The sequence below is a fragment of the Hesperophylax consimilis genome, chromosome 13, assembly GCF_061612785.1.
Source record: "Hesperophylax consimilis isolate HC1 chromosome 13, BYU_Hcon_1.0, whole genome shotgun sequence".
In the NCBI taxonomy this organism is placed as follows: Eukaryota; Metazoa; Arthropoda; class Insecta; order Trichoptera; family Limnephilidae; genus Hesperophylax; species Hesperophylax consimilis.
Window position 1 is genome coordinate 19,207,474 of NC_142848.1, and position 121,896 is coordinate 19,329,369.

Here is a 121,896-nt window from a genome sequence, read left to right on the forward strand (position 1 = left end):
ATACCTATCGAAAATAGGACGTTCATATAGCGCATAACGTAAAAGTGTAAAAATTAACTTTTTTTTAAATATAGCGTTTATTTAAAAAAAATGTGTGATTTTGAATGTTGAAAATAGTTTAGAATATTTGGATAGCTCTGATATTCCCTTTCATGTTACTACCATTAGATCAAGGTTCCCTAGTATATGTAGTATATGTTTGTTTCTTCTTTGCTCGCAGGCCATATCATTTTTGTAGCCTATGGTTTTGGGGTCTTAATGTTCTCGATCGCTAAGTAACTGTAGTAATTTAATAAAAATGTGATAATTAATGTATTTAGTACAAATAAACCCCAAAAACCGTTATTATTTGTGTGGGAATTAGAAGTAGTATCATCCCAGTGAAAGATATTCTTATAAATATGTTAGTCTCTTTGGAATTCTGCTTTTTCTAACTTCTTTAAGACTTAAAGATTTCTCTTATTTGTTTATCATCTCTATAAATCTTCTATGTATATTATTATCCGTTTTTATTATGACTAAAATAGCGCAGACGTAAAGATAACAATAATAATTAAATCCAGATTAAGGGATAATTCTAATATATAAGACATTCGTGCTTCAGCAAAAAATATTATATTGCGAATTTTAACTGAATCCACCATTTATTGCAAATATTTCACTATTTATAACCTATTCAATGGTAATCTAACGTATTTATTACTCCCTGATAAGATTATAGGACCATGTCTGCATAATGTTACAAAAAATAAAGATTATCGAAAATGCATGCACTTGATTCCATTTTTTTAATCATTCGACCTTCCCTAAATGCTAAATTATGTAAATTTATTTGTCAGCAATTGAAATGATAATCTAGATATTTTCTTTATACCTACAGGTGCTTTGTTTTGATAAATGGACTTTTATTTTAAAAAAAGATTTTTGGGTTTAGTTTAAAAAATGAATGATCGGTATAAATAAGAATGTAAATATTTGCAATGATATCGAAATCGGTTAATCTGAACCCTAGTCACGCCTCCACCTCCACTTCAACACTTAGTAACATATTATGTTATTGATTTGGAATGTTAAGTTAGTTAGTATATAAAAAAATATGGTAGTTCAAACAAAGTAACATGGTTTCATTTAATTAATTTTTAAATTAGCACAAATATCAATTGCAACAGCAGTATCAAATCTCACGTTATAGAATCATGTTGATAGAATTATTGTTTTATCCCATCGGCTCATCATTATTTTAAACAATGCCAATTTCTTTGAGGGTCACTTTTATATTAAATTTTCAGTTTAATATGCAAGCCGACCGACCTTCAGTCTATGATATAATTTGGTTTTTGAATGTTTCTGGCTTTCACCCTTCGATATATTGAAATCTTCAATCTCTTATTCTATCACTCGGGTAACAAATTCCATGTGGATAATAGTTTATATATTCCTCTTTTTTCCATGTTATTTTACCATAATTATTTTTAATTAACTTTAACTTATTAACGATAATATTTTCAATTTTCGATACGTCGAACTACGGTTGCGCCATCTCTTGGGCCGGCTAGAAGCCAATTTCAAAGGTTATTTTTGTTGGTTTGACCGAGGATTGAACCTCCCTCCCCAGGGACCGGTTCTTAGACTGCTGTGATCTTGATGTCTTTTAATGTCTTTAAATATCTTATAATTTTTTTTTGGTTACTGAGGATTGAAACTTCCTCCGCAGGGACTGGAGTCACCCGATTTAACAACTGCGCCAAATCCAGATTGGGTAGGACAGACATTCATTTCGTATATTAACTGCTGTAATGTCATCCAATTTCAGAACAACGCGTACATGTCCGCATTTGTGTGTGATTGTCACCAAAAGTAGATAGAATGCATTGTCATCGACAATGAGTTTATCTACCGAGTTTCAGATTGATCGGATGCCGGGAAGTGGGTTAATTTCCACTTCCAAGCTTTGCATTCATTCATTTACGAAAGCAAAATAAAAATTCAAATAGATCTATGTAAACCAAACCAACCTCTTCTTTATTTATATAGATTTAAGACAATTTACCAGCGTTTAGTGTAAAAGAGAAAAATACAGTTCATACTTGAATCCTATAATTTCTATACCCGCTATATCCGATTTTTTGACAAAATGATCTGAGTATGACATCTTGTTCACATTTTTGCGAGCAACAAGAGGAGCCTAAAATTGAGTTTCAAAACCCTCCTTATCACGACCAAAAACCATGTTAAAACTGCGAGTGAGAAACCAAATCCGCTATATCATACAGAAAGTTACTATCAAAACCCGCTATATCGGATTCAACCAATCACAAGCAGTTATTTTGCCAAAATACAATATGGCCGCCGCTCTGACGCCACGCTCGTGAGTCAAAATGATCTACGCGTGTGTTTCTAAACCCGCCATGTCGGCTCAGTTGACTTTCAAAATCACGAAGTGAGTATCAAAATCCGCTTTATCCATTTTATTTATCGAAATTACTTTATTATTGCTAGACATATACCTATACAAAAATAAATACTTTTCGAAATTTTATTACTACAATTCATTACGTATATATAAAAAATTGTAATGCAATTACTTATGTACGCTAGAGATGTGACAGTTTTTTGCGGTTTTCTTCAAATCAATGAAAGTTGATATAGCGGGTATAGAAATTACACGACTCACTTATCTAGTGTCATTTCTTTTTTCATTTATCCTCCTTCAGGTAATCTTCAGAGATGAAGTTGCAATGAAACTTCGTATTGTGCATTCTTAATGCACACTGAAGACAATTTAAAATCAAAGTTTATCTGATAGCCTGCCAAAAAAAATATATATATATTTTAGCTTTGCATTTGTTTTTATATGCATTTTTTATGATTTTATTGCGTATTATTAATAAAATCATAAAAAATATGTATATCAATACTCATCAGGTGAATTTAAATTAACCGTAATAAATTTTATCAGCTCATTCTCAGGTATAAAGTTTTCGATATAAAACCATTTTATACATTCAGTATTGGAATCCAACGAGAAATACTGACTTATTGGTAAGTTTTTTTTAAGCCACCGCAATCCGAATGTCTACCAATTTGTAACTTATTTATCTTGAATACTTAGTTTCTAAAAAAATATGTGTTTTTTTTAACACATTTTTTTCTGTAATTTTACTAGTTATAGTTATGAAAAATTTACAGTGTATCTTTAAATGGAACTTAGGCATTTGTCGAGAGATATTTTCTCTATTTCATACGAGTCGTGTTTTATTCAATAGTTTCGCAACTTTCGGCTAATTATTATATTATTTTTAATATTAGCGCGCTACCTCTAAAATTCGTGTTTACATATATGTCTCCCTTTCAAACGATCTTTTTCTTGTTGAACGTTTACTACGGCACCTTAAGTATTAACTTGATGGCCCTATTCATTACTTATTTTACATTATTAGATTATCAAGTAATGTGTTTTTTGTTTCCACAGAATTCAAAATGAGGGCATTCCTGTTGACTTTTGTCCTTGTGGCATCAGCTTATGCTGCCCCAAATTCCTTGCTGAGACCAGTTGAGGAAACACCGATAATCAACAGTCACGGACCAAACATTGACCTAAGTGGCCTGACAAGACCAGTAGTCGACCAACCATTCATCAACAGTCATGGACCAAACGTTGACCTCAGTGATTTGACCAAGCCAGTAGTTGACCAACCATTCGTCAACAGCCACGGGCCAAATATTGACCTGAGTGGTTTGACTAAGCCAGTAGTTGACCAGCCTTTTATCAATAGTCATGGGCCTAACTTCCAAAACTCCATCATCAGCCCAGCAATTGAAGAACAGAAAGCCTCCCCTCTTGTGCAGATCATTGTGAACATCGTCAGTGATAAGCACGAGGATGTTCAACATGTCATTGATTTGCCAGTAACGATCCCTCATCTGCCAGTGATAACATTGCCTGCTCCAGTGCCAGAGAACCCCATTGCATCATGGCCCGCACCGATTCCAGAAGAAATTGTGGCCCTTCCAGAAACGCCAATTGCATCATGGCCCGCACCAATTCCAGAAGAAATTCCAGCAGTTCCACAAAATCCAATTGTGGCTTGGCCCGCATTTTTGCCAAATTGGGAATAACTTGAAATAAAGTCAATCTTTCCACAAACCTACAATGTACCCGCATATTCGAACATCGACATGTCTTTGTAGGAGAAAACGTGCCAATCATTCAAAGGAACATACTATATTTATTTAATATCAGCTTCTGACATACAATACCGTTTTATATTGGATTTTTTGTTGTTGTTAAAAATGTGTAACTTCTTTTTTTTTAAATTGTGTTTACCTGCAATTTGTTGTGAGATAATGAAAATTATAGTTTTATAGAAATACACCTAATAAAATTAACAAATTGTTTTTATTCTTAATACACAATTTTATCATAATATCTCGACATGGATGGAAAAATAAGTAAGGAAAATACAGAAATACACCTAGTCAATTAACAAATTATTTTTATTCACACAAATAATCTTATACACTTACGAATGCATCAAAAATATTTATAAATTAACATAAATCGATCTAAGATTTCTAAATAACCAAAAATATATTATTGATGATAAATACATTTGAGAGATGGTTATTTAAAAAAAAACTATTTGGTAATTACATAATAATATATAATCGACTATTAACACTTTTTTTATTTATAAATTTTTTTTAATTATCCAATTGTAAAACCAATATATTTGTAAGTAAATTTTGTAACCCTTTATTTATATCAAAAGAATGATTTATTTTCAAAATGTAATTATTCAAACACGTTCGGTGCTTCTTAACTCTAATATTAAAATTTCTAGAAGTATTACTTACATACAAATTAATTTATCGACCCGATTTGTTTAAAATACCATCCTTATCCTTGTTAATTAATACATTTATTAGTTTAACAAGCTGGATGGATAGTCTTTGGAATGTTTTTAATTCAATAATTCAATAATTTGAAGTAAGTATGATTATTTAAAAATACAAACATTCTCCACGTCTTTGTAATCGTTATTGGTTGCAATTTGTTTAACGATATTTAATTATATGTTAAAGTCATTTAAAGGTAAAGGAACATTAACTAATCTATTATGCATTGTATGAAAAGCTGATAATTTTTGAGCAAATGGGTGGTTTGATGTTTTATGAATGTAATTTATTTTTGACAAAGAAATACTCAAATCCGTAAAATTTATTAAAGTAATTTTTTTGTGTTTTTATTAATTAAGTTTAGGAAAATTTTAAGTTGAATGAAAAAAGTTAAATTTATATTTTATATAAATTTACATCAAAGTTAATTAATAAATAAATAAAGTAGGATATAACCTCTCTGTTGCAATAATGCAACAATAAGAGAGTGTAAAAAGCAAGTTTGTGGGATTCCATCCCTTTAAACATTCCTGCAGAGATAATATGTTGTATAAATTTTTTTTGAAAAAATATGAAATTGCGATCTGATCCCATAAATATTTTAGAATTTTTAAAAGCATTTTTTTAATACAATTTAATTTAAAAAAGAAAAAATATGAGAATTCCACTAAGGAATATTTTGCATTTTTCACAATTCGGGTATTTTTGTTATTCGCACACAAAGATTTCTAATTTGTTTTAATATTTTTTCTTTTGCTATTGTATGACTTGAGCTAAGAAATTGGTTGATACCTAATCTGTATGTCTACGAAAAAACATTGACTACTGCTTTAGTCAAACAAACTAAGCAATTAAAATTTGGCTAAAACCCATATCTCGATGTCACCAACGCGGATGTGCGTAATTTTTACCAAATTTCAAATTGTTGAAGAACCGCGTAGTTTTAGCATCCACCATCCGAGAGTTTTTGTTGCTCCAGAAGATAGATTTTTATCTGATAATAGATAAGATAAGATTTGGGGAACGTCACGTAGTCTGTTGTAGTTTATTATCCAGACACTTATCATCCACGCTTTATGGTCAGCAATAATTTAGCAAAACAATTATGTTTATTGCTTTATAATGGTCTTAGCTGATGGTTTGTAAAATTAATTTAAAATGTTGGAAAATACCCCATATTTTAGCCAAAAGTAGCTGCGTAATGCTTATCAGTATTTTTTAACTCACATTGACCTATTTTAAAGGAAATTAATGAATCATCGAAGTGTGATCATGCTAAGAAAAACTAACAAAAAACACTTCTCATATGAGGATAGATTGATTCCCCCAAGGGTAGCCCTGTCTGTACACGCAAGTTCAGAACCAAAATCCATGATCTACAATGAAAGATTGAATTGCACTGTCTGGACACGCAAGTTCGCAAGAATAATGTCCCTATTATGAAACATTATATCACACAGTTTGGATACGCAAGTTCAGAAACATAATACCATGATATATTATGAAGCATAATATCACACAGTCTGTATACGCAAGTTCAGAACCATAATGCCATGATATATTATGAAATAATAGGTGGCAAGGCCTGGACACGCAAGTTTTGTGAATATACTATGTGTCTTTAATAGTCATCAATTAAAAACTTTGTGTTCTTCTTACAGGTTTAGAAATAAGACGATAATTAATTTTGTAAATTTTAGAACATTTATAAAAATGGTAACCGGACGGTAACAGTGACAAAAAAGAATACCTTTAAAAAGCTATATAAACTGTTAAGTTGGAAAAAAGGTAGGTTAGGTTAAAACAGTTTTGTGGCTTGTTTTTTCATCTCTTTTTTACTTTACTTATATCACTTTTCAAAGAGTTCTGTTTAGTCATAGAACCATAAAAACTTCTATATCAAAGGAAGTCTGCACGATATAAATGAAAATGTTGACTTTGAAACAAGGAGTTCATTGAAAGATAAAACATTGTTTTTTTTTGCTTAATTCACAGTCGTTAAAAAGTACCTATATAGTATTACTGAAGCAATTTTAGGGATTTGTTATACTGTTGAACTACACGCTACTTGCATTGCGTCTGCATCACTGATGTGCATAAGATACCATATTATCATTATATTGGGGACATAAAATACGTACCATTTGTAGTACTATTTATCTTTGGGATAGTTAGTATAATACAAAATTATTTCCTTCCATCTTCACAGTTGCTTTTTGCAGTTTCATGGATTTAACTTGCTTCCAAAATATCAAGTGGCATAGTGGCAAAATATCAACAAACATGCAACAATTTTAACTCTTTAAAAACAAAACAATACATTTTTTATGAAAATACACAAAACGCACGGAGCACGCGGCGTGTAACCATCGAATTCTTACAAATATAACATTTCGACAAATAAACTTAAAATACATTGCGACTAAAATATATAATATCCTACCTAACAAAACGAGACAATTAAAAATATAAACAAATTTCCAATCTTGACTAAATCTTGAATCATCAACAAAAGTCGTGCAATAACCTAAAAAAAGTTCTCTAATACCATTATTGTTACCAATAATTTAATTCTTAACCTGATTTAATTCTGTCAAATATTTATCGAAGTATAGAAATTAAACTATTGATACAATATTTTTTTGTCTCGACAACTGTCTCGACAAAACAAAATAGATGTAAATTTTACCAATATAGATATACTTAATAAAAAAATAAATTCTTCAATAATCGCAAATTCAATCTGTGGCTTCGTTTTAATTCAATGTGCTAACATAAAAATGACATAATATTATGTCAATAAGTTTCAAACTTAGTACAGTATTTACGATTACGAATTAAACTTTACAAATTCGAAAGTCATATAATGAGTATACATTTGCATGTACAGTTACTTTTAAAAATAAAATATACTTCCGATTTTATGTCCGGGTTAAATCTTCCCCATAGGAAAAACTAAACCCTTCCACTCACTTTTCCACAAATGATCATCTAGTCAATCAACACTATGCAAGTGCATTATAAATACAAAACAATACAAGAACAACACGTCAAATCACCAGAGATCAAATGGGAAAATAATTCACCGATTCCAGATATTTTCATATCAGAGGGTTCGGCTTGGTAGAACTCCTAGCAGGGCCTATAAATTGTACTGATCCCTCAACATAAATATTTAAAAAATCTTTCGTTATCCTACATGTATTCAAAATGACCGACTTTTGCATCTTTATATATAATTTTTTTGATAGATCTAATACACCTAAATTTTTAATGAGAGAGCTAGGTATAATCGTAATTTATTTATTTAACGCCCAGAGGGCTTTTACATGGTTGGTAGTATAATTTTAATTTGACAAATACTTTGAAACATAAAAAATAAGAATAAAATTACATTTGATAAAAGCTATGCAACAAGTCATACAAACACGAGAAACAAAAACAGAAAACTACAGCTATTTGTAGGTTTACATGATGTGTTTAGGAGTATTGTTGAAATAAATGTTTTAAATGATCCACAAAACTTGCCAAGTTGGTATTGAATATGTCAACATCACCCAAGTAATGATTTCCCATGGTGTGAAGTCGTTGTATCGGAGAGTGGGCAATGTAGTTATGCTTATGTGTGCTGCTGTAGAATATTGTATTTTGTCGTGTTGTTACTGTGGGTGTATGTATGTTTATAAATTGCAGGAGTTCACAACAGTCGAATTTAGAGTTAAGTATTTTGAATAAGAACGTTAGATCGTTTATTTTACGTCTATCTTCTAATGAATGTATTTTTAGAGTATTTAATAAGAAATTGTATTTTAAGTCTTCGACAGGGATATTTAATTAAAAATTTATAAAACGTAGAAATTTTTTTTGTATTCGCTCAATGTTGTTGATGTGAATTTTGTAAGATGGAGACCAAACTACTGAGTTATATTCAATTAGACTTCTTACTAGAGATACGTATAATAGTTTAATGGCTTGTAAAGAATTAAAGTTTTTAGTTTTAATTTTGTCATGTAAAACTATATCGGGTCTATTATGACTAATCGTTCGGTCTGTTAGTATAGTTTTATCATCATTTATTTTATAAAATCCGTTTTCTAATAATGAACTTGGTTCGTATTCATAATATGGTACTATATTACGGCAGTCAATCAAATTATGTTTAATTACCAAACTTTGGTGAATTATTTTTAAAACTTGATTGTGCCTAAATGTATACTCGGACGGTGCTTATATAGAACATCCCGATATAATATGTTCTATAGTTTCCGGAAAAGCCAAACATTTTCTACACAAATCATCAATTTGATTTGTATCTTTGATTATATGCTTCCTATAATTTTTAGTAATGACTCTATCCTGAATGGCAAGCATAAATCCTTCTATTTCTGCGCTGAACTCTCCAATACTCAACCATTTGTTTGACGAAAATTTGTCAACATACGTTTGGTTGAGATAATTGAAGTGTTTTGCGTGTAAAATTTATTTGAATAGGAATCTAATAATTCCTGGTTGGGATTTATAAAAATGTTGGCATTCTCATCGTATAAATTTAAAGGTGTAATATTTCTATCTGCCTTGCAAATTATTTTGTGCATTTCTGAGCTATGAGCTTTCCTATGGAAAAAAGTTCGTAGCATTTCTACCTGATTATGTTTCAAAGAAGTTATTTTGACTATACTTCTACCTCCTAAATTTCTAGTGATGAATTTGGATGATGGCAATTAAACTTTGTTAGCGCAGTTCTAATTAATCTTTCTAAGTTATCTAAATCTGTATTTGACCATTTAATTATGCCAAATGAGTACGTTAATAGAGGTATTGCCCAAGTATTTATTGCTTTTACTAAATTTTTAGCAGATAGATTGCATTTTAAAATTTTCCTGATCCTAGTTTGAAATTTAATCCTTATATCATTTTTGATACTAGTATGGTCTAATCTATCTATTATTATTTTTATAAGCAATAATTGTTCGCCTGAAACATCTATTATTATTTATATTTATATATTTTTTTCTATTTTCTTTAAAATGTCTTTTTTTATAATTCAGTTTAATTTTTATTATGTTTATATATTTTGTTTAATTTATATATTATTTTTCATAAATATTATTATTCTTGCTTAATTATGATGTAATCATCATAATTAAGTTATTAACCTTTGTACAACTACCATGAGCTTAGTACGGTAGTCGAGAGAATACAAATAAATTGTATACCTAATGTTAAATTTGTTTAAAAAAATATAATTATAATAATTTTTAATAATTAATTGAATTTATTTTTCTTCAAAGTCGCTTTTCATTGTGTAATAGACATGGGCAGATTTATATACAGTAGTGAATCGATTCAGTCTGATTCCACTGAACTTGTGAATTGATTCGTTTTATTCGTTCCTTTGTTTCACAAAAACACGTTATTTAGTGTAAATCGTACCTGCGGTGAACTTTCAAAAAGCCGTGCTATATAATTTAACTATTTTATTTTTTATTGATGACTGAAGATGAGGATGTATGCATCCATCCCTCTCACTGCAGTTTGAGGCGATGCCAGTCTGGAGAGGTCACGAGGCCTTCCTCAAACGGTCCCTCCCAATCCAACCCGCCATGCAGCTGTTGAGCAGACGCAACTGCACGACCAAAACCTGAACGAAATTAAATGAAATTAAATAAATTAAATTAAATTAAACCTGGGCACCCGCGATAAGTCATGAAACGTAGCAAATCACTTGAGTGACTTTGGCAGAGATGTTGGTTATCCAATGGATGTTTTCCCTAAATTGAGGTAAAATTAAAATGGCACCTTTCCGCACTTTGAGAAGCTATTCTTTCTTCACTAGGAATGATGTGACTTTAGAAATGAGATGTTTAAATTGCAGAGGCAGAGAACGACTGCTACCAACGCAAATTTTGACTTGAAATTAACAGTTTATTGAAAACAATTTTTTTGTTTATTTAATCTACAAAGGTAAAAAGTGTATATCTTTATAACCAAAACAATTTGAGGAATTTATTATGCTTTATACTTTATCCTGCTTGTAAAGCAAGTACATATTTTTATCATCACATGTGGATAATGATGGGCACATAATATACGTATCTAAAATGATGCGTAGTATTATTATCTTTTGAAGATTGTCTTACTATATATACCAAATTATTTCATTCCATTTTAACAGTTTCTTCTTAAAATTTGACGTATTCACTAGACTACCAACACGGTAAGTGACATCGATTAGTATTATTATTTTTAAATGTGTAAAAGTTTATAAAAACCTACAAAATAATTTTTAATTCAAACGCAAAGACTTTGTGGTACTAAGTCGCCGCCTGATACAGATTACCTTCCCAGAACTTCCTCAACTTCCTTTCCTTAAGAAATATCAATTATTTAGAAAGGTAAATTAACTATCCCCAGGGCCTCCTGTGTGGGGTTAATGTAAAAAAACCGTACCCAAAAATAAGATCATAAATTGTTAAAAAAAAACCCCATTGCAATTCCTTTTATTTTTCGATAAAAAACTCCTTGATTCTTGAATTCAAAACCAGTGTATTGAGTGAAAACGTTTTTATTTAAAATTTTCAGCTCAAGATGAAGTTCCTCTTCCTCGTATTCGCCCTGGTGGCCTCCAGCCAGGCTTTTGTGATTCCAAATGGACCAGCAGTTCTGCCCGCCGTGGTAGAGGGTTCCTTCGGAACGTTTGACCTGATTCCAGAAGAAGAACACTTCGCTGTGCCAATGCCAGCTCCATTGTTCCCAGACATTCCAAGCCTCACCAGACCTCTGCCACTCATCCAAGACGGACCCCAAACTTACCCAATGCCAATCCCAGAAGGTCCACAAACTTTCCCCATGCCAATTCCAGAAGAAACTCCAGTTGCTAAAGCACTCCCACTCGTTCAGATCATCCTGAACATCGTCAGCGACAAGTCTGCAGAGTCCCTCGTCGATACCCTAGGACCCATCAATATCGAATCTGGCATCTCCAAGCCCATCGCTGAAGTACCACATGGCATCACCAAGCCCATCCTTGAGCTGCCATTTGCCCCAGTCGACTTCACCAGGCCCGTCATTGGAGCCCCAATTGACATCACCAGGCCAGTGGTTGATGCCCCAGCCGGTATTACCAGACCCATCCTTGAGCTGCCAAGTGCCCCCATCGATCTGATCAGGCCCGCTGTGGCAGTAGGTTCCTTCGGGACCTTTGACCTTATTCCAGAAGAAGAACACTTCGCAGTACCAATTCCAGCTCCATTGTTCCCAGACATTTCAAGCCTCACCAGACCTCTGCCACTTATCCAAGACGGACCAATGACTTACCCAATGCCAATCCTAGAAGGACCCCAAACTTACCCAATCCCAGAAGGTCCACAAACTTTCCCCATGCCAATTCCAGAAGAAGCTCCAGTTGCTAAAGCACTCCCACTCGTTCAGATCATCCTAAACATCGTCAGCGACAAGTCTGCAGAGTCCCTCGTCGATACCGTAGGACCCATCAACATTGAATCTGGCATCTCCAAGCCCATCGCTGAGGTACCACATGGAATCACCAAGCCCATCGCTGAGGTACCACACGGCATCACCAAGCCCATCCTTGAGATGCCAGTTGCCCCAATCGACTTCACCAGGCCTGTTATTGGTACACCAATTGACATCACCAGGCCAGTGGTTGACGCTCCAGCCGGTATCACCAGACCCATCCTCGAGCTACCAAGTGCCCCCATCGATCTGACCAGGCCCGCCGTTGTTGCCCCAGCTGGCATCACCAGGCCCGCTGTTTTGATCCCAGGAGGATTCTACCCAGAGAGCGACAGGCCATCCCTCGACCTCATCCGTTAAGTTCCTTTTTAAGAAAAAAAAATCCTAGTTACTAAATACTTCACACTTGTTCGATGTTAAATTGTAAAGATTTTTTGCGTGAATAAACAGAATTGCCCATAGTATTTTGTTTGTTTCTGGCTACTATTATGATTTTATAATATAAAATAATGTACTGAAAGGCAATAATTTTATGTTGGACCTCAGACCAAATAATTGATAGGCCTGAAATAAAGACAATCATCTTAATATGTAAAAAAAAATCACGTGTCACTGTGTTCGTATATGTGATTTCAATTAAATTTTGTGAATGTGCGTGATTGGTTCCAGCTTGAAAAATAAGATAGTTTTGGACCCAAAAAAAATTAAAAAACAATATTTGTTCAATTAATTATAACTTTTTTTTCAGAACTCATCCAAAAATACATACAACCACCAAGTTTAACTTCCTTACACATAGCAGACGGTCTATATACGCCTAAAAAGGCTTTTACATAAAAGTGATACATGATGCAGTGTACATAGGAGAATATTTGTATTATACAGGAGATACTGACAGTAAATAGATGTAATCCATTGTAAAGTAGGTACAAAATACACAATAATTGTAAAATTGTGATTACAAGTAATATACTTAAAAATATTAAGAAATAATTAAAAAAAAAAAACTAAATATGAAGCAATATTAGTAAAACGTTAGAGTAACATAAAGTAAAAAAGAAATTACAACAACACTACATATAAGACAAAACATTAAAACTAATTTACCAACGCTACTCTAATTTGTAGGATTCGACAAAGTGTTGGTATAGATTATGCTTAGTTCTATGTATGGAGTCAATAAATAAATCAATTACACCCCCATACTTGATGCCCAGATCATGCATCCTATTGGTCAGTGAGTGTATCTGATAGTTGGTCGTGTATGTATTGCAGAAGAATGTTTTATTTTGTCTTGTATTCCTAGTCGGTACATGGAATTTAATGCAACGATGTGTGTGTTGCAATGATGGCAGGACTATCAATTAAGTTGTTAATGACTCTGAGTAACATAACCAGGTCTAAAGTAATTCTCCGGTCAAACAGTGTTATTAGATGCAATTGAGTCATCAAACTGACATAATTTATGTAATCAATAGGAATTCTGAGCTTAAAATTTACGTACTTAAGAAATTTGTGCTGAACTCTTTCTATATTATTGGAATGAACTTTATATAAAGGGGACCAAACAGGTGAATTATACTCCAATTGACTTTTGACTAATGAAACATAAAGGGTTCTCATACAATCTATAGACTTAAAATCAGTTAAAGTTCTGCAAAGGAAGCCAAGCATCTTTAAAGCCTTATTAGTTATATAGTTGATGTGTGCAATGAATGCCAAGTTTTCATCGAATAGTACACCCAAGTCACGAATTTGTGACACTGGTATTAATTTAGTATTATTTAATGTACGAGGCGTATCCAGAAAGTAAGTGTACTGAATTTTTGTAGGTTACAAATCTTTTTATTGAAACAAAAAAATTACATAGGTACCGTAGTACATATGTAAGCTATTTCTCGACATAGTCGCCATTCCTCTCAATGCAGGTGGTGAAGCGGGGATCAACTTTTTGATGCCTTCCTGGAAGTAGTTTCCCGCCAACACCTTCGTCCACTTTTCCACCTCCTCCTTTACCTCCTCGTCGGTTAAAAACCTTTTTCCACCCATGTACAGCTTCAGGGAGGTAAAGAGATAATAATCTGAAGGTGCTAGGTTAAGGGAATGCGCGGAGTGGTTCAGGATATACCATTTAAACGAAGCAAGCAGTTCCTTCGTGGCGTTGGCCGTGTGTGGTCTGGCATTGTCGTGCAGCAGGCTGACTCCCTTTGTCAGCATGCCTCTCCTCTTGTTATGAATCACCTTCCGCAATTTTTGTAGGGTCTCACAGTATCTTGCAGAGTTGATGGTTTCCACTTGAGGCAGATATTCAATCAATATTATGCCCTGACAGTCCCAAAACACGGATGCCACGATTTTCTTGGCTGAAATTGTGGTTTTGAACTTTTTGGTGGAGGGTGAAGACGTGAGAACCGTTTTTAAACTCACGATACCACTTGTACACACTCGTACAATTCATAGCTTTATCACCATATGCAGTTTTAATCTCATTATAAACCTCAAACGGAGGTTTTTCCTTCCAAACGAGATAACGGATGACTCCACGTATTTCGCATTTGGCGGGAGATTGGATTGACATTTTTCACGAAACGTGTTGTCGCGTTGACACTTCTCAACGTACTGACCTTGAACAGGTCTCGTTGCGGAGGGGAAGAGTCAGGCTACACGTAAGTGTAGCCAACATATCGAAAATAAAATTCATTCGGTCGTGAGAGCCTCAGTACACTTACTTTCTGGATATGCCTCGTATATTCATGTTAGATATTATATCGAGTTTTGGAAAACCGTATTACTTGACATTTATAAATGTTCAAAAATAAAGCATCTTGTTCACACTATTGATGAAGCTGTTCTAAGTTAGTCTGTAAAATTTGACAATCGTATACATTTCATATTCTTTTATATATTTTTAAGTCGTCAGCAAATAGCAAAACTTCTACATCATTAAATTGGTCAACAATGTAATTAATGAATAATAAGAAAAATATTGGGCCGAGGTGGGACTCTTGAAGAACCCCACTTGTGGCCTCGAATATTTAAGATTGTACAGAATTAATCTTTACACTAAGCAGTAAGCACCCTATGGCTAAGATAACTAACAATCCACTCAATAATTTACCTTTGATGCCCAACAATAGAAGTTCATATATAAGTATGTGATGTCGAACCTTATCAAAAGCTTCACTAAAGTCAGTGTATATACTGTCCACTTTTTGTTTGAGACCCAGAGATTCAGATATGTAATTTTCATAAATCATTAAATTACTTAAGGTAGAGCGACCTGTGATGAAGCCATGTTGATTAGGAACAATAATGTTGTTGATAGGTTTTACAATGGACTAATTTTTCAAAAAATTTCGGTAAAGCAGACATTATACAAATTGGTCTATATTTTGTAGAATAGGGGTTAAATAACTCTTTTTCCACTGAGCTGGAAAAGACCCAGAACATAAAGAATTGTTAAAGAGTTTATATAGAGGATATATCAGACTACTAACACAGGTTTTGAAAAATATTGGAGTAACACCACCCGGTCCAGCAAATTTATTGCCATCTAATTCTTCTATGAATTTTTCTATAGATTCTTTTTTGATGAAACTCTTCCACTGAAATATCGGGAATCGTATTGACAGTAATATCTGTGTCGTAAACACTTTTAAATGAATCAGCAAAGAGATTAACTATACCTTCGATACTGTCGGCACATTTTTCTTTTAATTACATGGGAAATCCACAATCATTTTTTTGTTGATTTGTAGAAAAACTCCATAATTTTTTAACATTTTGGTGTACCTCTTTCTCTATTAGGCTTACATAATCACTATAGCATTTTATTGATAATTCTTTACACTGCTTTCGTAATTTAGTAAAATTTATGTAATCATTAGGATTTCTGGTATGTTTATATATTCTGTGAATATGTTTTTTATAATAAATCTATTTTTTTTTAATTCCCTTGTAAACCATTTGGGATAGTTAGATGGTGTGAAGTTGATTCTAGGGTGGATGGTGTTTATCTAGAGGTAATAATAATTCGTCAGATTTCTAAACCACTATTTTTGAATCACTTGAAAACACTGAATCTAACATTCGATTATTAGAATTAAACACATAGTTTAGTACTAGGAATATGGATATATCACGAATTTCACCGGATTTAGCGCACTGCAATTCAATTTCGTTTGTGGCAGATCCGATGTCATCTTGGCTGGTCCAGTTCGGCAGATTATAATCACCAGCAATTATGAATTTTGCTTTTGGATATTTAAATTTCAGCATTTCTATGTCCTCATTGTGGTTTTTATATATTTGCAAATCCGATGCAGATTGGATATAGACACAACCGATAATAATTTTACTATAAGGTATGTTGAGCATTATAAAAAAATGTGTTCAACACTTGTGTGCTTGACCGGTAGTTTACAGGATGAGATATTTTTAGACACACATAACAACATGCCTCCTCCATTAGATTTTTTGCTCGAATTAGGACTTCGATCAAAGCGATAGATAGTATATTGATTTAGGTATAATTCTGACGAACCAATTCAGTTAATAATAAAATGTCATATGAGAAGGTGGGTGAATTCCTTTTAAGTTGTTGCAATTTTGTACGGATCCTCGAACATTTTGATAATATCCATCGATTCTTAAGAGTGTGTTATGTTTGTTTTTAGCGTGTCTTTTTATAATTTTAGGAATCCCATTAAAATGTTTGATTCGCAAATCAATTTCACCCTTTTCTTTTCTCTCCTCCATTTCCTTCCAGAGGTCAGTTAAATGTTCTCTTTGATGGAGGGTCCTATCCGGTTTTATTTTTATTCCATTAGGCAAAGTATTTTTATTAAAATGAATAAGTTTTGCCAGCTTATGGTCTTCAAATTCGACTTTAGTGGGCCTGATTTTGTTGGAAATTTTACTACCAAGCCTGTAAATTTTAACTTCTTCCGGTTTGAACTCGCTATTTATTTCACTAACGATAGTTAAAACTTTTTTTTATCTTCCAAGATATTTTCCATGCTTGAGTTGGAACTAGACTCGGGAACGTTAAGTAAAATCACGTTCTTGGTGCGGATCTTGCGTTCCTCTATCTCAGCGAGCAAGTCACAACTTGGTGTCGTTTTGTGGGGTAATACTTTTTTTTCTATGATCTTTTCAAATGTCATAACTTTCCCTTTCTCAAGGACTTTTACATTTACTCCTAGGTCCTGCATGGTTCCAGAGAGGTTAGAGATAGTTTGGTGAGTATTTTTGCCATTTGATCTTTAGTGATTTTTAAAGAGGGATCGGTAATGACACTATGGATGCCAGTAATATCTTCCTTGGCTTTATTTAAAAGAGAAAGTGCTTCATTCGTATTCATTTTGAAAGCGTTATTCGCCGGAATTTGGCACTATATTTAGTAAGAAAAAACAGATTCACTGCACACAGAAGTTTAAATGGTAGTTTTAAGAATGTTGGCTTGTTTGCAAACACTGTTTGCTTATATATATTTTTAATTTTTACTTATATTATAAAAATGCATTCCAAATGGTTGAGTTAAATTCTGACTGGTTTTAAATCTTAATATATAAAAATTCAGCATGCGAATGTTTGTTCTCGCAAAACGCGAAAAGTAGTAGACCGATATCGCTGAAAATTTAAAAATCTGTTGTTATTAGTGCCAGGAGTGTTTAGAGTTAGTAGATATAAATGATAGAAGTCGGGGACGCCCAATAAATACCTAACGCAATATCTCTGCACCGTGATAAGATACGAAGTCGAACTAAATTCGATGTAATGTAGTTTTTTAACGTCAACCTTGTTAGATACAGTAGTGAATGGTGGAAGTAGTCGGAGGCGCCCGAGAAAGACATTAGCAATAGCGAAGCATTGTGGGGGATCCACTAGTATATTATATAATTTGTCCTAACTACACAATCAATCGGAGTAGAACAAATATTGGTCGTTTCGAATTTCGACACAAATGCATTTGAGAATTTGGATTAAACAAGTAATTATCAAACACGCTAATTACTAATAACGGTTGGCTAATGGTTGCGTCCCCAGTAAAATCTGCTACAGTAAACCAGAACAAGAAATCTGATTTTTGATTGTTGTAGAAGGATGTGGGGCCCTCTGTTATTTTCAAAAAGAACCATTAAAGTTTGAAAATTTCAAAAAAAAACATATACAAAATTTTCCAATTCCCGAAAGATTTTTTTCAGAAAAATAATAATTTGCCATCATGGATAATTTCCGAACTATCAAAAAGATTTGTTATTATAAAAAATTTCCGACTAATGAGTCGGAAGTTTTTTATAATAGTCGGAAAATGTTCCGACAAAATTTTTTCAGATGTTGTTCAAACTTTCAGGAAGAAGTTTTTTTAGAGAAATAAAAATTTCCCAACAGTGAAAATTTCCAAACTTCACATAAAATCAAAAAGATATGTTTTATGAAAATTACAGGAACAATTTCCCCATACATTTGCACAAACGAATTTGGGACCAATTTATTTTCGAATATTTTTTAATTTTCCCCAAAGAATTTATTTCGGAAAATAAAAATTTTTCCAACATTGATTATCTCCAAACTACAAATATTTAAAAAATGTTTTTTTTTATAAAAATATCAGTACCCATTTCCCGACAAATTTTCTCAGAAGAATTATTTCGGAAAAATAAAAAAATTCCTAACTTTCAAAACTATAATTATAAAAATTTGATACTTAAAATTTTCTCAAACTTCATGTAATATATAAATGCACAATTTCGGTAAGCAATCGTCATAAACCTAATTCTGTAAGACACTGTCCAGAAAATATATACACTGAATTGCGTTTCAGACCGTTATGTTACCTAAGACGGACATGTATTAGAAACATTAGATCTCAACGTTAAAATCCAATCCAATCCAACAACGAAACTTTAGTTTTTTTATTTGTGAAATCGCGAGTTACAACTGCTACCAATCGTCTGAGACTATTACATTCCCAATGAGGTATGTTGTGAGGCTGGGGAGGGAAGAAGATGGGGCAGGGGAAGGTGGGGAAGTACATTGCTATTCAGATATGGTTACTAAACACGGCCACAGCCATTTCAAGCAACGTTTCAATTACACCAGGGCGATACTGAGAGTACCTTCCACTCTGGAACGTGCCGCAAATATACTATTTATTTTATTTAATAAGAAATTTGAGAAATAACAAAAAATTATAAAATGAAATTTGAACCCGTGACCTCTAACATGCTAGTCGAGAGGCTTACCATCGACCACGGAGGCCGTCAAACAATCTATTTATTAAATATTTTTTTAAGATTTCCTAATCCGTCGTCTGGGAAATATCCAACCTACAGAATAGTAATCGCGTGGTGGATTTATTTTATTACCAGTCTGGGTGAATCGTTCATCGCCTTTATTAATTATAAATGAACAAGCATTATTTACTACCAAATAATAATATTATGATTGCTTTATCTTTTTGCATATCAAATGTTCGATGACTATATAAGCTATGGCAAGGTATGATCATCACAACATTAGTTCTTTTTATTCTGAAAGCAACGGTGCGTCAATAGTAAGTGTTGTAACAATACCTACATTAAGTTTTTAGTCAAATTTGGTTTGTTTTTAAACCGGATTAACTGGTACAAAAAGAAAGAAAAATATTTTGAATAGAATTCAATTGAAAACAAAAATTTAGTTGCTGCAGGTCAAATATGTATTTTAAAATTCATTGAAATTATGTTTGCTAATGATTCCTAGTTTCAAGTGTAGAAAGCAAGTACCTAATGTGAAATTTTGTTTGTGGCTTTCTATTTGATCCGTAAATAGCATTTATCGTCCTTTCGACTTACATAACAACAAATGTGTGATCTGCTCCTTCTGGGATTAGAATCTTTTCCAAAATACACTTTAACAAGCTTATCATTCGCAGGCTCAACATGAAGTTCCTCATCCTCGCCCTCGCCTTCGTGGCCTCTGGAAGCAGTTCTCCCGTCGGAACCTTCGACATCCCCCTCATCAGCCACCGCCCTGCACCCATCGTCGAAGAGGAACACCTCGCTGTACCCATGCCAGCCCCAATCTACCCTGACGTGATGCCCCTGCCAGCTCCATTGTTCCCAGACATTCCAAGCCTCACCAAGCCTCTGCCACTTATCCCAGAAGGACCAATGACTTATCCAATGCCAATCCCAGAAGGACCAATGACTTACCCAATGCCAATCCCAGAAGGTCCACAGACTTTCCCCATGCCCATTCCAGAAGTTGACGATCTTCCCATTGAAGCTCCAGTCTCCAGTCGTCTTGTTCAGATTATTATCAACATCGTCAGCGATAAGTCTGCAGAGTCCCTCATCGATACCGTAGGACCCATCAACATTGAACATGGAATTACCAAGCCCATCCTTGAGCTGCCAGTTGCCCCAATAGACTTTACCAGGCCCGTCATTGGAGCTCCAATTGACATCACCAGGCCGGTGGTTGACGCCCCAGCCGGTATCACCAGACCCATCCTTGAGCTACCAAGTGCCCCCATCGATCTGACCAGGCCCGCCGTTGTTGCCCCAGCTGGCATCACCAGGCCCGCTGTCTTGATCCCAGGAGGCTTCTACCCAGAGAGCGAAAGGCCATCCCTCGACCTCATCCGTTAAGATCGTTTAAAGAAAATAAAAACCCATTTAGTAAAAACTTCACACGTAAAATTTTCTCATAATAAATAATAAAGAATTTCGGCCCGAAAAAAACAGAATTCGTATTTTATTTTATTTGAAATTTTTTTTTCTACCTTACTGACATAATACTTGGGTTACAGTCCCATTATATAAAACATGGTACAGAAAGGCAAAAATCTCATATTGGACCAGAGACTAAATAATTAACAGACCTGATATAGAGACAATTATACTGTCCTAACTACAGGAGCATTTTCTGGATGCATTTCAGCTTGCATTCAAGTGGTGTTAAAAAAATTGCTTTTTTTGAAATTCGACTTAAATTCAATTGCGAATTTTGGCTAAGTAAGTGAGAGGTACTAATGATAATACCTTCCTTATGAAGTCAGATCATCTCTAGAAGCGTGATCTGTACCGATTTGAAAGAAAACTTAGACCATTCCACTTTTTGACTATAAAAGGCTGATGAAATTGATTTTTCCGTCCAAAAAAGAATTTCGTCATTTGAAAATTTTTACAAATTTTACAATAAGGGAAAATTGAGCTAAGAGACGGTGTTAGCAATTTGTGTTAGGTGTTTGAGATTAGGTTGGAATAATTAGTTGTAGTACTTAAATAGGTCCTTGGGGGCCTTAGCACGAGTAAAGCACCCAGTGAAGCTCACATTATTAAATAATGTATTAAAATGTTAGTATTGTACAAAAATATAAAAAATAAAAATAAATTTTGGCTTTGCCAAAAAATATTACGATTCTCTTACATTGGTTTGCGATAGTCGAATTGGATTTGGGCATGGAGGAAAGAATGGATTTGAGTAATTAGGGCCCTTGTTCTATATCTAAAGACTTTTTTTTAACAATTTGCATGTGTTCTGTGATGGAAATATCCTCGTTCACAATAATTCGATATTGAGCACATTTGGGTATTAAGGGACGTACTTGTCTTACTTCAACCTGTGATTCCTGACATTATTTTAAGTAAAAAATGTGAACGAAATTTTGGTTTCCGGTGACATTTTTGACGCTTTTTAAAACATAGAAAATCAGTAGTAATTGGACAGCTAGGGTTAATGTGAGGAGTTGGGGGGTTGGGCGGTTCAGTGACCAGTTTCAGATGATAAGTGAAAGAATTTGTTATTAAATTGTTTTTGAAAAAATATATATACTTAAAAAAAAAAAACGTTAAAAAGTCACCGAAGACCAAAATATTATTTACATTGTTTACTCCAAATAAAGCCAGGAATCATTGGTTAAATAAAGTATGTCAAGTACGTCCCTAAACACCCTCTATATACATATCCATTATTATAACTCCCTTATATTATGTAATAATTTTTGAATTAATTTTAAATCATTAATTTAAAACGTTCCAAAATACAACAAACGCAGTAGTCAGTTTTGTAGATTATAAAAGTACACACATACAACCAAATAATTTTCATGACCACGAAAAAGGTGACATTTTTCGATGATTTTTTATTATTTATTTACAAAAAAATCTTTCACCGTCACTGGCCCTCTGTCGATGAACCGCCAGAACCCCGACCACGATCCTAACTATCCAATACTTGTATTTTACATAAAATGGATTTTGAATAAGAATCATGGTGCAAAACGTCATCAGTAACAAAATATGCATAACGTTGAAATTTGGAAAAGTCATCATTCTTATGGGCGCTAATTTCAGCTTGGGTTCGAACTTTAAAAGATATTTTTTCAGGCTTTTTGGTACGAAACGTGCTGAAATTTTGGAATTGAGATAAGAATCATGGTCCGAAATGAAATGAATAACAAAATTTGCAAAATGTAGAAATTTGGAAAAAAAAGCATTCTCATGGGCGCTATTATAAAACTAGGGTTTTAATAAGCCATTTTTTCAGACTCCAAGATACCAAACGTGCTGAAATTTTGGATTTGGGATAAGAATCATAGTCCGAAACGAAATCAGTCACAAAATCTGCATGAAGTTGAAATTCGTAAAAATCATTATTCTTATGGGCGCTAATTTCAGACTTGGGTTCTAACTTTAAAAGCAATTTTTTCAGGCTCTTTGGTACAAAACTTGCTGAAATTTTGGATTTGGGATAAGAATTATCGTCCGAAACGAAATCAGTCACAAAATCGGCATGAAGTTGAAATTTTGTAAAATTGTCATTCCTATGGGCACTGATTTCAAACTTGGGTTCGAAATTTTTAAAGCCATTTTTTCAGGCTCGGTTAGCCAAACCGTGCTGAAATTTTGGATTCAGGATAAGAATTATGGTCCAAAACGTAAAAAGTCACAAAATCTGCATAAAGTTGAATCTTTGGAAAAATCATCATTCTTATGTGCGCTTATTTCAGAATAGGGTTTGAACTTTAAAAGCCATTTTTTCAGGCTCTATTGTACCAAACGTGCTGAAATTTTGGATTTGGGATACGAATCATGGTCCGAAATGAAATCAATAACAAAATTTGCAGAATGTAGAAATTTGGAAAAAACATCATTCTCATGGTCGCTATTATAAGACTAGGGTTTTAATAAGCCATTTTTTCAGGCTCTATGGTACCAAACGTGCTGAAATTTTGGATTTGGGATAAGAATCATTGTCTAAAACGAAATCAGTCACAAAATCTGCATCAAGTTGAAATTCGGAAAAATCATTATTCTGATGGGCGCTAATATCAGACTTGGGTTCGAATTTTAAAAGCAATTTTTTCATGCTCTTTGGTACAAAACGTCCTGAAATTTTGGATTTGGGATAAGAATTATCGTCCGAAACGAAATCAGTCAGATAATCTGCAAAAATTGAAATTTGGTAAAATCATCATTCTTTTAAGCGCTAATTCCAGACTTAGGTTCGAACTTTAAAAACCATTTTTCAGGCTCTTTGGTAACATACGGGCTGAAATTTTGGAATCGTGATGAGAATCATGGTCCGAAACGAAATCAATCACAAAATCTGCATCAAGTTGAAATTCGGAAAAATCATTATTCTTATGGGCGCTTATTTCAGACTTGGGTTTGAACTTTAAAAGCCATTTTTTCAGGCTCTTTGGTTCAAAACTTGCAGAAATTTTGTATTTGGGATAAGAACCATAGTCCAAAACGAAATCATTCACAAAATCTGCATAAAGTTGAAATTATGAAAAGTTGTCATTCCTAAAAATAAAACCGATTTTCAGGCTATATTGAACAAAACGTGCTGAAATTTTGGACTTGGGATAAGAATCATGGTCTAAAACGTAAAAAGTCACAAAATCTGCAGAAATTAGAATCTTTGGAAAAATCATAATTCTTATGGGCACTAATTTCAGACTTGGATTCGAAATTTTTAAGCAATATTTTCAGGCTCTTTGGTTCAAAACGTGATGAAATTTTGGATTTGGGATAAGAATCATGGTCCGAAACGAAATCAATCAAAAAAATTTTATAAAATAGAAATTTCGAAAAATCATCATTCTCATGGGCGCTATTATAAGACTAGGGTTCGAACTTAATAAGCCATTTTTTAAGGCTTTTTGGTATCATACGGGCTGAAATTTTGGAATCGTGATGAGAATCATGGTCCGAAACGAAATAATTCACAAAATCTGCATCAAGTTGAAATTCGGAAAAATCATTTTTCTTATGGGCGCTAATTTCAGACTTGAGTTCGAAATTTTTAAAGCCATTTTTTCAGGCTCGGTTATCCAAACCGTGCTGAAATTTTGGATTTAGGATAAGAATCATGGTCCAAAACGTAAAAAGTCACAAAATCTGCAAAAAATTGAATCTTTGGAAAAATCATCATTCTTATGTGCGCTTATTTCAGAATTGGGTTTGAACTTTAAAAGCCATTTTTTCAGGCTCTTTGGTACCGTACGGGCTGAAATTTTGGAATCGTGGTGAGAATCATTTTCCGAAACGAAATAAGTCACAAAATCTGCATGAAGTTGAAATTTTCGAAAATTGTCATTCCTATGGGCACTGATTTCAGACTTTGGTTCGAAATTTAAAAGCAATTTTTTCAGGCTCTTTGGTACAAAACGTGATGAAATTTTGGATTTGGGATAAGCATCATGGTCCGAAACGAAATCAGTCACAAAATCTGCATGAAGTTGAAATTTTCGAAAATTGTCATTCCTATGGGCACTGATTTCAGACTTGGGTTCGAAATTTAAAAGCAATTTTTTCAGGCTCTTTGGTACAAAACGTGATGAAATTTTGGATTTGGGATAAGCATCATGGTCCGAAACGAAATCAATCAAAAAAATTGCATAAAGTTGAAATTCGGAAAAATCATTATTCTTATGGGCGCTAATTTCAGACTTGGGTTCGAACTTTAAAGGCTATTTTTTAGGCTCTATGGGTACCAAACGTGCTGAAATTTTGGATTTGGGATAAGAATTATCGTCCGAAACGAAATTAGTCACAAAATTTGCATCAAGTTGAAATTTGGAAAAATCATTATTCTTATGGGCGCTAATTTCAGACTTGGGTTCGAACTTTAAAAGCCATTTTTTCAGGCTCTATTGTACCAAACGTGCTGAAATTTCTGATTTGGGATAAAAATCATGGTCCGAAACGAAATTAGTCACAAAATCTGCATCAAGTTGAAATTCGGAAAAATCATTATTCTTATGGGCGCTCATTTCATACTTTGGTTCGAACTTTAAAGGCCATTTTTTCAGGCTCTATGGGTACCAAACGTGCTGAAATTTTGGATTTGGGATAAGAATTCTCGTTCGAAACTAAATTAGTCACAAAATCTGCATAATTTGGAATTTCGGAAAAATCATTATTCTTATGGGCCCTAATTTCAGACTTGGGTTTGAACTTTAAAAGCCATTTTTTCAGGCTCTATGGTTTCCAAACGTGGTGAAATTTCGTGCGGATTTGGGATAACAATCATCGTCCGAAACGTAATCAATCACAAAATTTGCATAAAGTAGAAATTTGGAAAAATCATCATTCTCATGGGCGCAATTATAAGACTAGGGTTCGAACTTACGAGCCAGCCTTCCGCGTAAAGAATTTAGATTTGAGTAACACCCACAAAAAAAACAATTTTTACTTTTAAAAGAATCCGACAGAGGTGTCACTGTCTGAATTCGTATTTGGAATAATTTTGGGGATTATTTATTTATTTAAATAACGGAATTAAATTACCGACATCTTTTGCAATTTTAGAAAAACATACCCATTTTTAGTTAGCACCGAGCAAATTAGAACGAAAGTCGAAATGAAGATGGTTCTCAAAATATGGGTTTTATTACGGATTTAATTAATTAAATTTTTTTTAAATTTTACAAAAAAACTTTACGAAAGTAATTGGTATAGGTACACAAATTACTTTCCTTTACTAAAATCCTTCATAGAATACTATTATCACTTTTATAAAAGTAATTTATAACTTCTATAAAATCAATAAATATTTTTTATATATCAATAAGGTTTTTCTTATATAGTTATCTTTATAGGGTGTCCGGGGGTCAAGTGCTCAAACTTCAGGAGGTTATTCTAAATGCCAGTAGAAGTAAACAAGAAATGGAAATTATTCGAATTTCCAAATTTTTTCCACAAAATTTTATTTTTCCTAGAAGAAATTGTTTTTTTTTCTATACAAAAAATTTAACTTTTTTACTCAAAAACTATCTTAAAACGTTGGAATTCCAAAAAAGTTTTTTTCTTTTTTTTGTACTATCAAGTAGAATCTCCTCCCGAAGTTTGTGCACTTTACCCCCGACATCTTGTATAATATGCGCAATATTATATGTATACACGTGTCATATCTACTTTTGTACATTTATATAAATAATATACACGTTTACATTTTTATGCTCATCAAATTTATTACATTATAAAGATAGATAGAAAGATCCTTAGTGCCTCCTGAGGACTTACAAATCAGAAGACTTTTTTGTAATTATTTATTTATTGATTTTAACAATTCAATATAAAGAGTAATAAAACATGCATGCAACATAATATTATATTGTAAAATTTAAAAGGGGCTTTATTTTTTTACATTTTTATGAAATTACTACGTTTAATAGTTTAAGCTTTCAGTGAACTTTCAATTTTATTTTTAACTCTCTAAATATTAGTTGTTTAAATTGTCAAATATAATTTAATCACAAACACAAGATTCACTCAAAATGAAAGATTGGTGGTTTAGAAATGTTCCAATAAATACGGTGAAAGAACCCTAAACTATAAACTTATTACCCTAAACATGCTTCGAGCGAAATGCAAATCTGGAAACCTTATCGTCAATCTGAGAAAAGAGTTTGCCTAACGTCAAAAATACTGTTGGAGTGTGATATGTGTCACGTCAAATTTACAGTCATGGCGACAAACGTGCATTTCTCTCACTCCCTTGACATCGGGGATATGTTAACAGTCGTCAAAAGCTCAGACAGTTCAGCAAGTCCAATTCCTGCAGGAGTCATCCCCGATACTGCTGCTACATTGACGTCCATGGTATGTTTAGGTTTTGGGTCGCATGTGTTGACTGTAAATTTGGCGGGACACATGTTACACTCAAACAGTATTTTGGACATAAGGCCAAATCTGTTCTCAGATATGACAAAAAGGTTTCCAAATCCGCATCCAAAAAGAGGATGGTCCGATATGTATTTCAATTGATCAGTAAAATAAATAATGTCGACGATACGTCTTTCTTGTCCTCCTTTGGCTGTATCATTTTTTAATCCAACCTGGAAAAGCAAAATCAGCCTTAAAAATGGACATCAATTTATGAAAAAAATATATTTATTTGGATGCCAATATAAAACTATTGTAAACTTTTGAATGTTTGTATGGATGAAGATAATTTTTTTCGTATGAAGCATATATTCTTTTTCCCATGAAGCAGATATTTTGTATATTAATAATTCATTTCTCCGGAACATATCTTTTATCAATATTAAAATAACAAACATTAGTAAAATTAATCACTATGACATACGTATTGTCAGTGCATTCCGAAAGACCATTTCGGTCTATAAGTTTCTTGTTTTTGGACTTGTTTTGGTTCTTGTTTATGTAGATACGTACATCAGATAAAGTTTAAAGAAAAATAATGTAATAAATATTTCGCAACACAATAATTTCATCGAAAATCTTAAATCCGTTTGTCCTTTCTACATTTTCTATATTCTCCTTAAGAGTATAATCGTTAGGTGCCTTTTCAGATTGTTTGTGGAAGCTCGAAACAAATAAAAACATTCATAATTACTGCACTTCGAGAAGTGACAGTTTAAATAACAGTAAAGGGCTCAAATGATTTTACTATTACCTCCGTGCTTTAACGTCTTTACAAGACTCAGGCAAAACATTCTGTAGCGGAGTATAGATTTCACATCTGAAACATAATTATAGAGTTTATTGAAAATAGAACACCTAGGTACGGTTAATCAACAAATGTACAGTAAAGTTTTTTTCAGAGCCTCCTTCCGACATGAAAAAATGACATCACTAAATTAAATTAAATTCCCCACAGTTTCAGAACTTTCAATAGCTGTTTTCGTTATAACGAAGCGAGAGCGAAAATCATAATTTTGGCCCAGTATTATTATTTGAAATAGATGGCCCATATATTATTATTACATATTATCGTTATTTATTCTGTCGCCCTTCAGCCAACATTTCAAACATCGTTGCAGTGTCCATCATTAGAGCAGTTGTGAAGTGACTTGTGTGTTTTCGTACGTAGACAGTTAATTCAAAAACTAATCACGATCATATAGGTATTCCTCAACAAGAAAAACTAAATAAATAAAATTGTAATTTCTAATCCATTGGAATTAGTTTTATTTCCCAGTATTCTGAAAAAATAAAATAATTACTTTGATTTTTACTACATAATACATAAATAACAATATTAGTTACTTATTTTTGTAATAAATTATCGTTTATAATAAATATAAGCATATAAATCAAATATTGAATTTTTTTCTTCTCACCTATTAGCTTGCATCATGCGTTGAACCTTTTGGAGATATAATATATTCTTTGAAATACGAGATGTATTTCATGTATTTCCCATCTTTGAAAAAACAATATTTATAAACGCGTAAAATTATCTTTATAGATTCAAATATTTGCACGTAATCGCACGTCTGTAGATCGTAGAACGTTGAACGACACGTCTGCTCACAAAGCCCTCGAGTTGGCGAATGAAGTTTTTCAAGGAAAAATAGGTAAATATTCAAGTGGGAGCGAGCGCGCTATTATTAATATGATTTAAAAGCAATTTTTAAGTTGTTTCACAGTTGTGAAAATATTTAATTAAACACGACTTATTAACAATAGAGCAAAAATTTCTTGACAAAAACCTTGAATAGCATTTAAAGAAGCAATGTCAATTTTTTCATACATATAACTTGAAATATATAAGAAACGAACGTGAAAATAGTAATATTTGAAGCATACTTCGCAAATTTTTTCTATCGAGAGAATTAAATATAATAAACGTTTTGGCGTTACAAATCTTCAGATATTATCTTGAAAAATAACACATATTTTTTCTAAAACTTAGAAACTTAAAATGTTCAAGGAAAATATGTTATAAATCGGTAGAAAATCGGAATTCCGGCCCTTAATAAGCCATTTTTTCAGGCTCTTTAAAACCATACGGGCTGAAATTTGGGAATCGTAATGAAAATCTTGGTCCGAAACGAAATCAGACAGAAAATCTGCAAAAATCAAAATTTGGAAAAATCATCATTCTTTTGGGCGCTAAATTACTTGGGTTCGAAGTTTTTAAAGCAATTTTTTCAGGCTCGGTTATCCAAACCGTGCTGAAATTTTGGATTTGGGATAAGAATCATGGTCCGAAATGTAAAAAGTCACAAAATCTGAATAAAGTTGAAACTTTAGAAAAATCATAATTCTTATGGGCGCTAATTTGAGACTTGGGTTCGAACTTTAAAAGCCATTTTTTCAGGCTTTATGGTACCAAACGTGCTGAAATTTAGGATTTGGGATAAGAATCATCGTCCGAAACGTAATCAGTCACAAAATCTGCAAAAATTGGAATTTGGAAAAATCACCATTCTCATGGGCGCTATTATAAGACTAGGGTTCGAACTTAAAAAGCCATTTTTTCAGGCTTTTTGGTACCATACGGGCTGAAATTTTGGAATCGTGATGAGAATCATGGTCTGAAACGAAATCAATCACAAAATCTACATCAAGTTGAAATTCGGAAAAATCATTATTCTTATCGGCGCTAATTTCAGACTTGGGTTCGAACTTTAAAAGCCATTTTTTCAAGCTCTATGGTACCAAACGTGCTGAAATTTTGGATTTGGGATAAGAATCGTTGTCCAAAAAGAAATTAATCACAAAATCTGCATTAAGTTGAAATTTTGAAAAATATCCCATCCTATGGGCACTGATTTCAGACGTGGGTTTGAAATTTAAAAGCTATTTTTATCAGGCTTTTTGGTTCAAAACGTGCTGATATTTTGGATTTGGGATAAGAATCATCGTCCAAAACGAAATCACTTGCATAAAGTTAAAATTTTTAAAAATCATCATTCCTATGGGCACTAATTTCAGACTTGGGTTCGAGGATAAAAAGCCATTTTTTCAGGCTCTATGGTAGCAAACGTGTTGAAATTTAGGATTTGGGATAAGAATCATGGTCCAAAATGAAATCAATATCAAAATTTGCATACTGTAGAAATTTGGAAAAGTCATCATTTTCATGGGCGCTATTATAAGACAACGGTTCGAACTTAATAAGCTATTTTTTCGGGCTTTTTGGTACCATACGAGCTGAAATTTTGGAATCGTGATGAGAATCATGGTCCTAAACGAAATAAGTCACAAAATCTGCATTAAGTTGAAATTCGGAAAATCATTAATATTTTCGGCGCTAATTTCAGACTTGGGTTCGAACTTAAAAGCCATTTTTTCAGGCTCTATGGTACCATACGGGCTGAAATTTTGGAATCGTGATGAGAATCAAGGTCCGAAACGAAATTAGTCACAAAATCTGCAATATGTTTAAATTCGGAAAAATCATTATTCTTAAGGGCGCTAATTTCAAACTTGGGTTCGAACTTAAAAGCCATTTTTCAGGCTCTATGGTACCAAATGTGCTGAATTTTTGGATTTGTGACAAGAATCATGGTCCGAAACGAAATCAGTCACAAAATCTTCATCAAGTTGAAATTTTGAAAAATTGTCATACCTATGGGCACGGATTTAAGACTTGTTTTCGAAATTTAAAAGCTATTTTTATCAGGCCCTTTGGTACAAAACGTGCTGAAATTTTGGATTTGGGATAAGAATCAACGTCCAAAACGAAATCAGTCTCAAAATCTGCATCAATTCGAAATTCAGTGTGAAAGGAGTGTAAGGAGAATATACGATGCAAATGTGAATGGTAGCAGAAGTCGGGGACGCCCGAGGAAGACATGGCATGACCAAGTGAATCAGATACTTGAATCGGGCTATGTCAAGAGTCAGAACAATAGAAGAGTATGTATGAGACGATGTATGAATGTGAATGAGGCAAGGAGTGTGTGCCAAGACCGAGTTGTTTGGCGGTCCGTCCTCTCTGCCTACCCCTGCGGGGAAACGGCGTGATGGTTAGTTAGTTAGTTAGTTAATTCGAAATTCGGAAGAATCATTATTCTTATAGGCGCTAATTTAAGACTTGTGTTCTAACTTTAAAAATGATTTTTCAGGATATTTTGAACAAAACTTTCTGAAATTTTGGATTCGGAATAAGAATAATCGTCTGAAACGAAATCAGTCACAAATTCTGCATAAATTTAAAATTTTTAAGAATCATCATTCCTATGGGCACTAATTTCAGACTTGGGTTCGAACTTAAAAAGCCATTTTTTCAGACTCTATGGTACCAAACGTTCTGAAATTTTGATTTTTTAATAAGAATCATGGTGAGTAAGAATTATTTTTAAATTAATTTAAAAGTCACCAGAGACCGACATGCCTTCTGCATTTTTGCAAATAAGCTCGGGAATTGCTTGTTAAATTAAGCCTTGGAGTTAGTTCCGTCTTCATGAGCCCAGGAAGCTCCCAAACAAACTTAGTGCATTGTCCCCAAACTCAGCGCAGGGCCGGTCCTGCTTATCTTTATTTACCGGCTTTATGTGTAAAATTATAAATTCGATTTTCGGCTCCATTTCAAGCTCGCAAGTACTTATTCAAAAAATCTCTGTAAATCATTTATGATTTATTCTTCCCAAAATGCTTCTCTTTCTAAAAAATATTTGTTCACTTTTATTCATAGATTGCACACTCTTTTTCATAGTAAAATAATTTCTTGCAGGTACATTTTTTCCCCTTAAACTTACCCTTTCTGTGCTAAAAAATCCACGCGTTCCGGTGCTGTGTAGTCAATACACATCTCAAAATAATGATTTAATATCGGAAAAATATAAATATTCATAGCTGATCGCTTATTTTTATTATATTTTGTAGCAAAAGTGATCATAATTGTAATTTAATTGCTGAAAACATGAAAAAACCCGTGCCAGTGGTTCTCATCTCACGACGGTCCCCATCTAATGCGTTTGTAGGTATCGATGGTCTAAATCAAAATACAACTGCGGACATGTGGATTTCTCATGTACCGGCATAGCGAACTAAAGCGGGACATCAATATCATGTTATTTCCTTAAACACTCTTCGCGCAATAGTGTCACACGCTTGATTGTATTGGTGTAATTTTTCCCGATTTTTAACAAAAATCTGTGATTTTTAATTGAATTTGAAATCAATGTTCAATACCATTTTTCATTTTACTGTATAAATGTATAACGGAGGAATACCTAAAATCTGAACCCAGAATTTAATATATTTATAGAGTTATTAAAGTTATTAGAAGCAAGGTGTAGTAAATACACACCACAGATAAGGAAAAACTAGTAAAAATGATGTATATTTTTTTATCATTTTGGAATAACTTAGTGGGTAAAACCTCAATTTTAAGTTTTAATTATTGAAGAAAATATTAACGATTCCTAAACGAAAATCTGAAACAGAAAAAGATACGGTCACATCTAGGACTCGAACCCAGGACCCTTGCATTGCCGGGGCACCGCTCTACCAACTGAGCTAATGGGACCCTATCTCCTTCGGTCTTATTTTACTGTATCATACTTCGAATAAGAACTACCAACATTGTCTTCATTTTTCTCACTGCTCATTTTTATTTGCAACTATCAAATCAAAAATCAAATCAAATCAAAAATTATTTATTGTAAAATTAAAATTACAAAAGGTATAGCTTATGGGTAGACCCCATTTCTTCCAGCTAACCACATTTATTTAATTACAATGTTTATACAGATAAAATAACAATATACCAATGAAAAAATAAAAAAATACAAATATATATACCAATAAAAATAGGTGTTTCATTTACGTGAGGTATTCACTCAACGTGTAGTGACATTTATTAACAAGGAAAGTGTTTAGTAACGATTTGAATTTGTGTGTATCTTGTATTTGTTTTATGTTATGTGGAAGGTTGTTATATACTTTAATGGCCATGTCTTTATGTATGATCGCAAGATTCAACCAAAACTAAATGCAATCTAGACAGTGTCATTAGGTAAACATGTCTTATTTTATTTTAATGTGCGACATCTATTTACTTGTCTGCAAGTCTAGGATGAATATTTATTTTTTTGGAATAACTTTTTTTTTCCTCTATTTTTTCCACAATTTTTACATTGATTACATACAATATACAATATTATATAAATCAATACGAATAATAGGAACCCACTAAGGCGCAGCCTGTGCGTACATAAGTTATTATATTATTGTACCTAGAAATAAACAAACATATATAAAACAAAAACAAGATTACATTTTGTCTAAGCGGTTTGTATAAAAAGTGTTTACAATAGTGTATAGTGAAGTTATAAGTGTTTAGTGTAATAATTGGTGATTATTTTATGAGAAACATAAATTGATATAAATTAAATAAAAGAAAGTTTCAACTGCTGTATCGAAAAGCAATAATTTTAACCCTTTTAAATATGGAGGAAGTTTAGTAATCACTTGATACGGTAAAAGATTGAAAGTACGAGGTCCAATGAAACTGCAGTGTGTTTGCATTTGTTTTGTGTTTGTTTGGGGAGTATAAAGTACATTATTATTTCTAATGTTGATTCTGTTTTCATTTATTTCGAATTTATTTTTGTTTTTGAAGATGTATTTCATAGTTTGTAAAATAAATAGTTTACGGAGACAGAATAGTTTGGATTCTTTGTATAACTCATCAGTTGAAAATATTCTTTTCCGATTATACATAACTTTGATGATATAATTTTGAGTTATTTGTAAAGATTTTATATGTACATGAAGCACACCGCCCCATCCTATTATTTCTGTAAAATGTGTATGTAAGATATCTTAATTTACAGACGGTATTATTAATTTATGAATTGCAATTTAATTTTGCATCAATAATTATAACTAAATATTTGATCTTTTCAACTATTCCGAGTTGAGCATTTTCAAGATGAGCATATTTCTTGATTACAGTTAGCATTATGTATTCTAATTTTAAGGTTATTGGGGGGTTTATTTTTACTATTTTTATAAAAGGTTAAGTAAAATGTTAGTTAGGTAAAATTATTGAAACCTCAATTTATAAGTTTTAATTATTGAAGACAATATTAGCGATTCCTAAATGAAAATCTGAAACAGAAAAATTAAAAAAAGGTACAAACACAAAATAAAATAATTTATAATAACAAAATAAGTTTCGACGAGATATTAGTAGGCAGTAGCGCCTCTAATTGTAGCTCTATGTACCCCGTTCGTTTCATGAAGTTTATATTTGTACAATTACGCCAGTTTTTTCAAGCATTCTTTATGCAAACCTTTCTTTAAAATTTTACCTTATTTTTTTTTTAGGTGTTTAGCGCCTTTTCCGCGCTATGGGATGTTTTTTTTTATTCCACTGTAATGGGACTTTACACTAAAGTGACCTTCTTTGTCCTTAGGTAATAACTCTTTAATAAATATTTCTTTATGTTTTCATAATCCGTCGTTCGGGAAATTTCCAACTGATAGAATAGTAATCGCGTGGTGGATTTATTTTATTACCGGTCTGGGTGAATCGTTCATAGCCATTATTAATTATAAATGAACAAGCATTATTTACTACCAAATAATAATATTATGATCGCTTTATCTTTTTGCATATCAAATGTTCGATTACTATTTGGTATATAAAGCATAGCAAGCTATGCTCATCACATCAGTTTCTTTTATTCTGTTTGAAGAAAGCAACGGTGCGTCAATAGTAAGTGTTGTAACAGTACCTACATAAAAATTTTAGTTAATTTTGTTTTTTTTTTTAAATTTTAAATTGATTACATTTCCCACTGCCGCGTGCAAAATTAAAGAAAATGATTGTTTATAGAATTCAAATAAAAAGTGGTGCTACAAGTCAAAACGTGTATTTTAAAGTTCAATGAAATAAATTATTTTAATGATTCCTATCTTTATGTATAGAAAAGCAAGTACCTAATGTGAAATTATATGTGCAATTTTTTAGTTAAATAATAGCATTTATCGTCCTCTTAATTTACAAAACAAAAATATGTGATATGCTCCTTCCTGGATTTATTTCAAATGAATACGTGCAATGAATGGTGCTGCAAGTGTAAATGTGTATTTAAAGTTCAGTGAAATCAAATCTACTACTGATTTCTAGCTCGATTTGAAGAAAAGCAAGTAGCTATCTAGTTTCAAATTATCTCCAGCATGTATCGTCCTTTCGTACAATCAAAGTATAATCTAACGCGTTCTTCATTCGCAGGCTCAACATGAAGTTCCTCATCCTCGCCCTCGCCCTCGTGGCCTCTGGAAGCAGTTCTCCCGTAGGAACCTTCGACATCCCCCTCATCAGCCACCGCCCTGCGCCCATCGTAGAAGAGGAACACCTCGCTGTACCCATGCCAGCCCCAATCTACCCTGACGTCATGCCCCTGCCAGCTCCATTGTTCCCAGACATTCCAAGCCTCACCAAGCCTCTGCCACTTATCCCCGATGGACCCATGACTTACCCAATGCCAATCCCAGAAGGACCACAAACTTTCCCCATGCCAATCCCAGAAGGTCCACAGACTTTCCCCATGCCCATTCCAGAAGTTGAAGAACTTCCCATTGAAGCTCCAGTCTCCAGCCCACTTGTTCAGATCATCCTGAACATCATCAGCGACAAGTCTCCAGAATCTTTGGTTGATATCTCCAAGCCCATCGCTGAAGTACCACATGGCATCACCAAGCCCATCGCTGAAGTACCACATGGAATCACAAAGCCCATCCTTGAGTTGCCAATTGCCCCAATCGACTTCACCAGGCCCGTCATTGGAGCTCCAATTGACATCACCAGGCCAGTGGTTGACGCCCCAGCCGGTATCACCAGACCCATCCTTGAGCTACCAAGTGCCCCCATCGACCTGACCAGGCCCGCCGTTGTTGCCCCAGCTGGCATCACCAGGCCCGCTGTCTTGATCCCAGGAGGCTTCTACCCAGAGAGCGATAGGCCATCCCTCGACCTCATCCGTTAAGATCGTTTGAAAAAAGAACCTATTTAGTAAACAAATCACACTAAACAATTTTACATACTAAAATACAAAAAAAATTGACCTTAATAAACAGATTTCGTAAAAATATATTTTTGTTTTTCTACCTACCATTATGATATTATAATAATTGTGTTACAGTCCTTTAAAACAAGTTACAAAACAATATAACCTTATGCTGGATATCTTATCTATTGTCCAAAAGCTATAAAAGCATTTACTGAATGCATAACAATGCATTTATGACCGGTCAGTGGTTGAGTGGGCATAGCGCTTGGGTCTCACCCGAGCGTCGCGTGTTCGATTCCTCGGCTGGCTAAGTCCTCCATCACAACACAAGCAACATTTTCGGCTTTCTGTGATGGTAGTAGGAGATTTTCAAACATTGTTGGGTTATTCGTAACCCGGGAATGTTTGTCTTTCTTTTTAAAATTTAAAAAAAATTTAAAAAATTTAAATTTAAAAAATTTAAATAATAGCTTGCATCTGAGTAGAATAAAAAAGATTTTTTTTTTTTTATTTTCACTTTAATAAGTAATATGATAGGTAACCACAAACAGGCCCATGATATTGAATTTAATATTTGGTAAAACTGAGAAAACTTCGGACCAATTTCTCCTGAAGTGAGGAAAAATTGATCTAACTTCGGACCTAGCAGATTATTGGTCTGAGGCAGTCAACTCTTAGATCAGCAACATCATCAGCTGTATCATCGCAAGCCAAGTACTAAGTTTGGTGATCGCGCTTTCGGAGCATCTGGGCCGAAGGCTTGGAATAAACTCCCTCCGGAACTAAGATCCATATCAAATCCTACAGAATTCAAGTCTTAACTTAAGACACACCATTCCTGAGAGAAAGTCCAATGATATACAATTTTCCAATTATGTCCTAAACCCTGTATCTAAATTTCGCGAATAAACAATTAGTTAATGTTAATTAAGTGTTAATCTCAAGTGACCTACCAGGTAAGTATTGTACTGTATATTATCTCCATATGTAGTTAGAAGATCATTGCAGAAGCGTATTATATATTTGTATAGCGCCCTTGAAGTGATTTTGCACAAAAACGGCGCTATATTAATCATCCAAATGTTATTATTATTATTATTCACTCAAAAATCACAAGATACTTCTATCGGTTGATCTCTTCAATGTCATTACGTTAAATTATATTCAACATAAATTTCTAAGACACGTTAATTAATTAAACAAACTCGATATTCCCATTTGAACCATAAACTGTAATTATTTGATGAAAGAATTAAATTTATTAAAACTCTGAGATCGAAGGTTTATATCCGACTTAATATTTATGTTCAAAATTATAAATGGTGACTTAGATGAATTGATTAAGGCTGGCCGCATACATACGTTTTCCGTATTCGATTTCCGAATTCGTTTTCCGTATTCGGACATCCGAATGCACGGAATCAGTAGAAAATACATTAACTGCCGCACACGTTCGTTTTAGTTCCGAACGGAACAAATTCCTTACGCACGTTCCGAATGCAACCGGCGCGTTCGGAGAAACCGAATGGAAAAAACCTAATGACGTCATGTGGAACGCAGCTATTGTTTGTGCCGACGCAAACGTACGGAAATTTCCATTCGTAATTCAGTGTTGCCAACGGATCTTGACCTAATATCGCCGTTTCTCATACATAAGGTAGCGTAAAGTAGCCGAATTTGCTGTTAGGTGGAACATGTTTAAAATTGATGTTTTTACGTGAAAATAAAAATTTCGTGGGGGGGGGGGTGGCTAGAGAATTTCAAGAAAATATAAAATTTGTCCCCAGAAAAATAAATTTCATGGGGGGGGGGTATGTATGCGGCCAGCCTATAACGTAAAGATAGGTTACAGAGACAACGCACGTGCTTTCACTGAACTAGGTCCAGTGTAAACACTGGACATGTCACATAAATTCGTTCGCCAGAAAAGCTGACACTAGCTGTCACGAACACGTCGCTCTTTTTTTGTGTAAAATTGTCTTCCCGTAATTTTTAGGGGTGCAAAACTTATTTACGAGCAAAAAAATGTATGTAAATGATAAGTTTTCGTGCATAGAGGTCCCAAAAACTTTATAAAAAAAATGTTTTTTTCGCTTCGAAAACATTTAATGGTACCAAGTGTTATTTTTGGACCACTTCAAAAATATTACAGGTATTATTATTTATTGGATAATTTGTATAGCGCCGCTTTTGTGAGATATCACCTCAGGGGCGCTTTACAGTTGATGCAGGTATTACAAAAAATATAAATATTACAAAAATAGAGTGAAGTTAAGTTAAGTAAAATGAAGTATAGGAACAGGTAACACGAAGATAGAAGATGGAGACTCTGCAGCAAGAATCCTAGGTGGTGAGGAAACTGGGCCAGCTGCTGCAGCGAAAGAGTCCACCGCGTCCACCAACAGTGCCAGCACGAGGTTCGTCATCCGTTCAGGTATGTGTCTGCTGCTAATAAAGAGCTGATACACTATCCTCTCACAGATACCAGACCTTGGCAGCACCGCTGTGACGTTCTACGAAGATAGAAGATGGAGACTCTGCAGCAAGAATCCTGGGTGGTGAAGGCATAACCCTACTCTGCCCGTTATACAGGGTGTTTGGGGGTTAAAGTAGACTAACTTCGGGAAGTGATTCTCAATGATGGTAGAAGTAAAATGATAAATTACATTTTTCGAAATTTGTACTTTTTTTTTCATACTAAAATATTTTTCTATGGAAGAATATTTATTTTACCATTAATAATTCAACTTTTTTACCTAAAAACTACCTTAAAACGATGGAATTTAGAAAAAATGTCATTCATCTTTTCATAAAACCATGTAGAATCCCACGAAATTAGTGCACTTTACCCCCGGACACCTTGTATAGACAGCAGTTTTATAGCAGTCGTATACAAACCGCTCTTCAGTATTTAAATTATATGTATATATGCAAAATATAACACCACACGAGAGGCCCTGAATGAAAAGGTTTCCATCTGGGCTTATGGCATATTATCATGGGAACGCAGTATGTATGTTTTTTTAAGGAAAGAAAGGTTTGAACTTGGGGTTCCATGGCAAATTAGGACAGTGGAAAATTAAACCCCTTTTGAAAAGTGATTCAAAAAGTGAAACAAATGGTCTTAAAACGTAACCTATTTCGTGGGTGAGAGGAATGATGTAACTAGCCACGGTGAGGGGACCAATGCCCGTGCGAGCTAAGGAAGAAATACTATAGATTGAATCCTTTAGTAATGAAAAGACCAACACAATTTATTCGGTATATTTTTCCGAATATAATATAATAGGCGGAATTTCTAATTGCTGGGGTAAATACATCAGTCAACTTCCAGTCATTTGATATTACTCTACCCAGTGCACCTATTATATACAATGGTTTGCTAAAATATGAACTATTTGTGTACTACTTAATCCTGGGAAATATAAATAATTTAACTTTCAATTATAATTTATAATTATTATCACGGAACTTTGAAGTGTTATTTGAGAGGTGTTTTCAATAAAATATTTATTGAAGAAATTAGTGTGTTACTTTCATTTATCTGTTTTTGGAAGTTTAGCGTTCTTGTGTCATCTACGTTTTATGAAAATTCACTGCATATGCAGTTTATCGGATTACAATACATTTAACTATATACTTAAAAGTATTTACTATTGGAGGTATTCACTCAAAATTCCTTCATAATGTATATTATAATCGGTATCAAAAACAAGTCTTATTTTCCGTACCGAATCTATATGGAAAGATCGGCTTGCATAGATATGCACAAAAAAAGTATCGTGTAAAACGCTCATTCGGAACCCGATTCCGGTGAAGGTGGATTATATAATATTTTACTCGCCGGTTTTATGTTTTCATGTTGCAAAAAATCAACTTGGCTATGCGATGATGGTTAAAAACGTAACTTCTTACCGTTACTACGACCTTTTTTCTGATCTGTCTTCATGTTTATGATATTTTATTGCAGCAAAAGGGAATAATCTCTCGACTTTCACTCATACACTGACTCATAAATAAACCACTCCCCACTGACTGCATATTATGCGGAAAGCTTTTTTTGTACTAAAATAATGTTTTTATTTATTTAAGGAATGTATAAGTGCCTTATAAAATAATTAAAATAATAGAAGGTTAGACATCGTTAATGTTGTAACAATGAACATTTTAACAATTCTCCTGTAAAACCAATATTTTTATAGAAGTTTTAAAAAGTTTTTTTACATACTTGTTTTATACATTGTAACACATGTTCATCCCCAAGGAATCGTGAAAAAAATAATATTGATTTAAAACTTTATTTTATTTTATGATATACAAAAAATAAATTGTCTAAACTTTGGATCTAAAACAGCTGTTTTGCGCTGCGCGCTGAATTTCTATCTTAAACTAGTTTTTTTTCGTCTCATTTTATAACTTTTCAAGGGTGTACTAAAGATATTTGAATTGCCACTTTTTCATCACTTTTCCATCACTTTTCAAAAGTTTTGAATTGCCCCTGTCCTGAGTTGCTACGAAACCTAAAAATGTTGGGCTTGCTTTTAAGGATATTTCCAATCGAAGGGATGAAAGCACACGGAGAAAATTCGATTTTTGCCCTAATGATAAATTGACAGGCCTCATCAATTTACGAATGTTTTATCGATTTCCGATATCATGATAATGCATAATATATGTAATTTACTAAAAGATTATCAGGAAACCTGTTAATTCATTCGTAATGCCTGCATACCGTTTTTAAACTGAATTATCAATAATTTGAGAGATTCTTTATAAATAAGTAATAGTCAGTTGTTTTCGTGCAGAGCCGGCCCTCAGCCAAAAGGCGCTTGGCGTTAGTCGTGGCGTCGACCCTGACGGTAGTTGTTCGGTACAAACAATTTTTAGCATTCCAAGAGGTATGGGCTGTCAATGTAATAGTTCATGATTTTAAAAGCAGTTACTTGAAGGGTCCCATTTCTCCTAGATTGGAGACTTTCGTAGTGCGTTTCGGAGAGCAAATCTATGTGATGCTAAAATCGTGGGTATTCACCATGCGTTCTCATATAAAGATATCTTAGATTTTTTTTAATTTGTTCTGATTATTCTATGTATTTTTGCTGGTATGGGGCCCAGACAACAGAAGCGTATTCTAATTTAGATCATATAAGGCAGTTGAACATCGATGTCATTGCTTCGGGCTTGGAGAATTGTTTGCTTATTCTTATCACAAATCCAAGAAGCTTATAACAAGATGATACTAATCCCAGTATATGATCTGAAAAAGTAAGTTTGGGATCAAATGTAACCCCGAGGTCCCTTATGGATTTTACTGATGACAATATTTCATCATTTATTTTATAATCAAATTTTATCGGGTATACTTCATAGTGACACATTTCAAAATCAAAACCAGTAGACGCCTAGGTATGATTTGCATTTTTGTGTACCACTGATTTAATAAAAAAAAAACTAGGGCGATGTATTATGACTGTTAGGTATTAGATATCTTGGCAATGCGGTAGAATAACGACGGCATTCCTACCTGACGTCTTGTTATAAGCCTTTCGTTTCAACTTTACCTTCTTTATTCATCACCTTTCTGCACTACGAGAAGTTAATTTTTCGATCCAACCTAACAGGGATGCCTCCATTTTAGTTACTATAACCTCGGGGAACATTTAATATGTGGGATGACCTTCATGATTACTTGTTTATTTAATTTCCATAATAAAGTTTTCTTAATCCATCGTCTGGCAAAATTTCCGATTGATAAGTTATAATCGCTTTGTGGGTTTATTTTATTAGCGAACTGGGTGAATATTTCGTCGTGTTTATTAATTATAAATGAACAAGCATTAATTGCAACGAAATAATAATATTTTGATAGCCTTATCTAATCGCATTTCAATTATGTTCAATGACTATATAAACCATGGCAAGCTTTGTTCATCACATCAGTTCTTTTTTTCCTTCGAAGAAAGCAACAGTGCGTCAAAAGTAAGTGTTGTAACAATACGTTATTTTTTTAGTAAATATATTTTTTTACAAATTTATTCCAAAACATCAATTATACTAAACAGAATTAATATCATAATTTATTTTGCCGTCTTGCGCTACCTCCTTCAGCTATATGAGGTAGCGCAACACGGCATAATAACCCAAAAATAAATCACAATAGTACTTGTGGCCGTGAAAATCTCAACTCATAAACGTGCTTCGTGGTAAACCATTTTAAAACTGCTAGAAAACATAGTTCTTTTTTCTCTACCGTGCTGGGCAAAATGAAAAAATTGAATTTATTTCAAATGAATACAGGTGCTGCAAGTTAAAATGTGTATTTAAAGTTCAATTAAATAAATTCTACTAATGATTTCTAGCCCAATTTACAGAAAAGCAAGTAGGTGCCTAGTTTGAAATCATCTCTGGCATTTAGCGTCCTTTCGACTTCCATAACAACAAAAGTGTGACATGCTCCTTCCTGGAATCTAAAGCATTTTTAAAATTCAATCTAACACGCTCTTCTTTCGTAGGCTCAACATGAAGTTCCTCATCCTCGCCCTCGCCCTCGTGGCCTCTGGAAGCAGTTCTCCCGTAGGAACCTTCGACATCCCCCTCATCAGCCACCGCCCTGCTCCCATCGTAGAAGAGGAACACCTCGCTGTACCCATGCCAGCCCCAATCTACCCTGACGTCATGCCCCTGCCAGCTCCATTGTTCCCAGACATTCCAAGCCTCACCAAGCCTCTGCCACTTATCCCAGAAGGACCAATGACTTGGACCAATGCCAATCCCAGAAGGTCCACAGACTTTCCCCATGCCCATTCCAGAAGTTGAAGAACTTCCCATTTATGCTCCAGTCTCCAGCCCTCTTGTTCAGATTATTATCAACATCGTCAGCGATAAGTCTGCAGAGTCCCTCATCGATACCCTAGGACCCATCAACATTGAATCTGGCATCTCCAAGCCCATCGCTGAAGTACCACATGGAATCACCAAGCCCATCCTTGAGCTGCCAGTTGCCCCAATCGACTTCACCAGGCCCGTCATTGGAGCTCCAATTGACATCACCAGGCCAGTGGTTGACGCTCCAGCCGGTATCACCAGACCCATCCTTGAGCTGCCAAGTGCCCCCATCGATCTGACCAGGCCCGCCGTTGTTGCCCCAGCTGGCATCACCAGGCCCGCTGTCTTGATCCCAGGAGGCTTCTACCCAGAGAGCGATAGGCCATCCCTCGACCTCATCCGTTAAGATTGTTTGAAAAAAGAACCTATTTAGAAAAAAATCACACTAAACCATTTTACATACTAAATTATAAACAATTTTGACCTTAATAAACAGATTTCGTAAAAATATATTTTTGTTTTTCTACCTACCATTATGATATTATCATAATTGTGTTACAGTCCTTAAAAATGAGTTACAAAACAAGATAACCCTATGCTGGATATCTTATCCACTGTCCAAAAGCTATAAAAGCATTTACTGAATGCATAATAGCTTGCATCTGAGTAGAATAAAAAGATTGTTTTTTATTTTTATTTTCACTTAAATAAGTAATATGATAGGTTATGACGAACAGGCCAATGATATTGAATTTGATATTTGGTAAAACGAGAGAGGAAAAATTGATCTAACTTCGGACATAGCAGATTCTTGGTCCGAAGCAGTCAACTCTTGGATCAGCAACATCATCAGCTGTAAGCAGACTGATGGAACCTAAGCGCAAGCCAAATACTAAGTTTGGTGATCGCGCTTTCGCAGCATCTGGGCAGAAGGCTTGGAATTAACTCCCTCCGGAACTAAGGTCCATAACAAATCCTACAGAATTCATGTCTTAACTAAAACTTACCTTTTTAAACTGTCATACCCTTAAATTAAACATACTATTCCTGAGAGAAAGTCCAATTATATCCAATTTTCCAATTATGTCCTAAAACCTGTATCTAAATTTCGCTAATGAACAATTAGTTTATGTTAATTAAGTGTTAATCTCATGTGACGTACAAGGTAAGTATGGTAATGTATATTATCTCCATATACTGATGAAATTTATTTATCAGTCCAAGAGAGAATTTCGGCATTTGAAAAATTTTACAAATTTCACAATAAGGGAAACTTGAGCTAAGAGACAATTAACGGTGTTAGCAATTTATGTTAGGTGTTTGTGATAAGGTTTGAATAATTAGTCTATTTCGTTTATTTAAGTACGATAAACGAAATAGACTAACAATAATGGCATCAACCGTAAGTGCTGGACAAAAAATTAATTTTGACGATGTGTTTAAATAAAAAACATAGGCAATGAAACTATTCTAGTCTCTGTCTAACAAGGGATGCTTGATACCAAGAGAAGAGTGCAACAATGCGATGATAATTAGTAATTTATTTGTTTTCTTTCCGTATTATTAGGGCAATTGCTGTTATTCTCTATTCAATGTTATCGATAGATTAAGCATCAAATTAAGATAAATATGCGAAGGAGAAAAATAAATAAAGTATGTAGTATGTAGCCAGGAGATTATGGCTTCCACAATTGGGATATGTTGTGAGGCTAGTGGGCAGGAGAAAGAGATGGGGAAAAGTAGCATGGGGGAGTACTTGGCTATTTAGATACGGTCACCAAACACGGGTGTTGCTAATGAAAAAAAACAATGGTGGTCTTACACCAGTGAGGCGGGTTTTGGTAACTCCGCCCCGGGAACCACCTCTGCCATAGGTCACATCAAGTGGTTCGCTACGTTTGGTGATTTAGCAAGGGTGCCCGGGTTCATTGGATGTTCAGTGTGTTCAGGATGCGCCTGCCCACCAGCGGCGTGGTGTGCCAGATCGGGAGAAGCTGGTTTGGGGAGGCTCTTTGACCTCTCCAACTGGTCTCTTGACCAATCGCGTTGCGCCGCAGTGAGAGGGATATATTCATATGTCCGTCACTCCTGGACACACTGATCCCTAGATTCATACCCAACCGGAATACCTTTCAGCTTCCTAAAACTTCCCCTGTTTCCTTACTTTAAAAAAAGACCCTCAACACAGCATCCCAAAAGATGGGTTAGTGTCAAAAAGGGCGCTACTGAGAGCATCTTCCACTCTGGACGAGCCGCTAATATTATTTTTATTGTTAATGAGTAAATTGTCAAATAACACAAATTCATCAAATAAAATTTACTTGCGCACGCCGGGATTTGAACCCGCGACCTTCAGATTGCTGGTCGAGAGTCTTACCCCTCGACCGCAGAGGCCGTCAAATAGTTAAAAATCCTATTTTTAGATAATATTTAAAGAAATAAAATAACATTTAGTTTAAATATATGTAGAACAATACTATTTTAGCAATGCATAAAAAAACTGCAAGTTCTATTTCAAAGCGCCGCATTCGCGCGGGAGCCTACACCGAGAAAACTTAATGATATAAAATGATGCTAATTTATTAAAAATTAATCTATTTCGGTTAAAAACGGAACTGCAGGCATGGGACTGCTGAATTGACATTGGGAAGAGGAAGGTGGGAAAGTACCCGGATATTCAGATCTGGTCACAAAATACGGCAAAAGCCATTTGATACTGAGAGTATCTTTTTTTGAAATTGTTCTTTAAAGTATTATCCCGTTACACTACAATTAAGCAGGTTGTCAACATGATGTACATGTTCAAGTACAATGTAAATATGTAAACATAATAAATAGTATTATTACTTATAAAATATTCAGATTATTATTGTTGACACAAATAATCTAAAATAACACTAAATCTACATGCTAATAAATAACAACTATTGACTGATGAGCCATGTTTTCAGCATATATCTGAATCTATTTGGGAATTTACAACTTTTTATGTTACTTGGCAACATGTTGATCCTTTTTTGCATGTTATATATTCTAGGGTTCGCTTTACGTATTTATTATTACCACTCTAATATTAAATATACTACATATTATTTTAAGTGAGTAATTTATGAAATCAAATAAAATTTACTTGCGCACGCCGGGATTTGAACCCGCGACCTAGTGAACAGCCTTACTCCTCGACCATGAAGACCGTCATTGTTCATTGTATTTGTTCCTTTTCGACACGACGATACAAATAAAAGTATTGTTGATTGTCGCGTTAGTGTTTTTGTCCACATTGCAATAGTTAAATGTCCCTACCCCGTCATTGATGTATTATAATATTTAGATGAGACATAAAGCGGAAAAAGAGGTTCCACATTTTTACCTCCAACTCTCCCGACGCTCTAACTAAAGCTACTAGTAATAGTGGAACAAGTTTCGTAGAGATAATAGTAGGCAGTATCGCCTCTAATTGTAGCTCTATGTATCCCGTTCGTTTGATGAAGTTTATATTTTAACAGTTGTCTGAAGAAACCACCGGTCTTTTTGAGGAAAGGATGGAGAGAAGCTGGGTCTTGAAGAGACCCCACATTGCACGAGGGAGGAAACATAAATACTGGCAAATAATATATATATATATATATATACCAAATATATATATATATATATTGAATTACTAATTAACTACCCATCATGGGTATATTTAAAAATTAAACAATTAACTAAGTACCCATCAAATGTATGTTTTAATATTAAATAACTAATTAAGTACCCATCAAAAGTATATTTAAATATTAAATAACAGGTATATTTAAGATGAATTTATAAAGTTTTCTTTTACCATTCTTATTACAAAAGCTTTTATTGAAGTGTATTGTAATTATATGCTATGAAACAGTTTTCTCACTTTTGTCAAAAATTTGGTTCGCGGAGTTAGGTACGGGTTGATTTTCAACTACTCTTATGTGATTTTGGTTCGCGGAGTTAGGTACGGGTTGATTTTCAACTACTCTTATGTGATTTTGGTTCGCGGAGTTAGGTACGTTTTGATGTTCAACTACTCTTATGTGATTTTGGTTCGTGGAGTTAGGTACGTTTTGATGTTCAACAACTCTTATGTGATTTTGAGGCATATGAATTGAAAATATACACATAACATTCTTTTATAATTTTATTTGTCAAACGATAACAATTCATAAACATATTTAGGTTCTGCACCAGGCATCTCGATTTCTTTACTCGTACCTAACCACAAATTAGGAGTCAATTCCAGGGATCATTTTTGAAATGATTTGGTAAAACTTGAGAAGTTGGAGATGGTGGTGAGAAATAAATTTCTAAGCTGAAATTAAAAAAAAATCATTTCATGGTTTTGCTCAATTTCTTTTTAAGGAACTTATATAACATTATTACGAAAAAGCACTAGATACTTTCAACAGTTATTATACAAGTTATTGACACAATTGACAAAATAAAATTGATGGGAAATGAGTCAAGATCTCCACGAATGATTTTCGAGTGCATCATGGCATCCTTTCCCACTTCTATTTTCCTTGTTATAAACACGATTGTTTAATCTTATTTCCTCGTTAAAAAATACAGTCCATTTATCGAGTACCAATCGATCGGTACGCAACATGTTTTGGTCCATTTCGCTGGGTAAACAGTCGGTTCTATTTGTAAGATAACAATCGTATTTTTAAAATGGCAACGCTGTTGTCTATTCTATTCCTGTGGCAAAATTGTTTCAATAAGTTTTAAATCATTGACCAATAAAATTCATTGGCATCGGCCATTTTAAATATCTCAATGTTCTCAATATGTACAATTCAAATTGAGTGTCGGTAAAGTAGGATTCTAACTAACCATTCAGTATTTGGCTGTTCTACCAGTCAATTCGTAGGTATAGGTAACGCAACGAAAGAAGGAAGCAATACAAATGCTTAGAATTGATGTATAGGTCTATCTGTGTGAACGTCAAGCGCCGCCCACTAACGCGATAAGGCTCTCTGTCTTGCTTACGCTCACTTATTGTAACTAGTTAGAAGAGAGGCAAGTTTTAACAATACCGTTACGGGGTATACTTACGGGGTGTCCTATTCATTCAGTTCGTAATTTGATTTAAACATACGTGCACCTACATATCGCAAGTGAAATAATTACCAATTTTTGAATTTGAAATAATAAATAGTTTTCATCATTTTTAATTCGAATTAGTAGATTTACAGAGTGTTTTTAAAGTGTGCAAGTGAATATTTATTACGACATCATGGAGTCCTGTTACAAAACGGGACGTGGCAAATCACTGAATGGACAAAGTCGTGAAATTTTATTCCGCGTGTTTAATTATTTTATGCATAATATAAAAAACGGTGGTCAATTTTTAAGCATGACTGACTTATATGATTTGACGTCTAAGGCAACTGGAGTATCGCAGACTAGTATTCGACGTATCGAAACTGGAGTGGCAAAGGAATCAGAAACACAACCGTCATCATCGTCGACTCAACGACCAACCTTCAGCACACTAGGGAAGAAACGACGCAGACTATCAACCAAATCAGATGTAGATGATTTCGATAAGGAAGTTATTAGAAGATGTGTGTATGATTTTCATTTAGTTCATAAGTCTTTGCCAACGATGAAAAAGATTCATAGAGTTCTGAAAGGGGACATCGACTACGCAGGGTGTATAACTACGTTAAGGAAAGTTGTTCACAATTTGGGTTTTCGATGGAGAAAAACAGAAACAAACCGAAAGTTGCTTATTGAAAAAAATGATATCCGACTTAAACGTACCACATATCTCACTAAATTAGAAGAATATAGGAATGACGGACATCCAATTGTGTATTCTGATGAAACATACATTCATAGTACACATACAACACCGCGTGCGTGGACTGACAACTCCAATAAAGGAGCTAAAGTTCCTGTGTCTAAAGGCAAACGTCTAATAATACTTCATGCATGCAGTATTATTAGGCATTGCTCGGGATTATGAATGGTTTGGTACTAGCTGACATGTTCCCGGCATTGCTCGGGATTATGAATGGTTTGGTAGTAGCTGACATGTTCCCGGCATTGCTCGGGATTATGAATGGTTTGGTAGTAGCTGACATGTTCCCGGCATTGCTCGGGATTATGAATAGTTGGGTACTAGCTGACATGTTCCCGGCATTGCTCGGGATTATGAATGGTTTGGTAGTAGCTGACATGTTCCCGGCATTGCTCGGGATTATGAATAGTTGGGTACTAGCTGACATGTTCCCGGCATTTCTCGGGATTATGAATGGTTTGGTAGTAGCTGACATGTTCCCGGCATTGCTCGGGATTATGAATGGTTTGGTAGTAGCTGACATGTTCCCGGCATTGCTCGGAATTATTTTTTTATTTATTTATTTATTTATTTACGGACAAATAGTCCATTAACTTCATTAACTTCCATTGATTTCCATTATGAATAGTTGGGTACTAGCTGACATGTTCCCGGCATTGGATTATGAATGGTTTGGTAGTAGCTGACATGTTCCCGGCATTGCTCGGGATTATGAATAGTTGGGTACTAGCTGACATGTTCCCGGCATTGCTCGGGATTATGAATGGTTTGGTAGTAGCTGACATGTTCCCGGCATTGCTCGGGATTATGAATAGTTGGGTACTAGCTGACGTGTTCCCGGCATTGCTCGGGATTATGAATGGTTTGGTAGTAGCTGACATGTTCCCGGCATTGCTCGGGATTATGAATGGTTTGGTAGTAGCTGACATGTTCCCGGCATTGCTCGGGATTATGAATAGTTGGGTACTAGCTGACATGTTCCCGGCATTGCTCGGGATTATGAATGGTTTGGTAGTAGCTGACATGTTCCCGGCATTGCTCGGGATTATGAATAGTTGGGTACTAGCTGACATGTTCCCGGCATTGCTCGGGATTATGAATGGTTTGGTAGTAGCTGACATGTTCCCGGCATTGCTCGGGATTATGAATGGTTTGGTAGTAGCTGACATGTTCCCGGCATTGCTCGGGATTATGAATGGTTTGGTAGTAGCTGACATGTTCCCGGCATTGCTCGGGATTATGAATGGTTTGGTAGTAGCTGACATGTTCCCGGCATTGCTCGGGATTATGAATGGTTTGGTAGTAGCTGACATGTTCCCGGCATTGCTCGGGATTATGAATGGTTTGGTAGTAGCTGACATGTTCCCGGCATTGCTCGGGATTACGAATAGTTTGGTTCTAGCTGACATGTTCCCGGCATTGCTCGGGATTATGAATGGTTTGGTAGTAGCTGACATGTTCCCGGCATTGCTCGGGATTATGAATGGTTTGGTAGTAGCTGACATGTTCCCGGCATTGCTCGGGATTATGAATGGTTTGGTAGTAGCTGACATGTTCCTGGCATTGCTCGGGATTATGAATGGTTTGGTAGTAGCTGACATGTTCCCGGCATTGCTCGGGATTATGAATGGTTTGGTAGTAGCTGACATGTTCCCGGCATTGCTCGGGATTATGAATGGTTTGGTACTAGCTTACATGTTCCCGGCATTGCTCGGGATTATGAATGGTTTGGTAGTAGCTGACATGTTCCCGGCATTGCTCGGGATTATGAATGGTTTGGTAGTAGCTGACATGTTCCCGGCATTGCTCGGGATTATGAATGGTTTGGTAGTAGCTGACATGTTCCCGGCATTGCTCGGGATTATGAATGGTTTGGTAGTAGCTGACATGTTCCCGGCATTGCTCGGGATTATGAATGGTTTGGTAGTAGCTGACATGTTCCCGGCATTGCTCGGGATTATGAATGGTTTGGTAGTAGCTGACATGTTCCCGGCATTGCTCGGGATTATGAATGGTTTGGTAGTAGCTGACATGTTCCCGGCATTGCTCGGGATTATGAATGGTTTGATAGTAGCTGACATGTTCCCGGCATTGCTCGGGATTATGAATGGTTTGGTAGTAGCTGACATGTTTCTGGCATTGCTCGGGATTACGAATAGTTTGGTTCTAGCTGACATGTTCCCGGCATTGCTCGGGATTATGAATGGTTTGGTAGTAGCTGACATGTTTCCGGCATTGCTCGGGATTATGAATGGTTTGGTAGTAGCTTACATGTTCCCGGCATTGCTCGGGATTATGAATGGTTTGGTAGTAGCTGACTTGTTCCCGGCATTGCTCGGGATTATGAATGGTTTGGTAGTAGCTGACATGTTCCCGGCATTGCTCGGGATTACGAATAGTTTGGTTCTAGCTGACATGTTCCCGGCATTGCTCAGGATTATGAATGGTTTGGTAGTAGCTGACATGTTCCCGGCATTGCTCGGGATTATGAATGGTTTGGTAGTAGCTGACATGTTCCCGGCATTGCTCGGGATTACGAATAGTTTGGTTCTAGCTGACATGTTCCCGGCATTGCTCGGGATTATGAATGGTTTGGTAGTAGCTGACATGTTCCCGGCATTGCTCGGGATTATGAATGGTTTGGTAGTAGCTGACATGTTCCCGGCATTGCTCGGGATTACGAATAGTTTGGTTCTAGCTGACATGTTCCCGGCATTGCTCGGGATTATGAATGGTTTGGTAGTAGCTGACATGTTCCCGGCATTGCTCGGGATTATGAATGGTTTGGTAGTAGCTGACATGTTCCCGGCATTGCTCGGGATTATGAATGGTTTGGTAGTAGCTGACATGTTCCCGGCATTGCTCGGGATTACGAATAGTTTGGTTCTAGCTGACATGTTCCCGGCATTGCTCGGGATTATGAATGGTTTGGTAGTAGCTGACATGTTCCCGGCATTGCTCGGGATTATGAATGGTTTGGTAGTAGCTGACATGTTCCCGGCATTGCTCGGGATTACGAATAGTTTGGTTCTAGCTGACATGTTCCCGGCATTGCTCGGGATTATGAATGGTTTGGTAGTAGCTGACATGTTCCCGGCATTGCTCGGGATTATGAATGGTTTGGTAGTAGCTGACATGTTCCCGGCATTGCTCGGGATTACGAATAGTTTGGTTCTAGCTGACATGTTCCCGGCATTGCTCGGGATTATGAATGGTTTGGTAGTAGCTGACATGTTCCCGGCATTTCTCGGGATTATGAATGGTTTGGTAGTAGCTGACATGTTCCCGGCATTGCTCGGGATTACGAATAGTTTGGTTCTAGCTGACATTTTCCCGGCATTGCTCGGGATTATGAATGGTTTGGTAGTAGCTGACATGTTCCCGGCATTGCTCGGGATTATGAATGGTTTGGTAGTAGCTGACATGTTCCCGGCATTGCTCGGGATTATGAATGGTTTGGTAGTAGCTGACATGTTCCCGGCATTGCTCGGGATTACGAATAGTTTGGTTCTAGCTGACATTTTCCCGGCATTGCTCGGGATTATGAATGGTTTGGTAGTAGCTGACATGTTCCTGGCATTGCTCGGGATTATGAATGGTTTGGTAGTAGCTGACATGTTCCCGGCATTGCTCGGGATTACGAATAGTTTGGTTCTACGTATCTCATGCTTTAAGTCTTCCTCGGGCTTCCCCGACTTCTTCTTCCATTAAAACTACTCTCTAAACACTCTTGACACTAATAAGTACCAACTCTAACATTGTCTGACTGTGCAGTCAGCAAGCATTCGCTGCAGTGCTTCAAGAAGCTTCAATATTAGTTGAGGTATTTGATTCCAGAGTAAGTATCCTCAAATACAGCAGTTGGATGTCTGGGGAGAACAAGTATTGTGTACATTTGATGTAACTTGCTTCGGTTCGATATAATATTCACTATCCTATGTCGATAGAGGTATTTGCTCACCTCGGGTCGTTGTGGCAATATCGGACACTGTTTTGTTTTCAATGAAGGGGTAACAACTTAAAGCTACCTCCTGACCGGCCCAATCGGAGCAGTTGGGATTCCATTTTATTACAAGTGATAAGGTAGGTATATTACATTGTTAAAGATCCTATTGCGTATCTCCATACAATATCTAGGAAGAGACTACTTCTTTATCTTAACTAATGAAATAGGTACCTATGAGTAATAATAATTAAAGACCAAAGCGTTTCAAGAGATTTGGTGAAATTTAGAATATGTTAAAATTATTAATTAATTTAGAATATAGATTCGTTAAACGGTCAACGTTTTCCAATGAGGGACAATTTTTACAATGCCCACTTCAGAGTTTTTGTATTTTTTATTTTGAAAGTAATGAATTTGGTTTTTATTTATTACACGCCCAATTGAGCTTTTCTTTAAAAAAATTACAAGCTATTTGTATCAAAGTAAACACTTAAAAATTAATACAATAAATAAAAATGTAAAGATAAAAACACTGAACAAAATACATATGAACAATAAAACACACATCAGAATAATGGCAAAAAGGTTTGCGAAAAAACACAGAACAAAATTCATAATTAAAAATGTAAACAGGAACTAAGAATCCTCACGCATATAATTGAATTTAAAAGATTCAACAAAACAAAATAGTAGATGCGTTGTATGGGTACATAGGTCTATTTGTGTCTAGAAGAATAGAAATGATAGAATACACAACATTTATACTGATTAGTTTTCAAATGAAATATATCACCCAGATCAAAAAGACTGTGAAGTCTCGGAATCGGAGAATTTTGGTAAGCTAGTGTTCTGGGGTTATTTAAGTAAAAAGGTAAGAAATGTCGGCACGATTTTTTGGGAACATGGATATTGATAAATTGAAGTAATTCGGGACAGTCAATTTTAAAATGTAGTGTTCTTTGTAACAGTATTAAATCTGTGCTTATTCTTCTGTCTGAAAGTTTCAATAGAGACATTTTATCCTGGTTTTATTAGCATTAAGAGTGTATGTGAGTGGAAATCTAGCCAAGTGTAAGTGAGTTATAGTATAGACAAGTTGAAGTGAGTGGTAGTCTAATGATGTCAAGCCGAGTTAGATCCATTTTCAAATTAGATTTATTAATCAAAAAATTTTTTTTTTTTTTTATATTAACTCCACACAGGAGGCCCTGAAGAAAATAATTTCCCTCAGGGCCTATGTCATCTTTGGGGATGCTGTGTGGAGGGTCTTTTTGTGGAGAGGAAGGAGTGAACATGGGTCTTGAAGAGTCCCATGTTGTAGGAGGGAGGAAACACAGAGGCCGGCAGTTCGTTCCACAGCCGAGCTGTTGAACTTAAGAACGAAACGTAAAAGCGACCCGTTCTCATGTGACAAATGTCAACCGTGTACAAATATTGGGCGCGCGTTTTCCGTGTATCCCGACTACGCACCGGTGCCGAAGGGATCAATGACGCTAGTTCCTCAGAGCATCTTCCATTGTAATACCGATAGAACAAGGACAGCATACCTACCTGACGCCTGTGCTCTAAAGATTGCAGTCCGTTTGTTAAGATTGGGGAATCTATCAATATGAAATAATCTCGAGATAACCGTCCATTCTCTGCTTCAAAGCCCTCCGAGCCGTTGGAGTTTGTGTGCCCTTTGGGGGCTTGTCAAACAAAAAGCTATCATGAACTGTACTGTCATCCGCGTAACAATTAGTTTTTATGTAACATTCTTCCTATTATCGCATTTAGTTCATGTTCCCCGTATATCAGTCGGTCCTTGTCCTCGCTATGAGAGATATTAAGTTCATGTTCCCCGTATATCAGTTGGTCCTTGTCCTCGCTATGAGAGATATTTAGTTCATGTTCCCCGTATATCAGTCGGTCCTTGTCCTCGCTATGAGAGATATTAAGTTCATGTTCCCCGTATATCAGTCGGTCCTTGTCCTCGCTATGAGAGATATTTAGTTCATGTTCCCCGTATATCAGTTGGTCCTTGTCCTCGCTATGAGAGATATTTAGTTCATGTTCCCCGTATATCAGTCGGTCCTTGTCCTCGCTATGAGAGATATTTAGTTCATGTTCCCTGTATATCAGTCGGTCCTTGTCCTCGCTATGAGAGATGTATCAAGTTGGTCCCTGTAGAAGCCCTGGCTAAATAACTGATACCAAACTTCACACGGACCTAAAAAACCCTGGACGGAGCAATTTGAGAACAATTTGAAGTCGCGGCAAGGGGGAAGTTGTATGGAAAATGCAAAAACCTATTTTAATTTTTTAATGACGTATATCATTCCTTGTCTAATAAAATACCCCGAAAAATCATAAGCTGTTATAACTGCATTAACAATACAAAAATAAAATTATAATAGTTCATTATGCACCACTTTGCTCACAAATCAGTTCAAAAGTATGTCATACAAGATGGCTGCCAGGCAATTTCCTCTCATCCTAGATTTGGCTTCAATACTACTCATACAAAATTGCACTAATGCTGTGTCCAGGACAGGCTGGATTAAAATATAAAACAAAGAACCCCATCCATTTGCTCTATTCCACTTACACAGTACTAATCAGTAACTATGATTTGTTTGGAGAATTCAAATGAGTCCCGACTTAGGAAAGTTATTCCACAAGTTGTTAAAAATATGTTGTTTTAAATTTAATACTTTTAGTCTGTCCTCTGCTACTCAACCTACTAACAATAAAAAATAACAATTCACTCCTGTCCAAGACCTGATTCTTGCTGTAATTGCCCAAACTTGGCACAAGTCACCAATATAAAATATCTGATTGATAATATCTAAGTTGGAATCAGCACATATGGCTCTGGGCAGCTGGGCCTTTGGTGCAGATATCACGTAAAACCAAACTAAACCAAAAACTAACCGTCAAACCTTTATAAGGTATTCTTCTGTTATAGTGATTTGTTAATCCTAACCGTCTGGGCATCCCTTTCTTAATCTTACTCATTATTGCTTTCTTTGCCAATCTCCACATGTTTTCTCATGATCATTCCTACCTGACGCTTGTGCTCTTCCGTTTGTTAAGAAAGGAAAATCTATCAAACGCACCGTCAGTTTCAGCACAAAGTCAAGGGGCTTGTTAGGGCTCCACACCAGAGGTGACCGCCGAATTCAGGTGCTTTTATTTTTCTTTTTATTTTATCAATATTTGTTATGTATTTGCGCATTTTTCTCTTTCTTTCTGGCTTAACTTTTCTATGTTAAGTTTTAATTCTTTCGTTAATTTGTCTACCTTCAACCATTATTGACCGTAAAGACTTTTATCGACAATATCGGTAATACAGAATACACCAACACTAAAGATGGAAAAAAAACTGAATCAAAACAAAAGACGTACAAATATACAAAAAAATTTATTAAAATTAAACAAGAGTCAAAAACATTTACAATACATAATATAAATAACTCAGGCATTTAAATACATAATGCTTAATAATATTCTAATAATTCACATAACTAAGACATGTGAACACCTCAGCATATAATGTTGTTCTCCTAGTGAGGTGTTCACAAAACATTAAAACATATTCATGATTCATTTGCACGCAGTATCTACCCATCATCCCCACCTTACTTAATGCGGTATTGTCGTCTAGAAAGTTCTAGAATAGAGGGAAGTATGAGTACTGACAAGTAGTGAGAAGGCAACAAGTAACAAGAACTGAAGGACAGAATGCCAAACTGACTATAATCCAATTTCCAAGAGAGAGGAACAAGTTGTTCTTGGCCCTGGGTTGGCTGATTAGCTGCTAACTATCAATTACTTCATTTTAATCTCACCCAATGGTACATCCATTTTACACGCACAAATACAAATCGGCAACTACGATTTCTCAATAACCAGTTGCCCGATTGAACTCAGATTTGTTATATAATTCAGTAAACTGGTTTTTTTAAAGTAGCAGATTAAGGTCAGGAACATTTTAATTTTACTTTTTATTACTCAGATAGAGAAGTAAGAAAAATTTAAGTACACCAATATGTTTTTCTTCTGTAAAACGTGTTTACAATTTAAAAACTACAACTGATTTTGATATTATTAAAACATAAAAATCTCATTTTTATAGAAATAATATAGGTATGTACATGTACCTACATTCCACAATAAGTCATGTTTAAGTACCTTTAACTAATCCCAAGTATGCCTACCCACTGGCCTTGCCTGTGTGGGATTTGTGTAATACATGTTGTCCGGAAACTCATAGTACAAATGGGAAACTGATGAACATATTACAAAAGTATTTTTTTTATTTTGTGAGTTTTTATTTTCGAGTAAATCGAGTCAGAAGTTGGAATTTATAATTTTTTTTTAATTGGTAGTATTTTAAAATGTGTCGAAGCTTCGGCCCGGCTACAAAAGGTTTTAATAGAAAAAATGTAACAAAAGAATTGAATTGCTCTGATCGAACAAAACCAGAGTATTTTTTGGGGTTTCCATGTGACGTAGATGCGCCAGTTTGCCGCTTTTACTACAAGTTTCCAGACACCCTGTATACACGGGGAGGGGTAGGGGCAACTGTCCCCCTTAACTAATTCTATTGATACCATTACATGCAGAATGAATAAAAAAAATAATAAAAATTACAAATTGCTTAAAACACGGTCCTAAACAACAACACCGCTTTCAGGCCACACAATACCCTCTATCCAAGGGACGAAGGTAGATATCCTCGTATTGGTCACTATGCAGGGTGAATCCTTACTCCAGGATGCCAACCCCACCAGCAGGTGAGTACAGGCCACCCTGGGGCTGTTGGTTATAGTCAGCGGGCTGCCGTAGTACCAGACCTGAGAACAAATAAAGTGATAAGGTGAACACACTTCAAATGACAGATTATTAATTCATTTTAATTAATTAATCGCTTCTTTAAAACCGGTAGGTGGTCAGTGTTTACATTAATGGTCAATGGAAATGGTTTGGTTTAGCTAACCTAACCTAACCTAATCCTATTAGTTCTGTGAATAAAAGTCCTCGCTCCCAAAAAATATATGTTTTCGTTTTTCTCTCATTAAATCAAAATTTCTTCTGAAAACTTAAGATTTGTAAGTAGGCAATACCTACCTACTTAATCATATAATATGAAAAAGTTACCCAAATGTTAATCCACGGGAGGAATTAATTAAGGAAGTCGTTTCTCCTTAAAAGTAGATACATTCCGAGAGAAGAGAGCAATCAGAAGAAGAATAAGGACGGGTTGTTTCGCGGAACAATAACAATTTCAAAGTTGGTTTTCATGTTCCCTGTAGGTTCTATTCAAGTTCTATTATTATATCATTACTGGCCAAGGGCTTCACAAAGCTGAAATACTAACAGAAAATGAATAGAACCTTCACAGAACTTGAAAATAAACTTTGAAATTTGATGAATTGTTCAAATTTTGTGAAACAACCCGTCCCTTGAGATTAAATGTTACATTACATAATATAGACATTATTATGAAATTAAAACTAAATTTTATATGCAAAATGATTATGTGTTATGTTAATTAAATTGAAAAAAAATGGAAGACCTGTAGACAAGCTGCCATGGGGCAGGCAGCGGGACTACTCTTGTAGACAAGCTGCCATGGGACAGGCAGCGGGACTACTCTTGTAGACAAGCTGCCATGGGGCAGGCAGTGGGACTACTCTTGTAGACAAGCTGCCATGGGGCAGGCAGCGGGACTACTCTTGTAGACAAGCTGCCATGGGGCAGGCAGCGGGACTACTCTTGTAGACAAGCTGCCATGGGGCAGGCAGCGGGACTACTCTTGTAGACAAGCTGCCATGGGGCAGGCAGCGAGACTACTCTTGTAGACATGCTGCCATGGGGCAGGCAGCGGGACTACTCTTGTAGACAAGCTACCATGGGGAAGGCAGCGGGACTACTCTTTTGTTATTTATAAAATTCTTGTTATATCAATGTTTTATTATAAAAATATTAAATAATAAAAAACATCCTTGTTATAATGAGCTTGGTGTACAATGCATCCCAGCGTTACATACCGGACATACTCCAGCTGTGTTGACTTGGCGGCTGCAAATCTCCAGGTCATGTTTTACGCCTTCACGGTGTGCAGGGCTGCCAGCGGGGAATGTTCTAGAGCACTCCTCCTGAGATACTCTCTGCATTGTCGTCTGAAATGTTGAAAAACGTACCAACTAATTGTTTTATCCAATGAGAACAATCCGTATAGTATTACAATGTGAAGTGAGGTTTTGAAAAAAAATGTTTTTTAATGTAAATACTACACAAGTCTCTCAACTGCTCCCAACCGTCTAGAACCAGTGGGACTATGACATCCCCAATTGAGGAAGTGGGGAGGCGAAGGAGATGAGGAAGAGGAAGGTGGAGAAGTACCTTTTTTTTTTTTTTTTATAGTGAATACCTCACAAGAGTCCCAACTGCTCCCGTCTGGAGCCAGTGAGACTATGGCATCCCCAATTGGGGGATGTTGTGAGGCTGAAGGTAAGTGGGGAAGGGAAAGAGGAAGGTGGGGAAGTACCTGGCTATTCAGATCTAGTCACTAAACACAGCTTAAGCCATTTGGAGCAACGTTTCAATTCTGAATGGTGGTCTTACACCAGGGCGATACTGGTAGTATCTTCCACTCTGGAACGTGCCGCAAATATACTATATATTATTTTAATTAATTAATTGTGAAATAACACAAATCAATCAAATAAAATTTATTTGCGCACGCCGGGTTCGAACCCGCGACCTTCGGAATGGCAGTCCAATGCGTTACCACTGGACTATGCCAGCCGTCCTGATCTGGTCACCAAACACGACTAAAGCCATTTCAAGATATATTCGATCCGAATGAAGATCTTTCACCAGGGCGATACTGAGAGTATCTTCCACTCTGGAACGTGCCACAAATATATATGTACATTACTTTAAATAAATTAATAATTAATCGTGAAATTACACGCGAGGATTTGAAGCAGCTACTTCTAAGTGTATGCTTTAATCAACATTTCATTTCTCCTCTTCAGAGTGGTAGAAATACCATAAACATGTGGAGATCGGGCAAGAATTCAATAATGTAAGCTTTGTGGAAAAGATTTATAAAGGGACCCTAAGATGGGTTTGACATGTAGAGCGAATGTACGGAGAAAGGAGCGGATGGTAGAAGGAGTCTGGGACTCCCAAGGTAGACATGGCAAGTACTTGGGTCATCTCAAGATTCAGATTAACAGAACCTATGTATGAATGTGCATGAAGCGAGGAGTGTGTGTTAAAACAGAGTTGTGTGGCGGTCCCTCCTCTCTGCCTACCCCTGCGGAGAGACGGCGTGATGGTTAGATATCTATTTAAACAAATGTACCTTTAATACCAGCCACAGCTGTCAATCTTATCGTTATCACATCATCGGTCTTTGTTCATTCTGAAGGCAGAGAAATGTGTTCTAACCTTGTGGGGAGATGTGGTGATTAAGCCATAGAGTCACGTGGGGTAACCGTACGCGGAGTGTAAGTGTTCGCAGTGATGTTTCCGACAAGATTGTGCCTGTTAAGCGCCCGCGCGTTCCTTAATTCAGTAGCGTTCTGGATCGCGCCGAAGCAGGACATGTGTACAGTGGATGCTGATTTGTCAATAAAAACTGGTAGGTAAATTACTTTTTTCGTGGTTTTCTTAAATTTTTCATCTCTGTTACCGATGTGTGCTATTGTGTAACCAGCTGTGTCAGAGTGACGTGGTCTATGATAATTTTTTGTGAAATATTGTTAGTTAGACGGGTGCAAAGTCATAATTCTAATAAAGATAACCACTTATCTGATTTTTAAAGTTTATTGAATTTTGGTGTGACGGGGTAAGTGTGCTGGGGTAAGCGTTCGTAGTTGGACGAGTGCGAACACTTACCCCGATAGATAAAATTGATTTTATAGCATAATATTTCAACTCTCGTTATTTTTTTACAGTGAAATATGCCACGTGTGTACGTGAGAAAGCACCCGGAGAGGTCATCTTGCACTCAAGAGCAAAAAGAAACTGCAAAAAGGCTTATGAAAGAGGGGAAGAGTCAGCCTGCTGCTGCAGATATTGTTGGGATCAGTGAAGCCACTCGGCGTAAACGCCTAAAACTAAAATTAATAGCAACTTCAATGGGGAGATATCGTCCGACATTTACACCAGATAAAGAGGTAGAGTTTTAGATAAATAGATACTCAATTTATCGTGCAAATGTCATTTTTTTTGTGAAACTATTGATCTAATAATGATTCATTTATTTTCAGGCCGAAATCGTTGATTATTGTAAAAAAACTGACAAAATGTTCTACGTCCTGACCAGTGGCGGCTCGTGACTTTTGGGTGTACTAGAGTGCTAATATTATAAAAAATGGCATTTCTGATGTTGTTATAGCTGAAAACGATTTTTTATTTTTATTTGAAAATCGATTTTTTGTATGAAGATTTTCAGGAAATTTCAGTATAGCCGTGCGCCGCACGGAATTCCTGAAAATCTTCATACAAAAAATCAATTTTTCGAAAAAAAATAAAAAATCGTTTTCAGCTACAACAACATCAATAAAGCCATTTTTTGTAATATTAACACTCTAGTGACCCAAAAGTCACGAGCCGCCACTGGTCCTGACTATGCCGACAATGAGAAAAATTGTTTACGAGTATGCTGAAATCAACAAGATCGAGAACAGATTTGACAACATTACAAAAACGGCTGGCAAGGATTGGGTGTATGGATTTCTAAAACGTAACCCTGTTTTAGCTTTTAGACAGACTACTCCCACAAGTATTGCGAGAGCTATTGGGTTTAACGTTGTTCAAGTTCGGCGGTTTTACGCAAACTGAAAAATGTTTGCAAGTCTGAAATAATTATCTCAAGTCCCTATAAAAAGAAACTTCAGCAGAAGCAGACAGATGCAGATGCAAAAATCGTCCGAAAACCAATATTTAAAACCATGGAAATCGGACGACCACCTCTTTTCAAGACAGTCACACCACAAAGCATCACCACAAAGCGTAAGGCGGGAGATTCCAGCTTGCATAACTGTTTAAAGAGCGCACAAAAACAGGCTAATAAGGACTATTTTTGCCCACAGTGCAAGGAGAAATATCGAGATCCACCAACAGAAGATTGGATAGAATGTATTGCATGTAAAGCATGGTGGCATGAGAACTGCACAGACTACGATAAGGGGCAATTTAAGTGTGGTAATTGCAATGGGGGGTAACTCTTCTCGGGGCGAACACTTACCCTACGGTATGCGTATACTTACCCCGCACACGGGGTAAGTGTACGCAATCGACATGCATGTAAACTATTTTATATAACTGTTTGATTTATGAACCAAATGAAGTTTTTATGGTTGTTTGAGATGCCTTAATAATCGATCATATTAATAAACAAAAAAATTGAGTAAAATACCTAAAGCTTTTTAATACAAAAATCCCAATGTAAAAATTGCGCACGGTTACCCCACGTGACTCTACTGCCCAATGAAGAGGAACCCACTGTCAGGAAGAGTTGTGCCGGTGTGGAGACAGACTGGGATTATTCTGCTTGTGAATGTTACCCTGAAATTTATATAATTTATTTCTGTAAAACTGTGAAGTGGTAGTGCAATACAATAATATTCCTTAACCCTTTAGGAGCGGTATGCCGATATTCCGGCATGACGCATGACGCATGACGCATGACACTCGTGAGACCCTGTCACCTGTTATTTGACATTGGAAATAAACGTAATAAAGTAAAAATAAATTATAAAATTTATTGTTATGCCATATTGCGTTACCTCCTTATTTAGCCCACTTCGGACAGCATTACAGTAATTACAAATAAACGTGTAATTTCACATTCGATTACACATCTGCCCTGATGGTGGACACTATAATGCTGTCCGAAACGTTGGCTAAAGAAGAAGGTAGCGCAACATGGCATAATACCCCAAAAATAAATCACTCTAATAATTTTTGCCGTGAAATTTTCAAATCATATCCAGAACTTTGGTTTTGAATTTAAGTGTCATCATTTTCGAAATTGGAACTATTTATCGAGAATTCCGACTCTCTGGGATTTTTCCGGGTCTGCGCTAGGTATCTTTCTATATTAAAGTGTTTAGTGTGTTGCACAGTTTGCTGTAGTCCACCCTTGTATGCAAGCGAGTTCCCTACAGAGCATCAGACCATGTGAAGCAACAGTGGGCCTGTTCCGCTAGCAGGGCATGTAGCAAGAATGGAAGATAGGACAGGACATAGGAGTGTTTGTTAGTCGACCTACACTGAGGTGGCACTATACAGGTGGAACTATTCCTGCTAATAAGTTATAAGGAACCGGCGTTGCTTGAACTAACCCTTGTATGCAAGCGAGTTCCCTACAGATCATCAGACCATGTGAAGCAACAGTGGGCCTGTTCCGCTAGCAGGGCATGTAGCAAGAATGGAAGATAGGACAGGACATAGGAGTGTTTGTTGGTCGACCTACACTGAGGTGGCACTATACATGTGGAACTATTCCTGCTAATAAGTTATAAGGAACCGGCGTTGCTTGAACTAACCCTTGTATGCAAGCGAGTTCCCTACAGAGCATCAGACCATGTGAAGCAACAGTGGGCCTGTTCCGCTAGCAGGGCATGTAGCAAGAATGGAAGATAGGACAGGACATAGGAGTGTTTGTTGGTCGACCTACACTGAGGTGGCACTATACAGGTGGAACTATTCCTGCTAATAAGTTATAAGGAACCGGCGTTGCTTGAACTAACCCTTGTATGCAAGCGAGTTCCCTACATAGCATCAGACCATGTGAAGCAACAGTGGGCCTGTTCCGCTAGCAGGGCATGTAGCAAGAATGGAAGATAGGACAGGACATAGGAGTGTTTGTTGGTCGACCTACACTGAGGTGGCACTATACAGGTGGAACTATTCCTGCTAATAAGTTATAAGGAACCGGCGTTGCTTGAACTAACCCTTGTATGCAAGCGAGTTCCCTACAGAGCATCAGACCATGTGAAGCAACAGTGGGCCTGTTCCGCTAGCAGGGCATGTAGCAAGAATGGAAGATAGGACAGGACATAGGAGTGTTTGTTGGTCGACCTACACTGAGGTGGCACTATACAGGTGGAACTATTCCTGCTAATAAGTTATAAGGAACCGGCGTTGCTTGAACTAACCCTTGTATGCAAGCGAGTTCCCTACATAGCATCAGACCATGTGAAGCAACAGTGGGCCTGTTCCGCTAGCAGGGCATGTAGCAAGAATGGAAGATAGGACAGGACATAGGAGTGTTTGTTGGTCGACCTACACTGAGGTGGCACTATACAGGTGGAACTATTCCTGCTAATAAGTTATAAGGAACCGGCGTTGCTTGAACTAACCCTTGTATGCAAGCGAGTTCCCTACAGAGCATCAGACCATGTGAAGCAACAGTGGGCCTGTTCCGCTAGCAGGGCATGTAGCAAGAATGGAAGATAGGACAGGACATAGGAGTGTTTGTTGGTCGACCTACACTGAGGTGGCACTATACACGTGGAACTATTCCTGCTAATAAGTAATAAGGAACTAACCTAGGAGATGAGGAAGAGGATGGTGGGAAAGTACCTGGCTGTTCAGATCTGGTCACCAAACATGGCTAAAGCCATCTCAAGCAACGTTTCAATTCTGAACTGTAGTCTTACACCAGGGCGATACTGAGAGTATATTCCACTATTCACTATAGAAAGTACTGCAAATGTACTACATAATAAATTGTTAAAATAAGATTTACTATTTGAACCTCTGACCTCCGGATCGCTAGTCGAGAGCCTTACCACTCGACCACGGTGGCCGTCAGATTGGTAATCTTGATAAAATAATGTTATTTTTTTTGTTGTTATATATGTTTATTCAGTTTTTTTTATGTGTACATTATTTTCTCTTACTTAGATCCTACAAAACTGATCAATCAGTTTAATTGTAAGAAATCTCTCACTTTTTCTATGTATTAGCTTATAATAATATATTTAATTTGAACTTGTTACTTATCTTGATCCACAATATTAATAGTTTTTATGTTTGGCGGAGGTAGAACAATCTAATTTTCGTTTTTGTTTTTGAATAACATGTCTCATTTTTAATATCTTCTGGTAATGAGTTAAATAATTCCGGAATTTTATGTCTTTTTGTTCTATCTCCGTATACATTTTGCGATATTTTAATAATGAACATTTGTGCTTCTCTATGCCTAGTAGGGTAGTTATGGTTTACAGGTTTTTTGTATTCTGTGTTCCAGAATTCATCTAGCGTTAGTTGGTAATCTATCCTACTATGTATAGAGAGCACATTACACAAAGAAAACATTTTTTTATAATCGCCTTCAATTAATTTTTTTTTTGCCTGATATCAATTTTAGGAAACGGATTTGTATTTGTTCTATTTTATTTAAGAACGTTTTATACGTTAATCCGTAACTATTTACTCCGTATCCTATAATTGATTCCGCTAGTGCATTATATATACAGTATAATATATTTTTATTAACAAAGTTTTTTAGGTGATAAAATTTCCCTAATATGGATTTTAATATATTACATACATTTTCAATGTGATTTGACCAGTTAAAATTGACATCTATTGTAAGACCAAGGTATGTATATTGGTAAACTTTTTCTATGTTTGGGCATTTACATGGCAGAGCTTGGTTTTTTGTGTGAAAACAATCGTATGAATGACTTTTTATATGCAGTTCTTTATCCAGACAACTTGCATATGGAGAGTGTATAAGCATATATTTTGTTTTTTTTTGCGTTAATAATAATTCCATTGTCGTGGGACCATTAGAAAGTAATTGTGTAGTACTTTTTTCTTTTTGAAATCCGTACTGTATGGGATTTATGATTCTGTTTTTTTCTATAAAAATTGTATTTGGTTAAAGATAGCTCTTTCAATAATTTTATCAATATACGAGAGAATCGCAATTGGTCGATAGTTTGTGAAATCTTTGTGATTTCCTGATTTATAAATAGGTCTGATGATGGATGTTTTAAGTTCGTCAGGCATGATGCTTTTATTTACACAAAGGTTTTTTTTGTATTAGGCAATTCACCCTAAAGAGAGTGCTTTGTGTCGATTGCGTTAAGATATATGGTTAAACTGGTGTGAATTATCTATAAGGGGACTGGACATATCATATATTAAAGTCATTCAAATCTATAAACTTATAAAGAATAGAATATACGCGAGAGTTGTTGAGAGACAGCAAATATGGAATACTAAGGGGAGACTGGTGGGTGATTTTAATAAGCAATCGATACATGCCTTTGAAAGAAGAGTGGTTTTTACAATTGAAGAAGACATGGTCAAGAGTCTCATCTTCCACACCACACTGGCATAATGAACTTTCGAGCACCCGAATTTTAAACAAATGAGTTGCAATAGAGCAGTGGCCAATTCTCATTCTCGAGATACAGGAAATAAATCTTTTGGACTTTTTTTGCCGTGGAACCAAGGTTTACTTGGAATATGATTTTGTATTCCAGCATAGAAAGATCCAGTTTGGGTTTTCGTGATGGTCCAATTTTCTTCCCAGGAACGAGACATGTTGGATTTAAGAATAGAGAAGACGTCAGAGACAGGAATTTTAAAATCTAAAGGGATAGAACCAGATACAGTTCCAAGTTTAGCGAGAGAATCAGCTTTCTCGTTACCCTCAATTCCTAGATGGCCAGGCACCCAAACCAGTATTGTCTCAAACATAGATTCGTTTAAAGAATCGAGGATGTTTTTGATATTACAAATACCACAGTCTTCTGGACATCGAACGATATTAGAGGAAATTTTTAATACTGCACTTAGAGAGTCAGTACACAGTAAGGCTCGACGAATATTGAGGAGTTGGATTTGAATTAAAGCTTGTTCAACTGCGAAGCATTCTGCAGTAAATATGGAAATTTCTTTAGGCAATTTATAAGACAGATTAACATTGAATTCAGGAATATATACCGATGCGCCACATTCTTTGTGGTCGGATTTGGAACCATCTGTGTATATGAGGGAAAATCCAGGAAAATTTGAAAATATAATGTTTTTAAAATGTTCTTCAACATTTTGAAATGTTGATGATGATAAAATGTTTATCCGGAAGTCAGAAAATATTACGTTTGGCATAAAATTAATAGCATTAAACGGGGTACTGTAAATAGGAAGGATTGGATCATCTTGTAGGTTTTGAAGGTAAGAAGACAGAGATCTAAATGATAGAAAACTTTTTAATAAGAGAGGGAATCGATCTCTATCTATTACCCTTCTTCTGTTATTCAAAATACTGAACAAACGATCGAGACTCTGTTCCAATGAGTGACGCGATAAAGATAACGCTTTGAAGATATATCTATCCGCGAGGTATTGTCTTCTCAAAAATAAGGGAGGATCTACACATTCTATCTGAAGAGCATTAATTGGAGAAGATTTCATTGCCCCAATAATCATTCTGAGCCCTTTTGATTGGATTCTTTCAAGTTTTTTATCCAGATATTTAGGAAGTGGGTCGAAAAGAAATGTGCCATAATCCAAGTGACTTCGAACGAGGGAATTATACATTCGTTTAAGAGTAGTAGGATGGGATCCCCACCATACTCTGGAAACAGCTCACATCATATTAAGCCCCTTTTCACACTTAGCAGAAACGTTCTGAATATGCGAGAGCCAGGAAAGCTTATGGTCCAAAAGCAGGCCAAGAAATTTTATTTGCTTAACGATTTGAAAGGAGAAATTATCAAAAGAGACTGTAAAGTGAGGCAGTTTTCTTTTGCGAGTAAAAGCCACTACCTTGGTTTTAGAGGTAGCTAAATTCATTCCATTTGTCAACATCCAAACTTTAATATTATGTAAGGCCAAATTTAATTCCTTCGCAGCATGCGATAAATTTTTGTGAGATAAATATATGAGAAAATCGTCCGCAAAATAAACTCGCTTAATAGACGAAGGGATTACAATGTCTAAATCACTCATATAAATATTAAATAATAATGGACTGATTACAGACCCCTGGGGTAGCCCTTTCCAAAGTTTGCGCTTCAATATGTTTGAGGAAGAGTGGATAATAATGGATCTGTCTGTTAGCAAGTTGATAATAAATTGAACTAATTTTATGGGGATTTTTATTTTAATTAATTTTTCCTTCAAAACATCAATTAATACATCGTCGTAAGCTGAAGAAAGATCTAGAAATGTGGCCAATGTACAAGAGTTAAGGGATTGAGAAATACGGATATCTGTTGTTAACAAACTTAAATTATCCATAGTAGATTTCTTTTTCCGAAAGCCGTATTGATTAGGAGGGATAATACTGTGATTTTCAACAAACCATTCTAATCTGTTCTTTATCAAATGTTCCACTACTTTAATTAAACACGACGAAAGAGCAATAGGACGATAGGATGAGACTTCGGACGGATTTTTCCCTGGTTTTAAAACCGGGAGGATTTTTTGAACTTTCCAGACATCCGGAATAAATCCTGTTTCAAACATGTTATTAATTAAGGATAAGAAATATTCAACCGACATGTCGGAGAATGCTTTAAAGAAGCTATATAATATTCCATCAGGACCCGGAGAAGAGTCAGAAAGAGATTTAATTACTCGTTGTAGTTCACTAACTAAGAAAGGAGAGTCTAGCCAGTTAGAGTGAGATGGATATGAAATAAAAGAGGGCATTTCTTCACATCTGGCAACTGAAGGAGGGGCAATCTTATCAGCAAAACCTATAATAATTTCCTCCGGAATATTTTTGGTACGCTCCGGAGCATATGACGAACCGAATTTTTTAAAATTAGTCCAAACAGATGACTGGGGAGTTTCAGGAGACAAGTTTTCACAGAATTTTCGCCATCCAGACCGCTTTTTATTTTTCAAAATACGTTTAGTCTCTGATTGGACGCGTTTCACTGATAAGAAATTTTCAAAAGACATGCATTTGCGGTAAATGGAAACTGCTTCTTTTCTAGAGTTAACAGCACGAGTGCATTCTTCGTCCCACCACGGAGTCGAATGTTTAGTTTTAATGTTAACTTTACGCTTTGGAATGGATTTTTCTGCTGCTTTTATAACTATACTAGGAAATAATTCACATTGTGTTCTGATGTTCCCAAGAGAAGATTTTACAGAGTGAACAAGAGAGTCTAATACAGAAGAAAAAAATCTCCAGTTCGCATCTTTCGTTTTAAATTTAAAATTATTGTTAATTGTAAAGGAATGCGAGGTGGTTAGATAGTGAAAGAGGATTATAATAGGGAAATGATCACTGAAAAGGGGGTCTTTAAGTATGTTCCAAGAACATTTACGTATCACCGAAGATGAACAGAGAGATAAATCAACAACACTTTTCCTTTGTTGAGGGGGGGTGAATCTGGTTGGAGATCCGTCGTTTAAAATACATAAATTATGGGAATCAATAAAATCTAAAAGATTACGGCCAGAACGATTCGTTAATTCACTACCCCAAGAGGTAGAATGAGCGTTAAAGTCGCCCAGTAACATATACGGGGGACGGATCTGAGACATAAATGATGACCATTCGTTTTCATCAAAAATAGTGGAGGGAGGGACATATATTGATAGTATTGTAATATCACATACAACAGCTGCTACTATCTGAAAATTGTTAGAGAGAGTATGAAACATGATTGGTTTGAAAATGATAGAGTCATGGATGATTAAGGCAGCGCCACCTTTACCATCCAGTCTATCATGTCTAAGACAGTTATATCCAGAAATCTTAAATAGATACGAGGGTTTAAACCACGTTTCAGAAATAGCGGCAACTGAAATTTCATGTTCATCGAGTAATTTTACAAGTTCAAATTTATTACAGATTAGACTTCTGATATTCCACTGAAGAATTCTGTTCAGTTTCGGAGACATTAGGAAGACAGGATAATAAAGATTTAATGCAATCGGCAGCGTTGGACGGTATATTATTGTTGTTTGAAAGAATAGAAATTAATAGGGTAATTAAAGTCTGAATAAAAGCAGAATTTTCACTCACCACTTTCCCTAAATTAGGGGAAGATTGGGAACTATTTAAAGTACTCCCATCGAGTGTCTGAGATTTATAATTCCCATTTGGGTTAAACAAAATATCATTATGTTGATTTTTATCAATAGAAGCAATAAATTTTGGTTTTGGTTTTAGTGGTATAAAAATTGTTTCCCTGTGAGAAGATGATGGAGGAGATTTAGAGTAAGATAGATTGCAAGGAATTGAGGTAGATGTTACCTCTGCAAACGATTTTATTGCAGGTGGGAATAATTTTGATGCCTGGAAATAGGAAATGTTGTCTGAAGCCATTGATTGTTTAATATTCCTTTGTCTGGTCAATTCTGGACAGGCCACACTAACCGCTGTACGATTTCCCTTGCAGTTAATGCAACGTGGATCATTCGATGATTTTTGGCAAAGATCAAAGGGGTGGTCCTCTCCGCAATAAAAACAACGTGGAGGGGAACGACATATGGGTTTTGAGTGTCCGAAGCGGCAGCAGTTAAAACACTGGATCGTCGGGAATTTGTATACTTCCACAGGGAGTGCGTTGTAATAAATAAATACCCGAGATGGCAAAGTTTGGCCTTCAAAAGTAATAACAACCGATTGTGAGGGTTTCCATGTAGTGGTTCCATTAGATGTATCTTTGTAATTTAATCTACGTGCTTTTAAAACCTTGGGGGTCACTTGAGAATCATTAAGTGCATCAACAATTTCAGATTCTGAGAGATCGGTTGGTATACCTCTCACTCGGCCCATTCTAGTAAGGTTGTAAGTTGGAATATAAGATTTAAATTTGTGGTGTGAAAGCGTATCAATTTTTTGGACAAATTCATTTGCAAAGTTTGCGGATTTAAATTCTAGGGGTAACTTATAGCGGCCTTCCGGCTTAATAGATCCGTTAACTATGCCAAGGTTACTGTTTTTTGAACTAAAAATGAATTTCCCGAAATCCAGAGGATGAATGATTTTTCCTTGTTCAGTACTTTGGACATTGACAATGAATGGAGCCGAGGAGGATGGGGAATAACTTAGTTCAGTATTTTTAGATTCTGATAATATGGTATCCTTACGACTTTCCTTAGGGTTTGAGGTTTCATCGGATTGCGAAGGTTTAATTTTGGGTGGTACATTAAGACAGAGCGATGGTCTTCGTTTTCTGGAAGGGAGTATTATAGAAACATCCGATTCATACTCATCTCCAATATTAAATATGGACTCGGGGTCAGGAGGTCGATTTTCATCTTCTTCCATATTGATAAATTAATTAACAAAAAAAATAATAATACAGTCTATTTGATTGACTATACACACGAATTTATCAAAACCTAAATATAACAAAGAAATAATAGAAAACAAAAATGTCACAATAATTTCTTATCTGTACGAAGTCCGCGACAGCAGGTAGGCAATTCGTCAAACACAGAGCACGACTATCCACTACCGTAGTTCGATGACTAATCTACACAAAGGTTAATTAATTTAGTAAGGACTGGAATTATATTATCAGCAATTAACTTCAGGTCTTTAATTCTTATTTGGTCGTTGCCTTCTGACTTTTTAACATCCATATTATTAATTTTATTTTTTTTTCTCAAACAGGTCTAAATCTCATTGTCATAATAGCAGGAGTTGTATACATGTTACAATCTAAGAATTTTGTAGTACAATTGTGTCTTATGTTTTTTATTTCATTTACGAATGTTGTAGCAAATTTATCGCATAAAAACTTTGTGTCTCCTTGATTTCCCATATGTTGAAGGATTATTTTATCTAGATTTTGTTTAGGTTTTTCTATTAGGTTGTTTATTTCGTCCCAGAATTTCCTCGGGTTTCCGTTTAAGCTATTTATTAGATTTTTGTGGAATGCGTTCATAGTAATATTAATATGTTTGTTTGTTTTGTTTCTATATCGAGTATATTCTAAACGAAATACCGGGTTATTTGGGCTATTCTTACATTTTCGGTAAAGATGATCTCTTTTTTTAATCATGTTCTTAATTTCTTCAGTAACCCACGGATTGCTGTGCCTAGGATTATTTTCAAATGATATTTCTTTCTTCGAGGACGAATAAATATTATCAAATATATTTTTCAAAGTATAGTACAGTTCTGAGGGACATTCAGTTTGTAATAGTTTTCCCCAATTTACTAGTTTTATGTACATGTACACTAGGGTGTCCCAGGACATAAGGAAGAATTTTTTTTTCATGAATTTAAATATGCATACCCTCTTATTTTATTAAATTTGATCCCAATAACTCGTGTAATAAATATTATTTTGATTAAATACCGGCAACCCGTGCCGACTTGATGCCAAACATATGGTACAGAGTTAATATGGAAGGATTTTCAACTTTCATTTTTGTCGGATAAATAAAATTTTAAAATGCACAAATGTTCAATTATGTAGCATTGTATATTTAAAAATGGTTTATTTTTAAATTTTTTCTTCATACTTTGTTTTTTACAGTCAGGATAAATCTTCCGGTGTTCCTGAACGCATCGTAACAAAAATTATTTTTGTTAATCTTCGACCGTGAGATTAAGCCATGAAAATCTTGCATTAACTTGACAGTTCTTTCAGCTGTATCATTTACTACCCTCAACGGCAACACCTTCTTTCTGACTTCTTGATACGAAGCATTATTTGACCACATCGTAGGGAATTCGTTAAGAAAACTGGCATCTGTTTTCAAACGATCAAACAAATACTTGCTCTTGACTGAAATGAAGTCGTAAATATTTTTCTCTGAAAAAAAAGTCACTAAATTATGATATGAACAAAAACCTCAATACAACACATAATTTAAACTACTTAATAAACTTACCATACAATTTACCATCAAGATCTTCCTTCGATAGGATGTAACGTTTGTCATGGGTTGATAAATTATTTTTTTTGATATTTCGAGCATTTTTATTTTAGTTGTTTGATCCACAGCGTCGTCAAACAGCGATAAAAATAGATCCTTCATCGGTCAAATACCATAACTACTTACTGAACAGAAATAAAGCTGCCATTGAGATGTTTTCATCAATTTTTTCTTAAGCCTTCATAGATTTCAAAAATAGTATAGTCCTGGTAAGGTGCTTTAACTACTATAATACATTGTAACCATGGCTTGACATAGGATGTTACTATGAACAGGCAAACGTCTAAAAGTGCCGCCTTTTCCTTACCGGTAATTTTAAATTGCGCACAAATTAATGATATTTTCAAGGAATAAAGCGCCTTTGCCATCCATCGAGCACCTGGAGGCCGAATCTTAAATTTTCTCGCTGTATCTCCTCCTAAAACTATCACACAGAGTTCTAAAAACTCTCAATAGTCATCTACAAGTATTTTTGTTGTCAGTGCAGTACGGTAAACGTCAAGCAAATCATCGATTTCGGAAGCGGTTCTCTGTAGCACTGAATTTTATCGGGATCAACATTTTTACAGTTATCTCGAAACTTTTTGAATAGTGGTATGTCAGGGCTTGTAGTCACTTGACTGATTTTTACTTCAAACACAGCTTTTAATACCAACTATGGCTATATTTGGTATATATTGACAGTTAAATTCACTTTCCGGATATTGTAGAACAAAACTTCAAGAACTTGTCCATTAGATGGCAGTTTAGAACCCGATATTTGGTGTTTTACGACTCCTATTAAAAATATACTATTTTTATAAGTGCGTAAATCTAACAACATCTTGCCTGAACGAGTGATTTTCGTTTACTAACAAAATAGCAAGTTACTACAAGCTCATCAACACGTTTGCTCGCTGGCGTCTTAATGTACAAGTACTGACATCTTTCGATGCAATTCGGCACGGGTTGCAGTTGTCCAAAGTAAACGAAATTTTTTTTAGAAGTGTTTTGTCATTATTAAAACAAAATTAGAGGGTATGCGTTCAAAAATAACAACTTTAATTTTTTTGGGACACCCTAATGTACACACTTAAATGTGTATAAAATGGAGTGCAGAAATGCGGCAGGTCTGAAGGTTTGGGAGATAGCTCAGTTGCTAGAGTAAATGCCGGAATAGCAAATGGTCTTTTTTTAAATTCCGGTCGCACCCATGAACTTATTTGTTTTGTGATTTTTACTAATGTTTAGTATAATTATGAAAAGCTTACTGTCTGTCAAGCTGCAGAAGGGCGATGTCGTTATACGCGCGTGAGTAAGTCCTTTTGTATAGTGGGTGGGCGTGTATTTTTATCACATCGTATATAGCGTCAGGGTTGTACTGAGGTGTATAGTTCCCCCCCAATCCGACGAACTTGACATGCTCTGAGCTGAAACAAAAGAAGTGCAGGTTATATTAACATTGCCATGTGCATCTTAAGTAGGTCTAATTGTCTAATACAATCACTACGTCATCTGAGATTCACCACCATAATATATTTGTTATGTATTGAAGACAATATTAGTGATTCTTAAACGCAAATCTGAAACAGAAAAATCAGAAAAGGAAACGGTCACATCTGTGCCAGATGTGACCGTTTCCTTTTCTGATTTTTCTGTTTCAGATTTGCGTTTAAGAATCACTAATATTGTCTACAATATTTAAATATTATAATTTGAGGTTTTACTCAATAAGTTATTCCGAAAAATAATATTTGTTATGGTTTTATATTTCAAAGGAAAACCGCTGATTCAATTCAATTCAATTTTTTATTCTTTTAAATACATTACAAAATCGTTAAAAATCGTCTTGAAATAAATTGCATTCATATAAGTCGGTACATACATACTCGTATTACAAAGCAGAATTTAGTGTAGCTATACACTATGGTGTATAATTTGTAAACATGGAGTGAAAAATAAAATAACTGCGTACCATACTAGCGACAACAAAGATGCTGTTTAAAAGCAACTTCTTAAAAACTAAATATATATATATATGTCGATATCGGAATTGATTCTGTTCAACTACTGACTCATCTCGCTAACTTTACTCTTCGAACAGTTCGAGAGAGTTCTTAAGGCTCCGTAGTAAGCGTTCAAAAAGATGAAGAAGATTGTTTGAAGGGAGATATGAAACGACAATTATTTTGCCAAAGTTGTTAAAATACTTAATAAAACACGATTCGTTTAGTAAGAATTCTTTCTACAAATGCCTAAGTTGCATTTAAAGAAACACTGTGAAATTTTTAATACCTACCACATAACAGAAAACAGAAAAAATTGGTCTGTTATCATTTTCGGAGCACACTTTGAGATTTTTTTTGATCGATGGAATTTCGTATAGTTACCGTTTCGACTCAAATGTATTAATATTATCTTCAAAAACAATATATCTTTTTTAGGAACTCTAAATGTTAAAGTGTTCAAGAGAAATGTGTTATAAATTGGTGGAAATACGTGGCTTAAAACCAGTCGGGTCATGTGGTGCTATATCTGTCACCAAATGACAAATCCTCATGAAACTAACTTCTCATCTCCTTTTCTACTATGGTCAGACATATAATATAAACAGAATAATAAGAAGGAGTGATCACCTGGCGATCACGGGCGGCCGCGGGGAGGAAACCGGCGGAACTTTCATACCTATATAAATCTACACTTTTATTCCGGAATCGGTGAAATTTTGCACACTTTACCTTTAACTCTTTGAAGTACTGTGGTTTCAAAATTCGGCCACCTTGAAAATAAATAATTTTGCTAAAACGGCCATCTATTGACAAGTTTTTTAAATGCCATGTGAGACATAGATTCTCTACTATTTAGTTTCCAATAGCGATAATAGGTGGCTTTGCACGGTTTGGTTATGTGTTTGACAATTGCCAGCGAATTGTGGTTTTTTGTGATCTCCGACTTTAAAGTGAAATATAACGGTATGTATTTCGAATTTTTGTCCATTTCTTATGAATTCTAGTGCCATGTTGAATTATCAATAAGAAATGTCTATAAATATAGTTTTTTTTTTTTAAATCGAAATTTTTTGGTGGTTTTGCTTTTCGACCACCGTACTTGAGGTAATTTTTTTAGTCTTACAACATGGTTATTCTGATTTTATAATTTTACAGATACACCATGCCGAAGAAAGGTCTTCGCCAAGAAGAAATCGCAGGAATACTTTTAGAAGAGATACCTTCTGATGATGACAGTTGTTATGGGTGCTCAGACAATGAGGAAGAGGATCTACAGGAGGAGCATCTAGCAAATGTCACAGTTAGCGCCTATTCGGACGATGATGATGATGAACTGCCCCTATCTTGTGTGAGGAATCAAATCCCGGCGTCTTCTTCATCTACCACACTCGATCACCCTATAGCAGGCACATCCAGCCCTTCTGGTTCACAATCACCATCTACTTTTGATTTTCATCTTTCGCGTACGCGTAACCAACCAGTATCGTCTTCTCCATCTGCCCAGTATAGTCCTAATATCTCAATGTCCGTTTTGTCATCCACCGCAGCTGTTCCAGGCACAACTGCATCTACACCTGTCATACCTGCGATTATAGTCGTGCCTAAATGGAGCCGTACGTTCAATACCGCCCTCCCTGGTGAATTTCGTGAAGAAACAGGACTACATAATGACTTTCTTACGATGGAAAATCCCACACCTTTGGAAATTTTTCTGAAATTTTGGACTCCTAGTTTGATTGAAAATATCTGCTTCCAGACCAATCTATACGCACAACAAGTCGGGAAAAATCACCAACCCACAATCGTTCAGGAAATTAAAAAATTCATTGCACTAAATTTAGTAATGGGAATTAAAAAATCCCCCAGTTATAGAGACTATTGGTCATCGTCCCCTGATTTACACGACCCCTATATTTCAAGATTTATGACAGTCCATAGGTTTGGCTGGCTGTTGTCAAACCTTCATCTCAACGACAATTCATTGATGCCTGCTAGAGGTCAACTTAATTTCGATAAAGTATATAAAATAAGGCCTTTGTTGAACTGCTTGTCAGACACCTTTGATCGAAATTACAAGCCATCACCTACTTTGGCAATTGACGAGAGCATGGTCAAATTCAAAGGCCGCAGCACATTGAAGCAATACATGCCCAAAAAACCCATTAAAAGAGGCTATAAGATCTGGATGATGTGTGCAGAAAATGGATACAACTTAAAATTTGAAATATACACAGGAAAAATTGGTGACTACGCTGAGTCTAACTTAGGGCCAAGAGTTGTCTTAAATTTTTGTCAATCTATTCAAGGTCGTAACTACATAGTTTACTTTGATAATTATTTTAATTGCTACCCCCTACAAAAACAGCTGAAAGATATGAATATTCGCTCATGTGGAACTGTCCAATCAACCAGAAAATATTTGCCTAAGATGAAGGATGATAAAAACCTAAAAAGAGGTGAATATGACTGGTACGTGAGTGATACAGGAATTTCCATGATAAAATGGAGAGATAGAAGAGCTGTACACCTCCTTTCAAACTTTCACAACCCAAAGGATGCCATGCATGTCAACCGTAAAGAGAAAACTGGTGAGATCACAAGGGTGCCATGTCCGTTGGCTCTAAATAATTATAACAACTGCATGAATTATGTGGACAAGTTTTATCAAAAGAAGGCGGCTTACTCGATAAACAGAAAGTCTAAAAAATGGTGGCATCGTTTATTTTTCCACTTTTTAGATGCAACAATTGTAAATTCTTACATTGTTTACACAGAGCTCTGCAAGTTGGGTAAGGCTGACAAAGACAATCCATTGAGGCTCAAAGATTTCAGGAGGCAAGTTTACAGAGGACTTTTGGCTGAAGAGAAGCTGAAATGCACCAAAAAGCGTGGGTCCACATCGGAGGTGGTGGAAATTAAGAGACATAAGCCTTACGTGGACCCTGAAATACGTCTGAAAAATAGCGCCCACCGGCCAGAACATACTACTTCACGTCGTTGTGCGAATTGTAGTACAAAAGACAGGCCCATACGTTCCAACTGGCTATGTTGTGTTTGCAAAGTACCCCTTTGTGTAAAAAAAGATAAAAACTGTTTTGAAAATTTCCACAATTAGTCATATAAAATGGCCTTTTTTATTTCTAATAAACTTTTGATTTGAACCTAATATTTTTTTCCCATGTGTACTGTGGTATAAAATTTTGACCACCTCATTCCTGAAAAGCCTTCAGTCCAATTTTTTTTAAATATTTTTTCTCGTTATTATAAGTTACATCAATTGATTAAAAAAAAAAAAAAGGTAAAAAATAAGAAAAAAAAGTTCGTACCTCAAGGAGTTAAAACAAGAGGAAGGCTACAGTCTACATAAGATATAGAAAAAACTCTATGGAAAGCCTATGGTACATCAGCGAGTGTATTTTTATAAAATGGTTGGTCTGTGGTTGTGTTATGATAGTTATTCAGCCAAAAATATTTAGTTTATTTCTGTTCGAAAGTGGTTTTATGTTTTTATCATCAAAACAAGTGAATTTGTAAAAGAGCTACTTTTTATAAATAACTAGCAGTACCCCGCCACGCGTTGCTGTAGTTCAGTCTGTCTGTGTAGATAGAGAAACAATGGCGCATGTTTCGAATGGAACGTTGTGTCAAAATAACAAAGCAATCAGAAGAACTTTCGGAGATTTAAGATTTTGAACAAACTAATGTTTTCGTTTTTATTTATATAAATAGATTTGCAGAGAAGGGACTTTAAAGTCTTGAATTAGTCTGATAGTGGGGGGTAATTAAAAATATTTTTTATTAATATTTTGTGGAATGTTTTGAATGTACCCCCCCCCCCCGAGATTGATTCAGGGAGAAATAAATGGTTCTACTCTAAAATTAAATGTGTTTCTTGGCCCGTTGTCCCACGGGTCGGTAAGGAATCGACATAAACCGAGTGCTATAAAACCCTGTGTCGTTTGATTACTGATCCGTGGGACGTCGAGCTTATCATTTAAAAAAACTATACAATCATTTTGTTATCCTTTGTACTGTTTGTAATTTCACTTAGGGCCTATGCCAGCTTTGGGGTAGCTGTGTAGTGGTTCATTTTGAGGAAAGAAAGTCATTCTTGAAGAGGGTCTCGAAGAAACCCATATCTTAGGAGGGAACAAACACAGCCAAGCTGTAGAATTAAAAAGCTGTAGAAAAAAAAATCTTTGAAACAACCTGTTCTCGTGTGACAAATGTGATAACTGTGTAAAAATATTTGGCGGGTCTCACGGCTATGCGCCGGTGGCAAAGGATCTATGATGCTCGTTAACCGGAGCATCTTTCAATGAAATACTGGTACTTACTTGTAATACTTGTATACCAAATTCCACGGAAACACTCCAATAACAATCTGTATCTCTTAAACTTACTGGAGGTCTAGCACGGTCAGTCGATAAAGCCATATGTCATATATGGTCAACAATTGATAAGAAATGATCCCACGGCCGATAAACATATTTTAGGCCTCCATAGCATAAGATAAGCTTCGTTTAACTGTCAATATACACATCTTCTTTAATAATGTCGTTCGTTATGCAAAATTACTGGCTTATTAACGAACAGAGTTGAACTAACGAAGCTCTTAGAATTGGAAAAGAAGTCGTACATACGCGGTGAATTGAGGCGGGTATTGGTACCGCCGCCCCGAGAACTATTTATTACATAACCAACACCTCTGCCATATACCTATGACCACCCCAAGTGGTTCGCTTCGCTTGGTGACTGAGCAGGGGTGCCCGGTTCATCAGGTTTATCGGGGGCTGGGCGACATATGTGTTTTTTCCACCAACTGCAAGGAAGGGCGGATCGGGAGAGACTGGTTGACGGAGACCTTTTGACCTCTCCAGCAGGACTCTCTCGGAACATTGCCTCGCACCACAGTGGGAGGGATGGATTCATAACTAACCCCCAGAATTAATAATAATTAATATTCATAACTATTCCACCCCTTGTACCTTTCTCCTTCCCAGAACTTCCCATCCTTCCTTTCCTAAAAAGACGCCCCACACAGCATCCCCAAAGAGGGGAACTATTTTTCTCCGGGCCTACTGTGTGAAGCTAATAGTAAGCATAATTTCTTCTGAAGTCATAAGATTTATTAGTAGATATTTAATACATGTTTACTTATAAAACAAATATATGGTTTTTGTACCGTTTTTTATATTTCAAATAAGGACTTATACAAAAAGGTCACTATCTCAATGACATTTCTGTTTTCAAATATTCTTCAGGCAGGTAGGTGCCATAATATTGTAAAAATGCAAATAAGGAAGTAAACACGACAATTTTACATAGAAAGTAATCTTTACTGAACAATTAAAACGGCCACCATTCTGAACCCAAAACTAAACATACAGACAGATGAAATGCAAAACGGTCGAGTTAAAACAGGACTTCTCAACGCTCAATTAGTAGTAACGACAAGTGATACAGAGTGCATGTCAAAAAATCGCTCCACAAAAATATCAAAAATTTGTAGATTATATTTCCTAATAACCATATAATTTGTCGTTAAATGTGTCCCCGAAGAACACTCTAGAGCAGTCATACTCCTAGCTCGGCGGGCCTCATGCGGCCCGCCGAGCTATTTTGTGCGGCCCTCCATACATTTAATATCAGGAACATGATTTACAAAATCTGGCAATCTATATCACGTTAATTTGAGATTAATTGCGACTTTGACGTACAGACGTTGAAACTCGAAGAGGATAGTATAAGTATAATATACTATCTATATAATATAATATTCTCTTAGAGTGTTGCTACTGCACACCATAACTGCACACGCTAGATCCATAGCTAGATCTATCTCTAAAGAACAAAAATTTGACAGACAAATATGCGCGCAAATAATTTTGCCCGTGGCAACACATAAAATTTTGACAGTTAACTACCAACTACTACCAACGAAGGCTATAATATAATATGATATAATATTTTTCGCAGCCGGAAATTTTCGAAAATGGAATTCCGTAGTTACCCCCCCCCCCCATGGATTTCGACAGCGAAGTTCTGTAACAATCCCCCCCCCATGGATTTCAAACATTTTGTGGGGAGCACTCATTTTGAATTTTTGTGTGGGGAATTATTATGTTTTACAGAAATTCTCTAACACCCCCCCCCCCCCCATGGATTTCGAATAATAAAAGGGGGAATCAAGCTCACACCGTTGGCGACACTGACCAGTATAGTGTTGCGGCCCGCGTAGCTTTACAAACATATGAATGTGGCCCGCAGAAGAAAAAGGTTGAGTATCACTGCTCTAGAGAATTTTTGACATGAATCTTTGGACATGATTTCGAAGTCTGCCCCAACAAAGGCAAAGCGGCTGTCTGTGCTACTTGTAGCCGTTTCAAGAAGCCGTCCAACCACACAACAGGTGACAGACAATGCCCGGCCCAGTTGGCTGCCATAAACGCTCAGGTCAGAATGACTGATTATGGCCGTTAACCCTCTCTTTACCATAGGTCAGATCAACCTCCAGAGATCTCGGGCAGCTACGCTCGAGGCGCTGAAGGTCATGTCCGACCTGAAAATCGACCTTATGCTCATCCAGGAGCAATACACCTGGCAAGGGAGAACACCAGTAAGTCATCCAGGGGCGGTGCTTGAAGTAGGCAGATCACCGGGGGCGGGTGTCCTGGTCAATACCACATTTATCAGCCTCCTCCTCCTGGTTGGCCTGTCGAACGAATACCAAACCTGTGTATCTATTAATTTTGGCCAGATAGAGATTATTTTAATCTCAGTCTACTTTAAATATAGCAACCCTGTCGGACCACACATTCTGAGCTTGACGCGCGCCCTTAACGCGCTTAAAGGCCGTAACATAGTTATTGGAGGTGACTTTAATGCTCGCTCCCCAATGTGGTTTGACGATAATAATCATAGAACGGAACGATCAGACGCCGTTGAGGATCTAATTGCTGCGCAAGGTCTATTACTATTAAATGAAAACTGTCACTTAACCACATTCGCAAACATACATGGGGAGAGCAACATAGATCTAACTCTTTGCTCTGGATCAGTTGCGACCAGGATGTCAAACTGGAAGGTCCATGATAGCGCAATTGTCTCCGATCATAGATTAATTACTTTTGCTGTGGGGGTCCAGAAGACCCATGCTCCGAAAACCTCCTGGAACTTCAAAACCACGGGCGAATTGGGATAACTTTGGGGAGGCTCTACGTGACACTCTAAGGGGATTTCACAACGTAGCAGCAAACGATCCGGATAATTTGGGGAATTACTTTAACGCAGCCGTTGTGTCAGCTGCTGAACGGTCTTTGGGAAGATCAAACCCAAAAACCGCTATTAGAACGCCGTGGTGGTCGAGTGAGTTGACTTTGCTGAAGGGGGACTATAAGAGGGCTTTTAGGGCACTTGGATCCCTAAAGAGGACTGGTGGCACGCAAGAGATGCTCACATCTCTTAAGACTCGTGTCAGTAGGGCCAGGAAAGCTTTCAAATTATCTATCCTCTCGGCAAAACGAACTGCATGGCACAATTGGGTAAAACAAGTGGGTAACGCCAACCCGTGGGAAATCCACAGCGCAATCGAAAAAACGGGAAAAGGTTCTGACCGGTATTTGACTAGCGTCATATCGGATAATCCCTCTGGGAACTCTGAGAGTACCGATGTGACCAGCACACTAAACACCTTGTTGGATAAATTAGTTCCATTAGACTCAGTAATCGGGGAAAACGACCACCACAAACAGATAAGAGCTCTGTCACGGCTTCAACCTAGGATCCTCGCCAGTGAGGATAGAACGCTAAAAGTAACTAAGGCTGAAATTGATGTTATAATTAAGGGTTTGGGTCCGAAGAAGGCACCAGGGCACGATCGTCTTAATGGTATAATAGCGAAGAACGTCTGGATCCATGCCAAGGAAGAGTTGTTCCAGGTTATGGAAACATGTCTGCGTAGAGGAGTTTTCCCTACGGAATGGAAGAGAGGTGTGCTCAAGATTATCCCAAAGGGAAACGACAAACTCAGGACGGACGTGAAGGCCTACCGTCCAATCACCCTTTTGCCTGTTTTCAGCAAAATTTTGGAAACACTAATAAATAACAGGTTGCAGCAATATCTTTCACCAGCATGTGAGCGACAATTTGGCTTCGTCCCTGGGAAATCTACCGAGCACGCCATTATGTATGCGCTTGAATGGGTGAAGGTCTGTCCAAAGAAGTATGTCATTGGAATCTTCTTAGATATAACTGGTGCCTTCGATCACGCGTGGTGGCCGATGTTGATCACCAAAATTAAAAATAGAGGCTGCCCACCAGACCTTTTTAAAATCAACTGCGATTACTTAAATGATCGCACAATAGAGATCGTTTATGGTGATCAGAAAATAGTGCGTAAGGTTGATAAGGGATGCCCACAAGGCTCCATATTGGCACCTAAATATTGGAATATAAATTTTGATGACTCCTCCAGGTTACCCTTTCCTGAAGGATGCACATCGGTCGACTACGCTGATGATAAGTTGTATCTGGTCTCGGGGGACAGCAGAAGGGAAGTGGAAAGAAAGGCTGAAGAAGGTTTGCGAGCAATCCTCAGTTGGGGTGAGAGGAACAAGTTGAACTTTGCCCCCCAAAAGACCGTGGGACTCTTGATGAAAGGCACCCTCAGTAGAGGAAGAAATCCTTTCATCAGAATGGGAGCCTCCACTATTCAATTTGCAGACTCTGTCAAATATCTTGGTGTAACACTAGATCGATCGTCTTCCTTTTTAACTCATGTTAAAGAGGTCTCCAGCAAGGCCCAGGCCCTCTTCTTGAAACTGAGAAGAATCTCTACAGCTGAGTGGGGGTTGCGATCCCCAGCGCTGCGACTACTTTATAGGGGTACATACGTGGCGCAAGTCTCGTATGCTGCCTCTGTGTGGGAGCACCGTTTGGGGAATTCGCTTATACTCTCGGCTCTCAAGAGGGGTCAGCGAACCCCCTTGCTGGCGCTCTCCGGTGCTTATAGAACCGTTGCTTCAGACGCTTTGCCCGTGTTGGCCGGTATTTTGCCAATCGATCTAGAAATTAGGGAGGTTTTAACGAAGAAAAAGTTGACCAGGGGACTCCCCGCTACCCATCTCGGCGTAACTCTTACGCCAGGCGGTGTCGGGACTCTTCCTGGACTGCTTAGACAAATGAGTGATTTGTCACTCAACGAGTGGCAATCTCGCTGGGATAGGTCGAATATGGGAAGATGGACTTTCTCCTTCTTCCCATCAGTTAAAATCAGAATGGAAGGAGCCCACATTAAATTGGATCATCACATGACCCAAATTTTGTCAGGACATGGTGAGTTCAGGGGGAGACTACATAGACTCTCCCTGTCCCCACATCCAAACTGCGCGTGTGGTAGTTCTGATCAAACCGCTGAGCACATTTTGTGGCACTGTGAGATTATGATGGATGCAAGAGATGAATTATTGGCCGGTTTGGAAGTAACAACGAGACCGGTTTGGAACTCCGATCTCGTCTCGAACAAAGTGAATTTCGAGTGTCTGAGGAAGTATACAAAGATCTGGGTTGAGAGATGGTCTGATCTTAGAGTCGAGTACTAGACTAAAATCGATAGCTTTAACGCCAGGTGTTGCTCCTGGACACAATGGACTACGAGACAATTGTTTTCATGTACATATTTATAACTGTTTTTTTTTCTTTTTCTTTCTGTTTATTTACTGTATTAATTAGCATTCTACAAATTTTCTGTTCCTGATTATACTAATGTTTATTATTTGCATCTAATGTTTACTTTCTATCTCTTATTGCAGGTTATTTTGGATATTTTGTAACAGACTGATTCTGCTTATAATTTTTTTAAGATTTTCTTTTATTTTTATACACTGCTTTGTATCTTGTTCTTTCTTTTCTACTATAGAGTGACCTGCTTGCTGGTAGTAGCACTGAACTTATATTTTTCTTGTGTCAGTCCGGCGTACCCCAACTCTGGGGTGACAGAAGACCTCGTCCGTGCATATCAAACTTCAAGATCAAATCACGATGAGGGATCTGTGTCATCGTCTGCTCGCAGCGCCTCCCCTGAGGTCAGGAACTGGACTGAGGATGGGCCGAACGTGGATCGGCAACCTTCCGCCCTGCCTCCAGGTATTCCGACGCTTTCTCCTCATGGTCTTCGGGATATTCCCAACCCCAACTCACACTTCTCGTCGAGGCACAACCGGTTTCCTGGCTTAGGGGCGCGGAACCTGATTCTCGTGAAGCCAATCCAACGCCCAGCTTTCTCTCCCTAGGTCTGCCTGTTAGTGGGTATCGACACCCCCTTCACCACAGAAAGAGGCGCATACTTTACCATTTTTCTTTTTTGTTCTCTTTGTAGGTGGCTGTGTATTATTTTAATTCTTCTCTACCTATTGTTGACATTTTGTAAATGTGTTTTTATTATATTAACCAAGTAGAATAGAACTTACTAAAATTATTAAAACACAGCACTTGCATACTGCGAATAACATCGTATGCATGGACATTTTGGAGGTCTTGTTTTGAAATTTTAAATGTAGATTCGTTTTTTAAAAAATTAGCGTCCTTGCGAGAGCTCTGAAGGGGTACCATCAGTACCTAAAACAGGGCGGGGAAGTGGTGGGCCTCCTCCAAAATGCTCTAGAGAATTGTCGAATTTTGTGAAATCTATAAAGTCTCATTTATATTTTACAAATGTTTTAAACTAACTGTGAAGTGTCAGAGTGTTGTTGCTTGCTCATATTTGCACTGGGTTTGAAGATATCTAGTAGGGGTGAACGAATTATATTTGTTTGTTCATTAATTAGAATAGCTTTCGGATTATTAGAGTTTTTGTTAATTTCTAACTGCTCTAAAAGATTCAGTTTACGGCCTTTATTTTGTACGTGTAACGGAGTTGGTTTATTATTATCATTAAGTGAGTGATTTTCATCTAAGAGATGTTTGGCAAATTGAGATTGCATTTTATTATTATTTTTTTAAAGTGCTCTATGAAGTACTTAATTATGCTATTAAAATAACTCTATGAGTCATCGTTTGGGAATAACTAACATAAAGACATTCAGTCAAATTTAAACATTACACTAATTGGGGAAACTTTACTCGGGTAATAACCATTAATAATTTCTAACATTTTACTCAGAAATCAATTAAGAAATCAGTAAATGAAATTAAAATACCTACCTAGAAATAATATAAATGTATCGTCTGTAAGTGGGCTACCCACAGTTTGATAATGCCTTCAGAGGGCGAAACAGCTGTCATGCGTAATAATAATTACACAGCAGAACTTGTTTAAAAATAAACTGTTTTTATAAACCCAATAACAATATTATTGAATATATAAAAAATAAAAAAATAAAATGGAGTTCTACAAATTAAACTAACAATAAATAAAAAACAGAAATTTTAATGTTAAGTGAAACATGTATAACTAGTGATATTTACGATTCTGAAGTATCATTTATTGGGTATTCAACTGTAAGATGCGAATCATTTAGTCGGCATACAGGAGGAGTTCTTATGATTATTAAAAATAGTATATCATTTAAAATAATATCAAATGAAGTGTCTGATGAAAAAAATACATGGATACTGGCAGTGCAAACAAGAAAAAACTTTATTAAAGGAACATACGCTGTATTATTCTGAAGTAATTCCCTATAACTTGCCAGGATATATAACTATTTCATCCCAATGTAAACATACTGGTCACGATGGAATCACTTTATTTATAAAAAATTGTCTTAAAAAACCTGCCTTCGAAATTCTAGACTTTAAAACAGCTAACGCAATCAAATTAACATTTACCCATAGTAATTGTACTTATTTGCTATTAGCTATCTATAGATCACCTTCCTTAAATGAATCTCTATTCAATAATGAACTTAATTCACTTATAAAAATGACTAACAGAAATAACTTTAACTTTGCAATATTAACTGGTGATATTAATATAAAAATTAATGAAAACAACAAAAGAACTAAATGTATAAGTGAATACTTAGATTGTTTGTCATATGCAGGATATCAATCATACATAAACTCACCAACAAGAGAAAATCTAAATAATTCCACGACTCTAGATCACATATTTATCAAAACACACAAACACGTTATAACTAAATCTTCAACTCTAAAAACAAACATTACTGACCACTACCCAAAATTCTACGGACACAACATCTTAACCACAAATTCAAAAGAATACTCTGAAATAAATGAAATTAATTACATCACATTAAACAATTTACTTCATTCAGAAAAATGGGACAACATACTATCAATAGCTTACCCAAATTCAGCATTAGAATTATTTTATAAAACTCTAGAAGCTTATATTTCCAAGAGTACAAATAAAATTGTCATCGCTAAGAGAATTTATAAAAAAATTAAACCTTGGATCACTGTAGGACTAATAGTCTCTATTAAACAAAGAGATAAATGATACAAAGAGATGTTAAATTATCAAAAAGCCTGTCAAAAAAATAACACAAGAATTATGCGTTTCATGAAAACGAAATATTTAATGTACAGAAATTTACTAAATAGGTTAATAAGAAATTGCAAAAAGAAGTATTATTGTGAACAAATTGATAGTGCAAAAAATGATACCAAAAAAACGTGGAATATTATTAACGAAATCACGAACAAAAAAAAAAGTATCAACCGATGTCAATGAGATTATAATAAATGAAAATATTATAACTGACACATCGACTATTGCAGAAAACTTTAACAACTTTTTTACAAATGTAGTAGATCAAGTACTTGAATCTTCTAGTAAAATTGATAATGCAATACCCGTAGACTCATCTTTACACTTAGACTCAACTAACGATTCAATTAACTCCTTAGAATATTTTTCACCCATCACAACTAGGGAATGCAATCTCGTTCTCGCGAGATCTCGGCCTTTTTTAGCGAGATTGATCTCGGACGAAAAAAGGGCAAGATCTCGCGAGTTTAACGAGATTGCACTCGAGCATAAAAACGTCTTATTCGAAGCGCGGACTGAGGGCTCGTACACTTCAACACGATACGAAGTCGTATCGTGCTACGGAGAGAGACAGAGCTAGTGCTAGACACGGACGGAGTTGCGATCCAGGTAGCGATCGCGGGACGAGGTGTCTCTCAGATTCGTTCGTGCGTGCGATTGGTCGAAAATTAAGCCGGGCGGCGCCGTGCAGACTGCAGCGTTATCAGCGCGCACTTGTTTACTTGTTTTGTTTACAGTTGTTGCTAGCTAACGTTTTACGTGTTTGAGTTTGATTTCATTCGAGTATTTTTTTAGTTATTTATGCAAAAAAAGTTTCTTACGTGATTTACGAGTGGAATAACGAACGATGTCGGCGAATATAGTTTATAAAGACTATGAGAGTGTGTCGGAGGTATGGAAATACTTTTTGAGAGCGGAAAATGAATTGAATGCTAAGTGCAAACTTTGTAAGAAGATTCTGAAAACCAAAGATCGATCTCCGCGTGGCTTATATGTGCATTTAAAATCGATTCATAAAACGGACACGAAAACGAAAAAAGTCATATCACCCCCGCCTTTGCCGTTGCCGCCACCATCACCAAATACTGGGGCTACTAATCAAAAAATGGAATTAGTAACAGCATCCGCATCTACGTCCAACGTTTGTCCAGAATCACCAGGATCGTCGGCACCAGCGCCACCAGCAAGTAAGAAGAGGCAAAAAATTACTGATCATTTCCTCCCGGTTGAAGATACTTCTATGGAAGAAAAAGTATCAAGAATGGTAGCCAAAGATGGACTTCCTTTCCGTGTTTTCTGTACTTCCAAAGATATGAGAGATCTCTTCAATTCTTCGGGACACAAATTGCCTATGTCCCCAAACACACTTGAACTTATAGTTTTGAATTATGGCATGACATTGAAAATGAAAATAATGCGTGAATTGGCTCAACTGAAGGAGAATGATCACAGATTTACGCTAACATTTGATGAGTGGACTTCTTCTATGAACAAGCGATACATGAATGTAAACGTACATACATTTTTGAACGGCAATGCTCTGTTTTGGAACTTGGGGCTGATTCGCGTCTTTGGAAGTATGCCTGCTGAAAGTGGTGTTAGTATTTTGAAAACAAAGTTAGTCGAATTCGGCCTTATTCTGGAAAAAGATATTATCAATATTACTACAGATGGGGCAAGTGTAATGAAAAAGTTGGGTCGATTGATATCATCTTCGCATCAGCTCTGCTATGCCCATGGAGTTCAACTTGGCATAATAGATATTATTTATAAAAAACAAACTGATGTTGACGAACCTGTGATAGAATCTGAAAATGAGGAAAACGACGATGAGATTCCTTTGGAAATGGACGAAATTTCTAGCACAGGCTCAGACTCAGAAGATGATGTTTTTCATTGCTCTATGCCTATAATAGAAGTAGACCTAGATGCAGAATATGCGGGTATTATTGAGAAAGTAAGGAAATTGGTGAAACTTTTTAAAAGATCACCTACTAAAAATGATACTCTTCAAATATACGTAAAGCAAGAATTTGGAAAAGATATTAAGTTACAACTTGATTGTAAAACTAGATAGTCGAGCCTAGCAGACATGATATCTACATTTATTAGAATCAAGCTGTGTGTCAGCAAAGCTTTGATCGACCTCAGCCTGGAAGCTGATCCGAACTTCTCTTTGAATGCGGAAGAACATGCGGTTTTAGCGAACTTAGACAAGGCATTTCAACCTGTAAAACTGGCTGTGGAGGTGTTATGTCGTCAAGATACAGACTTGGCTATCGCAGAAACAACACTTTGGTTTATGATTCGCAAACTGGAAGAGCTAAAAATCCATTGGCAGAAAAACTAGCTGGCTCCTTGAGAAAGCGCATTCTTGAGCGTCGGACGAATTTGACAGCATGCTCGTTGTATATTAGAGATCTAGCTAAATACCAAGCAGATAAAGAAGAGCTTGCGAAATACGGAACATTTAAATTGCCTCCGAAAAACGTGATTCGAACTGAAATTAAATCATTTATAGAGCGTTTGCATCCGCAATATAGTCTGATTAATTCACAAACACAGACAAATTCAGATCCATCTTGGTCGATCGCATCAACATCAGCTGCCACCGCTAATGATATAGCTGAATTTGATGATGACGATAATGATCCGCTTTCATCTCTTTCTGAGACACGCAAGAGTATTTCATTGCAAGAAGAACTTCAGGAAACATTGACTGCTGCGTTCAAAGAACCTAGAGACAGAAAACTAACTACGAATTCTCTGGAGGCATTAATCAAAAAGGAAATGAATTTATACGAGTCCGGGGGGTCAAAAGGCGAACTTTTACAGTTCGTGGATAACTGCCTGAGATCTGTGGTTCCAACTAGCGTTGAATCCGAAAGGGCCTTCTCAGCGGCTGGTTATCTGGCCAACAAAATAAGAAGCCGTTTAGCAGACGATTCTTTGGACATTTTGTGCTTATTAAGGAGCTATTTTCAAAATAATTCGTAATAATGGCTTGTGATTTGACCTGAACAAATTTTTCATTTGATTGGTATATTTTGTTAATTAATGTGTAATTTCTAATAGTCTATTCGTGAAAATAAATGTTTATCTTATAATACTTGTAGTTTTTATTATTTTTTTCCTAATTTATTCAAATATTGTGATTATTTGCAAAAATAAACACACAAGACTGCCAATCTCGCGAGATCTCGAAATTGCCGAGATCTGGCGGTACTAGATTCATAAACTCGCGGGATCTCGCTTGAGCCCCAATCTCGCGAGATTTGAATTCCCTAATCACAACAGATGAAATTGATAAACACATTGACGGTCTAACAAATTCTACAGGAATTGATGGTTTATCAGGTAACACACTAAAAAATATAAAACATTACATTTTAACTCCATTGCTACATATTTTTAATATATCCTTAAAAGAGGGACATTTTCCCGAACAATTAAAAACCTCTATCATAATACCAATTCATAAATCAGGAGAAACGCACATATTAGACAACTACAGACCTATTTCCTTGGTCTCAAACCTCTCAAAAATATTTGAAAAATGTATCAAAAATAGAATAATGAATTACCTAGAACAAAACAAAATTCTGTCCCAAAATCAATATGGCTTCGGAACAAAACTAAGCACTGAAGATGCAATATTCGATCTGACTAAAAAATTATACACATCTGTTGATCAAAATAAAAAGAGTTTAGCTATATTCCTAGACTTAAGAAAAGCTTTTGATACGGTAAATCACAATCTACTTATTAAAAAAATGAATAAAATAGGTTTAAAAAATGATACACTAATAATTCTTACTAGCTATCTCAAAGACAGAAAACAAAAAACAAAAATAGGGGATTTTTATAGTACTGAAACAGGAATAAAAAAATGGATTACCACAGGGAACTGTGCTTGGCCCAATTCTCTTTTTAATATACATAAACGATTTATGTGATGTTATAATCCCTGGTAAAATTGTATCTTACGCAGATGATACAGTAATAATAGTGAATGGAAAATCCTGGCCTGAAACTTTTTTGAAGGCAACAAAATGTATCACATATGTCTCATTATGGCTAAATAGTAATAGACTCTTCTTAAACTATAATAAAACATTTTACGTAACCTTTTCTAAAAATAGTAAAAATAAACCCCCTAATAACCTTAAAATTCGAATACATAACGTTAACTGTAATCAAGAAATATGCTCATCTTGCTTTGAACTCGGAAAAGTTGAAAAGATTAAATATTTAGGTATTGTTATTGATACAAAATTAAATTGGCAGTCACAAATTAATAATACCGTCTGTAAATTAAGATATCTTACATACACATTTTACAGACTAAAAGAAGTGCTCAATGTGCTCAAAAACTGAAAATTATTTATTTTTCTTTGGTGCAATCTTCACTCATATACGGAATAATAGGATGGGGCGGTGCGCTTAATGCACATATCAAACCTTTACAAATAATTCAAAATTATATCATCAAAGTTATGTATAGTCGGAAAAGAACATTTTCAACGGATGAGTTATACAAAGAATCTAAACTATTCTGTCTCCGTAAACTATTTATTTTGCAAACTATGAAATACATCTTGAAAAACAAAAAGAAATTCGAAATAAATGAAAACAGAACCAACATTAGAAATAATAATGTATTTTATACTCCCCAAACGAACACAAAACAAATGCAAACACACTGCAGTTTCATTGGACCTCGTACTTTCAATCTTTTACCGAAAAATATTCAAGTGATACTAAACTTCCTCAATATTTAAAAGAATTAAAATTATGGCTTTTCGATACAGCAGTTGAAACTTTTTTATTTAATTTGTATCAATTTATGTTTCTCATAAAATATTCACCATATATTACACTAAACACTTATAACTTCACTATACACTATTATAAACACTTTTTATACAAAACGCTTATACAAAATGTAATCTTGTTTTTATTTTATATGCCCACAATTTGTTTATTTCTAGGTACAATAAAATAATAACTTAAATATATTACCCACGCACAGGCTGCGCCTTAGTGGGTTCCCATTATTCTTATTGATTTATATAATATTGTATGCAATGAATGTAAAAATTGGGAAAAATAAAGGAATTAAAAAAATAATAATAATAATAATTATATCACTCACCAAACCAAAGCCATTCAAAATTCTTAGATTTTTTCGAAAGTTGGTGTAATAAAAACATGAAAAATCAAGATATGTTTTATGTAACCGGTGACTTTAATATTGACATGAAAGCAAGAATACTAACAGTAATAGACTTCAAAGTTTAGTGAATAATCTAGGACTGAAACAACTTGTGACCAAACCAACTAGAATTTCAAATACATCAGCAAGCATTATTGACTTAGTCATAACAAATCATTTTTACTTGAATGTTAATGTTATGGATACTCCAAAAATATCTGACCACGAAAATATATTAACAATATTTGAAACGACCACAATTAAAAATGAATCAAGAGAAATTACATATAGAGATAAAAGGAAATATAATCAAACGCTGTTTTGTGAAACTAGAGTTAAAATTATGTCACAAAATTTAAATATGATGACAACCAAACATATAATAACATAAATAACAACCAAACAACATATAATATATAATACGTTAACAATGATGTATAAGCTTCAAAATAATATGCTCCCAAATTATCTGCAAAGAAATATTATGTACCATAAAAATGTTCACAATTATCCTACGAGAAGACGCAGAGATTTTAGGCTTCCCAAAACTAAACTTTCATGCACACAAAACAGCGCGTTTTATAAAGGGCAAAAACTTTATAATAACCTACCAAATGTCATAAAGGAAGCCCCAAGCCTTAGCACTTTTCGTAGGACATGTGCTTTATATGTAAAAAATAATTTTTGATTGTTGAACATACTCACCAATATTATTTTAGTCATCTAGATATCTTATATAATATAATTTTGTGTATTTATCTTTTTCTTTTAAAATGTAATTGCTATTTTTTGTATTTTTTTATATTTTCCTACTAGATGTATGAAAAAATTTGCATACATCTAAATAAAGATTCAAAAATAAATAAAAACAAATTCATTAAATTATGTGAGGTAAATTCACTAGTTTGTCGCTTATACCACGAGTTTCCAGACACCGTGTATACCACAAGTTTGTGAAATATCGTTTAAAATGCGCTTAAATCTTTAAAGTGAGATTGTTCAAATATCAAATATCAAATCATCGTTGCAGTCATTATTACAAGGAGTTGAATTTTTTAATGAAGAAACAATAAACTCACCTAATCCATGTAATGACGTATGCAGCGCACAGCACCCACCTGTCACTCAGTAATGTCACTGGACCCTTCCAGGAGATAGCTTCTCTCCGACCTGATCCAAGTCGTCCCTGGGAACACAACACATCTTCATATTAATCTCTAAGCAAGTGTTGTTTTAAATTGCTCAGAAAATATTTGCTGATTTTCATTTTTTCATTTGATTTGTTCAGTTTTTACTGCCAACCATCTGGAACCAGTGACACTATGGCATCCCAACCAACCATCTGGAACCAGTGACACTATGGCATCCCAACCAACCATCTGGAACCAGTGACACTATGGCATCCCAACCAACCAACTGGAACCAGTGATACTATGGCATCCCGAATTGCGGTATGTTGTGAGACTAAATGTAGTGGGAAGGGAAACGAGATGCGGAAAAGAAAAGTACCTGCCTATCCAGATATAATCACGTATGACCGTGTTAAAAATAAGGAAATTGTCACCTAACACGACTAAAGCCATTTCAAGCAGCGTTTCAGTTATGATTAAACTGTACTTGTACATTATATACTATTTTAAATGAATACATAATAACACAACGTGACCAGCACATACCGGGATTAGAACCCGCGTCCTCCGGATTCCTAGTCGTGTGCCCTGGACTGGCCGGAGATGGTAGGGCTATATCACTTGAAGTAAAATATCGTAAAACATCTCAGTATTGCCCCGGTGAAAGGCCATCAGAATGGAAACTTGGTTTGAAATAGCTTTAGCCGTGTTTAGTGGCCACCTGTTCCCCGCTTCACTACCTTCAGCCTCATAATAACATCTACCCTGATGATGGAAACTGTAATGCTGTCCGAAACTTTGGATAAAGAAGTAGGTAGCGCAACATGGCATAATACCCCAAAAAGAAATCACCGTAATTTAAAGAAGTAATTGACATGTTAGTTTGAGTGTATAATATGAATTGAAAAACAGTAAATCAAATTGAATATAAATATTTTAAATACACATGATTATTATTTATTATTTGATCCCGTGACCACTGAATCCAGAGCCAAGGATTTTACCCGCCCGCCGATGTTTTCAGAGAAAATTCAGATCTATGGCCTTAATTTTAATTTTTTTTAGTTCCTTTCTATTAATGGTCTTTCATTTTTGTTTAAAAAATGTAGTTTTTCTCCAACATACATTTAAATATTAATTTTCATTTAATAATTAATAATTACATTTAAAAAACCTTCGAAAGAATTTTTTTATATAATGTGTTCTAAACATGTCGTAAAATAAGTTTGAAGATTCGTTTCTTAAACATGATAAAACAAATATTGATTTGGAGAGAAACGTGCGTTACAAATTGATAACCACTTCTTTACCAACCAAGTTTGGAGATAACTCAAGGACAAAATAATGACACGTAGAAATTTAACATCCCCAAAATACATAAATGTATTGCAATGAATAAGCAAATAGTATGGAAGTACGCGTCTGTTTGAATGTTGCTTATTTCAAGAACGACGGTCTCTCGTGTCTAGGATGAATGCAGTTTGTATATACTTGACTGGCCACACACAAGGCAGCCAACATGATCTGCAATGTGTATTCAAGGGAACGTCCTAGGGCTCTATGGAAGTCAAATATCGTCGGCTGTGGAAGCCAGCCTCAAATGTGACTAGGGTACATGTGTGTGGATGCCTCAGTCCTCACGCACTTGTCGTGGCAGCCAGTAGAACTGGTGATATTGGCTGCTACAATCCCACAAAGACTGAGTTTCTGTGGACTGCTACAAGCAGACGTCAGCATATCATTGAAAACTCCCCAATAACCATTTCAGGAAGTGACATCACTCCAAAAACGTGCATCAAATTACTGGGTGTCAATCTGGACGCTAATTTTTCCCTTAAAACTCAGGTGAACAGAACTGTAAGCACGGGGTTCTTTCAATTAAGGCAAATTAAAGCAGTGCGGAGAAACCTGCCAACAGAGGCGACTAAATTGTTAGTCAATTCCTATGTTGTTTCACGTCTAGATTATTGCAACGGAATATATGCAAGTCTCCCCAAATGTCAAATCAACAAATTACAATCCGTTTTCAACGCCGCGGCAAGGCTTATCACCGGAGTATCTAAATACTCCCACATTTCAGAGCATCTCAATAATCTGCACTGGCTCAAATGTCCTGAAAGAATCCAGTTCAAGGTATGCTGGTTGGTATTTAAGTCACTTAACGGAATGGCTCCGGCTTACTTATCAGAATTGTGTATTCCAGAAGATTCCAATTCCCGACAGTCAACCCTTAGGTCAGCAACGTCATCAGCTATCGGAAGGTTGAAGGAACCAAAGCGCACACCAGATACTAAGTTCGGTGAGCGTGCTTTTGCCGTGTCAGGACCTAAAGCCTGGAATGGACTGCCACATGATTTGAGAATGATCGCAGACTCGACAGAATTTAGGTCTAAACTTAAAACGCACCTTTTCAGACAGTCGTATCCATAATTTCAGAAACCTCCACTTTCACAGTCGACGGCAATTTAAATTAACAAAATGTAAAAAAAAAATACTAAAAATAAAATAAAATAAATAAAAATAATAATTAAAAATAAATAAACAAAAATGATAACAACTAACAATTTGTAGGCTTTTTAAGACAGTTAAAATACAGTTAAATTAAATTAAAATAAAAACTATAGCAGACTTAAGGTCATGCGATGACCAGTGTTTTTTGATATAGTGTCCTCTGCGTGCAGTTTTATCTTTTATAAGCATAAACTTTTTAATATAAGTGTGTTTGTCGGAAGTGACTTGCCAGGTAAGTATGTTTTGGTATCTTTTCTAAATAACAAATGTAGATCCTAGGAAATAAATTGTACAGCGCCCTTGAGGTGATTTTTCACAAAAACGGCGCTCTACAAATTATCCAATTATTATTATAATTTTTTTTTTATGCTTCCGATTTTGTTGTCCGGGTTAAATCTTCCCCATAGGAAAAACTAAACCCTTCCACACACTTTTCCACAAATGATCATGTAGTCAATCAACATTATGCAAGTGCATTATATAAGTAAAATAAATACAAAACAATACAAGAACAACAACACGTCTCACCAGAGATCAAATGGGAAAAAAAAATCACCGACTCCAGATATTTTCATATCAGAGGGTTCGGCTCGGTAGAACTTCTAACAGGGCCTATAAATCCTACTGATCCCTCAACATAAATATTTAAAAAATCTTTCGTTATCCTACATGTTTTCAAAATGACCGACTTTTGCATCTTTATATATAAATTTTTTGATAGATCTAATACGCCTAAATTCTTACTTAGAGAGCTAGGTATAATGCCAGTAGCCGAAATAACGAATGGTAATATTTTTATAGTCTGAGAATGCCAAATTCTTTTTATTTCGTTTCCTAAATCTGTATATTTATTTTTTTATTTATTATTATTATTATTACAAGCTACAACTGGCTGCTACTTTATAGGGCGGGCGGCTGCCTGGTGCGCAGCCAGCCCAACTCTAAGGTCATGTGTTAATAGCAATGTTATATGGTTGTGAGTGATGAATACTTGGAACAGGTGGATGAGTTTGTTTAATACTCACATGTTAATAGCAATGTAATATAGTTGTGAGTGATGAATACTTGGAACAGGTGGATGAGTTTGTTTAATAGTCACATGTTAATAGCAATGTAATATAGTTGTGAGTGATGAATACTTGGAACAGGTGGATGAGTTTGTTTAATTGGGAAGTATGTTGAGGAGAGGCTTAGGACTATTTAAAATACAGCAAAAATCAGATATTTTATTAAAAATTGTATTTTTTTACCAGTATAATTAAGTTAGTTAATCAGCATTTTGAAAAGACGCAGAATTTGTTTATACCTACAGGACGTTAAATAATATAACTGGAGTATTTTTTCCATCAAGGGAGTTTCATATTATTTTTTATCAACTCGGCATCTTGACGCTTAGATGGTTTGGGCATGTAGAGCGGATAAACGAAGAAAGGAGTGTAAAGAGAACATACGACGTGGAAGTTACTTGAGTCGGGTCGGGTCAAAAGTCAGAATAAAGCAAGAGTATGTGAGATGAATTATGAATTTGAACAGGGCCGCCGACAGCTAATCTGGGCCCCAAGTCTAGTAGACTATACCGGGCCCCCTCCCCGCAACTTACCGGGGGGGGGGTGAGATAACAATTAATAAGTTCATGCTTACCTGCTACTGCTAGGAATACTACTTCATTACCTTTTCTTATACCATTATACCAATCATTCGAATTTAGCATAATTATTCAATGGAAATGTTTAAAAAGTTATGGTTAATACTCAAAATAAAATACTTGTGTTTCTTGTTTGTGTGTATTTACATATTCTTCGTTAATCAAGATATCTTGAGGCTAAATTAAATTATTATATTTGAAAGACAGAAAACAGGTAATAAAAATATAATCAATTTTCAAACCCAATGGAAAATAAATTAGGAGTACCGCAGTGATCGATCCTTGGACCCCTATTGTTCATACTCTATAAGTCTATATTAATGACATGGTGAAAATATTTTCAAAATGCAAAGTACGACTATTTGCCGATGATATACTTATATACTTAATTGGAGATAACTATAAAGAACTAATAAATATTTTAAATAATGAACTTTAATCAACGTTAATTTTATCTACCTACAGACTTGACGTTTCATCATTGCTCATACAAATTTAAAGAAATAAACGCAAATAAAGCTATATTTAAGCAGTAAAAAGTGCAGAAAACATTGATTTCGCAATCGTGCGTTGTTTGTGCGTTTTTAAACTTCAAAAAAGTGAATCTGTGCTCTATTTCATTGTTTATGAAAAAAGGACAATAAGACACAACAATTTAGTGAATTAAACCATTAATAAACAGTGAAACATAACGAAATTTAAATTTTATCCTAAATATCTAGAACCTTAATAAAAACGGTGTTTTTTACTTCAAAAAAAATGAATCCACATCAATTCATGGATTCTGCGAAGGAGGCAATTGATGATTTATTGAATTGTGTTCAAGATAAAGTGAATAAATTTAATAAAGAACAAATTTACTTAATTACAACTAAAACAAGTGCTATATTAAACTGGATGGGACATCTTACTCTTCAGTTATCTGAAGCAAAGGAAAAAATAATAGAACCAACATATGGATACGGCAAAGTAGCTGAAAACCAAAACAAAATATTGAAAAGTGATTACAAATTAATAGTTTCATCGAACAATACTGAAGAATCTTCAGAAAATATACAAAATAAAATCAGGAAGAAAATTAACTTAAGTAAGATTGGTGCCAAAGTGATTGGTGTTAATGCGATATCTAAAAATAGAATACTTATAAAATGTTCGACAAAGTACGATGCGGAAAAAATGAGTAAAGCTATTGGGGACGAGTTCAAAGACATCAGTGCTACAGAAATTAAAAAGAAAAGACCAACTATAATACTTAAGGGCATTGCTAATGACTATAATAAGGATGATATAATACAAGATATAATCAAACAGAATGAAGATATCAAGGATGTGATGATAGATAAACCAGAAATTGAGATGACGTTAAAAAAGATCTTGAAAAACAAATATAATAACACATCTAATTACATAATAGAAGTTAGTACTGAAATAAGAAGAAGGCTAGTATATACCGGTAAAATCTATGTGGGATACCAGAGAATACAAGTAGAGGATGCCCATCCTCTAGTGCAATGCTATCACTGCCTGGGCTTTGGACATACTTCTGTCAGGTGTCTTCATAAAGAAAAGGACAAACCATTGTGTACACACTGTGCTGGTGATCATTCATACAAAGATTGTGCTAACAAAGATAAATAACCTAAATGTAAAAATTGTGATAAAAAAAATAAAAAAATGAACTGGAATATTGACATCAGGCATTCTGCAAACGATAAAACGAAATGTATTGTGTATAAAAAAATGAGCTTTTTAGCAAAAGAAAAAATAGAATATTGACTAGAAATAAGATTAAACCTGTCCCAAAGTAGATTTAGTGTTATTACATTTTATTACATAAATATTGTTATAAAAATTATAAAAAATCACAAATTAACTAACAAAAATAACATTATTATATTACATTATTTTTTTAATAGTAATATCATAACGTCACCTTCAACAACATTTTTTTGTTTACTTAAACATGCATTTTTTCACTGTGTACTATATTTCACATTCATAATTATAAAAACAGCTTTTAAAAGTTTTTTAAAATATGACAAATATTCTGAAATAACACTAGATGTGAACATACAGTTTATTTTATATTTATTAAGCCTTTATCAAAAAGTACTTGTACAAATTAGCTTCAATTACAATCACTTTTATATTGTTAAATATTTAACATTAAATTCTTCAATTTATACTCAAAACATGTCTGTTAAACAAAACAAGAAAATAATTAATTACCATCACGAATTAAATGGCGCAGAATAATTTTTCTTATATAGATAATGATAATGAAATAGAAAGTAGTGCAGTAAATAATTTAGAAGATTGGATAAAAAAACAAAACACAAATTCGTCTGATAATCTTGTTTGTATTCAATTAAATATAAGATCTATACAAAAATATTGGGATGTATTGCATATATATTTACTTAATTGTTTGAAGCATATTGACATTCTGATGCTATGTGAAACATCTATTCAAACTGAAAGTATGTGTATTTACAATATTCCTGGATATAATGCATATAACTACTGCAGGACTGATAAGTCAGGAGGAGGTATTATATTGTATATAAGAAACAAATTTGAATTTAGACTAAAAACATTAAAATCAATACATTTTGAAAATATATCAGGAAAGCTCATACTCCAGGACAAAACTAAAGTCAATATAATAGCTATCTATAGACCTCCTAATTTCAGTAAATCTTCATTTCTGACGGAATTATCATCATATCTTGAGACAATTAATAGTAAGGAAAATATTATCTTACTTGGAGATATAAATCTTAATTTGCTTGATGAACAAGATAATATTGTAACTTCGTATGAAAACTTACTTACTAACCATTATTTAATTAAATGCATCAATGTAGTAACCAGAGAAGCTGTATTAAATGGACAAATTACTCGTACGTGTATTGACCATATATTTGCCAAATTTAGAGGCAAGAAAATAACAGCTTGCGTCTGTGAAAATAATATTGCTGATCATTTTATCACTGCTATTAATATAAAATGTCATAAACGTCAGGTAGACTTTGCAAATAAGTATATTCAAATCATCTCACAAAAGGATATTGATAGACATATTAGAGATTATAACTGGAGTAAATTTATAGAGGAGAAGGATTGTATTTCATTATATGAAAAAATAAAATCTTTATTTAATAAATTTTACAAGAGTAGTTCTAAAACGATAGTGCAAAAACCGAAAACACGACCTTATGCAATAAATGAATGGGTAAGCAGTGAATTATTATGTCAAATAAATAAAAGGGATAAACAATATAAAAAGTGGAAAAGTACACCAACAAACAAAACATATGAAACAGAATACAAAAAATCACGAAACCTTGTCAATAAACTTATAAATAAAGATAAAACTAACTACTATAATAATAAATTTAAAAACTGTTTTAATGATACAAAAAAAACCTGGGATGTGATAAATAATATTTTAGGACGTAAACCCAAAAACGATTGTGATGAAACAATAACACGATATATGTTAAAAGATAGAACTGAGGATTCTGTGTCAAATGATTTTGTGAATTACTTCTCGGATAGCATCAGCAACATGTTACATAAATGCAATCACAAAGCTACTAATATTGTACTGGAAGAACTGCCTCACAGTTTATTTATACCAAGAGCTACTATAACTGATATTGAAAACATTGTTAAAAAATGAAAAACTCTAAAAGCACAGGTATTGACAATATAAGAATGTTTGATTTAAAAAGAAATATAAAAACTCTTGGGCCAATAATTACTCATTTAATCAATACGATAATAAAGCAAGCGAAAATTCCACAAGAATTTAAATGTAGCATTACTAGACCAATATTTAAAGGTGGAAAACACATTGAACTGGGAAATTATAGGCCTATTAGTATACTACCTGCGTTAGAAAAAATTCTCGAAAAATTTTTATCAAATAAATTAAATAATTACATTGAAAAATTCGCTATCATAGATCCAAATCAATATGGCTTTCAAAGAAAAAAAAATACTGAAAAATTACTGCAAGATTTTTCCAATTACATAAATAATCAATTAAATAATAAATTACATGTTATTGTGTTATTTATCGATAACTCTAAAGCTTTTGACACAATTAACTCTAAAAAACTGCTAGAAACCTTAGAAAAAATTGGAATAAGAGGAAATGTGTTAAATTTATTTAAAGATTATCTTAGAAATAGAAAAATATGTACCAAAATAAATAATACTTTTAGTAAAACAAAGAAAGTATCTGCAGGAGTTCCACAAGGTTCCATATTGGGACCTACACTATATATAATTTATGTAACTATAATGAAAAAACTTTTCTCTTTTGTTAAACATTTTGTATTTGCAGATGATACGGCATTGGTCATATCACATAAAGATCTAAAAATTGCAATTGAACTCATGCAAATTGACTTTAATCACATAAGATCACCTAATGCCAGATTTCAATTTAATCCTTATATTATTTCTCATAATTTTAATTGCATCCATAAAAATATCCCGACTAATTGTAAATGTGAAGCTTAGAATTAGTTACAGAATATGTCTATCTTGGTGTTACAGTAGATTGCTTTTTCAAATGGGACAAACATATTAAAAAAACCTGTAAAAGACTCAGATCAATTGCTGGCAGAATGTACACATTAAATTTTTTCCTATCAATTGAAACACTGAAAATAATTTATATGTCAATGGCAGAATCTATTATAAGATATGGATTAACCATATGGGGAAATACTAGTATAACCAATCTGAAACAAGTCCAAGTTGTACAAAACGCAATTGTAAAATTACTAGTCGTCCCTAATATTTTTAAACAGAGACATAATACACCGTTGCTGTTTCAGAGTGCCAAAATTTTACCTGTTAAGGCTATTCTATGGCAGAAAATCATAATTCAATATATATTTACCCCGCAGCATAAAGAAAAATTAGAACATAAATACAGTACTAGATTCACGCGCAATGACGGGTTAATAGTTCCGAAATTTAATAATAAATACGGACAGAGAACGTTTGAATACAACATACCGAAGATATTTAATTTATTACCTGACACTATAAAGCAATGTAAATCTATGAATAAGGTTAAAAATATGGTGAAAAATTGGCTTTCGGAAAAAAATTATCTACTTTAATATGTATGAAAAATTGTATGAAAAAATTGTTGATTCTGTAGATATAAGATGTAAATTATACCTTATAAAATCTATATGAAACTAAACTTTAAGCACCTGTTGACAAGCCAATTCAATTGGCTTAGCAGGACTTGTTTGTTGATATGTATTAACTATTTTTATTCAATAAAAAAAAAATAAAAAAAAAAATAAAAACTAGATGATGTATCAAGATGGCTAAAAATAAATAAGATTAAATTAAAAACAAAATGTATGGTGATTGGAAATAAGAAGACATTCAGTGAAAGCAAAATTAAAATTGATGGTGAAATTATTGAAAATGTTACTGAAATCAAATACTTAGGAGTTATATTATATTCCAAACTAAACTTCAATAGACATGCCGAATATACCCAAAAGAAAATTGGCAAAAAGATATCTTTTTTGGGAAGAATCCGGCCTAAAATTTCCAGAAAAATCGCCATCACCATTTACAATTCAATAGGCCACTTGCATGGATCTCATAAAGACTTGGAAAAATTCGTGTGGATAGATCTTTTTACTAAGATTACGAAAATGTTAGTAAAATTTTGTAGAAATGTACATTTATTTTTATTTTTAAATAAATAAATCCATTATTTGGGCTCGTGTCGTCACTACATGAAAATGTCCCGTCTACTGAAAATGTTCCTATAAATTTTGTAAAATTCCACACTGATTTAATTTTTTTATATGGCATCACTTTCTCGTTTCTCCATCTCCTTTCTTTTCAAGGCCCCTGACTTGTGCTGATAGCGATAGCTCATTATTAGTGTTATATGAATGAGTCGCTTCGTTCTTCACTTAAAACTTCACAATGACACAACGCCACAACGATCACTTTACTTCAAACAGTTCAAACGAAACACTACTTAACCTGACTAAACCATAAAACCATACCAAACTCAGCGCGCAGCGATTCCGCTATGACTGTCGCCGACGGATTGCCGACGCGACGGTCTGCCGATCGGGTCGGTAGGGCCCGGGGGTGAGTATGAGCGGGGGCGCGGCGGGTGGCTGCATCGCCCCTCCCACATCGGGCCGGCCGGCATGGCGTGCTTGTAGCTTGAGCTGTGAGTGGCACGCTCTGAGAGCGTGTTCACACACATGCGTGGGATGACGTAATTCAGCATATCGCTCGCCATATATTCCAATTTGGAATGTACGGCGAACGTTATGCCGAAATACGCTATCCCTCGCATATTATAGCTGTGTGCTGTGTGTGAACACGCTCTGACAGTTGGGCCTACGGAGCGTGCGGGCCTGGGCGCCCGGCCCACGTCCGTTCCTAGTGTCATTGGCATTTTTTAGTAAAATATCCGGGCCCCGTCCCGGCCCCCCCTTAGGCCCGGGCACCAAGTTTCGGACTTGGCTAACGTGCCCTCTCGGCGGCCCTGAATTTGAATAAAGCAAGTAGTGTATGCGAGAGTATTGTAACGGTCTATTCTCTCTGCCTGCCCCTGCCAGGAAACTGCGTGAAGGCTAGTTAGTCATTTCAAGAAATTAATTAATAAATAATAAATAAAGCTACCTAATGTCTGAAACTTACAAAGTACGGGGCCTCGGCGATAGTCCTCATGGGAGTCAGGTGATATTCTATGTTGGAGTCTGGTGTGTGCAGAGGACACAGGTTTCCCCGAGTTTCCGACAGCTTTATGCAGTCTGTAGAGGAAACAATAAAATTATCAGATGTGTATATTAATATAATGCCTCTTGTTTCATTACCTCGGTCAAGTAAATTTGAACGTATGATTTAATAAAAATAAAACGTTAATTTTTACACTTAAGCTAAAGGAAAAACATAAAAATTATTTTTGCGGATGTGTTGTTTAGTAGGAGGTCTCGAAATAATAAATTGACGTGCCCTACTTAAAGTTAGAATAACTCTATTATTATGTCTAATAAGGGAACTTTGAAAAAAAAAGTAACAGTTTTATCGTATAACCTATTATTGCATAGTTTTATTTTTATTTATTAAATAATTAATCAATTTACAGTATAATATTATTAGAGAGTATAATCAATGTTAACTAAAATAATTCATGCAATTAGTGTTCACTGCTTTTGATTTTTTAATGTTCCTCTTCTATAGAAGCCGGCGCTTGTGTCTAGAAGAGTGGTGAGCATCAAGATTAGGAATATTTAGTGTTTGTAATTATGAATATTAAAATTTATAATTAATTTAAAAAACAGTTTCATGATTTTGGTATTTTTACATTGAACTTCTCTTTGCTTGCTTTTAGTAGGTGTTTATCGTTTTCTTTCGTACAACCTTCTATTGCAAAGTTTTAATTTGAGAAACTACAAAAATAATTATTAAATTTGAAACTATGTATTAGGTGTATTTACAAATAAACTGTAAAAAAAACTGAAACAGATTTTCAGACATGCAACATAATTTTATAATATTTGTGGTCTGGTTTAGCAATACTCACAGTCTGTGGCCTTGGAGACAATCGGTAGCTCAGTGACAAGTCCTTTCGGCAGCGGCGGACTGGCAGCCTCCGAGCAGCACACCAACTCCGACTCGTTATTAGTTAAGTCACATTTCTGTAAGCAAAGGAAGGTCATGTTAGGGGCGCAAAGTCAAACATGTTGTTATTGTCAGAGACACATAAAGGGAGGAACAGTACCTGTGGTAAAATGCCTTTCGTCGAGGCCTCCTTCGCTGTCTGGCAGTTGGCAAATGGTCTGCACACTCCAGCAGTCCTCGTGTCCTTCACCGTGCAATTCATCCCTTCAAACAAACAGATACACCATGGTTAAACAATACAACACAACATGACGCTGAATATTCTACTGCAATTCAGATTCCGATTGATGTTTTTGGGTCTACGGTAAAATGTGTCATCAAAAATTCGGAAGACTGGCTGACTTTTGCAATGATGGTATTGTAATGATGAGTGAGCCAAGGAAATCAACAGTCATCGCATCGCCTACTGGATTTGTAATGAATGATGATTGAGTTCTGGGTACTATACCTTCAACCACTGTTAGCAGAGGGCAGCAGACAATCTGAACGTTGCCCTCTACGTCGCATGTCTGCAAACAAAACAGTTTTGTTATTATTTTAAATTACCTTTTTAAAATGAATCTTCTTTATGATTTTTTTGTTGAGATGTGAGGGATAAAAATGCACAGAAAATAAACGATTAGCTCACGTACGAGAATCGAACTCGGGACCTGTCCTCGCTCCGAGAGGATTACATCAAATTTGGATTTGAGGCCAAAACAGTTAAAATAACTCAGAGTTCAAAAGTATTATGAATTATGAGTCTCCACTTGCATTCATTGTTGAATTAATTTCTATGTTGCTGTTGGATATCTTTTCTTTAAAGACTGTTTTATCTCCCGGCCTGTGGGACTAACTCGCCGAATCGCTTCGGATGTCTACATCGATTGCGTTTGAATTCTAAGAATTGTTGCATTGTTTATATGTTATCATACCTTTGTTTATTAAAGGTACTATATTTATATAAAATTGTTTTTGTTGTTGTCACCGGACACTTCTTGTTTTTATGAAAGTGATTTAGGAAAAACAGCTGAAAAGATAATTGCTTTGAAACAGTTTGTTCATTGCTGGTTTTCTTTTTGATTATATGTTGTAGAAAATCAAATTCCCGTAAGTTTAAAAACTTGATCTTGTCAGTTTCACAAAGGGAGGAACAGTACCTGTGGCAAAATGCCTTTACTGGCGGCCTCCTTCGCTGTCTGGCAGTTGGCGAATGGTCTGCACACTCCCATAGTCCCCGTGTGCTTCATCGTGCAGTTCATTCCTTCAAACAAACAGATACACCAGGGTTAAGCAATACAACCCAACATGACGATGAATATTCTACCCGCAATCCAGATTCCAATTGATGTTTTCCGGTCTACCGTAAGACGTATCATCAAAAATTCCAAAGGCTGGCTGACTTTTGCAATGATGGTATTGTAATGATGAGTGAGCCAAGGAAATCAACAGCCATCGCATCGCCTACTGGATTTGTAATGAATGATGATTAAGTTCTGGGTACTATACCTTCAACCACTGTTACCAGAGGGCAGCAGACAATCTGAACGTTGCCCTCTACGTCGCATGTCTGAAAACAAAACAGTTTTGTTATTATTTTAAATTACCTTTTTAAAATTAATCTTTTTTATGATTTTGTTGTTTAGATGTGAGGGAGAAAAAGGCACAGAAAATAAAAGATTAGCTCACGTACGAGAATCGAACTCGGGACCTGTCCTCGCTCCGAGGGGAATGCATCAAGAAACAGCTGCTCGGCCTTTTTCTTTAAAAACTTAAATTTGGATTTGAGGCCAAAACAGTTAAAATAACTCATAGTTAAAAAATATTATAAATTATGAGTGTCCACTTGCATTCATTGTTGAATTAATTTCTATGTTGCTGTTGGATATCTTTTCTTTAAAGACTGTTTTATCTCCCGGCCTGTGGGACTAACTCGCCGAATCGCTTCGGATGTCTACATCGATTGCGTTTGAACGCTAAGAATTGATGCATTGTGTATATGTTATCATACCTTTGTTTATTAAAGGTACTATATTTATATGAAATTGTTTTTGTTGTTTTCACCGGACACTTCTTGTTTTTATGAAAGTGATTTAGGAAAAACAGCTTAAAAGATAATTGCTTTCAAACAGTTTGTTCATTGCTGGTTTTATTTTTGATTATATGTAGTAGAAAATAAATTTGCCGTAAGTTTAAAAACTTGATCTTGTCAGATTCACAAAGGGAGGAACAGTACCTGTGGCAAAATGCCTTTACTGGAGGCTTCCTTCGCTGTCTGGCAGTTGGCGAATCGACTGCACACTCCCGCCCTTCCCGTGTCCACCACCGTGCAGTTATCACCTACAAACAAACAGACATACCAGGGTTACACAACACAACCGGTGATGGTGAATAAAGCGTTTGAAATGAAAGTGAGGTACCTTCTGCAGAGGCAAATTCACCAGTTTCACGGTTGTGCTACGAGTTTTTGGACACCGTGTGTATTATCTAAATACATTTTCTTTGTCAGCCTACTAATTTTGAGGTAGGTAAAATGGTTATTTTGCAATCGTTCTTAAGTGTAAAAAATAACGACACGTATCCCTACCTCTTGCTGACGTTCAAAATAAGAGGAAAATTACAGTCAATTGTAAAAACGTAGCTAGTATTTTAAACTAGTCATTCTGAAGAAGGCCTCGCGTCCAAAAAGTATTCTCCAATCGTAATTATCTCTATATGTTACTAAGAAAAGAAGACAATAAATCATTATTATTATTAAAGATACACCAGGGTACATTTTTTTTTTTTTTTTAAAAGAAAGACAAACATTCCCGGGTTACGAATAACCCAACAATGTTTGAAAATCTCCTACTACCACCACAGAAAGCCGAAAATGTTGCTTGTGTTGTGATGGAGGACTTAGCCAGCCGAGGAATCGAACACGCGACGCTCGGGTGAGACCCAAGCGCTATGCCCACTCAACCACTGACCGGTCAACTCAACTCAACTCAAACTCAACTCAACTCAACTCAACTCAAACTCAACTCAACTCAACTCAACTCAACCACATAGGTAGAGACCATCGCCTACTACAATCATACACCACCAAGATACACCAGGCTACATATGGAGGGACCATCGTCTACTGGATAAGTACTGTACCTTCTAATACTGACTCCCGAGGACAGCAGACAATCGGAACGTCTACTACAAGCACACAGCACACAGATACACCAGGCTACATATGGAGGGACCATCGTCTACTGGATAAGTACTGTACCTTCTAATAATGACTCCCGAGGACAGCACACAGATACACCAGGCTACATATGGAAGGACCATCGTCTACTGGATAAGTACTGTACCTTCTAATAATGACTCCCGAGGACAGCACACAGATACACCAGGCTACATATGGAAGGACCATCGTCTACTGGATAAGTACTGTACCTTCTAATACTGACTCCCGAGGACAGCAGACAATCGGAACGTCTACTACAAGCACACAGCACACAGATACACCAGGCTACATATGGAGGGACCATCGTCTACTGGATAAGTACTGTACCTTCTAATAATGACTCCCGAGGACAGCACACAGATACACCAGGCTACATATGGAAGGACCATCGTCTACTGGATAAGTACTGTACCTTCTAATAATGACTTCCGAGGACAGCACACAGATACACCAGGCTACATATGGAAGGACCATCGTCTACTGGATAAGTACTGTACCTTCTAATACTGACTCCCGAGGACAGCAGACAATCGGAACGTCTACTACAAGCACACAGCACACAGATACACCATGCTATATATGGAAGGACCATCGTCTACTGGATAAGTACTGTACCTTCTAATACTGACTCCCGAGGACAGCAGACAATCGGAACGGTGCCCTCATGATCGCATATCTGAAAACAATATTAATGGTAATTTAAAACGCATTATCTAACCGTTCATTGTAGTATTTATATATTTCAGAGCTTCTAGATTGTTCAGGCATAGACCTATCCCATTTCTGAGATTAGAATATCAAAGAGCAAGTAAAAAGATTGCCACCGAGAATTAAACCGGGGATCACGCTAAAACCGTAACACTATAAAATTATACTTATTTTGTATTTCATTTTTCGAAAATTATTTACTAAAAAAAATATATGTATTTACTTCACATAACATAAAAAATTCAGAAAGGTTTGATAGCAGGCAATATTATTTCGCAATGAAAGATATCTCATTTAATATCTGTGATATGTATGTATAGTACAGCGTATGTACAGATTGGTTACGATGATCTATAACAGAATCAAGTAGTGGTTTCACCTGAAGAGGTATTCCTTCTTGGAAGGCATCAATGACCACGCGGCACTGAGATATATGCCTGCATATGCCTGGCCGCCCAGTACTCTGCACGGTGCAAGAATCGCCTGTAACATAGCACAATAACAGGTGACACATACAGACACGCTATCAGACATACATTCCCATATGGCGAGCGATGTGCTGAAATAGACCAGACCATGACGCGTAGAGGGTAATAACCTTAATACACCAAGAGAGAAGAAAGTCGTGGCATTTCAAAAGCCAAAAAAAGCCAAAACAAGAAACGTATTATGAAAAGATACATAGTTATATCCTTTCTGCTTTATGCGCACAAGGAATATATTACTATACACGTTTCAATGGGTATTTTCCAGGCTAATGCGAAAATACTTAGTACACATATTGTGTATGACTATTTCTGCCCAAAATGTTCAAGCAAAAATATTATCTTTCTCTATCTCTGGACTTGAAAATATTATAAAAGGACTTCCCCAATATTAATCTTCTATTTGAAAATATTATAAAACAGATTTCAGGGGCTCTCAAACATTGAAATTTTTCGTGTTTATAAAATTATAGACTTTATAGAAATTTATTATTTGAGAAAATATAATTTACAACACGTGAAAATATAGACTAACAAAAGAAAAGATACATTAAAACATAGGCCAACAGTTGCCGAACATTACTGAAAGAGATATTTTTTACAAAAAAATTACTTTTTTGCCAAATATATGCTTTGATGTACAAAATAACAAAAATATTACAGAACACAGGCCAGAGAAAAAATTAAATATTGAATAAAATAATTAATTTTTCGGAGACTTTTTTTATAAAAACATTAAATAAAAAATAACATGAAATATGTATATTTATTTATTCTTGGCTAATTTATATAGCGCCACTTTTGTGAGACCTCACCTCAGGGGATACAAAACATGGGTTAGAGGGTTTCAAATATTTCTAAGAGAGATAATTTTAATTTTTGGCAAATAATTTAATATTTAGAAAAATAAATCATTCATAATTTTATAATATTTGTAGATTGGATATAATGGATATGCCTTTATGAAAAGTTTGAGAACTTTTAGTGGGTGGCTCATATTTTCTTTTTATTATCATTTAATCAAAATTTAAATTATCGACGAGTGCCAAAATAATTTGATTAAAAAATATATATATTATTTCCCAAAAATGATTTTGGTTCTTTAATATTTTCTCTACAATAATATGTATTTCGGATGTATAATATTTATTCTATAATAATAACTATTTCGGTTCTATAATATTTTCTTTTTTTTTTTTTATTCACATTTAAACCCGCTAAACTACTTATGTAGTTTGTCAGCAGATGTTTGATTATTAAAAAGTTAATTTCAGATAATAAATAATTTTGGTTATCATATTTTAAAAAGTTTGAGAACCCCTGACCTGTGCAGTTAAATATTTAATTCTTTCGGTATTTTATGTTTACTTGTAATTATGTAACAACAAGATTTTAATTGTTTTATATAAAATTTTCTCTTTATTATATTTTATAATACAAAATATGAATTAAAAAAAACATTTTCTCGATTATTAGATAATTTTAGAAAAGTAAAAAGAAATGAGAAGCTCAGGATTCCAAATTTAAAAAAATATATATCCATAAAAATATATTATGACAAAAATGATCCCGAATAAAAAAAGACTAGTGTGTAATGTTTTAAAAAATAAATCTTAAAGATTGTAAATCTCTGATTAAAATTAAAATAACATGTTATGCTTAGGAGTTATTCAAAAATAAAAATAAAATTTTAAATTTATGGTCCCTAAAGGTATTTTTTAAAGTTGATCTATAATTTGAAAAATGAAATCGACAAGTTGAAATAAGTTTTAATATTATATGAAATGCACAAAACATGAAACGCATCCGCAAAAGAGTTAATAGATAGAATTATTACCTTTCTGTAGTCCCACGACACAATCCAACATTAATAACGTGAACACAATCTCTAGAAAATAACGCATTATGATTTTTTCACGACAATGAATTTAAACAAAAAGCACCGCTTCAGTTCTGATTTGAAGACACAATGCGATGTTCAAATCTCGGCTACCATATTTATTAGTTTATAATCAGCACTTTGACTTTTAGGGTCACGCAACAGATTATTAAGAGGAAGCTACAAGCCAAAAATGTGTATATTCTTGGTATACCTTATATCGTTGGTAATAGGTATTAAAATCGCTTGACAAACGGAGTCTAGAAACGTTCGAATTCAAGCACATAACTGTTTTTTTTATTTATTTTGTAAATAATGTTATAAGATAGCAAAAAGTTAATCAAGCGAAACTGTCGCAGATAATCTTAGCTATAAAAAGATATTTTTTTAGTTTTTTTCCATTACCCGTTAATACATTTCAATTGAAAAAAAATATGTTTTTAGTAGTTAACATTTATATTTTTTATTCAGTCATTATTTTTGTTATTTGTTTTCTACTGTAGCGAAACGATAGAAAAATGTTCAATTTATCTAAATCATATTTTTTGGTATTCATAATGTACGCCATTTCGTTATAAAGATTAATCAAAATAGTGATTTAGCATTAAGCTTTGCTTTAAGATGAAGCTACAAGACAAAACTGTGTATATTCTTGGTAGGTATACCACATATTGTAGGTTGTAGGTATTAAAATCGCTTGACAAAAGGAGTCTGGAAACGCTCGATTTTAAGAATTCACAAAACTCGTTTTTATTTATTTTGTCAATAATGTTATGAGAAAGCAAAAAGTTAATCAAGCGAAACTGTCGCAGATAATCTTAGCTGTAAAACTGTATTTTTTAAGTTTTTTTCTATTACCCGTTCATTTATATCTATTGAAAAAAAAAATTTTTTAGTAGTTTACATTTATATTTTGTAATCAGTAATTATTGTGTTTATTTGTATTCTACTGAAGCGAAACAATAGGAAAACCTTCAATTTATCTGAAACATATTTGATGGTATTCATAATGTACACCGTTTTTATACGACCTTTGTTTTTGATGAATTGAAGTTTCGCCAAGTACGGCTGCTTATATACATCTGTCAACAATGTAAAGTATAGAATTGCGGACGTGATTTAGTATTATCGTGTTGGGGATCTGCCCTGACGATGGACACTGTAACGCAGTCCGAAACATGAAACACGTCGCAACACGCAATACGACCGGCCGGCAGGCCCTGGAAACACGGCATAATACCCCAACAATAAATTGAAAGTACATTATCTCAAACATGTCCGTAATTGTTTCTCCGTGGTCGAGGGGAAAGGATATCGACTAGCAAACTGGACGTCGCGGGCTTAAGTCCCGGCGTGCCCAAGTAAATGTGTGTGATTTCGTAAACAAATTACTCATTTAATAAAAAAATATATATATATATATAGTATATACTGTTCCAGAGTGGATGATACTCTCAGTATCGCTCTGGTGTAAGACCATCATTCAGAATTGAAACGTTGCTTGAAATGGCTTTGGCCGTGTTTGGTGACTTTATTTGAATAGCTAGTTACTTCCCCACCAGTCGCTAATCTGCCTGAATTGAACCATCACGCTATCAATATACAGTAGTCAGATATGATTGTCCTCAACACAACTCCCCGGGCCAATAGACGTTACGATTATTTAAAATACATATTTTAATTTTGTTCTCACTGCCTGACTTCTTATGTCCAATTATCGAGAAGTTATTATAAACATTGTTTAATGTAATTATCTCCAATTAATATTAGTGTCTCTGTGGTGGAGGGGTGAAGCTCTCCACAAGTAAACCGAAGGTCGCGGTATATAGAAGGTATATTTGTGGCACGTTCCAGACTGGAAGATACTCCCAGTATCGCCCTGATGTAAGACAAACATTCACTGACTAGATCTGAATTGTCAGGCACTTCCCCACTACCTACAGCCTCACAATATACACCAATCGGGGAAGCCATAGTCTCACTGTCTCCAGATGTCATACTTACCATTTTGCATGTGATATCGATGATATTTTTAAATGACCTTTCAATGGGTTATCTTTCATTCTCGAGCAGACTCGAGCTGCTGGAGATAATGTATTTGCAAAACGAAAACTACGTGCACACAATATTATAAAATCAATCGAAATTTAAGTATTTTTAGAGTGTATTTCACTATCAAATAAGAGAAAACTGAGTCAAACGGCGCCTAGCGCTAGTAAGAACCTCAAGGGCACTGTGTTAGGTGCTAGGTATTATCAACTTGACAAGTCGGCGCCTAGAGCGGATTGCTCCTATCGCGCCTGCCCAGGACCGGCTCTGTCACTATCGAAGCGCTATAATGTATAGGTATAAATATATATATATATCCCGCTACATTTGTTGCGTCCGACCCCTAAAAACTCCATAGCATTGTAGCGTCCACCGACTTACAGCGTCCGATATACGGACGCTGCAATGTTTTGACGTCAAAATTGGCCAGAACGATGCTTACCCCATGTAGAATCGTATGGCAAAAATTTTTGTGGAAGCAAAAAATCTCTCGGAATGTCTGGAAACGAATATTGAACGTTTGACATTTTGCCGACAGGTTCGTTACACAATGTATATATCGAGCAGTGTATGTTTTTATTCATTTCTACGATCTTGCCGCGTCCACGAAGTAATATAATTTTCGATACATAACGACGATCGTGCTGCGTCTACGCATTACGTCGATAGTATTGCGTCCTCGAGACCGATTACGAGTAGATATTATTTTATATACATATCGACGGTCGTACTGCATCCACACATTACGTCGATAGTATTGCGTCCCCATGGCCGTTCGCGAGTAGATATTATTTTGAATACATTACGACAGTCTTGCTGCGTCCACGCATTACGTCGATAGTACTGCGTCCCCGTAGCCGCTCATGAGAATATACTATTTTTAACGCATAATGACAATCGTGCTGCTTCCATGCATCACGTCGATAGTATTGCGTCCCAGTGAACGATCACGAGTAGATATTATTTTGAATATACGACGACGGTCGAAATAATTTTCAATACATAACGACGATCGTACTGCGTCTACGCATTACGTCGATAGTATTGCGTCCTCGAAACCGATTACGAGTAGATATTATTTAATATACATAACGACGGTCGTGCTGCATCCACGCATTACTTTGATAGTATTGCGTCCCCATGGCCAATCACGCTGAAATATTATTATGATTATGAGATTTGGCAACATTGGGTTAATTTACAACGATGCCGCTTGACATTCAGAACTAAGAAGCGTCCTGCGTGGTTTTTAATGCATAACGACGATCGTGCTGCGTCCACGCATTACTTCGATAGTACTGCGTCCCCATTCGCAAGTACATTGTTGTATATTATTTGAGCGTTTGGTTGGGTAAATCATCAGATTTGGCAATATTGGGTTAATTTACAACGATGCCGCTTGATGCTCAGAACTAAGAAGCATCCTGCGTGGTTTTTAATGCATAACGACGATCGTGCTGCGTCTACGCATTACGTTGGTAGTATTGCGTCCGTTCACGAATAGATATTATTTTTTATACACATCGATGGTAGTGCTCTATATCCACGCATTACATTGATAGTATTGCGTACCCGTGGCCGATCTAGATAAGGTATTATTTTTGATTAATGAAGACAATATAAGCGAAATTCAATCGAACATCTGAAACGGAAAAATCTGAAAAAGGCACTGTCACATTTTGGACTCGAAACCAGGACCTTTGGGTTTCCGAGCCGTGACCCTACCAACTGAGATAATGTGTCCCTATCTGATTCGGTCATATTTACTGTAATATACTTCGACTAAGAATTACCAACAGAGTGGAAGTTACTCCCAGTATCGCCCTGGTGTAAGACCACCATTCAGAATTGAAACGTTGCTCCAAGTGGCTTTAGCCGTGTTTAGTAACTAGATCTGAATAGCCAGGTACTTCCCCACCTTTCTCTTCCCCATCTCTTCCCCTTCAATATACCCCAATTGGGGATGCCATAGTCTCACTAGCTCCAGACGGGAGCAGTTGGGACTCTTGTGAGATATTCACTATAAAAATAAAACATACTTAATCTTAATTTTCTTAACGCATATTTTTATTGGCTGCTATCTTTATGTATGTAGCTTGACATTATACAAAATGAAACAAACACTTTGTTTTAAAAGACTTTATTTAATTTATATTTCGTTGACCGGTTTGGATTGAACACAAATATTGTGATAAATAAATATAAAGTGATTTAAAACAAAGTACGGTTTTATTTTGTAAAAAATATAACGTTATTCAAGAGGGAGCTTATTATAACATGAGGTTATTATAACATAATATATGTCTTTAGTCATTACATAATATAATTACATTTTATGCAGTTTGGTACACGTTTAATACATTTTAAATTGAGTTTTTAAATTTATTTTGGTTACATTGAAGATAGAATCAGAGAGAATGTTATTATACATATGTTGAACATATTCTTCTAAGACAAGCATTTTTATTTGAATTGGTTTTACAGTGTTTTTCTTTAAATAGATTACATGAGCGTGTGTGCCGTGTAGGTACTTTCAAATCAATGCTGTTTAATAAACTCCACATATTATGTAAGTTTTTAGATTCTCACCGCCAAAAGCATTTTTGTTGTTTGTTTTTGGGGTGTTATGCCATACACATCTTCGGATCTACCGGATCTGCCCTGATGATGGACACTACAACGCTGTCCGAAACGTCGGCTAAAGAAGGAGTTAGCGCAACACGGCATAACACCCCAAAAACAAACAACAAAAATCCACATATTATGTTTCTGCGTATCATTTCTTGGTATTATTTATATCTAACCTGTTTTTATTACTTTTATTGTATTTTCTTGTAAGGTTATTAAGAGTTTTTGTAATAATATTTGCAATATAAATATGTAAAAATATATAGTTGTCCTCTCCTAAGCACAAGCATCTGATTTATCAGAAAAGTTATTGAAATATTACATAATATTATGTAGTAAATATTCTAACTCTAAAGATGTTAAGAAATAGATGTTAAAAAAAATAAATAAATATTTTTATTTTTAACTTAATAATAGTAATAAGTTTAACTCATTAATTAAAATATTACAATTTGAGGTTGAACTAATTAAGTTAAATATAAAAACAGATATTATTATATTGAATACGTAACGACGGAAGTGCTTCGTCGATGGTATTGTATCCTCGTGACCGATCACGAGTTTTTATTATTTTGTATACATAACGACGGCCGTGCTGCGTCCATGCATTACGTCGATAGTAGTCGGATAACATTCAGTTCATTTACAACGATGCCACGTAGCACTCAGAATTAAAAATCACCCTGCGCGGTTGGACATTTTTGTAAGATGGTTTACAGTAGACGGTAAATTGATGTCCCGACCTAAAAAGGTCCGACCGCCTTCTGCAATGGAGCGAACTGGCGAATTATGAAATAATACATTTTTATTCAGGATATCGTTGTAAAAATGATTGTCGCACGCCTGCGCCCAGTAGATACTTTTGTATACAAGATGCAACAAGATATTCATTCAAAATTCTCACTATCAATAGACAGTTTTTTGTCAGGTCTGGTGTGTTTCTGGATGTCAAAAAAATAAAACATATATATATACATATATTTTTTTATATACCGCACAAGAGTCTCAACCGCTCCCGTCTGGAACAGCGAGACTGTGGCATCCCCAATCTGAGTACTAGGGTGAAGGTATTGGGGGGGGAAGAAGATGGGGAAGAGAAATGTAGAAAATTACCTGGCTATTTATATCTGGTCACCAAACACGGCAAAAGCTTAGAAATAACGTTTCCATTCGGAATGGTGGTCTCACATCAGGGCGATACTGAGAGTATATTTCACTCTGGAACGTGCTGCAAACACACTTTATATTATGTTTAATGTATTAATTGTGAAATAACACAAACAAATAAAAATTTATTTGCGCACGCCGGGTTTGACCGTCAGATTTACGGGCTTCGGATTGCGAGTCGAGAGTCTTATCTCTCAACAACAGATGCTGTAATTAATTAATTAATTCACTATGAACGTGAAAACTTCACTAGAAACGTAAGAAATATATTTTTTTGTTTATTTATTTGTTAATTTATTTATTACACCTAAAAGACGTTTAAATTCTAGTTTAATAGTTGAGTATCGCAGTTATAAATTCTTCAAAATTAAAACAATAGAGAAAACAAAATACAATGAAAAAAAATAAAATGTTACAACAAAAGCGTATAATAAAATAAGATACATTGGTAAAAATGATAAGAAGTCTCACATAAGTAGATATTCAAAATAAACAAAAGATTGCAAAAATTATAGATGTCTATTTGTCTCGATATATAAAAGAATTAAAATAAACAATATTTATATTGATTATTTTTAGGGTGAAATATATCTCCCATATCAGAATAAGTCATGTAATCCTAAGGGGTTTTATAATATAAGGGGCATAACAACGGCCTAAATGTACCTTTTGAAACTCTCAAAACAAATCCAAGAGTCTTAAGGGCATTATATACGGAAGACGTAAAAATTAAATCGACCTTCAAAACGCCATGTAACAAACAAATAATATACACTCGGACGCCAGAATAAATTATTCAGTATGGACGTGAAAACTTTATTAGAATAGTCAGCAATATACGGAAGACGTAACAATTAAATTAGAGTGAACGGACGTGAAACCTATATTAAAAGGAACCTTCAATATACAAAAAATATACACCCGGACGTGAGTATGTACGTGACGCTAGAAATGTATGAAAGTGTAATAAACATCAAAACCTGCATTATTATGAATATTAAAAAAATATGATATTTGCGATTATTGTGAGTAAAACATAGTGCAATATTCACAAAAAAAATCTAAAAAAAATAACTAGAAGTGCTGGACGCCGCATTCTCTATGCAAGCCTTTCTTTAAAATATTACGTAATGTTTTTTTACGTGTTTAGCACCTTTTCCGCGCTACGGGATGTTTTTTTTTCATTCCACTGTAATGGGACTTTTCACTGATGTGACCTTCTTTGTCGGTAGGTAATAATTCTTAATAAATGTTTTTCTTTAAGTTTTCATAATCCGACTTTCGGGAAATTTCCAACTGATAGAATAGTAATCACACGGTGGATTTATTTTATTACCGGTCTGGGTGAATCGTTCATCGCCTTTATTAATGTATAAATGAACAAACATTATTTACAACCAAATAATAATATTATGATCGCTTTATCTTTTTGCATATCAAATGTTCGATTACTATTTGGTATATAAAGCATAGCCAGCTATGCTCATCACATCAGTTCCTTTTATTCTGTTTGAAGAAAGCAACGGTGCGTCAATAGTAAGTGTTGTAACAGTACCTACATACAAATTTTAGTTAAATTTTGTTTTTTTTTTAAACCGATTACATTTTCCACTGCCGTGCAAAATTAAATTAAATGATTGTTTTTAGAATTCAAATAAAAACTGGTGCTGCAAGTCAAAATGTGTATTTTAAAGTTCATTGAAATAAATTATTTTAATGATTCTTAGCTTTATGTATAGCAAAGCAAGTACCTAATGTGAAATTATATCTGCAGTTTTTTTTAATTTATTTTGTAAATAGCATTTATCGTCCTCTTGATTTACAAAACAAAAATATGTGATATGCTCCTTCCTGGATTTATTTCAAATGAGTACAGGTGCTGCGAGTGTAAATGTGTATTTAAAGTTCAGTGAAATCAAATCTTCTTCTGATTCCTAGCTCCATTTGCAGAAAAGCAAGTAGCTTTGTAGTTTCAAATTATCTCCAGCATTTATCGTCCTTTCGTACAATCAAAGTACAATCTAACACGTTCTTCATTCGCAGGCTCAACATGAAATTCCTCATCCTCGCCCTCGCCCTCGTGGCCTCTGGAAGCAGTTCTCCCGTAGGAACCTTCGACATCCCCCTCATCAGCCACCGCCCTGCGCCCATCGTAGAAGAGGAACACCTCGCTGTACCCATGCCAGCCCCAATCTACCCTGACGTCATGCCCCTGCCAGCTCCATTGTTCCCAGACATTCCAAGCCTCACCAAGCCTCTGCCACTTATCCCCGATGGACCCATGACTTACCCAATGCCAATCCCAGAAGGACCACAAACTTTCCCCATGCCAATCCCAGAAGGTCCACAGACTTTCCCCATGCCCATTCCAGAAGTTGAAGAACTTCCCATTGAAGCTCCAGCCTCCAGCCCACTTGTTCAGATCATCCTGAACATCATCAGCGACAAGTCTCCAGAATCTTTGGTTGATATCTCCAAGCCCATCGCTGAAGTACCACATGGCATCACCAAGCCCATCGCTGAAGTACCACATGGCATCACCAAGCCCATCGCTGAAGTACCACATGGAATCACCAAGCCCATCCTTGAGCTGCCAGTTGCCCCAATCGACTTTACCAGGCCCGTCGTTGGAGCTCCAATTGACATCACCAGGCCAGTGGTTGACGCCCCAGCCGGTATCACCAGACCCATCCTTGAGCTGCCAAGTGCCCCCATCGATCTGACCAGGCCCGCCGTTGTTGCCCCAGCTGGCATCACCAGGCCCGCTGTCTTGATCCCAGGAGGCTTCTACCCAGAGAGCGATAGGCCATCCCTCGACCTCATCCGTTAAGATTTTTTTTTTTTTTTTATTATTATTTTAATATACATCATATGGGTTACATTAATACATACATATTTTGCAAATATAATATTAAGGTTCATAATTGGTCATTGTTTGAAAAAGTACCTAGTTAGTAAACAAATCACACTAAACAATTTTACATACTAAATTACAAATAATTTTGACCTTAATAAACAGATTTCGTAAAAATATATTTTTGTGTTTTTACCTACCATTATGATATTATAATAATTGTGTTACAGTCCTTTAAAACAAGTTACAAAACAAGATAACCTTATGCTGGTTATCTTATCTATTGTCCAAAAGCTATAAAAGCATTTAGCTTGCATCTGAGTACAATAAAAAAGTTTTTTTTTTTCATTTAAATAAGTAACCTGATAGGTAACCACGAACAGGCCAATGATATTGAATTTAATATTTGGTATAACTGAGAAAACTTCCGACCAATTTCTTCTGAAGTGAGGAAAAATTGATCTAACTTCGGACCTAGCAGATTCTTGGTCTGAGGCAGTCAACTCTTACATCAGCAACATCATCAGCTGTAGGCATACTGATGGAAACTAAGCGCAAGCTAAATACTAAGTTTGGTGATCGCACTTTCGGAGCATCTGGGCCGAAGGCTTGGAATAAGCTCCCCCCGGAACTAAGATCCATAACAAGTCCTACAGAATTCAAGTCTTAACTAAAACTTACCTTTTTAAGCTTTCGTATCCTTAAATTAAACATACCTTCCTGAGAGAAAGTCCAATTTTCCAATTATGTCCTAAATCCTGTATCTAAATTTCGCTAATAAACAATTAAGGGGATGTTACCGCAAACGCAGCATAATTATAAATTAAACACAGCTATTATACGCACGCAACACGCGACGCACGTCTTCTGTCATCGGCTCTCGATAGTATTCATTTTAATCGTTCGTTCTAGTCTATTTACAAAATGGAAGAGTTTGGTGATATCATTCAGTCCCTGATTAAAACGGTCGATGTTTTGAGTGGCAAAATCGAGGGTTTCGGTAGCGAACTGACCACGATTCGTTCAATTTTAAGTGACGGTAGTGCTAAAATTGTGTGCCCTTCATGCAAGTACTCGTACAACGTAACTGCAGGTACTCCCCAGGTACTAGCGCCGGCGCCAGACTTAAATGTGTGTGTGCGCTCAGCG

The 121,896-nt window shown here is 35.4% G+C and overlaps 4 protein-coding genes across 7 annotated transcripts; 3 read left to right on the forward strand and 1 right to left on the reverse strand.

Moving 5' to 3' along the window:
- The first annotated feature begins 17,361 nt into the window (after window positions 1-17,361).
- LOC149418546 (uncharacterized) lies at window positions 17,362-21,031 on the forward strand. 3 transcript variants are annotated; one of them, XM_089638562.1, is made up of 3 exons: window positions 17,362-17,503; window positions 17,580-17,615; window positions 20,294-21,031. In XM_089638562.1, the coding sequence occupies exons 2-3, from the start codon at window positions 17,587-17,589 to the stop codon at window positions 21,009-21,011; spliced, it is 747 nt and encodes a 248-aa protein (XP_089494688.1). In that variant the 5' UTR covers window positions 17,362-17,503; window positions 17,580-17,586; the 3' UTR covers window positions 21,012-21,031. The 3 variants fall into 3 exon arrangements, with proteins under 3 accessions (XP_089494688.1, XP_089494687.1, XP_089494689.1); XM_089638561.1 differs by having other exon boundaries at window positions 17,362-17,615; XM_089638563.1 differs by lacking the exon at window positions 17,580-17,615.
- Window positions 21,032-35,269: 14,238 nt separating this feature from the next.
- LOC149418547 (uncharacterized) lies at window positions 35,270-36,606 on the forward strand. The gene is made up of 2 exons (XM_089638564.1): window positions 35,270-35,298; window positions 35,818-36,606. The coding sequence occupies exon 2, from the start codon at window positions 35,825-35,827 to the stop codon at window positions 36,569-36,571; it is 747 nt and encodes a 248-aa protein (XP_089494690.1). The 5' UTR covers window positions 35,270-35,298; window positions 35,818-35,824; the 3' UTR covers window positions 36,572-36,606.
- Window positions 36,607-57,519: 20,913 nt separating this feature from the next.
- Window positions 57,520-112,134, reverse strand: LOC149418548 (serine protease persephone-like). 2 transcript variants are annotated; one of them, XM_089638566.1, is made up of 16 exons: window positions 112,008-112,134; window positions 110,065-110,168; window positions 109,593-109,653; window positions 107,994-108,097; window positions 107,267-107,327; window positions 106,918-107,021; window positions 106,227-106,287; window positions 105,879-105,982; window positions 105,681-105,795; window positions 104,795-104,907; window positions 93,877-93,983; window positions 74,328-74,486; window positions 62,674-62,760; window positions 60,637-60,664; window positions 59,226-59,357; window positions 57,520-58,028 (listed from the first exon to the last, which is right to left on the reverse strand). In XM_089638566.1, the coding sequence occupies exons 1-16, from the start codon at window positions 112,072-112,074 to the stop codon at window positions 57,846-57,848; spliced, it is 1,590 nt and encodes a 529-aa protein (XP_089494692.1). In that variant the 5' UTR covers window positions 112,075-112,134; the 3' UTR covers window positions 57,520-57,845. The 2 variants fall into 2 exon arrangements, with proteins under 2 accessions (XP_089494692.1, XP_089494693.1); XM_089638567.1 differs by lacking the exons at window positions 106,227-106,287; window positions 106,918-107,021.
- A 7,263-nt stretch (window positions 112,135-119,397) lies between these two features.
- LOC149418549 (uncharacterized) lies at window positions 119,398-120,835 on the forward strand. Its single transcript, XM_089638565.1, has 2 exons — window positions 119,398-119,429; window positions 119,937-120,835. The coding sequence occupies exon 2, from the start codon at window positions 119,944-119,946 to the stop codon at window positions 120,721-120,723; it is 780 nt and encodes a 259-aa protein (XP_089494691.1). The 5' UTR covers window positions 119,398-119,429; window positions 119,937-119,943; the 3' UTR covers window positions 120,724-120,835.
- The last annotated feature ends 1,061 nt before the right edge of the window (window positions 120,836-121,896 follow it).

Coding starts and splice junctions, on each gene's coding strand:
- LOC149418549 (XM_089638565.1), top strand. CDS start 119,944: ATGAAATTCCTCATCCTCGCCCTCGCCCTCGTGGCCTCTGGAAGCAGT.
- LOC149418548 (XM_089638566.1), bottom strand. CDS start 112,074: ATGCGTTATTTTCTAGAGATTGTGTTCACGTTATTAATGTTGGATTGT. Junction 110,169..112,007: donor TGTCGTGGGACTACAGAAAG/GTAATAATTCTA, acceptor GCTATGTTACAG/GCGATTCTTGCACCGTGCAG. Junction 107,022..107,266: donor TCTGGTAACAGTGGTTGAAG/GTATAGTACCCA, acceptor GTTTGTTTGAAG/GAATGAACTGCACGATGAAG.
- LOC149418546 (XM_089638561.1), top strand. CDS start 17,392: ATGCTTGAGTTGGAACTAGACTCGGGAACGTTAAGTAAAATCACGTTC. Junction 17,616..20,293: donor GAGAGGTTAGAGATAGTTTG/GTGAGTATTTTT, acceptor TATCATTCGCAG/GCTCAACATGAAGTTCCTCA.
- LOC149418547 (XM_089638564.1), top strand. CDS start 35,825: ATGAAGTTCCTCATCCTCGCCCTCGCCCTCGTGGCCTCTGGAAGCAGT.